The following is a 144,179-nucleotide window of genomic DNA, read 5'->3' as shown; positions in this document are numbered from 1 at the left end:
CGCGCCTTAGTCATCCTAGACGTATTGTTGGACGTCGAGTAGGTAGAACAATGCCTTCATGCGTCACGACGCCTGGACGTCCGCCGCGAGCGCGCGCGCCGCCGCTGAGAATAATTATCGTTGTTTGCACTTCGTTTTCCCGTCCGTGCCGCGGGACGTTAACATTTTTCGGCCTTAATTGATGCGCCGATAATGGCGCGTGGGGGCGCGCGGAACAGACGATCGTTTCGACGGGGAAACGCGATGGCGCGCGACCGGCCAGAATCCATTCGTAACGCGACGGAAATAACGGGCCGATTTTAACAGGAATTACGCGCGGTGAAATTAAATAATAATGCACAGTCGGGGAAAAATTCTATTCGCGAATAACGAAACGAATAGTTCTCTCGTTGAATAAAAATACAAATTTAAATATTCGATCGAACGAAGAAATTTCTAGACGATCTTGCTGGTTGTTTATTATTCGAATAAAATTTTATTCGTCTCTGGAGCTTCCCAGCGAACAACGTCCGCTCGATACACGACGCCAATGAGCGACACAATCGACGATAATGTATTCCCTCTGGCGTTGTTACTTTCTTTTGTCGCGAATGTAAGATGAATGAATTTCAAACGAGGAGTCGTATGCCCGTTGTTCCACCGCACAACCGACTTCCCCGCCATTCTTCTTTTCTCTTATCGATGTATTAGCCCTGTGAGCGGAAATCAAGTTCTCGCTGGTCAATCGATAAGCGGGAAATGATACGGGGACTGACAATGAGCGACATTGTCTGTCGTAACGTCTTTATTCCGTTTCGTTATCTCACTACGGAGTAGAATTACCATTCAACAGGCTGACTGTAATGTCTAAACTATCTATCCAATATCTAAGTAAAATTATGTTAACAAAGATACTTTTAGAATGTGTAATGAATTGCATAGTACCATTAACACATAAGGAGTTAAAACCAAGGAGTTAAAAAAAATTAATTCCCAAGTTTGGATGTAAAAGAAAATAAAGCTAGGTAGGGCCCTTGAATTTTAACGTGAAAGTTTCCAATTGTCTAAAAACAAAATTTAATTTTCCTTTTAATTTTAGGGGTTTGGTCTGGCATACAACGAAACAATAAAAACTTCGTTCGACTATCTGTCTAAAGGCTGTTGCTAATACGTTACAAGAACTAACAATAACGCAGACATAAGTCGACTCAACTGGTCAAAACATTTCGAGACGAATTCGTCGAAACGAATTCTGTGTCAAGCCGTGCGCGTCAAAACATTCTCTGTCGAACCGAACTCGTGTAATCCGATCCCCCGCAGAAGGCTACGCGACTCCTGCTTCTACGAATCCCAAAGTAAACAACAACGTCAAACGTTCGCGATAAAATCACGGTGCTCGACCAAATTCGACTTATTGTTTTTTAGTTCGTCACCGAGGTTATCGATGTCCGGAACGCATCGAAATAAAGAAAAAAAAAGGAATATCTTTCGCGAATAAAACCCGATGCGCGTCCATTTCCGATGATTAACCAAACGTCGAGACTCGATAACGGATAAAAATTTTACTCTATCCCGTATTCTCTTTTCCAGGATTTGTCCAAGTCGGTCTTTGCCGCGCAGTCGTTGCCGCTCGATCGACCGGGTCTGGGTTTGGAAAGTTTGATTTTTCCGGACCCGTGAGCTTCTCAGTCGTCAAAGTATCCCTTCGTTTTTACGACGTATTAAACGTTTCCGCAGTTCGATCACGCGCGCCACCACGGGACCACCGCGGCGGCAAGCTCGTTTTTATGAAAATTTATTAAAATATCGAATTCGATTGCAGCGACTGCACGCTCGCGATAAATAATTCATGAACAGCCCAGAGCCGGGACACACAATCGATAAACGTCACAGAACGCTCGACGACGAAAATGCACGCGTCCGTCTGTGATCCTCTATTAACAGCATTAACGATCCCGTCGAGCGAAAAATACGATTATTATAATTTTATTCCCTCCGCTTGACGCGCCCTCTCTCGGCCAGTCTAATTCGCATCGTTGTAACTCGACGCCCGCGATGACCAGTATTTTATTTCTTTAAGCACTTCGTTCGAAAGATTTATATCAATCTAATATTATTTTTAGAAAAGAATTAGTTGGCTATGTTCGTTATATGGAAACTTTTGAATAGTTTTAAATTAAATTTTATTTAGTATAGAGCCCCGCGCGCCCTCTCTCGGTCAGTCTAATTCGTATCGTTATAACTCTATGCCCGCGATGGCCAGTATTTTATTTCTTCGAACGCTTAGTCCAATGTTATTTTTGGAAAAGAATTAGTTGGCTATGTTCGCTATATGGAAACTTCTGAACAGATTTAAATTAAATTTTATTTAGTAATAGAGCCCCGCGCGCCCTCTCTCGGTCAGTCTAATTCGTATCGTTGTAACTCTATGCCCGCGATGGCCAGTATTTTATTTCTTCGAACGCTTAGTCCAATGTTATTTTTGGAAAAGAATTAGTTGGCTATGTTCGCTATATGGAAACTTCTGAATAGATTTAAATTAAATTTTATTCAGTACAGAGTCCCGCGTGCCTACGATGGCACGCGTGGTGCAGGTCCGCCAACCCCTGCGTTGCACCCCTCGTAAATCGAGCGTGATAACACCAGAAGCGCGGAGACAAATCTTCATTGTGATTTTAACACCGTGCTCGTAACCAGTGGCAATAAATTAGTGTATCCAACGTTCAAAGGTGGCAATTACCGAACGTCAAATGCCGATTGATTCAACGGCAACGGGCTGCAGTTTGTTTTTGAAGAACAACTAATTTCGGCTCGTCCCCGCTTTTAGTTGGGGACAATAAACGCGAGACGGGGAGATCGAAATCGTGGAAAAACAAACTGCTCTTTTCGATACTTATTGCATAAATCAGACACTCGTTCTGACACGCGAAACGGGAGTAAAAAAAAAATGTAACGAGCTTTGACATGTTTGATCAACTCGATCCCGGAACAAAGGAAATTTAAACTCGTTCTAAAATTCTGGAACCGAGTTGTCCAATTATAGCAAAGAACATTTCGCTCCTTTGACTCTTGATCAAAAGGAACGGTTTTGAGGGGCAGCAATGGCGGTGATACGATTTTACCGCCAGAATTCTATTAACGAAATCTAGGGGTGCAATTATCCGCCAAAGGGGTTGCACAATGTGAAACGCACTCCGGTTAATCAGTTCGTTACGTTAATCGTGGATGAGAAATAATTGTGTTTTCGAAAAGAACCCACAAATCGCTTCAAATAAAATCCTAACGTAAAATACCGTCTCTTACGCATTTTCAGTAACGAGGGATTTTTTTATTTAACGTCAACCGTCGCATAAAAACATGTCCGCGATGAAAAAACGTTTGTTCTGTCATTGCAAGATCGTGGCCATGTTGGCGTAAAAAGCTGCCCCGCGCGCGCGATGTTTCTGCAACAGGAATTACGCGAACGCAAGGGAATAATATACTTAACAAACAATCAAGCCACCGTGAAATTCAGTGACAATTAATTTGCGCGAGTGGCCGTCGTTTCGTCGCATCCTTAAGAATTCCATTCTGCAAATTAAATTTACATTTCAATGTACCGGTTGATGGAACAAAAAATATACTTTCGATTATTACATTTTTTTAGATGGTGTTTGCCTTAGGGGACCGGTCTACGAGAGGAGGGGGCTTAGGACCCAAAGGAAATGTATTCTTATCGCGTAGAAATTCCGTAAGCCGGCGGAGTATTCGTCTTTTGTGCCGGACGTGTCCGCAGCGTGCACCGAGCGAACGGAAGAAAAGGCAAACGTCCCTGTACGACATCAAATCAACAGTTCATTTAAATATAAACGAGCTACGCGAACGAACACACTCGACCGCTCGATGAACACGTTATATCCCCTGACGCGTATAATTCAACGTAGAACCGTGGCGACACCGCTACCTGCTAGCGCGTATAACGCGAGGACATCATCAACGATACAACGCGTATTTACATATCCAGATGCGTCTACGATGATTAAAAAACGTTTGCATCCAACGCGGGACGTCGTATGTAAACGAGAACAACGTCTTGAATAGGCGCATTGAAATTTCGTCCCTGGACTCCTCGAGCGCGAATGAAAACCCTTCGTTTCGTTTCACGAAATCGTTACGTGTCATTCGTTACGCGGTAAAAGTTTAATTTCGAGAGGCCACGGACGAAATAGGCTCGTTTGTTGTACGAGAATAATGCGTGGGTTTGGCGTTGGTCCGCTCGAGCGTGCATCTGGAGCTCCAACGGTTTCGACCTTTCGTCCTCTACGAAGTACACAAGGCGAGCCGTGTGCATCGCTCGCCACGATATTCGAAACGGGAGTTCGTTGGTATCGGTGTAAAAGAAACCAATAGTGTCCTGTTCTCACGAAAAACTGACGTCATTTTGTACTTTTCAAATAACACTGCATATTGTTCTTTTCACGATTATATATTACATTTAATTATAAATTAATTTAAAGTAATTTTATTTAAGTGCAATGTAATGTTTAATACACGAATAAAAATATGTACATTCATCAAAATTTCGTACTGCAGGAACAGTATTATTATCGTAAAAACGTACTTTATAGTCGGAAACTAGATTCCTCTCGGCTCGTGAACGTCAATCGATGGTCAAATCTTTATTCTGCCGCGCGATAGTTCGGAACTGCCACTTGTGTAACTTCGTTTCCCACTCGAAATACAGAGTCAAAGAATTTCATGCAAGCCTGGTCGTAATAACGTTTCCTCATTCCGATGCACCAAACGACGGACGAAACGACAAAAATCGCTGGGTGCTAACCCCCACATGTTGCACGCAACCAAGAATGCAACCGACCAATGAAAGGGCCGCGGTGGAAAGCAGACCCGGAAAGGTCAGTGGTGCATACGAGTAACTGGGATGGTCAGTGTGTGTCTCTACGCAGACACCGACGGACAAACGGTCACGTTGGAAATATGTGTAGGATCGCGACTATTCGAACAGTATTAAAATTTGACTTTTTAATCGATCTTGGCACAAGCGAATTTCGAACGATTTAATTTGATATTCAAATCTCAGAGTTTTCAGCCTAACGAAATAAACTAAAAATATTACTATAAAAATGTTAACCCCTTAACGTTCATGCCCGACTCTGACTGCTTTGAAAAACAATATTTGTTTAATCCAACGGTTTAAGGGACGATAATATTTGTTTTTCTTCAAATTATACGTTAGATACAACATTATAAATAACAAAAACCGTATTTTTAGAAACAAATCCAATAAAGAGAACTGATCATTGTTGGTTAACCCGAAAAATATGAGCGTTAAGGGGTTAATGTAAATGGCGGAATAGACAGTATGTAATTGACCAACCGGGATCCAGCGTTGGTTAAAATGTATTCTGATTACATTTGCCACGATTACTGTTACGAAGTAATTGCTATCCAATTACACTGCAATTATCGTGTAATTGCTGTATAATCATAATCGTGGATCGTAAGATCCGCCAGTAACCGTGTAATTACCGTCCAGTTACAATGCAATTACTTTGTGGAAGTAATCATGTCAAATGCAATCATAGTTTATTTGGCTCAACAACGTCTCGAAACGATTGGCCGACTTTACGACAAAAACGTTTAATGTGTTAATAGGTTATGTCTCGCGCAACGAAAAAAGACAGTCGTCGACCATCAAAGGATTAATTTTGGCCATATCGTCTTACCAGACTACCGTGCGGGTTTCTCGACGGTGTTTCGAGTTAAATAATTCCCAGAAAAAGGAGCCCCACTCGACAGCCCCCCCGCCCCCCCCGCCCCCCCCTCCGCCGTTTTCCACAAGTTTTTTTATCGGGCTCCTATCGTCGCGCAAACGAGTAAACTCCACCAGCGTTTCGCCCGGCCGGAATAAAGAATCGTTTGTCTTCGGCCAGCGACGACGAATCTTATCGCGACCGACTGACTTTTTATGCTCAGCGTTACGACCGTTACGTGGACGCAATTTTTTTCAATATGAAAGGCTCGCCTGTGCGGCCACCACCGACCACCGCAACGACCATACCCCGACCATGAATAATCGTGTCCCTTCGAGGAAACGCGCTTGGGGAGAGAAAAAAAGAAGCAAAGCGTGGCATGACACGCTTCTCGTTTCATATTTTCCCTCGACGTCTTTACGTAAATACGATGATCGACGCGATATCGAATGCTCGACCCATTACGAGTCCCTTTTGGTGTTTCAACTCGTAGATAAAATATCACAGGTTGTAGTGTTTATTGTTGTGGGTGGATGTTTAGAACGTATTTATTTTAATTGCATAACGTTGGTTATGTTGCAATTTTAATCCGCTAACTGTGCCGTGATCTTGCCAGATACGCAATAATTCCGTAGGAAGAAATAACCAACACCTTTTTATTTATTGAATATATCGAGAAGAAGTTTAACAGAATTAAAAGCGAATATATAGTACAATAATGAGTTGAAGCATCTCTTTATACATATTGTTTTCGTTCTACTTTATCTACTAGGTAACAGGTGTCGCCTTCATAGGTGATAAGATGTCGCGTATTTCAAACATGGTAAAAAACTATTTAACAATCTTCTCACTTTCAAACGTCTTCTCACTCTCAATGCTCAAAGTATACAAACTATTTAGACCATTTACTCGTGTACACTCATCTCTCCATACAAAATATCACTCACTCCATATCTGTGACACCCAGTACCACAATTGTTTCCTTTGTAAAAAAAAAAAATAACACTTCAATTGGTTATTTAAGAGTGGAATAAAATCTTATATATTTTTCTGAATATGTATACTCCAAGTAAGACATTGGCTACTAAATGGGTTTTATGCAGAGGTAGACCATCGGCGAGCTCATTACCGATGAACTATGGCGCCGTGTGGAATTATGCTTTCTTGGAATTCGAAACGAAACACAGGTAACGTGGTATTACCATCTATGCAGGATGGTAGTTAACCGAAGATCACGCAGTACTTCTTTGAAGATGAGAATGTGGATGATTTATGGCTACGCTCTATCCTTGTAACGACAGGAACAGTTAGATCTTCTAGGGGCCACGACCCCCGCCGTTTAAAAGAAGAGGTTGGAGGAAAATGTTTAACTTTGAACGATTAAAAATCTACAACGCACCTATATGCTATGCAATATTTAAATAAACAAATATGTAGTTTGATAGATACAATTAGCTTGCCCGGAGGGTTTCTTTAAGTGGATTATCGAGAAGCTTCTGGACCACTGGGTTAGACAATACCGCGAATGTTCCCGACAAGCGACAAATTACAAGTCACGTACTCTTATATTATTTTCAATGTGGACGACAGGCATTTCGGATGACGTTTGGAAAGAATGTGAACTCGTCGACAGTCTGGATTGGCTCCGCCGTGCAGCCAGCAAAGAAAGCTAGCGATAACGTCAACTGAAATACGATAACGTACAATAAAAGAAAATGAAACAAAAGGAAAGAGAAAAAAAGAAATAATAGAAAGGAAACAGCAGAACTCGCGACGAAGGTAAAAGGCAGTCACGTTTCTCGCGGAACCGCGTCGCGAATAAGGGAGTACCGACGCGCCTGTACCTCTGATATTGTTACGCGAATGACAGTTCCAGGCCAATCGAGGAAAAATGATACAACAGGTGTTCTCGGGGTCGGTGGTGGCTGACAGGTAGGTCAGAGGGAAACTCAGGTAAAAGCATCGTGACGAAACCCAGGCTGCTCGTTCCTCCCCGAGCGCCATTCCCTTCGATATCGTAAATTCTCGATGCCCGGTGACTTGTCCAACCTAACCTAAACACGCTTCGTGTCGACCAATTTCAGCCGGCCCGCCGTGCACGTCGCGTGGGTCGTATGTGCCCCACGACTACGGTAACAATTTCACTCGCGCCTTACGATGATTTCTGAGACTGCAAAAATTATTATTACGACGATAGAAATATGAAAGGCTCTATTTAGAATAATTTGATTAAATTTTTGAAAGAAAAATCGATTACAAAATTCTATATGCACATTGGTTTCTAAGATTGTAAAAATTATTAAAACGACGATAGAAATATGAAAGGCATCGTTTAGAATAATTTGATTAAATTTTTGAAAGAAGAATATCGGTTGCAAAATTCTGTCACATTGGTCTCAGTTTTGGTTTTGTCCGTGAAAAGTAGTTTATCAGAAATTCATGAAATTTGGTAGAGTCTGTGCCACGGGCCACCGAGTCCGTTGTATCGTTGAACAAATTTGATGAAAGATATTAACGCGGGGCATGTCACACTCTGTTTTGCAACATAAAGTTACGCCGGGAGGTGGGAATAAGTCAACAGGAATAGATACGACCACTAGGTTGAGAATTGTCTCGAATACGTTGCATTTAGTTAGAAGTTTTGATTATTAGAGCCGAGAAAATTTAATACGTTTGTGAACTATCGCGGGAGAAAGTTACAACGTTGTCAGATTTGTTAACGAAACTACTTAACGATGTTGAGATTCGGGTATTTACTGAACTAATAATTTCTCGATCCAAATAGTATAATACTTATAATGTTATAATTTTATAATTTTATAATTTTATAATATTATAATTTTCCAATTATGGGGAATACCGCAAGGGGCCAGTCAAGAACAACGCGAAGAGTCTCACTTTTACACTTTTCGCAGCAATCCCACGTGTTTTCAAAAACCTGACTTCCTCTTCTGCCATGCGCGCGCAGGTCCCTTTAGAAACTAGTCTCGAGGAAGTCAACTTCCTTGCATACTAAATAAAAATTATATCTAAAACCTAAGTACACCAGATTATGCTCCCCTTAAAACTGTTATTCGATTAAAATTATTGCAAAAAACCATCGAAAAAAAAACATTAATATAAATTAATAATAAAAATTTCAATTTTGTAATAAGTATACAAGATGAACGAATTAACGCGAGAAAATAAAAAAAAATAAATGTACGCGTCGGTGGTTTTACCAGATCAACGTCAACTCGAGCGTTGTAATCGATTGGGGGAGGGGGGGGAGGTTCTCCGATAGATTCTTTCCGGTTATCGCACGCTGGAGTTGGTTCTTACGAGAAAAACTGTCGAAAGCGGGTAAGGAGAGGGCCGACGGGCTGCTAGATGAGAGCCTCGCGACAACGCGATTTCATTATGGAAATACAAAACGACGGCGGGAAACTTTTTCAAAGTTCTGGCGTAAAAAAAAAAGAAAAGAAAAAAAAGACCGGAAAATCACGGAGAGAGGCACGCGACGGTATTTCGCGTTTATAAATCATTCATGGAGATAGCGAAAAAGAAAAGAAAAAAGGAAAAAAAAAAGTTCATCTTGCGCGCGCTTCTTCCGCAAGATTGACTGAATAAATAATAGCCCGAGTTATGAACGCGACTGCCTCGAGAACCCATCTCCTCCTTGTCGGGGTTCTTTGCACGTAACGTGGCGTTAGAAATACCTATCAAACGAAGTTTGTTTGTCGCGCGACGTGTAAACGCTCGAGACGCCGGGCTTTTACGTGTTTTTTCATCGAACGGTGATAAAGGAACGCAAAGAATATTGACGATGATGGCCGAGGCCCGTGAAAAAAAGCTGTGAAACTTTCTCGGTATTTTTTTAGAAAAGTACAGACACCTGTCCTTCAAAAATTATACTCGAGATGCAAAACCTTTGTATCTAAAATTTTATTTAACATCGAAAATTCTGCTTACTGTGATTTTTTTCAACAGACTGTGTTCTTGGAAAATAGGAAAAGGAAATGTACGGTACTCTAAAGCTAGAACATTTTCTCGCGACGCGAACAAACGTCGCTGCAAGTGACTTCTTTTTCACGGCGCAGATTACACTTTCTTGTGACGTATGAATACGTCGCGGGGCGTGTGAGTCACGGGAAAGCAAAATTCAATTTTTTTCAAAGTATCACGATATTATTAAATAACGAGTGAACGTATTAAAACAGTAAAAATAAAAAAAAAAATCCTGACAACGAAACTTACAAAAAGTATTAAGGCACTTGTGCCCTAAACTTGATAGTTAAAGAATTATGAGTTTAACAGTAAGATAATCGATATAAAAAAAAAAGAATAAACGACTCTTCATTTGTCAGAATATTTGGTTGCAATAAACAATATTTGTTTAAGAATATTGTCGACAAATACGACACGGTCATGTTGCAAAAAAAACAGAAAAAATATTTCCCCGTTCCGGGGCAGGAAGTCGTAACACAAGATCCAAAGGGAGTTCGTCGAAATCCAATCGTCCGTGGGGACCCGCCTTGGCTGACTGGCACGCGGACGTTATGAAAGGAGAAGATTACACAACTCGCTCGCCGCGAATAGAGTGGGGTCGGATTCGACAGAAAAAGTAACGTGCCCATTTGAATGACGCTCGATCGAGAGATCTGTCGATGAAGAGAGGGCCTCGGTACCATTTAGTATCGTGGGAGAACGCAAAAATCGTGATCAGAGATTTAATTAAACATCGTGCACGCGCCGTGCCGGGGCGGAAAGGCACGAAAAAAAAAAAGAAATGAATCGAACCGACCGCGATACAACGAACCCGTTAACGTTTCGACCGCACGGGACAATTCATTTTCCTTCCCGGCCGACGATATACGTCCAATGATCGGGGCGTGTGCCAATGTTGCCCGGAGATTTTCCATTTGACGCACCAATTTCGGAACTGCCCCGGATCGCCGGGAATATTCGTGGAAACAAACGCGACCAGAAATCGCTTGGAAAAAAAAACAGGGGAAAAAAGGACTGCACGGAACGCGACCGCGCGCGCGCGGCGTGCCTCGGCAGTTTATCGCCGAAAACTAGTTTTCACCTAGGGCAGATTTTATAACTGCTTCCTGCGATGCAATCCCACGCGCCAGAAACTGAAACGTATCCGGAGGGAAAACTTTGTTACAAGAGTCGTCAATTTCGGGGCACGGGGTAAAGTGCCGGTTATGGATACACACCTCTGCCCAGTTTACGGATCACTTTTCGATTGGAAAACCCCGGCTGCTGTGGCCCCGGTGACGTATTCCCGCGTACAAGGCAAGAACGACACACGGCGTTGTAAAACCAGTGTTACGTGTCCTATATTCGAAACTACGAATATCGAAAAGTTCTGTTTAAAACACAAAATTAATCTCGCGTGTGGAATGTATAGTATGTGTACGTGTGAACAGTTTAGGTGACGTTCTGGGAAAGAGTGAATGTCTACATAAGGGGATCGCCATTTTGACACTCCAGTCAGTCGCTGGAGGAACGACTTGAAACATGATACACTTTCTATAGAAAATAAAAAGACTGAACAGAGAATTATATCGAAGTTATTTTATCCACAATTCTAATAGAAAATGATACAAATTTTAAAATTATATGCACCGTGACAAACCTAACCTAATTCTACACGAAAGTTGTGGGTCTAATTAATTAACTCGTTTCGAAAGATCGAAATCCTCGATGGTGGTAATTTAAACTTTAATCTCGCGCGTTACGCGTGTATTAAAAATGAAAACCTGTATCCGAGTTGCACGACACGGGGACGAACGTTGGCGCGCACTGCGCGGAGGTTATGTTCATCATCGGCGTTCGCTTTAATTATCGCGTGCCTGCTCGTTACTAGTCCGCGGGACATATATTTCCAATTTTTATATAAAATGCTCGGGCGTTGAAAGTGTCAGGATCGTTATACGAATTCACCGTTCCATTCAAGTCCGTGTATGCACCTCGACGCGCGCTGACGCCTCTTTCATTCGACGCTGAATAAAATCTGTTTCCAACGAATTCACATTTTTTTCGTCTAACTATGCGTCCCGCGTGTGATCAATATGAAACTGAACAGCCATCGAACGAGAAGAGTCGTCGACCCGGTTGAAAAGGGAGAGAAAAAAAAAGAAAAGAAAAAGGAAAGAAAACGTGCTGAATCGGTCGAGCGGATCGCTGGTGAATCGGTGAAACGAAGCAGACGGTTAAGTGCGGCATCTAGGCTTCGAGCGTTGCCACTCGTGGACGAACGATCGGTCGGGAGAACTTCCGGAAACCGAGAAAAGTCGAACATAGCAATTCTGTCGGGCGCTATGGTCGTGGGCGCCAATTACTGGCAACCCAACGGTCGAGGGGCATAAAGAAAAAAAAAAAAAGAAAAAAAAAAATACAAGCTTCCGCGACAGGCGTTCTCCTGACCGTATGGCGCCCCCGTCTTTTCGAGGGACCGTGACGTTGAACTCTTAACGTCTGTTGGTCCTTTACAGCTGACAAGTCTCGGATGATTCTTACCGGTTTCAACGAAAGTCGACAAGATCCGTATCCACCAGGGTTGATCAAACATTTAATGTTCCCCGTTGAGTCGTTCCCTTTCTTATTGCAATATTTTATTTATTTATCAGTATTATGAAAACGATGCGATAAGAGAACTGGTGCCTCAAGGCTGCGGGAAAGGTTAACCTCAACGCAGGTCTAAAAATAATTTTTTTTTTTCCCTAAAAGATCACGAACCGGATAAGATCCGAAAGAGTTATGCGTCGAGGGCGTGTTATTGTGGGGGCAGCTAACCCCAAATATCCAAGTTTTTTTGTCACGCGCATAAAAGATAACTTTTTATCACGAAACATTCCTTCCGTCGGGGCGTTCATGCGTCGTTCACACGCGCGGCAGCGCGTGCCATTGCCGTATTCCAATCTACCCGAAATGCTCGTCGACGGAATTAGTTTCGAAAGCGGCGTTTCCCGTCGCAAGGAATCCGTTTGGCGAGCCCGGGCGTTGGATATTTATATTCGTCGGTTCGTTCGCGTCACGCGAATTTCCAAGAGGCGCCCGGAGACAAAGGAAGCATTGCGAACGATCGTTAATTCCACGAGGCTCGTGCAGGTTCATCCGATTTGCTTTATTTTAACTACAGCTACGGGCATTGTTCTTCCGGGGAATCTTCGACGAGACGAGCGGTCTATCGCGTCGCGTACCGCCCGCTACACGGAGGAAACGGATCTCGTAGTAAATTCGATCAATTATCGCCCCCTCGTGTGCACGCTGCCAGCCCAACGTTTTGCATCGTCTCAACGCGTTAGTTCCACTCTTTGTCGAACGTATCAAGGTCGTACAAAGGGCAAACGTTGCCACGGCAATCAAAGACGAGCAAACTTCTTATTAGCTAAAGAGTAATAATTTTTTCGAAACGTAGAAAACTTCTTTGACCTTTTGCCTAGCTAAAATAGCTGTTCAAGGGCGACCATTTCGTCGTACGTAATCGCCGCGATTAAATCGTCTGTAATGTTTGACACATTTACTTGCTTGCCGTGCCAGTTATAACGGCAGTCGCTCGATAATCGAGTGGAATTACGCCAAGCGACTGAAACGAAATGAGAAAAATCTCAGGTTGCAAACTAAATTGTAACGACAAATTAGCGATGAAACAAAAAGTAAAGGCAAATAAACTTCAAGACGATCTGATTATCTTCAAGTGTGCAAAAAATGAAGCAACGAAGTGTTTTGTAGATTGAGTGCTGAAAAGAAAAGAAACTGACGAGCGTTCGAAACCCAAACAGCTCTGCTCGAGCTCGAGCTCGACCTACGAATGACTCACAATGTTTTGACGCGCGGCCGACCAACTCTTCGTTGATTTCTCAGAATTGTGCCAGTGGCGCTCATGCAAAAAACTCTCGCAGCTTTCGCGATCGATTCAAAAGTAATCTGCCGTGCTCACTCGTTTCAGAACACCTTTGTTCGTTTCCTTACACAGATGTATTTTATCCGTTATAACAATTTGTGGCGTTCGCATTAACACGTGCACCGGGATACGAGAAATTCTCCGTTGTATCATATTTCGTTCCGCACGAGTCGTATTTCATTGAACCTTCGTTTCACGTTGAGAATGTTTCCGTTACTTTTATACTATTTCTATTGTAATTTACGGAGTGTTACTGAAATGTCTAAATTACTATTTTCCACGTACCAACTATTACAAAGTGGAATTTCGATAAATATAATTCTAATAGCTACCAGATTATTCCTTTTTCTTCGCCTTTTTTATTGATGCTAATGGTTCGTTGATGCACAGAGCGTGTTTCGGTAATTAATGCTCTCATCTAGCGATCGATACAAATTAAAACAGACAGGCGTTGTAAATACGAGGCGTACCAACGACACGCCGTCAAAGCCACTTTTGAATCGCGTCGTTAATCAGCCCCCTTTCGGAAAATCCAATTTAGCAAATGTCGCGTATTTTTCAAATTTCCCAACGGGTAGTAATCGAATACGATATTCGAGCGGCCTCGTTTATCAAGGGGGGGCCCCGAGAATCGTGTACGTTTTCCGGAATGAATAACGCGAACAGATCGTCGGAATAGCGCGTTTATACGTCTCGACCGCGGTTTCTCCGTGTTCTGCTTTGTACACGTAATGATAAATGAATGCACTCGTAGCCGCGGTTCTTCGTCACGCGGGAGAGCGTGCTTCTTTTGTTGAATAAAATCCCTGGATATACGATTGGTCCCGAAAGTATCCTTAACGTACTATGCATGGTTTGCAAGCAAAAAATTTGCATCAAAATTTATCAATATCTTTTGCTACGATTTACAACGATCGTCAACAAAATATATATTTCGAAGTTGAATGTAACGGACGCCAGAAAATAAGTTTGTACGTTTGGGGACTTTTTATCGTCGAGTCGAGGGTGGTGCCAGCTCGCGACGGTTCCCCGAAGCTCTGGTCTGTGTAACGTCGAATTTTTAACCGCGGGAACACGGCGATACAATATCCAACAAATACGTGCTCGGATTTTATTGAGAAAAGGAGAGCAGGGGAACGAGACACGGCCACCCGTCTTCCCAAGGCCTTAATCTCCTCGATTATTTCGTTTGGGGATGCCGCCAACAGATGGTGGGTTCGAACCGGAGAATCAATTTCGAGGAATCAGCCCCCGGGGTCCGCGTTTCGCTTCTTGCGGGAAACATTGGAAATTGCCTCGACGCCAGTAATTATACGGCCGTGGTTCTCCAACAGACGAATCGCAAGAAAGATTGCGAACCTGTATCGGAAACGTCCATTATCCTAATTTCGTTTAAACCGCAAAGCAACAGTATAGTAATTCTTGAATCCATCCTGAACGATTTTATTCCGTGCCCAGACACTCGAACCCGATCCTTTCTGCCACGGGTGCGATTATATCTTTGAAAATGAGTTCTCTGCCTTCTTCTACGAAAGTGCAATGGCGCTCTAACATTTGAAATACCCATTCCTATTGTAACATTGTTTTTGGAAGGTCACAAGGTAGATTCTCACGACCCCTTTCCCCAGAGTTTACTATAGCCTTGGTAAGGACACATAACCTATAATATTTTCGTTTTCGACTTGTATGTACGTCTCTGCGAACGATTGCAAGTAGTAAATCGCGGGTAAGGTAGCAAAATGGTGAAGTAGTCGCAAACGTCCATTATCTTAATTTCGTTTAAACCGCAAGGGAACAGTACAGCAGTTGAAATCCATCCATGATCGATTTTACTCAGCTTCTAGATAGTTGGACGTAATCGTAGCAGCCACGAGTACGGTTATATCTTCGAAAATTACTATTGCCATTTTCTTCGAAAGTACAACGCACCCTATCGTAATACTTTTATCATCGCGGATCGGATCCGTACGTGCACCGGGAACTGGAAGGTCACACGGCGCGGTTCGCAATAGTTACAAACTGTCGGCTAGGGGGCTAATGGCACCGCGGCGAGCACTACAGATTATGGACGCCTGAACTGGTATAGGCAAACATTAGGTAGTACAAAGTCGGTCTACATGCTAGGGCGCCATAGGTCATTGATATCTAAAATCGTAATCTCAGGAGTAGTGAACTCTGGGAACTGTTGGTAGTCGCAGGCCATCCACTTTGCAACCTGTGGACTTCGTAAGATCACCGAACTATAGAAATTGTATAAACTACGGCCGTTATAAACTGTGTAGCTAAATAAATCAACTGCGATTTCGTACAATTTCGTGATCGCCACGGCGTTACGGGAAAACGATTACAGCGATTGCTATACGAAATTAAACTACTTAAAACAATATGGAAATATTAATATGTAACTTGGAGGGGGAGCTGAAATTAAAAAAAAATTACTGTGTGGTTCATCGCTTCCCGTGCTCGCCGCCAGAGGGTTTCTCGCAAGCACTCTCGACCGAGTTCCAATATTTCGAAATCTAAAGCAGGATCTGCTAGGATGAGGGACGAAATGTTCTCCCTCTGTCGTTTTCTTTATCATCTCCTTCCACAGGACCCCAAAATTACCTCGACAAAAAGATCAGAAAATATCGTTTCGTCGGAAGACGCGCAATGATACATGATTTCCTCGTGGGAAGTTACTCCTTCCTCTTGTCACGGAACCAGATTCTCCGCCGTCGCGGTCGTCGGCGTCTCGAAATACCGCGGACGACGACGTGTGTTCGCGTGAATCATTGCGCTTGGCTAAAGCCACCGGGCGTTCAATGAACAGCGGCAGACAGGCGTGCACGCGCGCGACAGCCAGCCGGGCACACGCATCCACGCCTCCTCTCTTCGTCCTCGCGCCATTCAGTCCGACGGAGTTAAAACTGTTTCGCCCAGAAGTGGCGCGCGGCACGTGATTACGCCGGTTATTCTTGGCTCCGGAGGCTGACGCACGGGGAGGCTCTCTAGCGGCGGGGACGGAAACGCGTAACTGGAACACGCTTCGACGACGCCCGTTACCGCCACCGGAAGAACAACACACACGGCGAACGGAAGAAGAAGAAGGCCGGAAAGAACAAAAGGACGAAACGAACCGGGTAAACGGCTTCTGGGTCATTCCGTGCTGAATCGATCATTTCTTACGCCACGTGTCACGGATTCCGTTCAAATTTAAATACGACGCGGTCCACGCAAAATTAGGCGGGCTTTGCGTTACCGTTACGCTCGTTTCCAATTTCTTTAACCTTGAAATACTACAGTGTACCCATTTATCTTTGTCAACGAGTCATTCGCGATTCCCGTAAAGCGAGGTTATCTCCTTATTGGGAATAAATTGTACGATAGAAAATTGTTAAGTAATGATTTACCAAGTTTTTTTTATCATAATTTCCTTTGTTATAATCACGCACAACTGACTCACACCGTATGCATTCTCAGACTGCACTTAACTAGACTATCTCGACTCAAACGCCATTTACTGTGAGAACTCGTAACTTAACCTTAGCATTAATAAAATGTCAAGATACACTGACAGTTTCTATTCGATTTATAATTCCGTGAGTTTATTGGACGGTTGATGGGATCGTTCTTTAAAAGCACCGGTGGGCAGGCAGTTTAAAAAGAAATTGTGTCACGGACCGCCGCGCAGCGATGTTTCTAACCTCGGCTTCCGTGTTCAAATATTAAAATTCTTCTCACGTCCGCGTCGTTATCTGGCGAGCAGTTTCCTCCTTTTTTCTTCTGCTCTTGCTCGCGAAAGACCACCCTGGGTGAAAAAGTTTCTTCATTTTTCTTTCTTCTATTAAGAGAACCCGTCGGAAATTATCGATTGCTCCTGTTACTCCCCGGAGTATCGCGAACGAGCGAGAAGAAAAATTGAGGATATACGAAAGTTTCTCAAGCCCCTGGAAGCTTGCTCGATATACGTAATTACAGAAACTAGTTTTCTTTATTTCATTGTGCGTTTCTGGCCAATAAGATCGATCGCTGGAATATAGGGGATATAAATTGTTTTACTTAAAATACTGTTCAAACTTTATAAAGCGACGATGATTATTCTCTGAGGCTCGATTCGTGAATGCTAGTTATTGCTCAGTTTAGCAACGCCAGAATTTATTGAATTTTAATTTATAATAATACAGAAAAAATAATAACTTTTTATAGGCGAGCTGCAATAAATAAAGTGATTTGGGTCCATAGTTCCACGCACGATGTAAAATAATAGAGACAATTTACTATTTCGAATGAAACTTTACTCGGTTCTGGTTGTTTGTTCGATAAAAAATTACGCGATGAAACGACGGTTCGCATCGAACGGGTAACAGCTGATCCGGATAACTGTTCGGCCGAGCAAACGTTGCAAATAAACCGTTATACAGAATTTCTATTTGTCATCTATTATTCGAATAAAATTCCGCCCATCTGTCTGAATACGATCGTTAAAGGAGATGACTGTTTTACGATGGCGTGGGTTAGAATGCATATAAGAGGTCCTGGTACGACTTGTCATGTAGAAGCAATTATGGACCAGCATGACTACGTCGATATTTTCAATAGACAAAAAAAGCTGACAATAATTTATCAGAAGATTGGACAAAATAATTGTTGAAAAAAAAATATTTTTAGAAAATCACTCAAACTCGACAATTTCTGCGATCGTCAATAATAACGAATTAATTTAATATTTAACAATTACGGTTATTTATGTTCCAACAGGATGGAAATAAAAATGAGATCCGCAAAATTCCGGTTGAATATGACAATTAATATTTTCGACGGTGTGAAAATATTTTTAACTCGGAAGCGATGAAACCAATTGTATCGACTGCGACGCGAATGTTTCACCGCGTATATTTTCGCCGTTCGTTGGTGGTGGGCGATTCGATGAACGTTTTCGCTTACAAAAACGGGGCAAAAACCGTAACGGGTCAGGAACGAGCGTAACGGGAGAGCGTGGAGGCTGCTCTCCTCGTCCGTATCGTCGCTGATTCGCTTCGAGTTCTCGCGATGCGAAAATTCCATCGTCCAATGAGCCGATAAAGAATTTCTTCGCAACCGTATCGCCAGACATCGTCGAGATCGCGATTCCCGATTGTCGGGGGGGGGGGGGCTGCCCCGTAATTACAAACTCGCGGCGAACGATGATCGCAGCGGGCGAACGCACGGTCTCGTATTACGTCTCGTCTTCCCGGGTTTCTCCTTTTTGCAATTTTTCATCGGCTCGAGTCGAGGGGACCGCGGACGGGAAACGTGACGGAACCGGAGGATAAAACTTTCGACCGTTTAACCGATAATGTTGCCGCGGTACGGGGGAAGAAGCATGGCGGAAAGAAAGGAAACGAGAATCGCTGAATTCAATTACTAACGTTTACGAAACAAAGGCGAGGGCTGGCTAGATAAGCGAAAACGCCAACCGCGGAAGGAAAGGTCCGTTATACGGAACCGGGGAAATTATGCTACCAAATTATTCGCAAAATTTACGAAACGATCGTCGACATGTTGGCTGCCATATTTTTTTTCTCGATAATCGTACCACGAGCAGAATAAATTGTTTGAAAAACAATTCGATCGTTTTCGTCGCTGCAGAATTATTCCAGAATTTATTTGAGGTTATTTTGAAGGGTACGAACCGAAAGAACGTAATTTTGAAACTTTTTCCAGGCTGTAAACGGTAATTTTGTTGTCAAGAGTTATCTTAAAAGAAGTACAGAATTTATTTGTAAAAACAACGGGATTTTTATAGTTTCGTTGATAAAAATTAAAAATCAGTGAAGTTACTATTCGAATCCCCCTCCACGATATCGCATGGGTCACAACATATTTCAATTTCATAAAAATCCCTAACCTCGGGCGCTGAAAGTGATCGATTTACCGTGGAACGACCCGGTACATCAAATCTTGTAAGCTGATCCGGTTGGACGCTCGATATTATGGCGGATCGTATCGTCCGACATAACCTAAAATTGAACGTAAAGGATTTCTCGTTCAGATTCGGTCGTAAGTGAATTTTAAAGAAACCTCGAACGACCAGTTCGACTCGACACGAATATAACAACGCGTTACACGTAATGTTAGTCTTTGAAACATTTACAAATCGTTCGACAAGTTTATCGAACGGGAAAATATATAATGGGGACGGTTCGTCGCTCAGAATGATCGATGCAACCTGGCTTCGCGAGCATCAAAACGATACTTCTTGTCAAAGGGGTACGATAAGTGACATAATGCTGAAACAAGTGTCTCTAGGTCGAGGAAAATTGAGTCGAATCCAAGTCTCGAAGAAAAGTTCGCCCAGCTTTGCCAACGTGTACCACATATGAAGCACCGAAAAAAATTATTAACGCACAAATCAAAAAATGCATTTCATTTTTATTTGAAATTTTACAAATAAAATCCGTTAAAAAATGTCACGTTTATTTGCCCGAATTAGAAACCCATCGACGAGCAAATAAAAGAAATTAATTACGCGGGACTTAAATATAGCAAAGCCTGATGCTTCTGCTGATGCTCGTTACTTCTAAAGTGTAACAAATTAAGAGCCTGTTACTCTTGAATAATTACTCGTCAGAGTAATTCTAATTGACCGAAGTGTGTCACTTAAGAAGTAAAATTTTATTCGAACATTAGATAATTAATAATATACCTCTAAAATGCTAAAAAAAAAATTAACCCTTAAAGCTAATTATGTTGCCAATTAAACTACATTTATTTCTGTATGAATGCGACTCGTTAATGAAAATGTAAAGTTTTAAGAAACGTTGTAAATCTAACAAATTGCCAAGATTTTTTTCGCGGTTCCAGTGTAACAAGTAAGTCTAAAGAAAAACTTCTCGGAGACTGCCAACCTGCAACCTAATTGCTCGGAGTGCGAAGGGTTAAACAGCGTTTCTTTCTGTTTTCGTTGGTGGACTCGTCCGGCAAGACGGATTCAACAAACTTCGGAAAGTTGGGGAACATTCTAGGACCGCGGTGGTGTCTCCAACTTTCTTTTCTAATTTCTTGAAAAATTATTCCCTTTCCCGCGAAGCGTACCACATTTTGGATACCGGCCACCGTTTTCTTGTAAACGGTTGTGCATCGCCATAAATTAAGGAACCTGACCCAGGGCGCCGCCAAAGCGTTTACGTCCCTTTTCAAATACGCGATAACCCGAGTTTACGACACGTCAATTGCTACTGAAAGTCAGGAAGGGACTTCGAGGTGCCCCTGTCCTAATTGAAATTTCGAGTTTTCTTGGTCATAAATGACCGGGGGCACGAGGAATGCGCTAAATCTGCAGAAATGTAGGGAAGAAATCACGTCCCTGTCGTAAACCCCGTCGTAACAGGAAATTAAATAAAAAAAAAAAAACTTGCTTTATGCCCGCAAAAAAACACAAAAAAAAAAATTCAAACACCAATGATAAGTATTACACGTGGTGTTGGTCCACGGCTCGAGCGGAACGAACTGACCAAAAAAAGAAAAGAAAACAAAAGAGTCGATAATGGCGTCACGCACACATTCGCTCGTTCTCAAGGGTATCGTCGTCCTCCGGCGCTACAATATTTTTGTTCGAAATACGACAAGCAAAACATATTCGTAATTTAAAGTGGCCAGGACCTTTTCCTTGGCTGCGCAAACACCGCCTCAAAAGAGACGGTATTTCACCGCGGCTGAGAGAGCGTGTCGAACGAAACCGACGATCGATTCACGCCCGGCGTGCAATCCGAAATATCTCGAGGAATTCTCGAGTTTGCTTCGAGACCAGCAATTGATAAGTTCGCCCTGTGCCCGTGGCCGACGCCGAGCTCGTTATATTTTATTCAGAATTAGAGTGGAAGTTAACGAACCTCCTGGCGGACCGTTTAAACTGACGCCCCGACCGACAGTGCAGTAAGTTCTCGAGTTACGCAGTTCTCCTTCCACTTGTATCGCTGTGCACACATCGCTGCCGCGTCAGTCGAACGATCTTTCTCCCCGTCGAAAAGACGCGTAGCCCTCCTCACCGTTACCTTCTTTTCACCAACGCCAAGGAGCTTTGTTCGAACTATTTTCGATCGAGGTTATGTTTTTACGAAGCAGATTCGTAACTATTTACGAATTCTTTTCAAAATCTGAATTTTTAACCTCGAAATTCATTGTACTTCACCCATCGAACGATAGTCCAGGGAGATTGTCGCGCCGCTTTCCGTTAACAATTCGCAAAGTCCACCCTGGCGCATCCCACGAAAGGAAACTTATGTAACTCGATATCGACGGGGATATTGCTTTCAGCTAGAAGTCGTTCCGACGATTAAACGGAAGAGGCTGAACGGTGGACGGCAAGGCGAAAACGGGAAAGCAGATGGAGTTCTTGGGAAAGGTTTCCGCGAGGACAGAGCGTCGACGTTGCCGCGAAGCAATTGGAAATAATGGGATTCACGGAATGAGAATGAAATATCAGCGAGGTAGCGGCGAAAAGGCTGCGATTTAAAGCAAGAGATTGCTGCGTAATAAGCAGCGAAGGTTTCCCTCCACCTCCTCAACGTCCCCGCCCCCCTCCCCTCTTTCCACGCCAGTTTGTCATCACCATCTCGAATTTTTCTTCCTGTTCTACGTCTATGCTCTTTCTGCCCGCCCAACGTCTCTTTGTCGCTTTCGTTTATTTCGTTGTTATATCCCGCTACCTTCTTCGCGAACGCTCCTTCACTTTTTCTCGCCTTTTGTGTTTCTTATTGCGTTTCACCGACTTCCTCCGAACGGACCAAAAAGAAAATCCTTTCCTCGACATCTTCTCAAATCCTTCGTTACTTTCCTCGAAAAGCGGACAAGCACACGTGTAAATCGAACGACTTTTAATAAAGCACTGGCTACGATTGTTTTTCAAAATAAAATTATAACTATTTGTATTTCTAAAAACGGTCTCAAAAAAAATAAAAATATAAGTTAATGTAAGTTGGGAAAAATTTTAATAGGAGATTCTAGAGACCAAACTAAGACAAAAATCAAGAATACCAATTTGTTGATCGAGGCTTCGTTAAAAAGATATTAACGTTTAAAGTTGCGCTTGTGAATGCAACTGACAGTGGTTCTACACGCGGAACTTTAAACGTTAATAACTTTTTAACGAAGCTTCAAACAAAAAATTGATATTCTTGATTTTCGTCTTATTTTGGCCTCCAGAATCCCCCATTAAAATTTTTCCCAGGTAAATAAATAAATAAGGTTTGGGCAAAACGATCCGGTGCTCGTTACGCGACGACTAATTAAACAAATTCATCTCGCGCGAACCTAATGGAGGGAGAAATCCTTTACGTTCGAGTTTTGCTGCTTCGTCGACCCTCCATTCTGCATATTTTCCTTTCGCCCTCTCGGCTAATACCTCCCCCGCTGCCGTCGGGGTGGCCGTTCGTTTTGTCTTTATTTCCTTCGCCTCGCCTATTCCCAGCGTCTGGTTCTCTCGGTTCGACGACGGGGCCGCGCGAGCGCGACCCAATAAATAATTCATTCTTGATTATTTCCTGATATTCGATTCCGGAATCTGGGCACGTACGTTCGACTTCTGCATAATTTATTCCCGGTAAAGTGGCGCGTATAAATCCCGAGGAAAAATATAGGAGGGATCGGGTGGAAGTAGGCGCGTTTCGAAGATCTCTTTTAACCCCTTCCCCCTACCCCCTCGCGAAACCGTGCATGGTCGATCGTACGCGTAATCGGCACAGCTTCGGGTCAAACACGCATCCGGCCCATATCGCCGAGCATCCGGTCGAATTGTGTTGTTTGCGATGAGCATTGATTTAAATCCAATTAACGGTCGAACGAGTGTGTGCATCGATACTAAGTGGCTTTAGCCGGTCCACGAAGCGCGTAACGACGAATCAAAATAATTATAATTGCCGTGTCGGCGCCCCCGTCGGTCCGAAAGCTGCGCGCCGTTTTCACCGAAGAGACGGATACGGTGTGGCGTGGTAATTGTCTGTTTACCGCCGGCGCGCGTTACTGGCTTCTGGGTAATTCGCGACACGCGAGTTTCGATGTCACTGTATACACGGGCCCAAACACCAAAAAACCAAACGAAATTCCAAGGATTATTATGTGCAACGAGATTTTTCCCCGATACAGACTCTCGACGATACGAGCGTTAAAATTAAAACAAATTGTAAACGAAAGATAATACACTTCCGTGCCAACGATTATTGTAAATACCTGTGAATTTGTCCGCGTTAGGTTTTTATCGCTTACCTGAAACAAAAAGGAAAAATCGAGTTAGAAACAACGACTATATTTTTTTTCATAATTCTAGCCTACAGAGTGCATTTCGAAATTGCATTTTCCACCGACGGAATAAAAAGATCTGCGAGACACGGATGGTTGAATTTCAAGATTAATATTTTCGCCGCTGTTGTTTCGCGTTTGCAGTTCGCTGAACGTTTTTAATTAGAAGAAATAAAAAATAAAAAGAGAATTACTTAGCGTACAGTATGCTGTAAGAGCGTTAATTCCTATCGTCGATATCAATTTTATTTTCTCCGGATCGATCAAATATTTCGGTTGTTGTTAACAGCGTTCGAGGAAAGAATTTACGAAAAAATGCAGTCCGTTTTATGATCCTGAAGCGGAGCGCCCTCTTGTAAGAATTAAGGTTACCAGACAGTTGGAATGCCACGAGCTTCGCGCATAAATATTACCCGGTTAGTGGAACACACCCTAACCACAGCTCCGCGGATCGCATTACTAGCCTCTGCGTGTATTAATTGCTGGTGTGATCGCAAACAAATATATTTGTCCGAGCTAAACTTAATTAAATGCAACGAGCCACTGGTTCATTGATACCGATATACTGTTCGTGCGTTACTTAGCCAATCATATACGTTATCGATTACGAAATCACGCCTATGCCCGTAAAATCAGTTTAAACATATGAAATTGGTGAAACGTTATTAGATACATGAATATAAAACATACTAGTTCTTTAAAAGAATTTATAATAATATTCGTACGTTGCGTATTTCTAGAATTAATTATCTAATAGGAATTGCTGCAAGCAAAAGAATTTGTAATTATTTTGTATAAACGCGTGTAAACGCTGAATACAGCGAAAAATACATTTTTAATTCCGTGATAAATGGGTTAAAAAAATTACGCGGCGAACTTTTTAAAATAAAATTTTAAAATACAGTTGGTAGTACGAGAAACAGAATTCGCGACCAGTGGCCGTTGGAAAATAAAAATGAACAAAATTAAAGGCGAGACTTAACCGATCTACAAACACAGACACGGTAGAAACGAGGTGCTGGCCACTTTTGCTCTTTCTTCACGCTGAATAAGCAAACAGTATCTCCGAATGCCTTTCCAACGAGAAACGTAAATATATCGAGTTTCAAGCGATACGCGCAACACGCGTATACGCAATACGAAGATCGTTTAGCTCGCTATAAACCCCGTCTGTGTCTTTGGTAACTGAGAGCGGTGGTAACACGAACTCGTTGATTACAAAAACAAATATTAGATTATAAAACGCAAATTATAACAACGACTTTTCCATTGAACGATGATTTTAATTAATTAACTCTTTATGGACGGTATCTGGATTGACTCGACAGCATGATTGATCGTTTCAGACAAACATCAGAAAATTCACTAAAGACTCGTTATTATAAATTTACGAAAACTGATTTCTTTAGTGCGTATGTAACAATTCATTAAATTGTTTCGAGTTTCTCCAACGTTTGTCCGCAGAGAGGTTAGGTTAGGTTAACCTATAAACTTCAAAGACACATTCGCTAATAGTACGGTCCGATTTCAAACAACTTTTACGCTATTTCTGTTAAACGAATTTGACTATGGAAGCTTGCACGCGAAGGGTTCAGGAAAAAAAGGGCAAATGTCAAGTTTCAGCAATTCCCAGAAAACGAAAATTTATTTTTCAATATAATGTCAATCAGAGATTATTTTTGGACGCTTTCCTTTGACATTTCCCAGTTTATTCGTTGTACACTTAAATTCCTTTAACTGTAAAATTCAGGGAAATGTCTAATTCCAAATGCAACATGCAACACGATGAAAGATACACCGCCTGAGGCTCTGTCCGCGACAATTTAGAGGTTAACTTTAACCGATACGGTTCGACTTCCAAGCTCTTCGTAACAGTTACGGAATAAAATGTCCGCATAAAAGTTTCGACCAGAACTCTTGTACAACATTTTTAAACAGGTATTTTCCAACGTTATAAAACTAAATTCCAAGGCGAACCGCGCACGCGTCGTTTAATATTTGTAATCGACGTACGTACGTTCGAACCTCTTAGATTTCAAGGTACGACGGCTCCCATCCCCCGTGGAGGAAGAAATTAAAAATAATCGACGACGATTTCCTCTTGGCGGGACGATGCTCGCCCGGTCATGGATCACGGATCGTCCAACTGCGTGGAATTCCACGGGATACGCCGCGAGATAAAGCATTTTCCACGTGTGCTTAGTCCGCCGGCACCGCGAACGGATCCTGTGGTGGGGGTGGTTTAGAGACAGCGATAGGTGCTCGCTGGCTGTTGGTACGAGCGTGGGGGGGGGAGACGGCGGACGGAGAAAGGCAAAAGATTCACATCGACGGCCAGGCATTTGTTCCAAGATGATTCCCAGATGCTTGATCGCTCAAGCAGATATAATCCCACGAGCGGGCAAACAGGATGATTTTAAACAAAGGAAGCCACCCGTTGAAGCATGATCGAAGTTCGCCACGGTACGCGGCCCGTTCTTTGCCCAGCCTTTTAGACGCCTTCGAACCAACGGCAACAACGACCACGGACGGACTAACGCTGTATACTGATAGACGACGCGACTTATAGCGCGCTCTACAGTGTGTCTTCTGCCCTTTCTCTCTATATCTCTTCCTATTCGCCGCGCTTCGAACTCTCATAATACACTCTACCGGAGATGAGAGTTAAATTCTCATCTTCGTACAAAATTACAAACGACTTTCGATGATAGAATCCAGCCCCCAATAATTTTTTATTTTATCAATTATTATAACGGTAAATAATAGAAACGTTCGTTTTACAATCACACAAGGCGGATTGCGCGCGATACTGGAAAGCGAGAACCGTTTGGAGGTCGGTTAATGAGAACAGAAATAATCTTTTACCTTTGGTCGGGCGGGGGCGCGCGCTCAATTAGACGCGGTGAACGCGACTGGCTGCGTGTTTCTAGAACGTTTGCTGTACTCCAAGGGGGCGCGGAGCAGCCTTTATCTCGGGCAAATCAATCGCCACAGCCGAGTAAAGAAAGCACGATACATTAAATCCCGGGGCTGGATCTTTTCGAATTGCGGTTTTCATCGCTTTCCGGCGTGCTGGTTTTATTCCCCGCCTCTCTGCCGGTAGGCCTTCTATAGAAGTAGCAACGGGTAAAAGGGTACTGGCGCGCGTCGATCCCTGTACCGTACAGTCGTTCAAAAGTTTCGAGCACCCTTCGATCTTCGATGCAAATAAACGTTTTTTTTTTTTTTTCGTACGCGTACAAACCGATTTACCGAACCTTTTCTTTTGTTTCTTTTATGGTTACTATTACTGCAATTTAGATCGTTGCAAAATGACATTTTTTTTGTCAAATTTCTGACCAAGGCGCTCATGGAAAACAGGGTTTATTTACTCGACGGATGAAAGAGTGGTGGCAAGCTTTTGGACAGTACTGTATTTCTCGAGTGGAAAAAAATTGAACCCAGCCACACGCACCGTCCTGTGAACAGGACTGCGTTAACGTTATATCGACATCTTTTGATGCTCGCTGTGCACACAGAATGAATTCGAACTTTTGCGAAGTGGACCGAAAGAGTGGCATCGATTCCATTTCCGATGCTTTTTACACGAGCAACGCGCGTACACGATCCTCTGAAATTTATACATTGATTCCTATTTTAACGAATAGAGGCTGCGATTCTGACGAACGTTTTTCGAACGGGTTAGGGGTGAAATCGAAGCAGCGGATAATTATAAACTCCGCCGTCAAATACCAGGGCCCATCTGGCCAGCTTATAATAATTCTACCGTAATTTGACTCCCCTACATTCATTTTCGGTGACACAATGTGTAACAATGAATAGAACAATATTACCTCCCATTAACAGTATTTAACTTTAATTATGCACTCGTGACGTACGAAACCACAATTAATGTTAAAACATTATATTCTTCGTACAATATTATACGGGTTAAATAATCAATTTAATCGTGTTTCTGCTTGCAACAAATAATGTAAGATAAAGAATATCGGTAAATAATATAACATTATATTGTTTTACAATTTTCGTACATTATATATAAAGTCTATATATAATCAATTTTTATTATTATTTTGATTTATAATTGTCCTTAGTCTCAGCATTCTTCTGCAATATTTACGATTATAATTATAATTTCAAAATTATAGGTGTACAGCTTGCAAGTATTCTGAATATCTCTTCGGTAATTACAGTACGTTTTACGAAAACATAAATTCTGATTTCGAGCGTAACTACTGTCACTTTTTCGCGAGCGAAATATCTGAGCGTGGTAGTAATTAACCAAGCATCATATTTCATGTTATTTTCACCCTCTATTTTCCTTTTTCTTTTCATGATTTGAAATTGCATATAGTTTATACAGACCCATGAAATTGCCTGCTATTCAATATATAGGGTGCATCAGGTAACAGGAACTGGCTGTCTCGACTAAAGATGAAAGGAAATAATCGAGTATAATTTTGTACCGTTTTATCGCGTTCCATCACGACAATATAATTTCTATTCGCGCGACATTGCTAATTTAATCATATTTCTATCTAAAAACGATCTTCGTTTGTCAGCACCGTGAATTAAAGCAGAATTTCAGGCTGCTGGCGTCAGCACGCGAACGGTGCAAAGACGTTTAATTGAAAGCGCTTTGTACGAACGCCATCTAGCAAGAAAACCGTGGATTCGAAAAAAAAAAAGAATGGCGGCCGCTCTCGTCCCAAAGTTACCAAAGAATAAATCGATCGTGTCGACAACGACTGAAAGATTTATGGCGGGACGAAAAGGAATAATGGCGGATAAAGTTTGTTAACAAACAAAATGACCAAATTCGATACCACGAATTATTCCACGAGTGATCCTATCAAATTCCCCACAAAATTTACCGAAAACGATTCCAAGCATACAGCAATAACAATTAAAAAGTGAATCGACGATAACAACATTCCATATTTGACTTGGCCAGCGCAATCGCCCGATTTAAACCCCATTAAACACTTTTGGGCGACGCGATTGTTCGACCAAAAATTCAATAACAGCCACGCATTGTTCGTGGTCGTAAATAATATCTGGCAATTGTTGCCAATTATTTCGACCCATCGTTTGAATCACTTTCTGGTCGGTACAATAGAACGCGACAAAATACATATTGGAAAAAGTTTTTCAGCGTTTGTTAATTCCCTTTTTTTTGGTGTTAATGTTAAGCTCAACGAATTCTAGAAATTATTTTCTACCGCCGCCGGGCGAGATATGAAAAACCGAATTCCCTCGGGGACAATAGTTCTGAAAGAATGCCTACTGTTCGATCCCATTACTACTCGCGAAGGCTTCGAGAAACATTAGCTTTCGAGGTCTATGGATTTCACGTAAAGCTCCCCGGCGTGGAGTTCGTGTTACCTTGACGAGGCTCTCCCCGACAATGCATCACCACCGTCGCCGCTAGAATCGTATTTCGTTTTTCGTTCGAAGAGGCACCAGCAGCACACCACCGCCGCTCTCTCACGCAACCAGGCAACTGCGTTCCCCGACGAACATCGAGCGAAAGAGAGAGATACCATCGACGATCGAATGTTCCTCGCGAGTGGCTGGCTATCGGGTCCGGGCTTTTTGTTTTTTTTTTTATCTCCGTTGCCTTTTGTCTTGGTCTTCTTTCTGCGTTGTTTGCGCATCAGTTGAAGCGTGGTACGCTATTCCAAGAACGAAGCGCGACCGAAACGATTCTCCCCCCGGGCCCCGCCACACTCCTCCGCGTAACCAGCAATGAATTTTTCGACGCGAAAACTCCACGAGCCAGTGAATCCAGATTTCCTTTCGGCTCCGGAAATATTTGTGCCTTTCCAATCGGAATTCTGCATCGCGACGTTCCTACGCGTCAATGGTGCGCGAAGTCCAGCCTCCCGTGGAGCCGTGGTCGAACGAAGGATGAGTTTACAAATTGCAATAATAATTTTTAAGCAAAGTTCGTTAACGACCCGATCGAAATTCGCTCCACGGAAATTGTAACGTTTCGAAAAGTTTTTCAGGCATACTTTGGACGGTTCCGGTGCCTCGCTTAATGCGTTTAATCAATATCCGTAGACAATGAAATTCCAGGCATGCAGATTCCTAGAAGCTACTTAACAAGTTTACCCAATACCTACGGGGCAAATAAAATTCCTAACGTCCAAACTTCCGGGGAGCCAATCTACCTTGCAGGTTCGTCCCGATGTTTAACGCATTAACGAAACTTCCGATCAAACGGTACAGGTACACCCACAAATCGACCGAAATAAACGTTAAAAGACGCGCGCGGATAAAATCTGCACCGTCTTGCGGAGAAAATAAAACGGTCGAAGTTTCTCGTTACACCATTCGTCGGTCTTCTCGGGGTCCACGGGTGACCTTTAACTCGCGCGAGCAACGGATACACGCAGTAATATCGCCCGGCATAGAATCGCGGCAATTTCTCGTGACGCGTGACCCTTGCGGGAGGTTCTTTTTTTTTCTATTTTGTTCAGAGCGCGGCCGGCGAAGTAGATATAATACGGTCGTAAATTGAGCGAGGCGTGAAGAAGGGTGCGCATAGACGGACAGAACGAGAACCAGTAAACAAAATAAACTAACAAGGTCGCTTCGTTCTTCTTTACCCGGGTGGTTCGGTGAAACGTTTCTATCCGTATTTGAGTTCTGCTGGAAAAACAACCAACATCCACACGCTTCTCATTAACGAGGAACGAACACTTTTTTGAAACGTTACTTTTTAACTTTGCCTCGGGAAGGGCAAAAGTGGGACAAATTTTTTTACGACACTTCGTTCGTCTAACTCTTATCGAGGTTCGAATTTGGGTCGTGTATAGTGCAGACAAAATAATTTAAAGCAAATGCAACGACTATACTCTGCTAGTATACTTCTGGCCACAGAGTATATTTCTCTGTAAAGAATTTTTTTCTCGAAATTACGCAGGATTTCGGGGGTATGTGTATTGACCAAAAATGATTGTAATTGACCCCTGTAATGAAAAATAATTTTTTTAAAACGATTTGAAATTTTGTAATTTTGTCGAAAAATTTCACACCTTCTCCAATTTTTTTCTCGAAAGCAGGTAGGATTTCGGGGGCATGTGTAATGACAAAAAATAATTTCAATTGACCCCTGCGACCGAAAATAATTTTTCCAGAATGATTTGAAATTTTTCAATTTTGTCGAAAAATTTCACATATTCTCGAATTTTTTTGTCGAGAGTGTGTAGGATTTCGGGGGTATGTGTAATGACAAAAAATGATTATAATTGACCCCTGCAACCGAAAATAATTTTTCCAGAACGATTTAAAATATTTTGATTTTGGCGAAAAATTTTCGAAATTTCAAACGTTAATAACTCTTTAACGAAGGCTCCATCAACAAATTGGTATTCTTGATTTTCGTCTTGTTATAGCCACTAGAATCTTAGATTAAAGTTTTTCGTAAAGTACGTGATTCGGTAGTAGACTGTTATCTAACCCAATATCAAGTTTTTGTAACCGTACGGTCTGTATGTAAATTTCTACGATAATAGGGTTTTATGTATCGTTAACCCTTTACGCTCCTAAGGCTGGCTGTACTGCCCAGGCACTTAGTGGCGTTCCACTTTTATGGTCGGCATTACTGCTCGTATCTTATCATTTTTAGATAGAAGTGTTTATAAGCGAAAAAGTCGTATAACCTAACAAATTGCCAACATTCTTTTATGGACGTTGTGTGACTCGAGAATCTAAAAACTCCTTCGAGTTTATCAGCAGTGCATAACCTCTGTTTCTATACTCACGTTCAAGTATTTCTTCTCTCGTTATTTGAATAATTTAATCGGCGGATTGGCTAGCTAATTCCTCCCGTACGGCGAGTTTCTCTCCACGTCGCTTCCAACGACTGCACGGGCGGACCTTTCGCAACGCGTTCGAGGCGCAAACGCGCGATACTCGATGGTTTCTCGCGAGGGGGAAATAACGCTTTCATTCTTTCACGGAGGTCGGCGCGACTGTGTTGTTGATGACGCGAGAGGAGCGCATCATCCATCGGGCTGTTACCGGCGCAGAGGGCGCGCGCGGAGAACCGCGATGCCTCGTCTTCGCCTACCTCCCTGCCCCTTTTCAAGCCTTTTTTTTTTTTTTTTTTTCTTCTCTCCCTCGTTACCTTCGACTCCCCGACATTTGCACTCGCCTCGGCGAAGAAGGCGCGCAGCACTTGTGCCCGCCGCGCCTTTTGTACGAACGGGAATGGCAGGCAAAAGCCAGGCGAGTCATCGGGGCCGTGACTCAGCCACGGCGATTCGATGAAATCGAATTTACCACGACCGTTCTGTTACTCGCGCGCCATCGTACACAAGAACGCCTCGCATTATAATTCACGCGTGTTCGAACTTTCGATATCCGATCGCGAGGAGCCTCGACACTCTTCGTCTCTTTCTGCTCTCGCGCGCGCTTCGCTCGTTAGCGAACCTTAACCCATTAAGGGGGTGGCAGGGGGGAGGGGGACGGTAGGTGGAGAATCCCATTAGGAAAGCCATTATTTAGGCAACTATTGGAATTTCTTTTTTTCGACCAAAAGTTCAAGGAATACAAATGAGAACTTTCGGTAGACATATTTACCGATTCTCGAACTTACCGTTTGCGTTTCTTCGACGCCATGTTTTAAGAGGTTGTTCCGCGATATAGAAGATGTTGATGAGGTCAGGATATAAAATAATAAAGTTAGACACAAAAACGAACAAAATAGGAATTTATACAAAATCAATTATCGAAATTCCAATTACTATTAATCGAAATAAAATGAAACTAGAAAAGTGTTCGATAACCTCGTATTTCGCACGCAACGAAATTAGACCGAAAATGTAGATGTACGAACGTGTGACCTCGACGTGACACGGGGTTATTATCTTGATGTAGTTAGGTATAACTTCGGGCGAAACATTTGTAACGTATCGCCACTTAATGTGGCGAACTACGACAGTGATTGATAACAGAAAAGGGGCGCGGCGAAACATCGAATATATTCATAAGCACCGGTGGACATGGTTTTATCTAAATTAGTGTTCTAATCGACTTCTACAATAATCTACATATGTCCTGAATGAGGGGAATCAGCCTTATGTAGTTGGAACGACTAACGACGGTGATTTGAAATTTATGAATTATTTAATTCCTAGAAAGAAAATAAATTTATATTAATTTTTTTAAACTTATAATATTTATCTCATTCAATGAACAGCATTGCCTTTGTAATAAACATAATATTACGTAGGTCAGTAACGAGATTTGTTTTCTGTTCCTTGGTTTCTTCTTATTATCGTGGAAGACGTTGTTGCTGATTCATTAACTTTTTAGCTACGGAGGAAACGAGTGTTAGGATTATAAGATGAATTATAACGAGCTTCCAAAGGAAACTGGGTCGTCCATTATGCTGCATGCAAAATTAAAATCAAAGACGTTGAGAAACTTATTATTTCTCATTCTTTATTATATATAAATTCGTAAACAAATCGCCGGTATTCCCGTCGTCTATTACGCGAATAAAATGTACCGAAATCGAATAACTTTCGAAGCGGACAATTTTTCAAAATAACGTGTCTGAAAGTTATGATGGATCGAAGTGAACAGTTCACCACATTCTAACAAGAAGCGAGGGCTTCTTGCATCGTCGGTCCATCGATCATAAATTTCAACAGTCATGTTATTTTGAAGTAGTATACTATTTTAGTCGGTCGATATAATCTATCACACTTGGCGATAAAACGGTCGATACTAATTTATATCGGTGATTGCTCTTATGTCCAACAGGTGTATATTTATATCGAAGACACTACCAGATGAATTACTTTGACGTTAGCTGTACCGTAATTAAACATTCTCGTTCGAATCTGTTACGGTTTTGAGTAAAGCAACACCGTCGAGTATATTCGACGTTATGTGTTGCGTACGCGGGCGTTCGTAATCGCGACTTACAGCGAATTCACTTTGGCAAATGCTTCATTAAATTCGCATTCTGTAGGTGTTTCAAAATGCACGCTGTTCCCAACAATCCCCGGTTGTTGCTCGCCGGGGCAGCTCGTTTAAGTCAAACACGGAAAACAATGCGCGGGAAATGCTCGACTGTAGGGCTGCGCGGCTGAACAGTACAAAAGTAGGTAATTTTAAAGCGCACTTTAAAGTAAAAAATAATTTACGCTGCTCGAGACTTTTGTTAATCCTTTTCAAACCGCATCTGAATACACTGAGCATACTTCCACCGTTTTCAACGTGCGCGACTCTTTAGAAATTCGTCGTCGTAAATCAACGTCGTCATTAATTTCCGTAAAAAAATTTTTTCCCCGTCGATTACGACATTTAAAAACATTCACGTTTACCTTCCCTCCGTGTAAAACGAACCGTGTAGATCTTCGTTTAAACATCAATTTATTCGTCTATAAATTTTCTATATTTGGTAAGCTTTATATGTACACTAGATTATACATTTTCCAATTCGTTACGAACCTGTCGCCATAAATCGATGGAAATAAATTTATTCGACTACTTTGCACTGGGCAAATATTTAAAAATTTTGTTCCACCGATTACACGGTATTTAAAATACAGGATTTGAAGGGAAATATTTACTTTTATCTTTTTAATGTGTAATGCAAGCAGAGTGGTTTATGCATTTGAATATTTTTTTTACATCAGTCAATTTTTTAATATTTATTGAACGTTTCTATCCATTATATTGTTAGATAATAAGTAATTGAAAGTAAGAAAAATAATACTGGACTGGAATAACGAATATATTATAAATAAACAATGTTCATTGCTCTATATTGATTAAAATTATGCCCGTGTTTAATTTAGGACACTGCATTTCCAACGTTCGATCACAGCGGACAATGCACCGTTATTTATCACTCGGAACTCATATTATTGGCCAAACAAAAGATTCTTATTTCCCAGAGAGAGAAAGAGAGAGAGAAAAAAAAGAAAATGAAGTATCGAGGCTCTTGATGAAATCAGGGATTCGTGGAACCAATCAATATTTCGCGTTGATCGAATCTAATTTCTCTCGTAAAAGAGCCCTCGATAAATTACTCTTCCGGTCCCGTCTATCCCGGAGAAACTGAATACCTCGATCATTTCTCAAGATTTTATCGCGCCACCCTCGACACATTTAAACTGTCCCGTAATTACGCCGATCTTTCAAGACTACTTTCGCGAAATTGTCGTATCATTTTCACGACAACGTCACACTCTTGTTTTCTGTTATTTTATAATCAAAGGAGTCGAGAAACGAGACGATTCACAGAATTCGGTGTACCCGGTATAGTGTCTATCTGGAAAATTCTAAAAATACTCGCAAGGCCAGGCAGGACTCGAAACGGTTGGACGAAATTTCGCGTTACGAAGGATCGCGTTACCAGACGACGCTCGTCGCGAACGTGCAAGTGGAACAGTTTTAAATTCAGCGGCCGTGGATGGCCGTGGATGGCCGTGGAGCCGCGACAATAGATTTTCGAGCATCGTCGACGATTCTTTCCCCGACTCCTGGTGGCGGCCTCGGTTGGCAAACGCGCGCGTTCCCTCGTTCGGAGGGGAACGCACGGTTCATCTTTTCTCACTCATTACCCTCGACTCTTCGACATTTGCGCTAACCTCGCCGGAGCGGCCACTCGACGGCCGACTCTCGGTGCCTTTTATGCGGTGAACGTTCGACGAGGATCCCAAGGAGACGTGACTCAACGCCATAATATTCCTTGGCAACTCGAACTCGAGGATTTCTTTCGGGCTGCGCTTATCATTTATCATGAAATTCCCGTGTAGTTAACGCGCAGGAAAAAAGCTCGTGAATGCAATCGAAATACATTCCACGAAACCCCCCCTCTCCCCCTTCCCCCTTTACGTTTGCTCCTTTTCATCGTAGACCTCTTCTCGTCCACGACCCCCGCCATCTTTCGAACCGTACACTTCTCCACGCTCGCGGAAGGCGAGAAATATTGCAGCGCGTTGACAGATAACCGAATTTTCCATCTTTGAATGGTTCTCTCGCTGCTGCGGAGCATTTCAATATTCCGCGAAATACTTCTTTGTAGCGAGACTCTTTGATATCCGATACATTATTCCCCGGGTCTCGCTGCACGTCGATCCGTACGTGGAAAAGAATTTATTATCCTGTATTTGTCACGCACGAACGGATCCCGTCGGACGCGTCAAGGGCGTTACAACACGCCCGAAAGGTTTAAAAAAAAAATTATTTCTATTCGACAATTCGCGCCTATGTTTTAAAAATTTCTGATTTCTATTGGACTTTCTTCCATGGATGATATTTTAAATGAAATAGCTTGGAGCGACAGAACGAGGGTCTTTTACCCTAGATTCGCAACAAACTGTTGCATCCTCTCGCGCCGTCGTGATGATAAATAGTGGTAATGTTTATATTTCGCCTTCGGTACTGTCTGTCTCGTCTAGCGTTAGTCTGCTCGTATCAGTCAAGCTATCCTGAAGGTTTCCGTACACCAACCGCGAATACGTAGACACGTTGTTAGCGTTTAGGGGCTTGCGGTGGAAATGCTGCGGCAGCAGTCGAGTATTATAAGCAACGATTTACAAATCGTCGTCATCCAGACAGACGTGCGATATAGAGAACGGAATCGAGATCAATCAATTGCACGGTTACGTCAACGTTTGCTGTAAAACCAAGAGTATTCAAGGACGACTGGATTTCATCTATTGAACCTCTATTTCTAGTATAATCAATTTTTTTTTTTAATACCTTTTCGAAACAGAATATCATTTAGGTTCTATTTGTAAGAGAATGTTTGCCTTGTATGCAAAATAACATCATTAGAAAAATGTACTTCGAGGCGGACATTGTGACAAGGAAATAAATTAATTTTGTTTCAAATAAATTAATTTGGTTTTTACATATTATATATTTACAATAAATTCAGAACATTTGAAATTCGAATTTCTATCAGTTTAAGTCTATCGTCCTATATTTTTACGTTGAGTAATATCGTTTGGTGTACGTTTAGGAATGTACAGTTTAAATGTTACTTAAAAATTCATGAAACGGACGGAATTACGAGAGGACGGTGCGACGGTGAAGACATTTGTCTCCCGTTGACCCTCGAGGCATACCTTTCCTTTCAGCTCACTGGGTCAAAGTCCATTAGGGATGGGACGGCTTTAAATCTTTCCAATATGTCTTATTGTTGGCGGTGCATTAGGCAGGAGAAAGTTTAGTCGCGAAGGAATTTCTGTCGGCCTTATGGCGCACGAGGTAAACTCATTAATTGCGAATGCAGCGTCGAGCTGCGCAATCATACATTGAAAATTCATACCGGATGGAAGTTCTTTTTTCCTGCTCATTATAACTTCTGCAAAATGCATGAATCGAACTTCGATGTTCCGGCGTGGAATTATTATCGGTGCTGAAATTTCGTTTGGGTCGTAAAATATACTTGCACGCTGCTTATTTTTATCCAAGGAAAAGGAAATTGAAAAGGAAATATTTATCGAGGAAACGGAATTACGTGAAAGTTAGTCTCTTCTGTTGCCAATAAATTAGAATAATCCTTTACTTACACAGAATGTATCGTAACACGTGGGACTCCGCTTTAGCGATGGATTGGGGGCACAAAAACAATGGAAAAAGTTTATTATCAACATGTACCCCGTTCGACCTTGTTCCCAAGTTATAGTTATCTCTGCACTCCGCTAATGTGGCGCTGCTTACTTTTCTAGGAAGTGCTCAAAATGGCTACTTTTAAACGAAACGTTAATCTATTTTACAACGGACGTAAAATAATGCATTTTTAAATGCTCAACGTTGGATCGAAGTACATTCGCGTCGTATCTTTCGATCAAGTTACTGACAACGATTCCGTGTAAATATATGGACAGAGATAATTGACGATAATGCAATCGAACCTGTTTTCCTCGATGGGAGAGCGGATAGAAATCATTGATCGACGAGAGCAAAGTACGAAAGTTAATTTTACGAGGCGGACTATCTTCGTTAAGTTAAGTGAATCGAGCAATCATAACGTTTACGATTTCCAGTTTTATCAAAATGTATCGAAATAACACATTCACAAAAATTGAAAAAGAATTCTTTTTAGCAATTTAGTCGTGTTACATTTTATAATCGAAACTTTTATTTTTATTCAACGTGTAACGAACGTTTATATCGATATTAAAAATTGGTCGTTAAAAGCGTGGAAAGCGTTATGTGGGACACTTTGTATAGAATCACCCTTTCAAGTATGGTCAAGTATCTCTGAATCAAGTTGTGTATGCCCTCGTGGAATATGGAACGCAAGCATACAACATGATCCGGGTCATGTTCCAGGATTTCCACGCGTACACGGAAGATCTCGAACGATTCGTACTCTGGCCGGTGATGCAGCTAAATTATAGTGGTTGAGCCCGACTCTATTAGTCCAAACGCGTAGGTGTCGAGTAATCTTTCCACGGTAAAATCCGAGACATCTAGGTTCATAAAAATTCTGGGAGTAAAACGTGCCTTTGGCCAGTTCTCGGTTTGCATTTTCATCGGAATAAAATTAAATTTAACGAGATTTTAAGAGCACAAAAAAAAAAAAATTATACGATTATAGCGTTCACTGTCCGGTTTCTCGGCGGCGTATCCAATAGCACGGGGATGTGACCCATATACGGGTCACGGGCAGCGAACCTGTTAAGCAGACTTTCAACCGAACGTATCGCGAAACGCTCAGAGCGTCGAACTTATCCCGGGCCCCCGTGTGTGCACGAATCGTTTCAAATTCCGTTATTAGGTAGTACGCTCTGACGCGCAAACAGTGCATATACGGATAAGTAATAAGCTAACGCATATCCGGCCTCCTACACACCTCTCCAAATCCTACGTTCGATGCTCTTCCATCCGCGTGAATCGAACAGTGAACTACGGTATCCGTAATACGGAGATGAAACACTATTACCCCGGGTACAATATTGCGCTTTGAAATTCACAGACGCCAAGGCAGAATGCGTCCGCACAGAAAGATTCCGATGTATGCGAGATACCGAGGATCAAAGCGCAACGGAGACCCTCCCGCTCGAGGAACAGAGCGAATAGACCCGACACCGACAGAGAAAAAGAGATGCAGCGTCTGAAGTGATATAGAGAGAGAGAGAGAGGGAAAGGCTTTAGCAACGACAGTATATGCCCTAAATGGACTCGATTGTAGGAAGAACGCGTGTATTCTCCACGAACGTCTACCGGATCCTAGGTCCAGACCTAACCTAGCAAAGTTCCATTTTCGATCGATTCTTTCTAAACATTTTGTCCCGACACGTTCATTCTTTTCGAATTTTCAAACAAGACACCGGGGATGCTGCGAGAAAAACGAGAGCGTGGCCCTCTGGTGGCTATTACGGGAGGTGTCGCCAGACTACTATTCCATCCATGGTGTTACCGAGTTTATCGTCGAAAAAATCAGAATAATTTAAGTTGAAAAGGAAACAAGATAAACTAATAATTTCCACGACATTGTTGCTTCGATCGTAAGGGCCAAAAATTGTTTATCGTCCGGCCCGTCTCGGGAACAGTCGACCCCTGCCCCCGGGCAGTCGATGTTAACGCATATACGTGCAATGATCACGATTCTATGCGCATTATACGCTCATTAGCGTTCCCGTATCTCGCGGGGGTCTGGGGGTCGAATAGAATTCGACCTCCCTCCATTCCGTGTGCATAGTAACCAGCTGCTGGCGGGCTCCCTCTTCGATTACGTTACATTATTTCCATCTAATCCGGCGAATCGATAGGATAGACCATCCATCACTGTTGCGCGCAATCCAGCTAGCCTCGGGATTCATTAGGGATGCCGGCCGAAATCACGTCTTGATAAATGTCAGGCCGACCGACGGCGGCCTCTGTCGGGGCCTCCATCGATCGCTGTTTCGTTTCGTGAACGAGAGATATTCGTGGAGTCACGACGGTGATGCATGACGACGTTCGTCATTCGATTGTCTCCGCGAGACGACTGCTATCCGGTTCCTAGAACTACCGTGCGACTCGTCTGGTCTTTCGGTGGTCGTCCAAACCCCAACGATAGTCGGGGATTATTTACTCTGCTTCGGTCTCGTTCGAAAATTACACGTTTTTTCACTATCCCGACTGGGTCTTGGGAACTGGCTTCTGTTACAATCTTGTCTCGTGATTTGATTCATCGAACCGAGTGTGCAGCGGTCTGGTACTTAAGTACGGGCTTAAGATAGGGTGTCTGAGCGTTTCAGCTGTTTTTAGACGACCAAGAGGTGTCCCCTATTCTATAATAATTACTATGTTTTTCGATAATGATACGACAAAGTTGCCTGGAAAATGACAGTCATTATATCTGAATTTTTTTACCAGCAAGCATATACGTAACGAGTGGAGCGTAGAACGTTCTTCCTCTGTTTATCGATGGAGTTATTTTTACGAGTTGAATCCTCCCCCCAACCCTGTAGTTTCCTCCATCTTGAATCGTATTCCGATTTCAATGCACTCCCGTTGCCCGTACTTAATATCTCGTTCTTCGCTCGGCCCGGTACGTTCTTGGTGAGTTGCCAGTTCTTCTATTTCGCCGGGAATACGGGGGGGAAAAAACAGAATGCACCCGGTCACGTTGCAAATCTGTCGTTCGCGTCAGCGGTGCCCGCGATTGTCTCGACGACGAGAGTACATAGGTAACGGGTCTCTTGGTCGTCGACCGTGCATTTACCGGCCGCGTGCAACTTCCCTGGGACTTTTCAATTGCCGTATAAATGTGTAATGGTTATCGACGGACGCGCGCGACAGATACCTACCCCGGCCGAGAAACTGTAACAACTTCGCTGCACCGAGCCAATTATGGTATTAATATTGAAGCTCTATCCCGCGGTCTATGGACGCGAAAACTCTTCCTTGAATTTACGTGCTAACTAAAACCAGAAACGATACACTCCCCCCCTCGACGTGTCTTCGAGATCCAGAGACAATACTCGCGACCTTTACCGCCTCTGGATTAATAATACCCTCGGGCACGTAGCGGAGTGTGAATTTGTGGAACTGTCGAGGTTGGAAGAATATATACGATCGCAACGGTCAACCACTGTCGCTGGTTTTTTACGTGCATCGTTCGGAGCCGAAACTCGACACCAGGAGAGACATACATATATATCAGTCGCCGAAGGTCGGAGTCGAGAACCGAAGAAAAGGACAGCGAGCGAGAACGAATAAAGAAAACAGTATTGTCTTATATACAAATCGTCGCTGGGTGTCCCAACGCTTTTTTAACGGTCTTTCGCGCTTCACTGACTCCCAAGGGGGACGCCCCCCCCAGTCGGATTAAGTCTTCGAGAAGATTCGTTCTAAGAATCGTCGCTGAACATCGTAACAAATTTCACGTCGTTCGGTGTAAACACCTCGAACGGTCGTGACAAAACGTAATTGTGTATAATCGTGGACGATCCGTCTCAGGAAAATGTCGATTCAGACGGTTAATAATAACACCGCGGGAGCCACGGCACGACGGTGGTCGATTTAGACGGTAGGAAACTGGGACGGCTTTCCCGTAGGTTCCCATCGAACCCTCGGCACCCGAGAGAGGCACGCCAACCACTTCTGGTCATTCGAACTACCAGATGCCGCAGATGGACGGACCTGGCTAATCACAATGGAACGTGCTTCCTTTCGTCGAAGCGTTCCCGATGCGTTTAGCCGCCCCGGACCCCGTGTCTTCTTTTCACAATTTCTGCCAGGTAAGCGAGGAAACGCGCCACGGCGTTGCCCGAAAAATCTCCCATTTTAGGTCGGTTTCCTTTTGTCAGACACGGACTCCGGGACTCCGGACGACGACAGGAAGAACCTCTCGTGACGACATAATCTGCCTGGGTCTGGCTTTTACCTCTCCTACCCTCCCCTTCCGCCATCCGTGCTCGCGTATCTCCCGTTCGCCTCCGATTTTCCCTAAAACGCTTTCTGGCTCCCGTGGCCGTGTTACCCGCGCCTCGCTTTCAAGGCGTAGCCGAGGGATTAGCCCTTAACTCGTGACACAGATTTCCAGAGAGTTTCCACGAATTTATGACTTACTGTCTGGCGTGTCCGGCGCTTCCTGGGCTGCTTACTGCTCCCCGCTCTAGAAGCACCAGATAACATTTACATAGTCGAATATCCTTGGGTGCCGTTCCCTTTGCTCTTGGTCACGGGAAAGCCGATGTTTTATGTATCTCCAGTTCTTTTTAATCCGTCCCGTGGAACTCCCCGTCCCGTTCTGCTTGAAACACCTACCCCGGACGATAAATCTCGAGAAAGGGTTTTGTGTAACGAGCGGTCGACGAAAATGGAACAACGTTTCTTGTTGCCCTGGCGTAAATTCGTTGCGAATTTTAATACACTTATTCGCGCGCATACAATAGAATCGTGAGAACGTTACTATTTATCCAGCGCGCGAACACAATGGAAAGCAGAAACTCCGTGTAACAGGCGCTGCGATCAACAAACGAATGGCGACGCGGTCGAGTCTGCGGCTGAAGCCTGGGGTAATATCGTCGCTGTACCGTTTCCTCTTTAACCCTTGTGTCAATAAAACCGGGTATAGTGGTCGTTTTCATGTTTCCTCGTTCTTTAGGTAATTCCACCTTGATTTGCGCTTGGAAAATGACAATTTGTAGGCAAACTACTTACGAGCTGAAATAAAAGCATTCAGCTCCGCTATCTTTCGCGTTTATTTTAGTACATACTGACTAAATCTAGGGGGCGCCACTGCTAGGAGCTATAAATTCCGGTTGAATGATAGCAACGTTGGTAGACATTAGTTTATACGATGGGAAACATAACTTCTCCCGACTTTAAAATAATACAGGAAAGAAGCAAACACTATAACGTAGGTATGCACCGAAATAGGACCGGTAAAGTTCCGTCCGTTAAATCCGAAATCCGTTAAATCGGGGTCTGGGTTAAATCGAGGCTTTATCGTAATACCTTGTGTCCGATTCTTTTCCCGTCAACACGTTGCTTCTGTGGATTTCTTTCTCTGTTGATGGTACGATATCTACTAAATGTATTCTTCCGTTCGATGAAACAGTACGTATTTATTTAGGGGACCGAAAGTTTAAGATTGCGGTTAAACGTCGGTACGTTTCGCCTCGTTCTAACCTCTCGCGGACTAAACAGCGAAAGGGTTAATCGTTGCATTTTTCAACGGGCTGGGCGAACCAGGCTCGTCGGAAAACGCCCTCGCGGCTTTTGCCACCGCTGTCCGCAAATTAGTCCCCGCGGGGCGCGCGTCGAAACGTCGAGGAAGGTCGTTTTTAAAAATTTCAAACGCGCCAGCGCGATCCTCGTCGCTTTTGAACACAGCCCCCGGACCAAGTTTCGCCCGGTGCACGCTCGGCACGACGCGTTGGAACTTTTAGGGTCGCGTGTATTATGAATGAATGCGCGCACAGAGGCCCGCGCGGAACCATATGGTCGACGGAACAGAGGAACGAAAGGGACAGAGAGAACCAGTAGTCCATGCGTTCGAGCGAGACGGACGAGCAAGATTACAGCGCCGGAGAGAGAGTAGAGAGACGTAAAGCGAAAAGCGGAACGCCGACACGTTGAACGACGACAGCCGCAGTCAATGGCCAACTTAGGGCCGTTTTATACGGAAAATTCGACGTGCAACGTAACGCAGTTTTGGGATGTGACAAATGGACGGCAGGTGGAGGCCTCGGACGACCGTCTGCGTACACGTGCAGCCCCGTCGCGCATTGTGGACTGTTCTCGTTCGCACAAATGCCACTTTCCTGGAACGTTCGAGCGTCGAGGACGCGTCGAAACCGAAATGATATATCAAGCGTGGACCAGGGGTTCTCAAACTTCAGCCAAACAAACAATTATCGTTTCCATCGTTGCCGAATCGAAACTGAATTTATACCTCTCTGTCGCAGATGAAAGAGTAGAAAAATTCCAAAAATAACAAATCTAAAATTTGAATAAGATTTTTGGAATCTTTTTTCAGTCGTTCCCCATAACTATTATCGACAATGTATTGACAACATTTTAATTTTGCACTGTCGCTTAATTTAGGGATGTTTTTATTCTAAAAATTAGTAGGAAAAATGTGACAGGACACGTTTATTCAAATAATATTCCTTTCTGGACCATAGTCTGCAGTATGTCTTCCAAGTAGGTCGTAAAGATTGCCCGATTTTTGTCATCTTTTTCGCCCGGTATATTACCACGCCATTTTCGAATAACATATTTAGGTCAAGAAGCTTAGCAAGAGTTCCTCGAGCAGTGGCTTGAACGTGGATAAGTGAGTGGCAGGAATAAGACCGAGCGATTAGACTATCGTCTAAGCCAGTTAACGAGTGCTGTTTTAAAATTTATTATGAAAATATGTTTGCACGCGAGTATCGTAGATCAAAGTATTTCGAACGAGATAAAAGTAAATTTTCATCGCCGAAAGAAAACTTTTAAAGGAGTTTTGAAGGTTTATGTATTCCGTGCTACTATTCGACGATATTGGGCGAAGATTCCCACGCCTATGCGAGCTCGTGCTATTTACATCGCGAATGAGTTCAGATTATGCATATTAAGAAATTATATCGAGCGTTTCGTCTGCATTCGGGGAGGACTGATTTAGCTGACCTGGGACAAATGGTCCGACTATGATTGGATCTGTAAACGTCGAAGTTAATCCAGAGATCCTGCTTAATTCATTGACCTACACTTGACGGATCTGGCAACTCGTGCAAGTTTCATAGCGAGCATTGCTAGTCATACGGTGGGTTCTTTGTAGCGCGGCCCTAAGCCTGTCGAGGCACCAGGCGGATTCTTGCCTCTTGGGGCTCCAACCATTCCTCGACTCGCTCTCATAATTTCCTACACGGTCTCCTACAAAGGCTCGAAACCACCTCGAATGCAAGATCTTAGATCCGTCTGCAACAGAACCTACGCGCTGGGAAACCGATGTAGAAAATTCAAGAGATAATCCCTGATTAAAGTGGCTAAGGCTTAACCGTTTGACTACGGAGCTACGCTACGTACGATCCTTCGACTCGTTCTTCCGTGACGAGGGTCGGCAACCGGCAACCTTGTGGACGAAAAGAACCAAAATTTAAAAACCACGCACGTTACGTATCCAACGTTGTACTAATTCTTGGACGAGCGTTCACTGTCCGATTCCTTAGCTGCGTATTCAAAAGCGTGGCGCTGTGACCCATATACGGGTCACGGACGGCGAGCGTGTTGATACTAAAATTTTATTTAATTTTCAAGGAATTTTTGCAAGATTAACCAACGGACGAGTAATCCTTTTTGCGCGAGTTTCCTAACCGTGCATGGTTTCTATTTATTACGGGACGAGATTGTAGAGTACGCGCTACTTCTCACGCGGTATTTACAACGATTAACCTCGGCCGACCGCGGTCTTCGAATAATTAAAGCGACTGGCACGCCCGGCACGCTGAAGATTCCCAAAATATGAAATCATCGCCGTGCCGCGGCGCAATTGCCCCGACGTTCTACTCTTTTGTAAACGCCGCCGCCGCGCGCAAAAATGCCTGGCTCGCCTCTCGCCGGTATTACATTCCGCGATTGTGTTAATCGATAATGTAACCGTATCCGCTCGAAACGGTGCTCGTCATTAATATCCGCCCGTAAAGACCCGTTCGGTTTCGAAGAACGAAAAAGAAAACGAGAGAACGGAGAGAACCGCTTAACCGCTTTGGAAAGCGTAACATTCGTTTCTCGTCGTTTCTTTTATTTCACGTCGGCGCTCTTTAATTCGAATTAGTATCTCGCGGGAGAGCCGCGAGGACTCCTTGGCCCGTCGAGTAATTAATTAATGAATTTCTTAACCGGTGCCAGAATTAATGTTATCCCATTTCTGTAATGATGGGGCCTCCGTCGTTTTCTTTTTACGTTACGCTCTACGAGACTTGCCACAGGACGGTCGTAATTCGAAATTCAACCGCGCCTTTGAGCGCCTCGCGTGTCGATAGCCCGAGTACCATTTTTCATATTTCCTTTGAGAACGTTAGGGACGTCGATTAAATAATTAAGGGTGCCTATTTGAATTATTAGAAGACCGTCGAATTTAGTAATACTTTTGTACATCTTCTTGCAAGAGCGAAGAAACAAGTTACTTTCTTGCGAAAGTAACCTGAACCAGTCGACCGTTGCACTATGCAAATCGTCCGTTACGTAGTACAATATTGATAAAAAAGCATTTGTGTCGAGAGACAATGTACCGTTATTCGAATAATTCAAAATTCGAGGCAAACTCGATGCACGAGAAAAACGACAATAATGCAACACCAACCTGCGTAATCGTTCCTGATACGCAAGGACAACGTAAATAAACAATTAGTGCGTGAGTCGCGCGAACGTGTTGTGTGAATAAAATATATATTTCTCGATCGTTCGCGCGTTGGCGTGGGTCGTTTCGTCGCAATTTTAATCGAAAATTAATTTTCAATTTCATTCCTCCGTACGCTCGCGAACGCCCCAGCATTGTCGAATTTCATTAAACCGAATTATTGATCGCGCGGAATTCTCCCGTAATTTCGCCACCTTCGCCACCTTCATGGTTTCAATATCGAACTGTAAATCGCCGCGTAATCCTCGGGGAAAACTTTTATTTCCGGTAAATACGACGGGAGACGGATGAAGGGGGAGGGGACGACCCGAACGACACACAAAAGCCGTTTAAAATGCGTCCAACGTCCAACGGAGAGCTTCCAGCGGTATCGGGAATTAAGCAACCCGATGATTCACGGTACCACTATGAAATACAAACAATGGTATCGGAATAACGAGTCCTTCCTCCTTCCGACGGGTATCTTGACCAACCTATTTGCATACTCGACCCGACCAGCCCGCCGTAGAAACAGGAGGCAGTGAATTTACACTTGAAAAGCCGCTTCGAATTATCGTACGACAAATTTCTTCGAAAATTGTCTCGCGCGTCGGGGTTAACCGAACCGCTCGACGATGTTAATTTATGCGCGACGGAAGCATCGTTATGCGTCCCGCGCACGACCGCCAGGGCGCGTGCGCGTGGGCGTATGGCCCACGGCAGATGGCCGAAATTATTACCGATATAAAAAACTTCAAATCGTTCGAACAAATACGTAACGTGCACGTTTACAATTCCTTTCGAACCTAATGCGTATTATTAAATTCTATACCATTGTTATTATTATTGTTAATCTTTTAATATACAGGGTGTTCGGCCACCCCTGGGAAAAATTTTAATGGGAGATTCTGGAGGCCAAAACAAGACGAAAATTAAGAATACCAATTTGTTGATGGAGGCTTCCTTAAATAGTTATTAAAAATTAAATTCAAAAATTTCAAATCGTTCTGGAAAAATTATTTTCAGTTGAGGGGGTCAATTACAATCATTTTTGGTGAATAGACACACCCCCGAAATCCTACCCAGTTTTGAGAAAAAAATTCGAGTAGGTGGACAGATTTTTCGACAAAATTACAAAGTTTCAAATCGTTCTGGAAAAATTATTTTCGAGTGCGGGAATCAATTACAATCATTTCTTGTCATTACACATACTCCCAAAATCCTACCCATTTTTGAGAAAAAAATTCCAGTATGTGGGCAAATTTTTCGACAAAATTAAAAAATTTCAAATTCTTTTGGAAAAATTATTTTCGGTCGCAGGGGTTAATTACAATCATTTTTGGTGAATAGACATACCATCGAAATCCTACCTGCTTTCGAGAAAAAAATTGGAGAATGTGTGAAATTTTTCGACAAAATTACAAAATTTCAAATCGTTTTAAAAAAATTATTTTTCATTACAGGGATCAATTACAATCATTTTTGGTCAATACACATATCCCCGAAATCCTGCGCATTTTCGAGAAAAAAATTCAGTATGGGCGGAACTTCAAACGTTAATAACTTTTTAACGAAGCCTCCATCAATAAATTGGTATTCCTGATTTTCGTCTTATTTTGGCCTCTAGAATCCCCCATTAAAATATAGGACGATGATATTTAAATCTTGCGAGTAATTATTGAAAAGCCAGTAAAAATTATTTAATGCAATTAAATAACAAATTAATAATTTTCTTGTTATTCTCGAGGGGCACTTAAAACCCGAGTAAGTTCAAATCGGTTAGTAGGAAACATAAAGAAGTGTCTAACGAGCTCTAAAAGTCCAATGATCGCTTAACTTCGATACGGGATCGTTGAAAATTTTAATATTCGAAGCCACGTTTTATACAAATGGCTGGACATATATGGCTAATGTTCCACGACTTCTATATATTCATGAGCCCCTACAATTTGAACCCCGTTCTGTTCAAAAAGCGCCTCGTCCCAATCGTATGTTCCCCTTGTTAGACGCATAATTCACCGAGCGTTAATACTATTCACGAAAATGCAGGTTTTTAACGATTCAAACCATGAAATTGGAAATTCAATGTGCGTAAAATTCGTTGCCCCGGTGTTTGCGAGCCAACGGTATTATCCGTCGCTAATAATACCCGGAGGATCTTAATTAACAGCGCATTCAAATTCCTTATTTGAAAACTTATTCATCCGCTATACCCGGTGTGCCATATTCAATTATTCATCGTGTTCGGAAACGAGGTCCACTTATCTCACGGTTTCCGAATTGGGTTGAAACTATTTACCTCGGACGAGAAAATAACACCGGGGCCATATAATATGCACATACGTAGTGATGGAAACAGCAGCACGACAGAAGAAAGTAAACACCGCTCGACGTGTTATTTATCGACTGGGAAGATCTCCGGGTTCCTTCACACCCACGCCGCGCGCTGACGAATCCATTATACGTGCAAAGTTAACGTCCATGAGAATAGACCACAAAAATATCATTCTACGAGGTCTGTTCGGTGCAAACAGCCGTTTTGTAAAAGAATATTTTAACATTTCATAAACCGTGAAAACTGTATCGAGCCTGAGACCACGGAATGCTCGTTTTCACAAAGAATTTTAATTCATTATTCACTCGTTCCCCTCTACAGAAATTCTCAGTAAAGATTCACCCTTTATTAAAGTTCAAACCTGATTGTACAGTGACCAAGATAAATAACAAAATAAAACTTGAAAACCTGTAGTCGAATAGTTAAAAGTAGGAAAAATTACCATCTTCGTCGTTCCGTTCCCTCCTAGAAAAAGTACGCCCGACCGTCAACCTAAACGAAGAAATAACAAAGTACCAATGTCATAAGCAAGAGGCACCGTTTCGATCGAAACCGAGATAACTTCGGTCGTAAACGTTTCATTGAACGACCAACAACAATTCCAAAGTAAACTAAGCGCGGAGGAACGAAAGTGGGACGCTTTTTGTGCGCAGGCTGGTTCTCGCCTGTAAAAACGATGCGCCGGGGAACGGGTCGCGACTTTTACGTTGCGCAATACGACAAATCGACATACTTTTCTCACAATTATCACGCACCGCGTAATCGGGCAATGGGAGAAAAGAAAAAGAAAAAGAAAAAAGAAAACACGAAAAAGAAGCACACGGGACCGAAGAAAGAAAGGGAAACCGTTCCGTGCCGCGCGGTGTTTCGCCGGGGCGATTACGGTCGACCATCGAGGAATTCCACGATGAATTATCTCGATCTACTACACGCGCGCACGTTGCGTGGGGAAACGATACAAAGGGAACCCGATGCGTTGCACGGAGGCGCGCGCGACGCACACTGGCACGGGGAGCGCGCAGCGCCGCGCGGCGATATGCATCGGCGGCCGAAAAAGCTCGGAAACCGGCCAGGAGCAGGCTCAGCGGCTTAAGTGATTTGCATGCGCGACAGGTGCACTGCGAGTCGGTGTATTACGTGTTTAATTCACGTGTCTTGCATACTCTGCACTCCGATTCCACTGATTTCCATAATATAACCACGCGCGCTAGAGAGAGTCGAGCGCCGACTAGATCCGATGGATTTTTCATGCACGCGAAAACGCACACCCCACCCGCTACCCCCACCGCCCCTCTCCTCCTGTCCGCCCATCGTCGATCGTTTGCGCATATCGACCGCGCGTCCCCGCGACACGTCAGCGACGAACCGACGAGTCGCTGCCAACCGCGTCGCTTCTTTCGGATTCCTTGCGAGTCTTTACGATTCCAGTTGTCGCGTCGCACGGTCGACCGTCTATTAACCCTTTGGCGCGTCTATGGTGGACGGCGACGTTCGTTCGTTCGAATACAAATTTCGAACAACGAACAGGAGATCTCGTTTGTCCGTTACTCGAACGATCAACGCGCGCTCGCTGGTCGTAATTATTTAAACGAGCGAACTTCTCGCCAGGACAAGGGCATTGATTTATTTTTTCCGAAAAAAAAAAAATCGTAATTTCGGTTTTGTATGAAAATTAGTACGCATGGATTTTCGGGAACGCTGATCGCGAATCTGAAAAGAATTACAAGATTCGAAGTGGCATTAAATCAAAGTTAGAATGTTGTTTAATTTTGTTATGTAATTTCCGTAGTCTTACGCTTGCAATATATATTCTTCGATTTTCCTTTACTACGGATTTGTTAGTTGCAACAGAAGACTAATTATTTCTGTTACAATGCAGAAATGCACGTATTATTATGTCGAAGGATCGCGAGTCGGCGTTCGATACCAGAGTTGGCTGGGAAGAAAAGTAATTAGACGTATAACCGACTCTCTCTAGCGATTTCACTTGTTATACAAAACGCGCGATTGATACACGGGGTCTACAATCGTTTCGTTGTTCCATACGTTCCAGGAACTGAATAGCAACAATCGCTGATCGACAACAAAACGGAGAGATGTGTGCAAATACGTTATTGTTCCGAGAACGAAACTGGAATCTGAGAACGTTGGTTCGGAATTTTCATGCGTAACTGCTTAAGACGAGAATGCATCTTAACGCAATCATGTGAAACTATGCTTCCTATTAAATTGAATTCTTGGTGAAAACTATATATAGAATCTTGCACGGATGAATTCTCAAAACCTCTTACGTAATTCGTTGGACGAATTTTCACCGTAATTAAAGCGAATGCAAAAACGTATTCCAAAAAAGTAATTAAACATTTATGAGGTTATTTTGCGATCAAATTAAACACTTTTATAGAAGAATCGTACGAATATATTTGTACGATATAACATAAAAAATAATAATGGCAGACGATTCTTTCCACACTCTAATTTCCTCATTTTCCATCAGCTTCCGCGCTGGCAAACTGTCCACATCAGTCGGCCGTTTAATTAAAACACTTTTCAAACGTTCGTATTGTTCGGAACGCCGGCGGGTTCATTATCACGTCCTCCGGCCTCCTCCACGGTATCATTGTATGAATTAAACGGTTTTAGAATACACCGTGAAGTTAATATGGGAACTAATATCCTAACCAAGCTGATACTTTAATATTTCAAAGGCGCAAATATGCATACTCTCCTGGTTGCACGTACGCGAGAGAACTAATCGCGAAGAGCTCGATATTTATTAACAGGTATGCGCACATAATTGTTTTTGCCCCTTGGAAGTCGAAACGCCGAGGTTTCGAACGCAAAGCCCGACACACGTATTAATAAAAAAAAAAAAAAAAAAAAACAAGGGGAGAAACAAGTTAAAAAAAAAAGCATAGAAACCGTGAAAACAACGCGTGTTTTCCCTACAATGTTTCAAACTTTTAACGACCGGTCTCCTGTTCGATAAACCGTGTACGTGGTCGTGCACACAGCCAGGCAGACGAGAGTCCTCTGCGTGTATGTGTGCGCGCGCGCGCGCGTCTGAAAGTCCACGGGGTCATCCACCAGTAGGGAGGCCGAGGCCAGGATGCACACCGCGCTGGAATTACGTTCTTCGGGATTAACGTACCGAAAACTCGTTTACGTGTTTTCTAATTGCCGGCAGAAGAAACTGTGAATGGCACCGATACACGGCCCCCGTGAGAATCGAGAAACGATAACGCGGACCTTTTGCACTCTTGGCTATGCTTCTTTGCGTCGCGCGCATCCCTCTCTAACTCATCTTTTTCATCCGCGCCAAACCCTCCAAACGCATCTCGCGTTGCCGTTTGACAACATTCCAATATTTTCGAAGCCATAAAAATGATACAGGCATAAAAAAGGCTACAAAGGGTAATTAAATAAACGTGCCAAAAAAAAATGTTGAAAGCGTTTGGATGGAAAGTTTGAATGTATAAAGTTAACGGGATTAAACAATCGCACTTAGATATTCGGGGGGGATTAACGATTATCGGGCTATAACAATCAAGAATGTTTCGAAACGGTTCATTTCGTAGTATTAATTAACATTTAATTGATCGTGCGAATTTCGAACGAAAACATGGCAGCGGGCCAGCTTCGCGAGTCGCGTCACGTTGTATTGGTAAATCGACTCTTCTCCTCTTTGTCCCTCTGTCTACGCGCGGACGTGATTGATTTCTGATTAACCGACAAAAATATTTGCGACTTCCGTTATCGTTCGTAATTGTCGCGAAACGCACCTCCCCAATTATCGCGTCGTTGTTACAAATTGCGATTTATATATAATGCAAAGAATATCCCCGCTCGTTTAATGAAAATTATCCCCGGGAGTATTACGTTACGGCTGTTCCGATATTAAACGCGAACGAAAAATGAGGGTGGCGATATAAAACATTCATCGCGAGTACCGTTAAACGTAATGGTCGAACTTTTAAAGGAGTTCCGAGCAATTCGAAGATTTCATCCAGGGATCTTAAATCTTGCACCGCGACGTGTGTAATGAAACCGAGCTTTTATGTCATAAGGTTAAACGTTTTAATTAAATGGCGTTCATATTTCAGGGCTTCCACATTCAAAAATATTACGAGCAACGGGGCAAAGTTATTTCTGGCTTTGAAATGCGTATTAACAAAATTCCCCGAATGAAAAATTCAATTTATTGCTCCTTTGGACGTCCTTGATAATGTATTGATAAACGAGTATTTATCGTGCCATGCGGAGCTATTTTATTTAAAATTGGCTTTTTAAATATTTCTCTGCATTTCGACCTCTGGTTTACCCAGGCCCCTTGGGGAAATATTCAATTCTAGATTATACTGAAATCTCGTTTAATAAACATAATAATTGATATAAAATAAAAGTCGACTGGAACGACATTCTCGTTTGTGCGTATGGTTTCCTATAATTTTATGTCAAACAATAATAATTCTAGCATAACACTTTCCAAGAAGGTACAAACGTATTTACGATGTATTTTAAGAAACGGAATGCGTAAAAACGCATAGACTGAGCATTTAAACGGTAAAACAAATAGAAGGGTGTGCGTTATCGTAGACCTGATAAAGCACGGATCCCGTGACTCACCGCGTACGTGGGAACGGCCGCTTAAATGATCGAAGAGGAAAAAAAAAAAAATAAGACGAAAAAATATCGGTATTATAGCATCGGGCGGGGAATATACAGCGTGGATATAACCAGGCGCATATTTCGATAAAAATGTAAAACCGCGCAAAGGGTTAGTCGAAGCGAGTCAGTATTATTCCGCATGATCCGAGTACGCGAAGGACGCGAGGAATGCAAAGTTCACGATACCCGGGGCACGATTGAAAAATTTCTAAACGGATCCAGCATCCTACATTATGAAAAGTTTCCACCGTCCTGTATATATGATTCCCCTACCACCCCCCTGGCCGTGCTTCTGCACCTCTTCCTGGATTCCTGGCGAGCCTCGTGAAGTTTTAATATGCGCGGCTGGCTCCGAGCATCGATAACGCGTCCAAGATAAATAGAAAATGGCGGGGAAATGCTTGTCGGGGCCGCCGAAGTCGGGACAAACTAATTGTACGCGTTAGAGAGAGCCTCGACTCCCTACCCCCCCCCCCCCTGCCGTGCCGCTCGTTTGAAACGAGAAAGAGAAAGAGAGACTCTCGTGTATCCTCGCGCAACGAGATTCCAGTTTCTCCGTTAGCCGTGAGACGATGCTTCGAAGGTAAAGAGAAACGAAGAGGGAGCGGGCGGTGGGACAGGGGGGAGCCACGGGGAGGGACGAGGGCCGAGGTACCGCGCGGCGAGCCAACGCAGCCTAACTCGTCGAGGTCGGGTCGAATAATAAAATAAAAGAGTACGGTGGATGGGGTGCAAGGTGGTGGCGTGGCAAAGGTAGAAGAAACTTTCTGCTACGGGAACACGATGGGCCCCGATGGCCGCCGCTGCCGGTTGGAAAAAGATGCGCCCGACGAATCGAGCGAGCCCCCGAGGGAGAAAGAAACAGAAGGATCCGGCGTTGCCACATGCTCACTGAATTTCCGACCGGTCAAATATAAAGGCCGTCTTTATACAGACCGCCCGTGCTATGCAACTTGCTTCGAAAACTCGCATCAAATTCTTGACGTCTCATTAAACATCGTCGGATTTCAAGGAGTTAAACGGAGGAGGGGGTACGCTTGCTCACCGCCTTGCCCCGCCGAGTCCCATTCCAACCGAACCTAGACGTGTCGAAGCAACGAATCTCTTTTGACGCACCGACTTTGCTCTCCGTTCCCCTTCTTTTTTCTAACGTTTATTCTTTCTTAGCGTACGCGAAGTGTTTATTTACTATGGGGCCTATAAGCGAACGATCGAAACGCTGCCAATGACTCCTTTCGGAGCAATGGGTAGAGAGCAGCGAAGGCACGATGTGTGTCTCGTTAGAAATTTTTATCGTCGGCCGTGACATTTACGACGCTATAACGAACGGTCGGCCACCGGATCCATTACTGTTATTGTTGGATACGCCACGATGAAGAAAAAGAACGTTAATATTCGTGTCGGCATCGTTGCAAGCCAGGTCTCTGCTCGACCCACTCGATCGCAATTATTTTCCTTCTACCTTCGAATTATTTAATATCGCGAATCTTATTACGGCCGGATTCTACCGAAAAAATATCAGTCGTGCTTAAATTGCAAAATGAACGGATATCTTTATCGACCGATACCGAGTTTTTTCCCTTCCCGGCAACGAGCATTTGTACGCTTGCTTAATTTATTTGACGGCTGAGTGGTCCTGTCAGCCAACAAAAAATCAATCTGTAATGATAATTGAGGGCTGTCTTTAAACATAATTAAGTTCCTATTCATCACGATACCGGTGCATTTAATGTTTTTTTTTTTTTTTTTTTCAACGCTTATGTTTATGCTCGGAATTTAAATCATATTTACGAATAAACATTTTTTTTATCGTAACTCGAATATCTCATTAAATCGAAAGCCTCTATAAATTGCATCGTTATTCAATTTCTTTCGATGGTCCTCGATAATTAAAAATGACTAGTTGATTCAAAGCTTGCGAAGAATTTATAAACATGGAAGATTCCCCACCGTGTGGTCAAATAATCTCTATCGCTGAACGTATTAGCCGCGTCGATAAGGGTTTTCACTTAAATCGTGCTTCTGCATAAATCATGACAGATTAACAAAGGCTACCGAAAGCACGCGATAGAACTTTTGAAAGAGCTCGGAGCCCACCCCGAACGATTCCCGCCGACAAGAGTACATGCAATCAACGTCAGAAGAATTTTATGAGAGGATCGTCAAATACAGTCGAACCGTCGTCATCTGCAGCTCATTTCGTCACTCCGAACAAAGTGCTTTCGTATAAACCGATCGATGGCCGCTGGTCTTTTTCATTAACCACCTTCTGGCTAATATTTAATTTAGTCCTGGGCTCGCTCAAAGTGGGAGAATAATACATTTCGACGGTGGACAATTTCCTGAAAATAAAGGTCAAATTTAACGAAAAAGAATACGAAGATACGATATTAAAATCTCAATTATGACTACCAACCTTTGTAATTCAATACAAATTAGAATTCCAGTCACGTGCAAAAAATAACATATTACAACATATTAAACCAAAGAACACGAATTGTCAAGAAATATTTGATAAAGCCGTATTCATCCAATTTTTTAGTTTTTAACGAAACGAATTTACGTCTATGATATTCGAGCGAAATTTTAGTTAGATATTGTTACACGAGCTAATTTAATTAGTACGAAACCTAACAGCGAAATTTACTTTTGCGTTGCGTATCCATTTTCACTGCCGGGGTTTCCGAAGAGCTCGTCAGAAGTAAAAGAAAATACCGAATTCACGGAATTATGGAACGCCTCGTTTCGTCGTTAACATTCGAAAAAATTTTAACATTTTATTTATCCCTGTTGATAATTTTACATTAATCCTATCTTTTAAAATTCAAGTCTCGCGGAAAACGTTTAGCGTACGATCTCCGCAAATTAGTTAATGAAATTACATGTTCCCCGACGAAACACGTAAACCACGCTTATAACTGGCGATTAAGGAGTTAATCCAATTGCGTTTCATAAAAGAGGACATTATTTTTAATACGTGGCATACGAAACGATACGTGAACGTGTATCTCGTTTTATTCGTCCAGTCTGTATTGCAAAATGCATTTGAAAAGATTAAAAATGTTAATCTTATTCGTGAGCGAGTAACTTCCACCGCAAAATTCGATTAAACAGCGAACGCGATAAGAATTTATTAACGTTCATCGCAAAACGGGATAAAATCTTTGCACGATGTATAATGTAAAAGTTGGTATTAGTATAGTTACACCTATAATTATAGAACTAATACTCAAAATCATGAAAGTTTCGTACACAAGACATTATACAATGAAATACAAACTTTATGTAGAAAGTTACTTTCAATTTGAAGAATAACCATTATTATCTAGAATCACTAAAGTGCATAATCGTATCAAGGGTATTATACTTACGTTAAAAGTTCGTCTTGGTCAGGAAAGAAATTATTATTTTTATAGGGTGTTATCAGCGCTTTACACTGATCTTAATAATTGTCATTAACATTATGAGTAAAAATCCTTATTCTGTAAGTAGGCTAAGTAAACGTTTCCTAGAATATGGTTTGTAGATATGTTTTGACTATGACTGACGGTTACGTGTCTTGTCAGCGACACGTGCAAACGCTCTACTTTCGGCCCGTTACGAGTGTTGCACATTACGGCAAAATATCCACACGGAATCAGATCGCGGCGAGCGCAATGATTTTCCCGTTATTCCGCGCTTCAGCGAAACGTTTTACCAACAAACATTTCGCGTTGGTACAAGAACATTGTCGCGCTGGTAAATGAGCGACACTTGACGGGATTTCCGGTTAAACGACGTAACACGTGTTTGTCTTTGCGAAAAAAAGGTCGGGAAATGTCGATGAGAGGCACCTGTTACCGGCTCGCGATATATTATTTTCGAGATATCTTAACGGCGCTATTAAACGCGGGTTAAAGAGGTCGTTCACGCGAACGAGCATTTATTTTCGGGTAAATGGGATTCCGTCGAGTACACTTGTTCGGAAAGAATACGCCCATCCGCGGGTAATCGCGAAAGACTGGGGTGATGCTGCTTACCGAGAACCGTAGACGGAAACGCGACGATTCGTTTCAACGCCCCGTAAGCTGACAAGCATTTCGAAGGCTTGTCGTGCGTTACGAAGAATCGAAGGTAATAGCGAAATTAGCATATTCCTGTAACGAGATGAGGAGGTATTCGACGAACGCGCTTCGGTTTCCATGGAAATTGTAATTTATCATTTGCTCGCTTACGTGGCGTGACGCTTGAAATCAACCGGCGGTCGACACGTTAGAAAAGAAAAAAAAAAAAAAAAAGAGGTGAAGGTCCTTGGGCACCCGTGAACATTTAGCAACAATAAACTAGCACGGAAAGGGTGGCGCGACATCTTTTGCAGCGTGGTGGTAGATCTTCCGAAATTGATCGTGCTTCGCAACGCGCATACTCTCATTACTACCTGCATATAACAATAAATGGACTTTTCCCCCATGGGAAAGGACGGTGATACATGTGCGAAAGATCGTGTACGACTGACACGATCCCACCGTCGTTGAACCGTTGGAATTTTTGTAAAAGAAACCGCGCGCCGGCGACCGATGACAACGCGACGATTGTTTTTGTACAAGAAAAAAAAATAAGAAGAGAACGTCGAGGGTGCGTCTAGTCATAGATGAAAGCATCGACAGACGATCGTTTGCTTTAAGGGAGAGAATGACTAGAATGTACACACACGCACCGACTAACGTTAAGCCACTGTTCGATGTACGATCATCGACACCGTGCGCGATACGGGGTCTCGTTTAACCGTGCCTGTACTCACCGATGGCCACGTTCGTTTATCAGGAGGGTAGAATCCAAGAGGTGAAACGAACAACCGATATATCCAGTGTATTCAACGATTCGCTGACCGGCACACTACGATGCACGCTCGACAATGGCTGGCACACATTTAAGTACACTGATGCACACTGGTTGATGTACACGCACTCTTCCTCACCGTGGTGATAGAAGCCCACGATTCTGAACGACAAGAGCGGCAGTTCGACACGCTTAAATCAAATTTCACTGATCGTAACTGGCGAATAAGTCGTCCCGTGATTTGCCAGCGTTCCGATCAAAGAACCCGAACCGCCTCCACCGTTATCCTAGGCCCACGGTGGCCATTACACTCGTCGCCGCGACGAGAGAGCGTGTTTTGCTTTTTTCCAAAGGGACCAGCAACTCGCCCGCTACGAGGCCGTGGAAGCGACTGCTCTCGGGAGATTCGCGGTGCGGTCTCATCGACCAATCGTGGACCAGCTTTCACCGAGCGCCATCTTGCCTACCCGACGCACAAAGGGGCCAAAACCCGAATGTTTGCGTAAACGTCCGAACCTTAGCCACCCCTACCCGATCGACGTATCCTCCTCTGGCTTTTCTCATCCCTAACTTTCAATACGGATTTTATTGTAGGATTACCCATACTCCCGTTTCCCAATTTTCTCTCCTAGTGTGAATCAATTCGTAACTAAGAGTCGTATTCTCACTAACGAGTAGTACAATAATGCCCCATTATTTAATAATGGTTTCTCAAACGTAATTAAATTTTTACAAAATATTAACGACTGCTTTAAAAAATATATTAAAATTATTTTCTTTTTCTGATTAATGAACCTTCAAAATGTTTTCAGTCTTTGCATCCGAGTAATTAGCAACTGCCTTTCGCGTTTATATTAACTTTTAGATAATATTTTATGTATTTTCGTAATTTTTTTTATAAATGTGTCATGAACTCTTTATACCGTGTAATCGATGTAATGCTTCTGTTATTATTTTTTTATCAAAGATTTTGTAATACTGATATCGAAGGACAGTTGTAACATAAAAAATTATCAACAATGTATTTAAAAAACGCGATAACATTTTTGAACTTCTTGTGATTATACAAATGGTGCCACCTTTAGAATGGAACAGCGAATGTACCCGGTCGGTAAAAGAGGTTAGAATAACACATGCTGCAACGCATCAAGTTTTTGAGGTTATGTACTTTGGAGGTTATGCAGAATTCGTAAATCAATTTGTAAAATCTTTTGGCTATGGAAGAGGCGAGTGAGAAAAAACATAAAACTTGGAGCGACGAGGAACGTTTAGTACTTGCTTCGAAATTAGATGCAGAGTTGGATGAATATATAAGTAATTTAGAGAAAAAAAGCTATACGGAAGGATGGCCAGAGGATCGGTGGCAAGAAGAAATGGAAAAGCATCCTTTCTTCATGAAAAAAGTACCAGAACCAGGGGAAGAACTTTCTCCTTTGATGGAAGGATTGCAACAACTTAAATATGGGGAGGATGAGAACACGCCCGAGGGTTTGAATTAGTTTGTTAATATTTTTGCTTCGATAGTACTACTAATTTTTATTGGTGTAGCAACGATTGATTTCCATCTCCTTTGTAGAATTAGCAAATAATTATAAAGAGGATGGAAACTTTAATTATAAGTATAAGAAATATAGGTTGGCTATTTTAAGTTACACGGAAGGTATAAGGACCAAATGTAAAGAAACAGAATTATTGGCTCAGCTCTATAACAATAGAGCCGCTGCTCATTTCATGTTGGAAAATTATCGGTATATACATTGAACTGTACGTTATGTTATTCATTGTAACTGTGCCAGATATTTACAATACCTCCACGTAAATTACAGATCGAGTTTAAACGATTCCAAGCATGCTCTAAAATTAAAACCAAATTATTCAAAAGCTACGAGTAGAGCTGCTACTTGTTGTTTTCATGTTAAAGACTATGATCAGTGTATTGATCTCTGCGATCAATTTTTAATTCATTCTCCAACCGATAAAACAATATTAGGTTTAAAATCACAGGCTGTAGCTGCGAAAGTAAGATATATCTTATGCAGAACTTCGAAAGATGTTTGGAGGATACAAAAACTGTAATTGTAATATTTATAGGAACGTTTAAAGAGAGATAAAAGGAAATTAGATAGATTAGAAAAGCAACTAAATAAAGAAGAAGAAGAATTACTAGACATTATCAAAAGCAAGGGTATTAATTTAGAATCGATCAACGGAAGAAAAAATCCAGATTTGAAAGATTTAGAACCTAGGATACCGCAAATAGCACAAAGCAGAGTTCATCTGGACGCTGAAAATAAACTTATTTGGCCAGTAATGATTTTATATCCGGAAACGAAACAAACGGATTTCATACAAAATTTTCACGAGAACACATTGTACGTTTTTACATTGCATAAGCGTTTTAATTTTTCCCCAATTCCAAAATGCGTGAAGGCGTTCTAAATAACTTTGATTATTTAGGTTAATAGAACAATTAGAACAGCTTTTTAACGAGCCACCAGAATGGGACTCTGAGCGACGTTATACCGTCCAAAATATAAACGTTTATTTCGAGGGTAAAGATAAATATTCCGTCCATAAAGTAAATATAAACCATTCTTTAGAGAAAGTACTACGGGACGAACGGTAAGATCGAGAACTAAAACGCAGAAAACTGTCTAAACATTATGATAATCAAATTTCGTAAAATCATGTTGAAATCAATTTTAGATTCATTGTACGAGGAGGAACTCCAGCATTTTTAATTCTCGTGAAATCGAGCGAAGCAGAAACGAAATTTTTAACAAATTATACGTAATCTTGTTACACGTGATCCGTAAATAAATTTATTATTAAAGTCGATAATAGCTTAATCATTATTCTAACCTTTCACTCCCTTGATAGAATACCGTTTGTAAAAGTCCTTTAGAATTTTTTGATGAATGTAAATTCGCGGCAAGTGGGTCCCGGGTTCGTATTGTATGAAAGGGACCGGCACAGAAAAGAGAGGCTAATGTATGGTCGGAAGGTGGTGCCACCTGCAGCACCTGCTGGAGCCAGATGGGCATAAAGAGTAAGGGCCTCAGTCAGAAATTCAGTTCAAGAGACGCCTCAGAACGTGCAGATACGTCCCGACGCGGTGGCTCTCGAAACTGTTTGGTACATTAAAGTTGTGCTAATACGGTGACGGAAAAGTGCTGTGCCAAAAACACGATCGGGAGTACGAAAGATCGGTTCGTCGCTCGTGGATACCGAAGGTCATTCGTTTCAAGTTCGAATTAAGGATCAGGGGGACCTTTGCGGCGTGGGAGAGAAGCGGAACGGGACGCAAACGATGCCGAAGCAATGCAGGCAAACATTTTTTCCTTTTTCGTAATTCCTTGCCATCGCAATATGTGTATTTTTCTCATTCAACGACAGTTTGAAACGATCGATAAATCGATTCTATTAGTCACGCGTTGCACTGAATGTCCTTTCCTCGAAAAAAAGTATTACGTTTAATCGTCGATTATTCGTGCTTAATTCGGCATTAGTTTCTCGGAACGACAAGTAAGGTAATTGAATAACCTATTGAAAGCCGTATTGGTTAATTAACGAGAATTAGTCTCTTTTATGATACCGAAAAGAATATCTCTTCTTTCACGTAATTTTACGAAACAATGGTGAATGTCGTGTCCTGTCGATATTGCAAAGTCGATAAACATCGCATGCATCCGGGTTCAGTCGGTTTAAAAGAAACAACAGTTACGGATGACCGAATGGAAAATAAAAAAGAAGCGCATGCATGAAGTGAATCAGTGTCGGATACGCTACAACTGACGTGATGTTATTAGTACATACCGATGAGACAATGGCGCGCGTTAAATTATTCATGAGGTCATTGTTGCATCGTAACGCAGATTCAAACGTCGAGCAGTTTGAGGCGTGATGAAACCGCCGGAGTTTGACCCGTTGATACTCGATCGAAATTACCAACAGTTTCCATGTTACTGGCTTTAATCGAATTTCTTCGTCTCGCGAAAAGCTGACTCGCCATTAATACCAGATGCATTTCGCACGACGTAAAACGTACACGTGAGAAAGAACTTAATGTAAACCAATTGTTTCTGGATGAACCGTAAGGAAATAATACGTACTTTTTTATCTAGTTTCATACGACTTTTCTTTCGTCTCTCTCTTATTTTTATCCTTGTAAGATGGTTGTCCTTCGACAAATCGATCTCATCCGGCCGCGGTAAGAGAGAAACGGGCACGACATCGATCGTTCACAGCGAATCGATTTAATCGAATCAGGGGAGAAGTCGATGCCACCGGTGCAAGCAAAAGCAGCGTATTTCTGTCGCGATGTCGGCAATGAGTCTGTTTCTCGCCATCTGGGGAACAAAAAAAGTATCTATTTATTGCTCGACGATAAGCAGGTGTGCGGTGTCCTAACTACGTTACTCTTGCGAGTGCATACGTGTCCACGCGGAACTCGATAGATCCTGTTCGAACGCGAATCGACACGGTTTGACACGATCGTTCCGAGTCCGGGTAGAAATTGGGAGTCTGTGCGTAGTGTGAATTTTGAGACGCGAATCAGCCAGTGTCCGGCAACTTGGTTATCTCGTGAATCTAGCGGACAGGGCCAAGCAAGGAGGCTTGGTTCTCCAAGAGGTAGGGGCACGGTTACGTGACCTAGTTTCGCAGGTTATGGTGGACCACGATGCATCTTTGTTACGATGCCCCGAAGCAAATGGTTGGCGTACAAACGTACGGTCAGTAAAAAATTTCTCTCTGCGATATACCTCGAATATTTTAATCTCGTATAATATAAACGACTAGCAACGAAGTATCAGAGTATGATGCAAATTTTGAATTCGCTCGTAAAGTGGATTCTGTCCGCGGATTCGTTTGCCAAGATGGCGGTTCAAAAAATCCGTTAATCGATTCTGATTCACGGACAAAGTGTAAACGAAAGTTAGTTTACGAACGAATATAACGTTTTTTTATCCATCATTCGCGAATAAAACTTTCAAGACTGATCACCCTCTGTCCTTGTCACCCAACAACTTTTACTTTTATTTCTGAAAAATTTTATTCAAATTAAAACTTTTGTTTTTTGTTTATCTGTTCCCGTTGGGAACTTATAATGCGAGAACTTTTATTACGAAAGTTTATATTAGAAATACGTGGTCAAGGGTAATAAGAGTTTATCGAGATTGAGGTTATGGATATCCGTGAAACAGAAACTGTCGAACAAGTGTGATTTTTCTTGCGCGGACGCATTTATTTGGCATACGTCTGTATGCTCGACACAGTTACGTCGAAAGAGTTGCGTCAGCCGGGAAGAAAAATCCACGGACCGAACCGGTTGTAACGACGAAGTCAATCTGTCGAACGGGGGGGAAAAAATTTCGAGATATCATGCGCGCGAGATGGCATCACGTTACTGCACAGAGACATACCGAAGATCGTTGTCTCGTCTCTGTGTCGACGAATGGCAGGAAAAAGAAATTCTCTGTTAGAAAGAAGAACGGGTTCGCTGGGAAAATTCTACATATACGTTTCGTGTAAATCACAAAAGTTCGTGAAATATTATTACACCGATTCCAGTTTATTAATTTTGATGGAATTTTTTTTAGAACAAAATGACTTCGAGACAATGATATTCAATATGTTAATTAGTTTGGATGTAAACACTAACCCAACATTTAATCTACTCGCTTGTGAAACATAGGGTTCGTTTCTACAGTTAGATGCTTCTACTTAACCTTTTATCCTTGGAAAGAGTTTGTTCTACAAGACGTGCAATACCATCTACTTTCATAGTACTTTCCCCAACCATCTTTACACTGCTACCTAAACCAGAAAGTGTTAATTATTGTTGCTTTCGTTTCTTTAACATATCCGAAAGAAATTTTAAGTTCGGATAAAAGTTAGACAACATTTTCTGATCTCGTTTTTCCACGATTATCACCGCCCAGATGTATAAAGTAGAGTCCGTTGTTTAGTCCAGTGATTAAGTAGGGCGATTCAATAAGAAGCGACGGAAATGCATAATAGTGATTTTTCTGGGTAAAGAAGTTCTTAAAGGTGTCCGCGTCCGTTGCTTTTACCTTAACGAGAGTGTTGGAAAAAAGTTGCGACGAAATAAGAGAAAGTCGGCTGAATATCAAGATGCTTTTTGCAGAATGCTGATTTACTTTTTGTTTCCGGTGGAACGGTCAGAATGAACGAACCATTATCTCGATAGAGGGCACGCGTGGGCAATGCCACAATAGAATTACACTCGGATGCGTTTCATCTCATGCAAGACCGCGATGTGCAGACGGATTCAGATCGGCGGCGGCTCTCTCCTTTGTCAATTCGTCCCTGCTTCCCTATTTTTGTGCCTTTCGCTTCGACGCTCTCCTCCTTCCAGGTGACGATGTTTTACACGAAGCTTCGCTTGGCGTGTACGGTCGCGTCGTGACACGGTCTAACGGCATTCAGTCGACCTCGTCATCCAGGTCCTCCACAGTTACGCACATTCCACTGTTTTCCTTGCTCTTAAATGCGTTTCTACAATTCCCTCCCTGTACATTTCATCTCGCAATAAATATTCTCGTTGAAACAAGAATAATAATTCTTTATCTTTTGCACAAAATTTCGAACGATACAACGTGAAATTAATTATATTGTTGTATCAGACTTGAATTATTTAAGTGTCAAAAACGATTGCAAAACTATTACGCTAGAAATACAGAGCAATTCGATCAGGTTACTTCTATTTCACGTTAAAAAATGTTGGAAGCGCTGTTACAGAGTTAGGTTATGTCACGGTACTTGGATGGATGATTATGATTATGCAGTGGCAATTGTATTTTGTCGACGTCGGTGTTCGGTTGAAAACGATTAATAAAAAGAGACAAACTATGTTACGTAATGTTTATTTACCGTGAATTAACGGTCGAATAAATTTGGATTAAAAATGGCAGTACCAAAGGAATGCGATTAAATGCAGTCGAGGGTATATTATTTATAATTCTAATTTACTATTCTTACTCTCTTATTAATTTCCGTTTCTCGAGCAGGCGTGGTCAGATTTGAATAATTTTTTTATCGAAACGCATCTAAAATACATACAGAGTTTATGCAACATTAATATTAGTTTTGTACCGAGAATAAAAATATAGCTTATAAATAATGAATCTATAAATTTGTAAAGAATATGTAACGATCTGTTTTAAGAGTTTGTTTTTGCGAAGTTATTTATATATAGACAGTTTCGAGAATAAATATCATGCTGATGTCAAATATACACGACTATGACACACATTTAGATGTAACGGTAGAACATTATTCCTGTTCCATGTGTTCGTTACATAATTTAAAATGTACTGAATAAAACTGTGTAAAACGACGCGCACTTACACAGCTATCGAATATGAAATGCTAATGTATTCGACAATCACTGACCAGGTAATTACGAGATAGCCAAGTACCTAGGACGTACCCAACGATGAAGACGCATAAAAGTATATACCGTAATTGCAAAGCTAAGAAATGCAATCTGTAAATAGTTTTAAATATTCAACAACAAATAGAAAAGAAATTAATAAACCATTCATTGTTTAAATATTTTTTGAAAAAATTTACCCTTAAATTTCGTTCTCGAATCTGCTTACATTTTTTTTTATTTACAATTATAATGATTCATAATATTCAAACTCGTTTCGAGCCGACAAGTCGCGCCGCTCATTTTATCAGAATTTTATTTATTATACGAAAAATAAATCGTCCGTAATTATTCGTCCAATGAAAATTCAGTTGAAAATGTTACACGAGATGCATTAAATATTTTATTCGGCACGCGATGGCCGGGCAACGATTTATTTTCAAAGGAACGCTTTTTGCAAAACATTTTGCCAATCCCAATCCTCCTCCGCGGTCGTTTCTTTTTCCCCCCTCAATGAAAAGGGAAACGTTCGCGCGGGAATTAATTTATTCCCGATCGTATCTCTCATTACCCCGTTTCAAGATAAATCCGATCGACGACCGTCATCGTTCCCCATTAACATAACTGGTATTAATGTCACCGACGCTGCGTCAAGGTTTCGATTACGAAAATCGATGCGGTGATCATTGAGACCAGTTGCTTTCCACCATCGCGTAACTTGCTCCCGTTTTCAAGCGTGAAAGCAACGTTTCGGGTTATCTACGATTCCTCCACGGAAGATCCAACTTTTTTAGAAAAATCCAGATTAGCAAAATAATATTTGAACAAAACAATTTATATCAAATAGGAAAATTCTGTTATAAGTCCTCCACGGAAGATCCAACTTTTTTAGAAAAATCCAAAGATTAGCAAAATAATATTTGAACAAAACAATTTATATCAAATAGAAAAATTCCATTTGTATTTGTTAATTACGAATTTTTTTTTTACATAATTGTAAATTAGTCTATAAAAGTTTAACGTTTCTCGACCCTAAGATTGTCTCGTTATAATGTCTATTATAGTAACTGTTTCCTATTTAAAATTAATATGTACAAAACTTCTTTTAAACGATCCACACGCTTCACCGCGCAGTTTCTTGACTGTGTAATGTCCAAGTATTATAACTAACGATATATCGATCCATTTATCGCACATCGTTTTCAAACGAAACGAGTTGGTATATTATTAATTATAAAGACTGAGTAAAATTTTGTAACTGCAAAATTTTTAGCAACGATACGACGAATTATTGGAATTATCGTTTTTAAATTATCCTTGTAAAAATGTTTCGAACGACATTTGACATGTTCGAACGTTGGGTGCATCTCCCTGCACAGCGTTTGTACGACCCTGGCCCACCTTTGATATTCACGAACCAGTACGCGTCGAGTATGCATTTTATTAACCGACATATTTGGACGATTTGTGTATAGAACGAAAAGAATAGCCGGAGGAACAACTAACAAATGAATTACGTTGTAGTACAGAGATGGAAAAGCCGCGGTCCCTTCGCATATTTTTCCCCAATTACGCTCGAAACGCGTGGATCGCGAACGAATAACGAACGTAAACACATAGATATCATGTCAAAACTGTGTTCTTGTTTGCTCGGCAAAGTAAGTACGTAAACGTTTGTATATGTTTTTTTGATAATCAGAGCGTGTATGCCGTGAACATTATTCATTTATTATAATGAACTAGCGGTTATCCGTGGCTTTGCCCACGTTGAAGTCGTTCTAGCCGATCCAAGTTTTTCTTAATTCTCTTTTAATCGTGTTCTGCAATGAAAATTTGTATAAAACAGATGAATATAACATTCGTTAATTTAAATTGTAATGCCCAACAGGTGACGTTTAATTAATCTTGTAAACATAAGTTTTTACTGGTCATTATCGAAATTCAAATTATAAGACTCGATTATTTTTAAAAGCAACAACGAAACGTTGAAATTCACGAAAATGATGAAAGCGTTTTTGTTCCTATTTAGGGGAACGTAAATTCGTACGGGAATAAAGGAAGCAGGATGTTATGGTCGAGTAGCCAGGAAACCGCCACATATTAGCAATGTTAATACACAAAAAGGATGGAAATTTGCGAAAGAGTAACTAAATCACAGAGTCTTTAAAAAAATGTAGTGTTCAGCGACCAGTTAAAATTCAATATTCGTTTTCGTATTAGTTAAGCAATTCCATAAATATTCCACGACAAAACTTACGAGAATCTGTTTAAAAAAAAAAAGGACGATCGTTACTGTGGCTATGCTATTTCAGAGTTTCGTTCCGTGATCCAATTAAAAATTTATGGGGTCATTTAGAATTTAGGTAAACACGTAACTGAATATCCGTGGAATGATAAATGCATGTTTCAGACAGCATTATTGAAAGCTTTGGTCTGGAACGGGTGGATACGCCATCACCAAATCTATTGAAAGAATGCCAAAAGGCTTGAGGAGGTAATACAAAATCGGGGACATCAAACGTCACCAGTAGACACGCGTATATATTTATATTTATTACTTTTAAATTCGATCGAACAGACGATACAGTTCGCCAGCTTATTTTCAACACACGGGCTTGCTAAATTTATTATTTTCCACACCCATAAATCATTCTCTGTTAATTTTCGTGAAACATACCATTCATTGTACGCTACTAATCGATACGTATCGGTCGTTAATCTTGTATTTGTTGTGTCTCGATATTTAACGAAGAAAAAATACGTTCCTCGGTGTTATTAAAATTAAAAAAAAACCGTTATTTGTTAGATACGTTTCCAAGCGCTCGAACTATTTGTGGTGAAATAACAGAAATTCGTAAACAGGAATTCAGTTTTATTGAGGTTAAGGAGCCTGGAAGTCCTGGAATACGCGAGAACTTTCCAGCTCGAGCCAATAATTCTAGTTACTTCCAGGCGACGTAATCCCGTCTGGGACCGGTATGAACGGTAACGGAGGAATATTTAAACGATTTGTAAAAAGCGAAGCGCCCCGCGTAACACGTGGACGCGTGAATGCAATATATTACGTTGGTGCAATTGCTGTTCCAGTTACGTCAAGAATGCTACTCGACGGCGTTATTCATGAATACCAACGTAAACTCATTTCGGAAACATTGACAAATAACTTGGAAAAGGGCCGTGGAAAACAATCGAATGATATTCGACGAACGATCGAAACCCTACGAAAAGTTTATTACGGGGCCCGTCGACTCTTCGCGATCCCACGACTCGATAGACCGATCGATGCGCCATCTGTTCTCCACGTTCGCGTAACATTAAGAATTTGATAGTTCGACGGGAGTTTCGTAGGGTCGATTTGTCGCGTTAAAAAGCGAATAAGAATGATAGTATTTAGGTGGCAAGTTATTTTAAGTTAATTATTATTATTCAGAGTGAAAAATCCGGTGTTAAACGCCAGATGTTCGAGGCCCTTTTCGCCTCAGGTTTCCCGTTTCTTAGAAATCTCCGTCGCTCGGGCTCCCCCATTGTTATGTGTATCTCATTTTCGGGCGCTCTCGACTTACGTGCGCCGCATTGTTTACAGTTGACACAACGCGAAACGGTCGGGAGGAAGAAAAGAAGTACGCCAGCGACGCCGTTTCCGCGAAATCTGGACTCCCGACCGGCACTCGAGGAGAATCCCGAAGCATCGTGGATACAAAATCGCGGGACGTCCGACACAATAACTTCCAGCGACGCGATGGGAAAGAGGGTGGCGGGGCGGGGGGCGAGAGAGGGGGGCCAACAGCCCAGAGACACGACGGTACATGTCGTGACACAATTTCCGGCGTGTACGTGTGCCGTTCGTTGGCCGCAGATTCTGCAGTTTATTACGGATCGAAGAGCCGAGAGAGCTTCACCCAGTTCTCTTTAAATCGTCACGTTATCGCTAAGCCCGCACTTATCGCCATTTACGGCGTGCTCGATCCGCGGAAAAAAAAAGGAAAAAGGGCGCAAAATTAACACGTTGCACGCCGCGATCAATTCTCGCGTCGGGTCACGGGTTTTCCAGACCCCCTCGACCGTACAATTTTATTCCACGCAAAGAAAGAAACAGGACACACCCATGAAAGAAAAAAATTAACGAAGCTGTTCCTCTTTCTGGTATTCGTTTGATAGTCAATTCTTTTATGTTTGATGTGTTCGAATTTTAATTTGGGGCGTTAACGCGTCATGTGTGTCGTTCCCCCTGTAACGTACCGCACTGAGAACTTTTAAGTGTTAGGGGGTGAATTTATGGTAAGCGGTTAAATACGTAAGCGCCGCGCGGGATCCGAAACCGAGCACGGGTCTGAAGTATTTAATTTCGGTAAATCCGAGATAACTTAAAAACATGTAACCGCGGGCGTGGGATTAAACAGATTAAAAGAGACGATTACCTAAAATGGCAGGCACTAATTCAATTAAGTCAATGAGCTATTAACGAACTAACGAGGTTGGGGCCCTTGATGGATCTCCACCTTTTCGACACGCAACGGATTAAAGGTTCTGGAATAAAAGTGGAAGCAATAACGGCGGGGCAAAGTTTACTCGCTCAGATATGAATGACGACGTGGCGGTCGGCGCGTTAAAGGGGATTTCTCCTGCCGCGTTCTTGGACAAAAATTGATTCCCTCCTCTCTGCATTTTCTTACCAATTCAGTTTCAAGTGTACATTGATAAAAGTGTTAAAATTTAAAGACTCGATGAAGCTAAAGTAAACGTCCAGCGTTTTATTTAAATTCTGTCTTGTAAGGTATTCAAATTGTATGATAAGTTACACAGTGTGTTTAGCCACCTCTGGGAAAAATTTTAATGCGAGATTCTAGATACCAAAATAAGATGACTTGAAATGCGGTGCCTAAATTTTTCGGGGAAAAAACAAATTTCAAATTCCTTTGGAAAAATTATTTTCGGTTATAGGGGTTCATTACAATCATTTTTGGTGAATAGACATACCCCCGAAATCCTACGCATTTTCGAGAAAAAAATTCGAGAAAATGTGAAATTTTTCGACGAAATTGAAAAGTTTCAAATCATTGTGAAAAAATTATTTTTAGATAAGGGGGTTAATTACAATCATTTTTGGTGAATAGACATACCCCCAAAATCCTGCGCATTTTCGAGAAAAAAATTCGAGAAGGTATCAAATTTTTTGACAAAATTGAAAAGTTTCAAATCATTTTGAAAAAATTATTTTTAGTTGAGGGCGTCAATTATAATCATTTTTGGTGAATAGACATACCCCCGAAATCCTGCGTATTTTCGAGAAAAAAATTGTAGAAGGTGTAAAATTTTTCGACGAAATTGAAAAGTTTCAAATCTTTCTGGAAAAATTATTTTCGGTCGCAGGGGTCAATTACAAACATTTTTGGTGAATAGACATACTATCGAAATCCTACGCATTTTCGAGAAAAAAATTCGAGAAGATATGAAATTTTTCGACAAAATTAAAAAGTTTTAAATCGTCCTAAAAAAATTATTTTCTGTCGCAGGAGTCAATTTCTATCAATTTTGTCGAATACACATACCCTCGAAATCCTACCCACTTTCGAGAAAAAAATTCGAGTAGCTTTGAAATTTTTCGACAAAATTAAAAAATTTTAAATCGTCCTAAAAAAATTATTTTCTGTCGCAGGGGTCAATTTCTATCAATTTTGTTGAATATATATACCCCCGAAATCCTACTCACTTTCGAGAAAAAAATTCGAGACGGTGGACAAATTTTTTGCAATCATATATTTTTGCCTCTGCTAATTTTGAAAGAAATGCAAAAATGGAAAATTGATTTTTTCGACGTAACAAACCAGAGTGCCCCCTTAATATAGCGGGTTCGTTAGCTTGTAATTTTACTCCAACGACGCGTTAAACGCGGTCTAATTGATACGATTGTTATGCGCAGGAAGCTCCACGCCGTGGTCCCGGAGGCAGTGAACTTTTAATCCGAAACGGACGGTTAACAGTTCTTTCGGGACGGAGTACGCGATTAGACGGGAAAAACGAAGATCAAGGAGGAAGGTCCTTTCAGCATGGCGTAGAACCGTCGCGAGGATATTCGTGAGAAAACACTGGAAACCAAACGTCCAGGTGGCTACCCCTTTATCGTTCAAAACAGCGTCGAATGAAACGCGAAGAAAGTGTACCAAAAACACTCAATCACTAGGCATCGAAGAAAAGATGATATCCGATCGTAGTTTGTAAAATTTAATCGCGAAACCGTGCCTTCGACAAGAGTGTATTTCGTAAAATTTTCCAAACGGAAAAAGAACGAGATCGGTTAGGGGCGTGATTCTATTTGGCCAGAGCAACCTTTCGAATTAATAATAAATGGTGGTTCGGCCGGAACGAAAGCAATCTCGATTCCCGGTACGTACGATCGGAGAATAAGGAGTATAGCGAATCGTCGAGATACTTCATACACGTTTTGATAAAAAAAAGTTCGCTCGAGGGAGAAGGTTCGTTCGTAACAGTGAAAGGGAACACGCCGGTAACGATAAATCGTTGCGTACGCTCGACGAGCGCATAGTTAATAGTAAATAGAGCTTAAATTTGAGAGAGAATTCTAGAAAAAGGCTTGCAACATTCGGTTACGGGAACTATCGACCGGAGAAAAGAAAATTTGTTTTCTATCTACGAACGTTTGTAATCATCGTCGAGCAAAAAAATTGCTGTAGAAAGAAGCTTAAGTACACGCCAAGATCGCAGTTGAAATTAGAATGTTATCGAACAAGCTCGACGAGTGGAAGAAAATTTCCTTAAAAACGACGCGAAACTAGAGCGAGGGATCATTCTATGCGGCCATAAAACTTATTGTCTGTCAAGAGAAAATCAAATACCGGGAGTCTGGAAATCTCTGGAATCCGGAGTTAAGTAGAACATTGTACGATTCGGTGAACGATTCCAAAAGAAAGAGAGCCCAGCCTGCGAGGAAGGACTCTGTTTTTTTTTTACTCGACGAAAAGGAATCCGACGAACGCAAGGTTTCCAAGGAATTAAGCTTAAATTCTGAAAAGAAACGAGGACGTTTGCGTTCGTTTAACGCCGAGAAAAATAATAACTGATAAGAGATATCTTGAAACGAAAATCCAAGTTGAGCAGAATCGTGTAAATGTGGTATCGAGCTTAACTTTCCAATAGAAATACTTATCCATTGAACGGACTCCGTGTCGAAGGGGCAAGATTCTGAAAGAAAGGAACTGTTCGGGAGGAAGGACTCCTCTCTCGTTTTTCAAAACGGTGGACAGCAAGACACGAAAAACGGCGAACCACTACGGCGTCCACTATACGGGCTCGTACGCGTACAGCAACGGGGCACCGAGCGTGTACAGCAGCTATCCGGCGAACGGCGGCTTCGCTCAACATCAGCTCCATGAAGACTACCGGCCGATTTACTTTTACGTAGCGCAACCGTACACTATACCGTACACGTTCGCGAGGAGACCCAGGCCGTCCTCTCTGCTCAGGCCGGGCAAACCTCGGAGCAACTGCCGCGTCAAGTTCTCCAAGAGGCTCGGTAACGCCGACTTCTCGCAGAAGGTGAAGCAGGGCGAGTTCTCCAGGAGTCTCAGCCAGGTCCACTTCGTCGAGAGCCAGGGACAAGGTACGTGCCGGCGTCCTACGACGTTTCCTTTTTTTAAGTCCAACTGGTACGGCTTTACGGTGGACAGTTTTTTCAAAAAATCTATCGTTAAAATTGTTCAGTTTTGCGGAGACCCTAGGTCTCGTAGAGATAGTCAAATAGATAGTTGATGGATAGAGATAGTCTAGCGGAGACCCTTCGAAAGAAATATTGTTATTATCATTATTATATTTTTCTATATGTCTTGATTCTTTGAACGTAGATTACTGTCTTGTAAACTTTCATTCTCAGAAGTTAAGAGTATGTTCTACAAAACATGTAACGTTGCCTACTTTCTTGGTGCTTTCTCCAAATGCCTGCTACTGAAACAGAAAGTGTCAGCGATTGCAATTTCAGCTTTTCACGAGTGTCGATTAATAGAAGCAATTCTTGGGCTTAAAAACAAATTTAATGATATATTTTGTTGGATTTTCAAGCTTTAACCATGTAAGGCGATAGAGAGGAAGTTATTGCCTAGTTTGGTAAATTGGTACTGCCATCTAGGAAACAAAGGAACAGTATTATAGTTTCTCCAAGAAAAGATGCTTTAAAGGTGTTCACTACTGGTGCTTTTACCTTAATGGTAGCCTGTTAACAAATGACACAGAACAATCGAGATTTAATTTAATCGTTGAACAGCAAATTTTAAAGTAGATAATATTATAATTATTATAATAATCGTAATCCAAACATTTGTATAAATTGCTGAGAGGATGTGAAATATCATTTCCGTTCGAAATTCGCTTGTAGTTAAATGTCAGATTGTTGCAGGGCTCATTCCCGAGTAAGCAAGCTCCAAATAATTAACACTTACCGACACCAATAAATCTTGCATCTCGCAGCACGGTTTACAGAAATCCTGCAAGTTAAATGAGAAAGAGATTGCTTCGCAGCCAACTTCCACGAATTAGTTTCCAAACACTTATTCGCGCCAGTAAATCTCCCATCTTATAGCAAATACTATGTAAGAACTTCCTAACGAGAAATCAATTACCAAATAACAACGAATTAATGAAATTATCCACGATAAATACGGTGGATGCTGCGATCAACGTTCAAGATTAGGACTGTCTCATTCGTTCTACTTTGCCGTGTACATCGGACATTAATTAGAAAATTTCTGTACAAAAATTATCATAATCCTTTCATCTATGAAATTTTCTATTCTCCCAGATCGTGATTTTTCAATTGTCCCAGAACGCGCGACTTTCGCCCACGTTTCATCGAGTTTCGTAAACGTTCGTGAATCCAGAAAAATAGCTGTTACGTCTATTTAAAAATCTTATGTCTTCGAGCAATTAAAATTGCTTTCCCATTTACGTAAGCAATGTTTATTCACCCGCCTTACGGTTACTCTCGTTCGTTATCTGTAAAATTTTATTATCCGTTCCAGTAGAAGAATTCATGCTGAATTAAAAATTCATGGGAATTTTATTTCCGAATAACGAATAGAAATATTAGATTCGAATCGCGAGCTTTTACAAATTCACGAACCGTAAACGAGAGGCGCTTGTTTACGTACGAACGTGAAATTTACATTCGTCGTTGGTAAATACGATTTTCCCAAGTGGCCGGTAGGGGGCGAAGGGCCGAAGGGATAAAAGAAAAAGTTGTCGAAATGTCGAGCGGTTCGTTCTCGAGGCGCTTTCACGCCCGTGGATTCTTCTACCAGACCGGATAATTGTTGCGAAAGCGGCATAGTTTCTGCGGCATAATTTAAATAGTTGCTGTCGTCAAGTAGACTACCGATGGTTGCGCGGAGAGCGTCTTGTTCCCGTGCGCAAAGGCTACGTGCGTGCGCATCGTCTCCGTTGGTTCGTTGAAAAGAGAAACCCGGCATCGGGAGAAAGGAACATTCTCCAAATATGAGGTGTCATTTGAGACCGCCCGACGTGGAACGACGTGTTTCGTATTTGGATGGCAAATATACGCAGAAACGTTTCGCGGTTTTTGCGCGGGAAAAGGAAACGAGACGCTTAAAGCGTTAATGAGTGACGCGTATCAAGTTAAAGACCAGAAAAACAGACGCGACGACATTTTCGCGCGTACGTTTTTCAACATCGTAAATCCCGATGCTCGATAACGATTCTATACATCGTTCGGCGATTTTTACGATGCATTAATTTGTCGGTGGAAAAAACAGACGTGCAACGGTAAATTGTTGGGAAGTAATAGCAGTATAACTGCTATTTTAAGCTTGTTGCGCGATTAAAGATCGTCTGATTCTCGAGTGTAATATTACTTAACGTCTTCGTCGCGATAGAAAAATACTGAGTGAGTCATTTTCGTTCGAAGGAGACTCCTCTTGACGAACCGTGTTGTGTAACCTGATCCTCCGTTCTCTGTCCTTTTCTACGTTCGACGAAATACAAAGACGACGTTGTTGCTCGGCTTCTGCCTTTCTGGGAACTGAAAAGTAAACAGTCCCCGTCTGTCTCGCAGTTATCTAAGATTTGCTGTAACCGTCGCGTCGAATACGAAGAATTTATTTTGCCTCTATTCTTGATCATCCTATCGCTACGTATTTCTCACGCAATTAATATCTCCTCTTTCAACCGATATCGTTGTTATTTAGTCTCCGACTAGTTCCTTTCCCTGGCCTTGTTAAATTATTCCGTTTTCACCACGCTTAGAATGTAAACACATTTGTTATCACATCTGAGCTTTCTTACACCGCACCTGAGATTGCACTTTCCTGTTCGTCCTTCCACCATGCTGACGACTGTTCAGAACCATTCTCCTCGCCTTTATCCTCGCTTCTGCATATCGCTCATTCTCACGGAAGTATTCTTCCCATTCCATTATCGTTTTTGCTTTTTCTTACATCTCGATTCTTTGGTAGTGTTTCCACTTTATTTCTTGCATCCTATCTTCATATTTCAGTGCTCTCGTTTCCCTTCTAATTCTACAGTTTTCATTTTCCACCAAAGCTATTGTATTAGAATGACATTCAAACACCACTTTATACATTTAAATCGTATTCACTTTCATTCTCTCTTTCTTTTCGGCCGAATAACTCCTCCTCGTGTAATAGGATACTCGTAGCCAGGTGAACGTCATCCTCTTAGCATCCGTAAAATTCCCCTTAAATTCCCTTCTTCCCTTGCAATTTTTACGCCCACGTCGAACATATAGTGATCTCGCGAAAATTTCGACGTTCGCCTTAACACTTTGACTGCCAAATCAATACCGTGCAATATTCTGTGAAAGTAAAATTTTGATTTTAGACCATTGTGAGCTACATAACCTAGAATTTTGTTCAGTACCTAGTTTTGCAATCTTGTAATTTACAAATTCTATACAAATTTATTTCCCCCCAACGTCTTCACTTGAGAATTAATTTTGTGATAAATCCTGTCACCCATATATGGGTGACGTGGCAGTCAAAGTGTTAAACGGTTTCCAAACGTTCGAGGTTAGGTTTCCCGCGCGAAATTCAATTAATTCCGGATGTTTGTTCAAATCGTCTCGAAAAATCCTCCTCTGTATCGCGACAGCTGAATTACGAAGCTGCGGAGGGGCATTCGTTGAAATTTAATTCCGAGAGAAACGCAGCGAGCAATTTACTGTTCCTGTCGCGGGGCATAAACTGCATCGAATGGGTTATGTACACTCGGAACGAGAGGAATGCGAGCCGAGCGTCCGGTATGACTCGCCACTTGTTTCTCCTCTGTTGCAGTGATCTCGAACTATCCGAAGGCTGGTCCGACGTCGCGTGACCCAAGGATGACGTCCATGTTCCGTAGAGGCACGATCTTCGCCACGTTTTTCCTGTCGTTGCTCGGCGGCGGCCTCGTGTGCGCCGCTCTTGTAACGCAACACTGGGTCGAGGCGCGACCCCTGAGGACACCAAACCCCCAGGAAAGCGCCGGCAGGGTTCACTTTGGCCTCCTTCAAGGAAAGAAAGAGTTGAACGTCGCGTACGGCTGGAGGACGTACCACATCTCCGGTAAGTCTTTTGCTTCAGAATTTATTTTACCGTTAACTGCACATTTCTAGATCTGTTTCTTTTTTAAGCAAAGACCAGACTGCGGATCTTTATGCAAATTCACATTTTTATTAATAGAATCAATGAAACGGAAGCTTCGCAGAGGCCCTAAATGTAATAATTCGTATCTTACTTTAAGTATTTCTGTAGTTTTTTGAGGATTAAAATTTCCCATAAATGCATAAACATCCCGCAGTCTACTGATAACTGTATACCATGTAGAACCCTATTAGACTGTTTATGGTTCTGAACGCCTTGTTAACTTTGTTTGCCAGCAAAGAAAAGTACCGTCTTCGAAGACACTTACACCGCCATGGTCGAAGACATTCCGTAGACACGAAAAACAGGCGTGGTAGTTATCGCGTTAACTGTAGTTCTGTAGCAGTTGGGTGTACCCTCAGCTTCCATACCTCTGTGATCCGAAGATCATGAACTTGAGCTCCCCTAGTTCACCGCTACCAGAGGGTGGGAGGGGGTCATTGGACTTGAAATAATTAGCCCTCTCATCGTTACCCGAGCCACAAAGGGACGGGTCCCCTAGACTCACCAGACTCCAGTTGGCGTAAGGAAATTTTCTCTTGGGGTCACTTTTGTTCCTCGAGTCGGATAGAACTCCGCCGTAATTACTTTCGTCTCCCATTTCGAGACTAAAATAGTACGTTAAAATAATTTCAACCGAGGGTCGAAAAAAATAACCTCAATTTTGAGTAGAAATATCTGGCTGTAACCCCAATTCGGATTCGGCTATAGCCATAATAAGTAAGGTGTAATCTCCACCGGTATAATTCCAATCAGTGAGATCCTAATAGGTAATAATCTAGGCTTATTAAATTTCTGGCAAGTTCCTTTGGTAGCTCAAAGGTTGTTCCCGTTCCGGCTACTGGTAACATCAATTAGACGCTTAACCTCGTTCGCCTGTACTTGACGATTAGTTTAACTTTGCAGAAAAGATCACGGTTGAGCCGAGAAAATGATCTCGGGTTAAAATTTTAATTTTTCAAATTAGTTTTAGCAGCTCGAATATATTTGAATATATCTTCTTCTCGAATGGGTCATTACGCAAAAATATGTTGATGAGAAGTTTCTCATCGGGAATGCAGATTCAGTAGTCGGTAACAGATGGAATAATTTAATAGAAAGGTATCAGGATCCGAAGCGACGTGTTACGCAACTGTATTGATGTACTACGTGGACAGTGTTTTAAACTCATAATCTTCGATCACGGATCGAAGTGGGTAAGCAATACCAGCACGTTTCGAGAATCTTCGCGGTTAGTAATACCGTACGTGAGATACGAACCCGCATTCGTACAGGGTAGCTTGAAACGCGCAAACCCACCTCGAACGTTATCGTTTTATATTTCGAGTCAACATCCTGTGCGTAAATTGTCATCGAAAACAACGACAGTCGAATATATTAACGGTCAAATAATTTTCGATCAATTTTAAGAGGATCAGAGTTATCTTTTTGACTAGGAATCAAAGTTTAGGAGAGGAAAGTTTGAACAAAAAAAAAAAAAGAAACAGGTCATCGATCGTTTGCGTAGATCCGGTCAGCTCGAATGGGTCTAAGGTCGAAAGTACAGCGGTACGGTTCGCCTGGAGCGGGAACTTGTGGTAATATCAGTCGACGACGAGTTATCATCTAGGATGAACAGCGCGAGGAAGATTCCCGCGTGTTCCAGGGTACCCGGTGTGATACTGGGGGCCATAAATTCTGCCGGATGGTTGGCCAAGACCGGGGAATCTCATTCGGCATAACTGTACCTGCACGCGATCTCTGTAGTCGACGGCGAGCGGGAGAGTCGCGCGCATATCTGCGATAAATCCTCCGTTTGATAATCGCTGTCGGATCAGTTTCGTTTAACTTTGCTGCCCGATCCGCGGGATCGTTTTCTGTTAGTCACGAAATCCGGCTAATCGGGTGTAGATTACACGTACGTACTTGGCAACGTCCGATCCGATGTTTTACGACCATTCGTTCGCTACGACCCGTTATTGGAACGATGACAATCGTCGATAAAAAATCGAATTGTTTGGGGAACGCTAGCGACGATACGTCCGCCCGCAACTGGTTCGTTGTACTCTGCAATCTATTGCTTTTTTTTTTATGTTCGCGCAAAACTCAAGACCTATTGAACCGATCTTCCTCAAATTTTGACACGTTATTCCTGCACACTCTAGGACGGACATAGGCTATGTAGCATGTCTCTGAAGCGCGTTATTAACATGTAATTTATGTGCAAAGATTTCATGTTCACGACTGTTTGGCAGACCACGCGACCCCTGTATACGACAGTCTACTTGGGCGCGCATGCGCGTATTCGGCCCGCGCGATACCTCGCCCGTAGCAGTACTGCGATGTTACCGCCAGGTGGCGAAGCTTCTCGAGCGCTTTCTCGCGATAGAATTGCATTATCGCGGATATATATGTCAGGACGATCGTCTGGTAATAAATTCATAAATCATTACGATAAATGTCTCTCGAGCTTCACTGTCTCCAAGAGGGATCCTCCCAGTTGGTAGAGTTGTTTCGTAACTGTTTTGAAAAAATTACATAAAATTAGGAAGCTTTTTGCCACGTGGGTTTTATAAAAAAAAGTTAATTTTTAGATGGATAATAAAAATTGACTATAGCAATATCTTGAAATGATATACAATGAAATTCTTATGAAATATATAATTTAATTTTTTATTTGTAAATATTTCAATAGTTATAAGAATTATAATTTTGATAAAAAATAATTAAATTGCAAAACGTTTCATAGACACCGCGCCTATATCGCGGCGAACGAGTAGAGCGATACCGGTAATCCCATAACGAATTTTTTCTCAGCTTCTCGCAGCGTCCGGAGTTCCTGCGGGCTCAAAGACCGTGTTTATAATGCTCGCGTGTCCCGTCGTCCTGATACTGGAATCGTTATTGCCCGGAGGAAACTGTTATCGCGCTATAACCGGCGTTACAATGGCGGTCAAAGCACTCGAGCGAAAACATCCGCTCTCCGTGTAGCATCTTACCCCTCCGGAGGTGGACTACCGGAGGAGTACATACGTTAATCCGTGCAGCATACGCCGCACGACCGGCGAACAATTTGAATAGCATTTTACGGGACGCGCCGTTGTAACGGTCTTCCTCTTACGCACTTTGGTTACGGCATGATTTTTCGCGAAACCAGACGCGAAAAAAAGCAACCGGACCCCGCGCGAATAAGGAAATCGTTATGGAACACTGCACCACTTTGCGCGAGCCGAACGCGAACAGAGCGGACGATAACGATCATGGCGGAACCGCTCACGTTTGTCGTCCTTGCTTATTCCGGTCTCTGATTCCAAAGCGACGAGAAACAATCATGTCGAAAATTAGTCATCTGTAATTACTATTTTCTTCAACCTCATCGCCAAATGATTTCATCCGAAACGTGAGACATCTTTATTATTATTAACCCTTTGCACTCAAACCAATAGAATTCAATTTCATTTTCGTACATTCCGAAAGAAAGCATAAGGTTTGTGCAGTTTGGTCAAACAGAGAAATACCTGAAGAAAGAAGGGAAATAAATCTTTTTTTTGCTAAACAAATTTCAAGAGATATCATACACTTGAAAATTGCAAAATACAACAATAATATAAATAAAACAGATATTTAATTGAATTTATTTGTTCCTCTATTTGTTTAAACTCTCCTATTTTTTAGTTACCGTAAATTTAAAATAAAACACTTAAAAGCGTTGGGAGCTGCATCTAACAAAATTGAAATATAATTTGGAGTGCAAAGGATTAACCCCTTCAGTAGAACAGCGACAGTAGACAGACCAGATGTTAAACTGGTTTGTAACGGAGATTCTAAGAATTGTGACCGACTCAACGTAAACGAGAAATTTAATTTTTGGGACCGTCGATCGTGATACGCCTCGACTGCATTTAATCGATTAATTCACGGTTTGGACCACGTCAAATAGAAGGTCAGGAAAATAAAAATTGGCGTTTCATCGAGATAGTGCTGGTGGACTTGCCGAGCGAAGCTGACTCAGCGCGCCTTGCATTAGACGCTGCTAGATTTTTATCGAGCGTTCGCTTTAAAGTCCGTCGCAAGAACTGCAGGGGGCGGACTAACAGTTTTAACAATGGCCGTTAAAAGGTGGCGATTAAAAGCCCAATTTCGCCCAGCGTTCGACACGATGTACTATAATCAACGATTAACAACTATAATTACCGTGTAATCGAGTCACCGACCAACGTTTATCAATAATTATGATTATCGTACGAAAGCGAATACGTAATTAACGATTATCTGTTCCATTATTACTGAATTAATAACCTGGCAACGAAAACATTTAATACAGCGAAGGCTGGAGGAATTAAATATTACAGACTTATAATCAGTGTTATTTTTATCAATTTAACCAAAAATTATTCTTCCTCCATCGAGAGCCCATTTAGAAATGCTTTTCACCAGCTTCTCTTTCTAATTTCTTACGTTTCTCTGTCAAGAAATAGCCCCCTGTTCCGAAAAGGTAAACATTTCTTGAAATTATTGTCGACTTCCTGTAACGGAAGTCCCCCGGTCCGGAAGGGTCATAGGAAATGTTTCTTGGACCGTTTTCCACGTCCACTCGAAATTTCGACTCCCTTTTGCAAAAGTTGCACGCTCGATATTCAATCTGCGGAACCAATTTTCCTAGCTGCGTTTTCTTCCTCCGTGATATTCGTTTCTTCTACGGCTGCTCTGTATTAGACTTTCGGTCCAGGCGGGGCAATTTTTCATCCCCCCTTCCTTCCCCGGACAGGGAATGTTTTTTATTCGCTTGGAATCCAAAAATCTTCTGGCACGCTGGGTGTTTCCAAAACAAGCAAAACCGAACGTTAACACAAATAATGTTTTATTCAATGAACGTGAGAAAGCAGCGTACGGTAGAATAGGGTTTTCCAATAAGAGCGATAGAACTTCCCCATTGTCATGGCAGCCATATTTGAATTCAATAGTGCTCTACAAGTCGTGGCGGTGAATGGTTCTACGAAAATTCTTTTGTTCCGCGTAGAACCATCCAGGGGTTGTAATTTGCCTACTAGTTACCGATCACCGTGTATAAGAGGGGTGGGGATGGTCGTGGCACGCGTCGCGAAAAACGTTTCTCTTTCATCGGGGCAATGGCGCCGAAGGGACACGCTATCACGTACAGACGGTCACGTATTAAACGATGCTCGCGTGCATACACGTCGAACAGTGCGTCTTCGAACGTGAGGTCAATAATAGCTTTTGTCACATTGTACCTGCGTTTCAGCCCGGTCGATTGGTATGCGTGTCGCGATCGAATCGGTGTAATCGTTTATTAACCTTACCTCGACACTGTTGACCGACTGTCGCGAGGAAAAAGTTGATTCCAACGATGCACGCGAAAGCCCCGTTTCGTTCTATCGTTCGGTACTATTAAACTAACATTAACATTTTTTCAAGTCCAAACCAAAGAGATATCGTACACTTGAAAGTTACAAAATGCAATAACAGTGTAGATAAAACAGATATTTTAACAGGTAAATTTCAAATAAAACACTTAAAGGCGCTGGTAACAAAATTGGAATATAATTCGGAGTGCAAAGGGTTAAACAGCGTAATCCTTTTCAAGAATTTTTGACGGTCGTATCTTCGTGGAAAAACCGATAAAAAACGTTGCAGCAGGGAGAGCCTGGGGAGCGAAACTCTCCGGTGAACGGGCATTAGGAAAAGCTGACCGAGAGAGATATTCCGTTTGCGAGATCGGGCAGCGGTTGTAACAATAGGAGCAGAAACTGGTTTCACGGCGCGAAAAAATTCTCGACCGTGCCTCGTGGTCGACTTTCACGTGCGCTGGGGGCTACTCGTATCATCGGCGTTGTTGATGCTGACCGCAGCGAACGTTAAAATCCCCTTTTTCCGTGGAAAGTCTAGACTGCCGCGATGGAAAGTCGCGTATCGCGTTTCCCGCCACTTTGCGTTCGCAACACTGCACCACAACTCCCCTGACACTATAATTTAACGTGTTGCACTGATAAATTGGAAAACATAACCTCTTCACTCTTAGAAATCCGTTTGACACGATCGTTCAAGAAATGAATATAATTATTTGCTTTAAAATTCTACGTTAGAAACGCCAAGAGCATTAACTGTCGATTCTTGGAAGTTTCTATAGAAACGGAATTCAAGGTTTCGTAACTCATCGCCAAGAATGCATCCATTGAAACTCTCCGAACAGTTTGGAGGATAAAGTTTCTTTACCAAGAACCCGTGTTCGTGGCCAACATGTATGTAACGGGTGAGTAGTTCACGTGTCGCTGGCCCATACTTTAAGTAGATCTCAAGGATAAGTTTCTTACGAGAAATTCCTGGGATGTCCTCCAGCGGACGCGAGCTACCAACTTGGCGATTCGCTGAGAACCCAGCCCCGGGCTAATTATCTAGTCTGCTATTTGCGACGCAATATAACTTTAACCGGCCAAAGCGAAGGTGTATTTGCCGCGCGCTTAATTATTCATTACGCCTCGCTGTAATTTCAATTCGCGCGCCAATCCGTCGTGATTCGGTTCGTTTTCGGCCGAGAGGGAGGGGGGAGGGAAAAAAGACGAACTTCAAAGGAGCAAAATTTGGCAATGGCGACACGACCGAGTTTCCGACAGAGTTTCCGACAGAGTCGCGCACTGGGCCAAACCACGAATCCAGTTGGGAGGGAAAAAACAACTTCGTATACTTATTTCATTTTTTCGAAACCATGACGGTGCGAATAGTCCAAAAAAATTGGCATCTTTCAAAACTATTTTCCCTGTACCGTGAGTCTCGTATGGAATTTTTTAATGTTTTATGTATGTAGCATTGATTTACAGAAAGCACTTCCGTTTCAAATACTAACTGTCTGACGCATATTATTGTATAATGTTTATCGCCACAACGATTCACGCGAAAGTCTATGATTCTTTTATCTTTGGAATGTTTAATTAAACATATCAAAACCGATGGAAGCAAAGATAAAATAAGTTTTTCTACGTAGAACTTGGCTCGAGCCGACGAGAATATAAAAAAATTTTGATATCGGGCCATTAACTTCGTCGAATGACTCAGGCTTTGTGTCAGTAGATTCTGTAGCGTTCAACTAATTACATTCCTGAAGATTGGTACCGCTGTATGAAAACTGCTCGACATTCCAACAAGTTTATCGTTTGTAAAATGAGAAGGAACAGATTCCTTTCGGCCGAACAGTAAAGCAGTCAATAACAAAGCGTAACAAACATAGAACTATGCAATTCAATGTACTCGTTACGATTGAAAAATATATCTCTAACAAATTCATGCCCGTTTCTAAAATAAGCTAAAAAACAATGGCGAATATACAGTCGGGAAGATCGTTAATGAACAATACGAATAAACTATAAACACGAGAACAGCGTTATATCGGTAGACGGTTTGAACACGACTACGAAAATGGCCACGAGCTTGGCCACCACGAGGCACCGATTGGCAGGCCCACGATCGATGCGCGCGCATCGTCGCTTGTGAGCAGATCGCCGAACTCGGTATGGGGCGCATCTTGAATTGAGCGCCGCGGTGGACAAGGTGCTAATTAATTCTCCGCTCGAGTTTCTTCGAAGAAAGCTTTCTCCTGTACAGTGCCCCGATTAATATTAACGTATATTTTGTTCCAGTGCCTGAGATGATCAGACAGGACCCAACGGTGATGTCCTGGGGACTTTGGATCAGCACTCTGACAACGACATCGGCGGCCCTGGTCACCGCAGGCCTCGCAGCGCTTCTCGCCGTTTTGAACACGGCCACTTCGCCGAGGTCCAAAGTCCTCTCCGATCCAGGGGTATACTTCATAAATATTTTAACGCGTAAGTCTCGAGGGCAAACTTCTTTCGACGGTCCTCTTGCGGGACTATAAGCTTTCGCTTGGACAACTTTACAACTATTCTTTCTCTCCCCGTGCCCTTTATCGCGTGCATGCCAGACTCGTTTTCGGCCCGTCGGCCATTGTACGGTTCGCTGTCGCGTCGCGGGCAACGAAGTACATATCTATAATTGACGAGCGGAAATAAATAAAGCCACCTCGAAACGTATACGTTTGCCTTTTCACCGCGTATAAAGCATATCCGGAATTTTCCAGAATATTTATGCCGATTCACGACGGAAAAATATGACGTTCTGCGTTTCGATATTTCTTAGAGCTAGGTAAATAGATGGGTGCTTCTAGGATTCGATGGATACGATTAATTTTAAAATATCGGGTCGATTAAAACGTCCGGGCAAATACGGTTAGTTATTTCTCGTAGGATTGATCTTTCCTTCTCCACGCTGTACACGCACGATGAACACCGTCGAATAAGTAACCTGTAATATTGACTTACACGTTTGTTTAGTTTTAATGTGCCTGGCGAGCACGAGCACTTGGCTGGCACAGTATTACACGAAGCTGTACTTCAACGTGCTTCCGAAGGAGGACATCGACAATATGTGGACCAGCGAGGGTTCTGCTGAGCTCGGTTATTCGTTTTGGTAAGAGACCTTTTATTCTCCGCTCAATGGCGATGGAGCATCGAGTGCACAGAGGCTCTCGCGAGCCTGGGCCAAGCTGCACCGATGATTCCATGCTTCACGGATGACGTGTTCCAAAGCCCCCTGTCCGATACGATAGATGTTTCTCTGCTTTCTGTAAAGCATGATGCTTTTCCCGAAGCGATCAGCAACAGCTAGCATGAGAAAACGCATCGTACAACAGTCTCCATGATACCATAAAATACAAGTTTTATTTAGCAACATATAGGCTACCCCGACAAGAGCGATAGAACTTTCAATTGTCATAGCCGCCATATTTGTTGCTCGCTTGTTCGAATCGCGTTACATTTGTATTCCGGTTAGGTTAGGTTAGGTTGGTCATCGTGGAAAGATACCACCATCATAATGGTCAGTTAAATTATCATTTGTAGCTTCCATTTTGTTTCTATTTACAGTTCCAGCGTTCTTATTGGAAAATCGATTATTGCTGGGAGAATATTTTCAGTTTAATTCGTAATTTGGTCCGAGTTAGGTTAGGTTCAGTTTCATTCGTAATTTAGTCATTGAAGGTAACCTATAAAAGATGGGAATGTAGGTTCTCTTTAACAACGTATTTGAAATGTCTATTTGTGTATTTCATTTTAAGTGACAGTGATTGGAAAAGAAGATAGAAGAATTTAGAGACATAGGTTTGCAAATTAACTTGAAAGAAAATATATGGAGAAGTAAAGCTAAATGACTATTTAAAAGCTATTTACTATTTAAAGCTAGAAAACTATTTAATTAGTGTCTTATTTTGCACGAATGCGACTATCGTCTGGACTAAAAGTTCATGAAAACAAAATTCTGAAAGGCCAAATAAAACAATAAAACTAGTCACTTGAGACTGGAAACAAAATTTTATTCTGTCACTCACAGATGTATTCGTATCCGAATAGAGTAGCTGAAAGTATTATAGATATTTACTCGGTAAATAATTAATAACAAACTGTCAATAAAATTTAAACTGTATGATAAATTCACGGAGCAATGTACAGAATCGGATCACAGTCTGTGCCAGCAGTACTGTAAATTCACGTCGAATTTCTCACAAATAACAATAAAGCCAGCGCTGGACAAAACGAATAAATTAATAATAAAGCATGGCACGTTATTGACAAATGCCTTTATCTACCCGAACAATAGAGGATGAAACATATTTACGATTCAACGGACATAGAAACAAAGGAGAATAATAAATAAAGGGAACGTGATTGATCGGTGTGTACATCTACCACAAAAATGGCGTACTAACTTTTAGACAGATTTTTTGAAAAATTAAGTTCGAATCGAACCCTTGCTTCGGATATAGCAATTACTTTGAAGAATTTAAAGCCACGAAGATTTAAATTTGAGTATAAGTGATGTAAGTTTGTTGGGTTGCGTCGGTCACCGGTGACCGACACGGCAACGGTGTGAAGTTGGTAATTTTTCTGTCGCTACTTCAGGCTCGTCGTTTGCGCCGGCGCGGTGCATTTGATCAGCATAGCGTTGGTCGGTTGGGGCTCGGGACGAGACAAAATCGAACGCCTGGAAACGATTCCGCCGCTGGAGGAGAAGACCGCCGCTGCAATAATGTTGTATTAAATCGCGGGATGCTCGGGACGATGGCTCGAAGCGAGATCCATTACAAAAAAAACAACGTTCGCGTCGCTGGCGCGAGCCAGGCCCAATGTGAGTTGAGTTCCTAAGTGTTTACTGGCATATTTAGCGCCGTGTAGCGTCTCAAGAGCAAACACGTTAACGGAATTAGCTTCGAATCGTGGACGAATGTTTTTAACGTAAGATCAAAGTTCCAATAAAATTTTACGTAACATTTGCACGTGGACTCGTTGCAACGTACGAAAGCATGGAAATTATGAAATTCACGAGCTCGACTACGAACGATAAGAAAAAGTTCACGAAGCAACTATTTTTGTAACGATGTTGATCCTTGGTCCCGACGTTTCGTTTAAAGACTGTGACCGCTGAGTGTTTTTGATAGCCGTTAAAATAATCGTGAGTGGATATAAGAGAGTGTCGGTTGACGAGTGTTTCTGTTACAAATGGACGACTTGTAGCGTGTGTGTTACGGTATCGTTAAACTATGTTACAATTTCAAGTAATAAAGTCGACAAGTGTCTCGACGACATGGTTGCGACTCGTTCTAGCATAATAATTTAAATACTCTTGTTAGTTGTGTATCTTTCGCGCGTTTTAAATGCCCATTTTCACGTTTAGAGATTTTTTGTCTGAGAAACATTTAGCAGCTTTACGCGATACAATTAAAAATCAAATACGTAAGAAAGATATCGTATATCTTGCCTTTTACGAGAGAGCTGGTAAAACGATCGTCGTGTACTATGGTTGGATCAAAATCTACTGGCCGCTCAAGGCTATTGAAGGTGTGTGTCCCCTCCACCATGTTAGTTATGTCAGAAAACCTTGCGCAGCCAAGCCAGTTACCGACTGCAGTGCACAATGTGTCGATGAACAAGTCGATTCACGACTTGGTGTTGTAGGGTGTAAATAGAAACGGAGTTTGATACTCTGTAGTGATTTATTTATTACGTAGTATCGTAATTATTAAATATACCATAAATGTAATAAAACAATTAAAAAAACAAATACGGACAAGATGCGTAGATCTTCACTTATACCATGATAACGAGGTCGGCTCTCATGATCGTCTCAAAACTGTGATGCATATTATACAAATTAAACTTGCTGCCATGAGCGTGTGCGGGGGGGAATACGATGATTTCGATGTCAATCTATTCGCGTTTTCTTCTTTCTTCTTTCTTCGTCGAGCGATATCGGTAACGACGTATTTCCGGTTTATTAAAATAATTAACATAAAGAATCAGGATACAAGAAAACTTTATTGATGTTTTGAGACTTTTCACCTCTGCCGTCAGGTTACCTAGTCAATTAAATACTTCGGCATTCATACAGTCCACCATCCCTTCTACTCTGTACATTGATTCATATTTCACATACAGTTGTGATACACTAATTAATATGTATATTGTTCGAATTTTTTTCGGGTTTCTTTACAAGTCTAATGCATGTAACGCAGCGTGGTCGATTTAGAAAATTCTTGTTCCGAGTTTAAAAATATCATAAAAACTCAATTTTATCGTCGCCTGTTAATACATAACGTTTTCCTTTTGTTTTGTCGTAATGCGGGTGAATTGGCTAACGATCATCTTTGTGCTTTCTTTTTATCGTTACGAGTATATCGGAGGAGAAACGAAGCGGTGCATGAAACAGTAGAGTTTTGGGCCCGTCATTGAACTTCAGGCAAAAGTCTAACTGCGTATTATGCACTGATCTTGAAGAATAATAAAACGTTGCTCCTATAGGTAGTTTTCATGCCCTATATTAACGCCGGCTAACCTGCGACCATCCGTCATCCTCCACAGATGGTCTTTTTTCTTCGTGTTTAGGTGGAAGTCTGTCATCTTTAGGGTCCTCCCGCCTATCAATGGAATATTTGTTTCGGTTATTTCGGTCGATTAATTTTACATTACAATATTTCATCGAAATCTAAGATCGTCGATTGGGTAAACTTTTATTTAGCGTATACTTACTTTTCATCGCGTCTGGGCAAATCTCGAGGAGGATTTTGTATCACTTCGCTTTTGTCGCGCCAGTTTTGAGTACTGTTACGCATTGTGTCGTCGCGGCGCTGACCACCGCCGCCTGGTCCACTGCCTGGTCCGCTGCCCGGTCCACCGCGTCGATCGAACATTCTACCACGGGTACGAGGTCCATCCGATATGGGGTCACGTGGAATATCGCGTATCTGTTCCAAGTAAATATATTTTTACACACATGTAAAGCCAGTCGTGGGCTCAATATTCTTGATATACTTACGGGACGAGCATCCATTCCACGATCTTTGTCTATCCTATCCCTATCCCTATCTCTGTCTCTGTTGTCCCTCGTGTCATCCTTTTCGTAGTCGTCTTTCCTCCATTTGTCCGCGTCGCGTCTCTTCCAACGCAAGGTATCGTCTTTGCCACCTCCGCCACCAACACCAACACCGCCACCGCCACCGACTCCGACTCCGACACCAACACCACCACCTCCTCCGCCTCCGCCTCCTCCTCCGCCTCCGCCTCCGCCTCCACCACCGTCCTCCTTTGTGTCCACAGGACGACGCCAAGACATCTCCACTGTGGTTATATAAAATAGAAAAAAAAAACCCCAAATTGTACATAATGTGCCAACGTTACGTTCACGTAACCTCCGCTACTCTGAGACTAGATCTACGCAACAAAAATCTTCTAATACAGTTTCTCTGAGTGGTGGAGATTACGGAGGTGTAACATAAAAATTTGCGCCATTGATCCATCCTCCAAGTAACAAATATATATAACCTAATCCAACAGACGCGCTTGATTTCTCAGGAATGCGATGGCGCTGTTGTTGTTCCCCGCGTCTCCACGAGTCCTTGTCCCTCTGTTTCTCCTCCTCGAGTTTCCGTTCTATCTCCGCTTCCCTAGCCCTGGTGATCTCCGCCTGTTTCTCGATCTTAGCCAAACGTTCAGCCTCCCTCGCCTCTTCCTCGGCGCGCTTCGCTTTCTCCTCCTCCTCTTTCTTCGCTTTCTCCTCCTCCAAGCGTCGTTTCTCCTCTTCCTGCTTGATACGCAAATCCTCCAAACGTTTCCTCTCGAGAGCCTCGGCCCGTTCCTTCTCCCATTTTGCTTTACGCTCGGCCTTCCGCTCCATCTTGCGCTTCAACAGCCTACTCGCCTTCTCCTCGTTCAAGATTTTCTCGAACTCCGTAAATTTCTCTATATAAATATTCTTTCGCTCGGCTAAAATCTTTGTCAAGAAAATATCGTTGTCCTCCTTCATCCTGGCCATGCGTTCCCGAGTCGCGACAGCCTGCTGTCTCTCCTCGATGGCCGCGGCGATCCGTTCCGCCTCTTGCTGCTCCCAGCGTTGCTTCGCCTGCTCCATCTTCTCCTCCGCCGCTTTCTCCACCAACGGAATTTCCTCCAAACGTTTGGCACGTTCCAAGTAGTCGATCTTCTTCTCCTGAGACTTCAATTTCTGTTGCATTTCCCGGCGTTCCTTCTGCAACTCTTCCGCCTCGCGGGCTGCGATTTGTTCCGCGTCCAATTTCTTTATTTCGTCCTCGTCCAATTTCTTCAGAACTTTCTGACCGTGACTAGTCTGGGAGATCTGTTGCATTTTCTCTTTAAGATGGCGGTCCTTGATCTGTTGAATCTCGCTCTGTTGCCGTTTCCTTTCGCGTTCTTCCCTTTCCTGCTCGAGCCTCTTTTGTTCGGCTAACATTTGCTGTCTCTGCAATTCCTCCTGCCTTCGCATCTCCTCTTCTTCGCGGACCGTGTTAATATGTTCGATGTATTCCTTTCTCTCCTCTATGATCTTGTGCCTTCCTAGGATTCTTTGATGTTCTTTCAACTTGGTTTCGTGGTAGTGACTAACCATAGCATTACGTAACTTTTCTCTCTCCATTTTCTTTTTGTTTGGATTAATAATATTAATTGCTCTATGTAACACAGTAGCCATATTTACAAGCTGACAGCGAATTTGTTCAGACGGCATTGCTTGTAGAACAGGACCATCGGGATGGTCCTCTCTTTGAGCCTCGGACAGATCAACCCCAAAGTGAACACATTTCTTTCCATGGTTAATTCTTATTTGCATGTCGTTGTATCTTACACAGTCGACCAGGAGTCGTTCCAGATGAAAGTCTGTCGTGAATTTGGCAAGCTCCAAGAGCCTGTCAAATTTTATGGTTTGATAAACCTGCGATATTTGATGAACCAGGCGTACAAGCGTCACGTCCTGTAAGGCGGGTACATACTGAATCAGAGGACCGGTCTCGTCGGTTTGTAACGTTTGAATAACAGAATCTACTCTGTTGCACAGCTCCAAAGGGTGGAACTCAACTTCCAGCCACGAGTACAATTCTTGCAACTGCGGGGACGCTAAATTTACAATGTTTAAACGAACGATATCTTTAAGCAGAGAAACTCTCGTTGGTGGTTGCGTAAGTCCTAAAAGCGTTGCAAGCTTTTGAGCTTTCTCTAACGGACTTTTGTCTGTTTCGATAAAACGATCAAATTCCGGATGAGCCGATGGCAACGGTATAGAGAGCGTAGCCAACAACACGCGATTGGCCATTCTCTGCTGTTCCTCGAGCGACATATTCTTCTTCATTTCACGCGAGAGTTGCAACAATTTGAACAACGCCGCGGCATGGAAAAGATAGTTTCCTGCTTTCCAGAAAACCATCGCCAACTTTTGATAATAATTGGCCATAGTTTTTGGCACTGGGAGCTTTTTCGACAAATTCATCATACCGTGCACATCTTCTGAGGATTTGAAGGCCTCTTGCCATAATTCCATTTGAATTGCTGAGTCAAGTTGATTCAATCGCGTTTCCAGGTTCAATTGTTGCGTCTCTGCTCTGTTCATGGAAACATTAGAGACCAATGCAGGTAATTTACAAATTTCTTCCAGATGTTTCCTCAGTTTCTCACACAGTTTGCGAAATTCCGTTTTACGATTGTATTCGAGGCAAAACTGAAAGGCCATACGCGCAATATCATGGTACAACGTTTCGACGTGTGCATTGGTTCTCAGTAATTCCAAGCACTGGCAGTACGATTCCCATAAAAATTTCACCCATGGTGTTAGAATGGTACGGTCGCTTCTGTCTTGAGCATCTTCCCCGCTAACAGCCGACAGCAATATGCTCTCTGGGGTGGCCAAATTGTCAAGATCGTCTATATCTATAACGGCTTGTTGACTCTGCTTTCGTGCTTGGTTTGTTTTTTCTTCTGCCATGCGCAGATATCCGCGTATAACGTTCTCCAAACTCCCAACGTTTACAGATTGGAACATGTTTCGATATTGAAATAGGCCCTCTTTTGCTATGTGTGATTTTTTTAGTTCTACGCATAAGTCTAGGTATTTGAACATTATCGGTTCTAATACCGACTCTGACCAGCTGTACGTCCATTTTTTATTGCGGAAGACTTCTTGCAAAGTGTCTAGTGCTCGAGCTGGCTTACCTACTTCAATGAATTCTGTTGGGCAGAAAACATACGTACGTTTGTATTGTTGAAATTTCATGAAAAATGATAAATTATCTATTTTAATCTGCTATAATTTAATTCAATATTATTTAATTAATCGTCGATTTATTTAAAAAAATAATATTAAAACATTAGGATAAAAATGCTTAGAACAGCAAGGGTACATAAATGAATAACAGAAAAAGGTATGTATGTATTAAATGGGGTAAAATATCGTATGAGATCTTCAACAGACCTCACAAATAACTTAGAAATATATCAGTGTTGGATCAAAGAGGTTAACAGAGAGGATTATCTAAAATGCGAGGTATTAATTTAATTAAGTCAATGAGTTATTAATGAAATAACGAAGTCGGGGTCTCTGATGAGTCGCGCGCAATCGTTCAAGGGTTAATGATAACCAATTTCAAGTAATATTACAAAATAGTGCAGCGGTATACGTAACAAAGAAAATAGATGCCTCTATTGTCAAAGTCGGTTCAATGATATCGGCGTGGAACAATATTGAACAAAAACTTACGCACAACGTTCAATAGAAAACAAAAGCAAAATGATCGAAATTCGTTTTTATCAGTATCGGAAAAGCACGCATCGTATCAATTTATTTAACGAACGGATACTTTGGTCATTCGAGAAACGTTCGTGTGAAAACGACGAGTGTTAGATTTTATTCGTAACAGTCAATTCTAGTAGATTCTTTTTCGAACAAGCAGCTTGCATAATTGTTCAGTAGATGCGTATGGTTGTGTAAAATATGTATTAAAAAGCAGTCGATCAAACGTGACTGCAAGCAATACGAATGCTATAGAAATGGGAGTTTGGTTTTTGGTGATAAATCAATGATACAAAACCATATGATCGAACGATATGGATGAACGGAAACAAGTATTGGGAGGAGAAAATATTTTTTGAACCCTGTATTAAAAATGTATCGGCCATGTCATATCGTCTGTTAACGAACAGTATACATACCGTTTGCTCTTTTCAGAGCATTCTCTGGTCTCTGTCCGTATCGCGCCATTTTTTTTGCACGAATATAGTTAATTTCACACCATACACGCTATCGCGAAATTCAATAAATCTATGTGTAAAATTGGAAATTTACGCTCTTAACGACACGACGTTTGTTACGACGGACTACGACCGCGTGTACCGGATGAAAGGCGGTCACTAGAGAAAAATGGCTTCCCGTAATATGCAAGTCAAATCAGCCAACCTGGTTCTAAAACGTCTCTGAAATAATTGACGCAAGTAGTCGGATTCGTTGGGAAAAATGCAATTTAGTTTATTGCTCTTATTGTCTTCGTGATAAATCTATATCAAGATTATTATGTGTACGTCGACTGAACATGAATAAGGATAGCAAGTGGGCTTGGCACTAGATATCGTAAAGGTTTGTTTTCAATATCACTGCTCTTCAAACATAAATTTATTGCTTTAAATTTTCATATTTCTCGAATAGTGTGTATCTCTTGTTAAGATAAAGCGATCAGTTGTTGTATCTTTAAGCATCAATACTATATCAAACATTTAAATTGTTGGTTATGGTTCTCTTTAACATTTCGTTATTTCGTTTTAGTTTCCTTTCTTTAAAGTCGAACAATTACTTTTTCTTTGAATCGTATTTATTTAGGAAATAATACATAATATAATTATCGAAGGAATTTATTTACAAAAATATACAATAAGTTATAATAAAAACAAATTTTCCGCGACAGCCAAGTTGATTAAGAAATTTTCTACAGCCGGTGGTAAATTCTTTTCCTTCAATGTTTGCGCTGAAACCATTTTTCTTCCATCGGGTCCTTGAACAACTGCCAGGGACGTTAGTTGATTCAATAGATCCTGAGTTTTGTCATTTATTTCAGATATTATTTGGGCTTCTGTATAGGTTTGATTTTCGCACAACTGGACCATGAATAAAGCTATTTCTTTATGCGTTTTTGTCATTGTGAGACTTTCTAAAAATAAACATAGTTTTCAGAGGCAGGAAATCTTTAATAGAATAAAAATTGCGTCAAATCCTTTGTTACCTTTTGCATGCGAGGCAACAGTAATCTCTCTAGCTGGAATGTTCACGAGCAGGTCAAACAGGTCTGTTTTTGATGAGATAGAGCTATTTCTACAGCCAGCAACGTAATGCGAATGTCTCTGCAGAAAATTTATTAGCTTGAAGTTTATAATAATGTTAGATTCTAAGGTGACTATTAGTCGATATACCTTCAATTCTGATAGTTCATCGTCGACCAGATCCACCCAAGGAAATAAATTATCAGTGACTTTACGATGTTTCATTAATGCAGGAAATAACCCAATCCATTTTAATAGTTGTTCCAAGCTATGATGATAGACTATTATTCTCTTCTTTAAAAGAAGGGCTGTGTATATTAGAATTGTTTCCAATTCGAATGTTTTAATTAATTCTTTGATATTAGTATTAACCGTAAAACAATGACTATTAAAGTCATCCGAAACAAATGTTCCGTTCTCTTGGGTAGAACACGATCCTTTTGTAAACACAGAAAGGTACAGCTGTAAGATTTCTGTTGGTTTCCCGGTCTTACAGTACATTTTGCTAAGGACTCTTGAAAGTACTTCGTATTTTCGTGGATTAAAGTCTTTCGCGAACAAAACCAATGCAAATTGTTTTACCTGTGTTGAAGACAATTCTCGTTTGTTTCCGGTAACTTCATTGCGTGCATGTATCTTCAATAAGTACAGTTACTTAGCTATTTTGTGTTTCAAAGGAATTATAACTTACTTGTGGCAATTTGTCCGAATCGAATACTTCGCTACAATGTATGTAGAACCAATCGTGCTTTTGCCTTGAAAATATGAATACTTGCGGAGAATTGTGTTCTAACTCCAAGTTACATTTTCTTGTGACAACTGCTTTTTGCGATTCCGATATTATTGGATAAGACCACGTCCATAACACATCACCGTTAGAATCTTTCTCTGAAATTTAAATCTAATGTAACGAATGCTGGAAAGAAAATAATAATTTTAAATATATGCGTAAGTCAAAGATTACCGATTATGCTACAAGAAAGTAAATCTGTAAGTGGAGCCATTTCAAGCAAGTATTATTAACGGATTCACCCATCAAATTATGTGAAAATAATTGAGAACCCAGTTAACAATTTAATCTCGTTTCGAGATAGTATCCCATTTCTACGTTTTGACGCAAGTAGTCATTAGAAACAGATAAACATAAGTTTTGGCAAGTTTGACATTTATTGAGGTTATGTTTGTTGGAAAGGGTGTATCATACATGGTCTATCGTGATAAAAAACATCTAGTGAAATTGTGTGAGATCGGTATGTGCTGCAGTCTGTGCGAAATATGGGAAACCACAGATGTCTTAGTTAGTTTTAAGTCCAAACGTTGAACGTACTGACATCGTATTCCTGATAATTTAAAACTATTCTAGTATTCGAATCGTCGAGAGTAAAAGAACGAACACGTTGTTTGTTATAATATAGTTTATTTACAATGTATAGTAACTTGACGGTTAAGAACAGAGCACCGGAAGGTATTCGAATTAGTTTTATTAAATTAATCAACAATTTTCGTATTTGGATCGCGTTATAACTTACTTAACCTATTAATTTCTTCTTATACGCTTAAATTTCCGTTGCATTTCCATGCGAATATTGATTTTAAAATTTTGTACAGGAAATTCGACGAAGAGCTTGAGCAGTCTTAACTGGAGCTTCCGGAAGAAAGGATTCGTCTATCACATATGTTGTCTATGTATGTACAAAAATATTTACAATTTTTCTTAATTAAGTGGCAGATTTCGAAAAGCTCAAAGGTTGGAAGGCTAACAAACGTTCGAGTTTTAATGATTTTTCAATATTTATCAACGGTTAAAGAAATCATCTGAAGCAATTAAGATTCGAGTAATAGATTTTTTTTTGTTGCCAAGCCTTTGTTGCTTTTATATCCGCCATTGAGCACGGTAGTGCAAACAAAAACTAACAATGACAATTAATTATACCGAAATACGAAATAATTGCACGCACTTATACAATATCATGACAATGCTTTGTTAAAATAAATTAATACTCGATGTCGTTTCTATCGTTCTATCGTAAAGTCGTGCAATACGTTTATTCGTGAATACCGATTAAAAATTCTTTGACTCGTAAATCAATCTTTTAGGCAAAAGTTTATTTACGAATAAGTTTCAAATTTATATCGGTCATTCGCGAATAAAATTTGTCGAACTCAGGCGCTTAGTGCATGCAATTTTGCTGTCACGAAAGACCGTGATAAATTGCGCCCTCGCGCGGCGTAAATGGCTAATGCATCCGTTCCAGAGGGCATTAGTCGATCATTTTTAACGAGCAAATTGCCAGTTGACTGTTCGGCGCTTTCCCAAAGGGCTTCGTTCCATCAGGAGCGCTGTATTTGTTCACTTGGTACGTCAGCATCGTTTCGTACCCGAACACGTCCATTCCGAGTTGCTGCGAACAAAATAAACAGACAGATTCGGCGTTAAGTCGTACGAATACGTAGTAAAGAATAGACTCCGCGGAAAGTAAAACTTCCGTGGCATTTCTCGAGACCGCGTGAAACGGTCACGGGGGGTGGGTGGGATTAGTGCTTTTAGCCAGTTGCCCCGGCGGGAATTTCAAAGACGATTCCGAAGTTAGATTGCTTCGACAGCAACGTTCGGCGCTTTACTTAAGAACTTTATGCTAGACAATACCCGGAACGGGCTGGAAAAGACGAAGGGCGTCCGCCATAACACTAACAATAAGCAAAGCCTTAACGGTCGAACGTTGTTACTCGAGTTATCTACTTTATACGTTTCATCCACGAAGAGGTCGACCTCTTCGAAAGAACGACATCGTTAAAAGAGATTCCACGGTGGCGGTTTCTTAAAATTGCAAGATTAACCGAACCTCGTGCCCGGCCGTGGCGAAACTTAAAACGATCGACGATGATTGCGTTTCGTGTTTCGCATTAATGAAACTTTCAAGAACGGTGCGCCGGTTTTTCGGTGTTAGGCTCGGCCAGCAACACGTGTCAAACGAAAGACGGAAATTCAACGCTTCGACGGCCATTGTCACGCGTACGTGACTTCACTGTTTCTATGAAAATGTACACGTAGCGATACTTATTTCAATATCGACGAGTCATATAAATTAATACAATCCATATTGTTTACTTGATGGTAAAATTGCGTGATATATAAATGTTTATGGAAAAGCAACGCGGCCATCGAAGTTTGGCCTCGCGCGATTAATTTTGCATTTGAAATTGGACTTTATCGTTGCAGTTGACGTCGAATTGCAAATAATCGATTAAATATGTAATTGATTAATGGCCAACGCGAACTGCTACTGTGTATAACGGCTCCCACGCTATTAAAACGATTTTGAATCGCTACCTGCGTGAGCGGACTGGTGTTCGTGGTAAATATTCCAGCGTACTCTTTCCTCTTGGCCAGTTCTAAACAATATTCCTCCATCTCTTTCATCAGTATCACGTTCTCGGCCGGGTTCATGTCGCTGCTGGTGGTCATCATGAAATTGTGGATTATTTGTCCCTTCCCTTTCGGTAGCTTTCGTTCGCGGATCGGCTCCTCCAGGTACTCCAGGAACTCGAAGACGATCGTTAACTTGGAGTCGAGTATCAGCTCGGGTTCGTCCCACAGGTCAAAGTTCAGGCCCACGCCGATCGTCCTGCCGTCCCGCGACGATTTCACCGCGAAGCTCAGGTTTTTCTCGACCAAAGGCCCCCAGAGTATCTCCATCATTAGGCGGTAGTCGTCCTTCGACACGTCCGGCATCAGCCATTGCTCCAAGTCCGCTTTGCTGTAGAAACTCTCCGTGATGATTCTACGGAATAATTTTTTACTTCGATCAGTAAATCCTTCGGCTGCGACATAGTAGAACAAGGTTGCTAGCAACGTCGTATGTTGCACATGTGGCAGGGGGAGAAGGGGGTAATGTGGCGTCGTTTTCCGTACTCGCCTTCAGAGGGCTATGCCCTCGTTTCTCTCGCAAGCGTTCGATTTTCTGCACCTGCTAGAATTTTTTTCTTGAAAGTGCGTAGGATTTCGGGGGTATGTGTATCGGCCAAAAATGATCGTAATTGACCCGTGCAACCAAAAATAATTTTTTTAGAACGATTTGAAATTTTTTAATTTTGTCGAAAAATTTCACAGCTTCTCGAATTTTTTTCTTGAAAGTTGCTGGGATTTCGAGGGTATGTCTAATGAACAAAAATTATTGTAATTGACCCCCACAAGCGAAAATAATTTTTTCAGAACGATTTGTACAAATTTTTTCTTGCCGAAAAATTTAGGCACCTACCCCCTGTCGATTTTTCTTAAAAATCGTTTTTCATTTTTAATCATTTTGTTTGTCGAGCTACGGAAAAGTTGTCTAATACTTTTTTGTAGGCACCGATGAGCTCTACTTCAGAAAAAAGTTTCATTGAAATTTATTCATTATTGTAAGAGTTATGGCTGTTTGAAAATTGGACCATTTTTATGGGGATTTTCTTATTTTGCGGGTTCAAGGATCAACTTTTCGAATATTTTTAGAGTTTCCACATATTCTCCGCCAAAATACGCGTTGTTTGCCGTTTGGAACATTAAAATCGACCAATCCGTTCAGGAGTTATGACGTTTTAAAGATTCGCATGAAATTTCAGGGAAGCATTTCCGGTCTCCCATTAGATTTTCGGTAAAGAATTTTTTTCTCGACAATGCGCAGGATTTCGGGGGTATGTTTATTCACCAAAAATGATTGCAATTGACCCCTGCGACCGAAAATAATTTTTCCTGAATGATTTGAAACTTTTTAATTTTGTCGAAAATTTTCACACCTTCTCGAATTTTTTTCATGAAAGTGGCTAGGATTTCGAGGGTATGTGTATCGACAAAAAATGATCGTAATTGACCCGTACAACAAAAAATAATTTTTTTATAACGATTTAAAAATTTTTAATTTTGTCAAAAAATTTCACACTTTCTCGAATTTTTTTCTCGAAAGCGCGTAGAATCTTTGGGTTATGTCCCAGTATTAAGGGTCGAAATGTAAGTCGGTTGGTGGTACCTACTCGATCGTATCCTCTTTGTGGCTATCGTTCAACATTTCGAATCGATGCTCCTCCTCGTTGAGATTGTTCTCCGGCGGCGTGTCGTCTGTGCTGATCTTCATACGGTTGAGCACCTCGGACAGATTCTTCGCCGTGATAAATTCCGTGATACCTATCTCGTAACCTTGATCCCTCAGCTTCGTTACGGTGTAGATCGAGTTCAAGGAGTTTCCACCCAGCTCGTAGAAATTTGCATCGAGCGTGACGTTCGCACGTGCGCCACGTCCTATCACCGACGCCACCGTGGGGAACAGGACCGACGCTTTTTCAAGATCCTTCTCAGGGACGCCTTCGTAATCGCAATTCACGTAGTCGTCGCTCTCTACGACACGGGAGCAGAGAAAAATGTGAAAACGAATATGGTAATTTCCAAGATTTCTTTTCCAAGACGACATTCTCGGCAAGGTCGACAACGAACGCCATTTATAATTTGATCTCTCGTTACCATTGTTGATGTTGGAGGATTCGTACTGCTTCAAAAGTGTCTGACGATCCGTCTTCCCGTTCGTTAACAACGGTATGTTGTCCACGACGACGATCTGTGGCTGCATGTACAGTGGCAAAGTAGCTTGCAGATACGTTTCTACTTTCTCCGCGCAACACTGACCGTTCGTAGTAGTCACGAAAGCGAGTAGCGTCTGAGAAGAACATTTACAAAATCAAACTTTGTTGGAGTCCAAGGAAGACCACCAGTCAGTGGCGTAGACTCGTTTAATATCAATGGGCTTACAGCTTCTACTGGGGGTACAAGAAGGCCCTTTTATGGGGTTTTCTCCCTATTTATCGGTTTGTACAAGAGGGGAAAGGGAGCCTGATGACTACTCCAGTAGCACACGGTCCTAGTGTTGATGACTAAGACTGTGCCCTAGTGTCTACAATCTAGGGTACACTGACTTTGCACGGCCTTACTCAGCGATGTGACCCAAGGGGAACAATACTATGATTCGTGCGTGTCATCCAACAACTTGTAGCTTCCGTGACTCGTTTTAGACAGCGTACCTGGGACAATTCTCCCGGTTTGTAGCAGAGAACGACCACTTCGTCGACGCCTGGCGCCCTGGACACAGCTTTCTCCACCTCCGTGAGGTCCACGCGATGTCCACGTACTTTTATCTGCGAGTCTACGCGCCCTTCGTAGATGAGAACCCCCTTCGATATCCTGGCGTAGTCGCCCGTTCGATAGATCCTCGAATACTCTGTTCATAAGCAGACACTGTTGTATCAATGCACACGGTTAGGGCTACTGCTTAATTCCAATCTTGTCAACGTGTTAGCGACGACTTATTTGTAAGGGACCTCGAGGGCAATTAGCTCCCTAGTTATGATAGGGACTTAGCCTAAGTGGGGCCCCAAGAGGGATAGTTGCAAGGACACAATTCAGATGCCTGTCGATGGCTGGTGACTCGAAGTCACGCAGCTATCAGGCGTCATAGGACCCAACGTTGTCTTGCTTTAACACTATATTGCCCAAGGAAGTCATTTCGACTGCTTTTTAATTTCAATTAGAAAAACAATTATGTATACAATGACACAATTTCTTAGAATTTCGTGACTTTTTGTACAACATATAAATGCGTTTATTAATAATTGTAGTTACCAAAAGTAGCCATTTTGACTGCTTGGAAAATTTTAAATAATCAAATGACTCTTATTTTTTTCATTTTTCGTTTTCATTTTTGTTTCGATTACCGACGCACGATAACATACAAGTACACGATAAATTGTCGATTTTTTTTCAATAAGCTAAAGTAGTACTTGTTAGTCGAATCTTTATGCAGTGATACTTGTTCCAACAAGTTGTTTATTTTATTTCTTTTGCCCCCTAAATTCATAATATTAAAAATTAATTTTAAAGAAATTTCTTTACACATTGGTGATTCATTCACAATGCAGTCATTTTGACTACTTTTGGGCAATATAAGTATATACTGAGTTTCAGTCTTTCTAGTGTTAAAAAATAGGAACTCTGTTCCTTGAGGACTAAGCTTGACCTCTTGGCACTGAGTAGAGTTGTTCTTTCAAAATTTTTAACAAACGAATAGTATAAAACTTTGATATTATTACTTCTATTTACATAGAAGTTTTGATGATTGTTGACGAATATAGAAATTAAAATTTGAATAACAGTTTTCTAACAGAATTTATAGGGATTTGAGCCCTTCCAAGTTTGCCCACTGACCACTATTGTATATAAATCAAGAACCTCGTTATCTTTGGAAGTGGAAATGCTATAGGGGATGATCTAAACACGCGACGACGAGGGGAGATGGCTAAATATCTAAGCCAGGGAGGAAAAGAGAGTGGTAAGGATCGCTGGATCTAGATTGGGGGATCAAAGACGAGATAGGACGATATCGAGTAGAAGAACTGAAAAGGATATGTAGGATTCCGGAAATAGAAGCGTTTTTGGAGCATTTAATTTTAGTATAAATAATTACTCTTTTATATTAATTATTTCAAGATTATGAATTTCTAGAATTATTATTAAAAATGGAAAAATTATTGGAAATGGAAAGGATATGTAGGATTTCGGAAATAGAAGCGTTTTGGGAGCATTTAATTTTAGTATAAATAATTACTCTTTTATATTAATTATTTCAAGATTATGAATTTCTAGAATTATTATTAAAAATGGAAAAATTATTGGAAATGGAAAGGATATGTAGGATTTCGGAAATAGAAGCGTTTTGAGAGCATTTAATTGTAGTGTAAATAATTATTCTTTTGTATTAATTATTTCAAGATTATGAATTTCTAGAATTATTATTAAAAATGGAAAAATTATTGGAAATGGAAAGGATATGTAGGATTTCGGAAATAGAAGCGTTTCGAGAGCATTTAATTGTAGTGTAAATAATTATTCTTTTGTATTAATTATTTCAAGATTATGAATTTCTAGAATTATTATTAAAAATGGAAAAATTATTGGAAATGGAAAGGATATGTAGGATTTCGGAAATAGAAGCGTTTTGGGAGCATTTAATTTTAGTATAAATAATTATTCTTTTATATTAATTATTTCAAGATTATGAATTTCTAGAATTATTATTAAAAATGGAAAAATTATTGGAAATGGAAAGGATATGTAGGATTTCGGAAATAGAAGCGTTTTGGGAGCATTTAATTTTAGTATAAATAATTATTCTTTTGTATTAATTATTTCAAGAGTATGAATTTCTAGAATTATTATTATTTCATTAAATATAATTAATTCCCAAAATTTCCAATAACGAATCAAAGCTAATTAAATGTTCGTTACTCCTCGAACAGAACAAAGAATTTCAATTATAGAGATATTTGAAGTGCATAAAATTTCTTGAAACATCGAATTACAATTGGCTCCTGAAGAACAGAAAAATATATTCTATTCTATTCGTTTTAAATGCGAGGAATGCTCGCGGAAAACTTCTTATTCATTATCCTCGATCACACGTGGTTAATACAAGTGTTTACAGTCGTCGGTGCGTTTAGATAACCAGTAGCCAGGTAGTAAATAACGATGTGAGCGACAAAAAGCAGACAATAGACGGGAAGAACGCGACGATGAACACCGTACACGAGGAAGGGGGGGCAACGGGGGGACGCAGAAAAATTTCGTTTTTCTGTTCGAACCCGGCGATCCTTCTCCTCCTCGCTTTCATTAATAATGCATCGCCCCGGCGAGACGCGTCGAGGATAAATAAATTTTCGCCCGTGATTTATGGACGATCCCGCCGCGCACGCGCGTCACCGCGAACGGTAAAAACGCGGGATTCCCACTCGCGAATGCTACATTGCTTAACGAGATTATACGCGGGGAGAAAAAAAAAAAAAGGAAACGCGTTAAATCATGCTCGCCAAGAAATACGATATACGTCGGCGATCCGTTTTCGAAACCGGGTAACGCGAGTCCTCGAACAAGATCTGCGCAGCTGTTCGATAAACCTGGCGTCGCTTCGAAAGAAGTTATCCTTTGCTTCAAGACAGTTTCCTTAATCAATTCTACGAAGTTAATTAATTCGTTCCTCGAGAGTCAACGGATCCGTAGATACGCGGACGTGACCGTCCCGCGTATGGTATTGCGCTACGTTTTTTTTTTCTTGCGTCTTCCCGACGTCGAGAAAAATAATCGGTTCGCTGTCGCAGTGCCCCGCATGTGGGTCACCGTCGACTCAACGTATGGGTCAACGTCACGCGCGCGCGACAATACGCCACGGTTACGCGGAGCACGATATCGATGGATCGTAAGAGTCGATCGAGTCTCTCGGTGAAGTTTTTATTTTTTTTTTTTTTTTTTTCAAACTTTAGCGTCCGTCGAGGATTTTTCGAGGTATTAAAACTCCTGTAATTATCGGGTGGGAGGAAGTTCGTCGCGTGTTCGTTAGGGGCAGCTAGCAATCAACGAGTTCTTATCGTATTAAGTATTAAGTTTTGCCTCTCTCGATGTACTATTGAAGCACTTGTATTCGTTATAATGTTTCAGGATAGCGAGTACGTTTCGAATTTAATTCGGAGTGGATGTTAGTTTGCAATTTGTGGACTTTCCAAAGGCTGAAATTATCAGTAATTGAAAAGTAGTTTATAAGTTCTCGATCCAATTGAAATCTCCGAATGAGAACTATCGGAGAACAGCTTTGAAATCTGGCCTCGAGGCTCCGCGTATCTCCTCGGGGATCGTCTAGTTCGGTCGATGATAATATTTGGAAGCGACATTTGTACCTGGATCGATGGCGTGAGGGTTGTCGAGGAACTTGCGAGAGTCGTTGTCGCGTATATATCCGGCTGCTAGGTTCCTTCCAGCCACTATCAGTTCACCGACGTCTCCTTGGGGCACCAGACGCATTTCTTTGTTTACTAGATAGACGATGCAATTGTCCAACGGCTTTCCTATAGGTAAAAGATTATTTCTTTTCCTCAAATCCCTCTGTTTGACCCCTTTTGGTACTTTAACGAGTCTGACTCGTGACGAAGATTTTGGACTAAACATAAATATCACGAGCCAGACTCGTGGATAGCTAAACACGTTCGTGATTGAGTTTTAGTTCCTAAAACGCCACAAGAGTTGCTCACGATTCTTATCCCAGACCTAACTCAAACCTAACCCAGATCTAACCCAGACCTAACCCAGACGTAATCCAGACCTAACCCAGACCTAACCCAGACCTAACTCAGATCTAACCCAGACCTAACCCAGACCTAACTCAGATCTAACCCAGACCTAACCCAAACCTAACCCAGACCTAATCCAGACCTAACCCAGACCTAACCCAAACCTAAAGATTTAATTGAACAGACCAGACTGATACTAAACTGCTTCGTGACAGAGACTGGGTTAGGTCTGGGTTAGATCTGGGTTAGGTCTGGATTAGATCTAAGTTAGGTTTGGGTTAGGTCTGGGTTAGGTCTGGGTTAGGTTTGGGTTAGGTCTGGGATAAGCTAACCCAGACCTAACCCAAACCTAACTTAGATCTAATCCAGACCTAACCCAGATCTAACTCAGATCTAATCCAGACCTAACCCAGACCTAACCCAGAGCTAAATCAGATCTAATCCAGACCTAACCCAGACCTAACCCAAACCTAACTTAGATCTAATCCAGACCTAACCCAGATCTAACTCAGATCTAATCCAGACCTAACCCAGACCTAACCCAGAGCTAAATCAGATCTAATCCAGACCTAACCCAGACCTAACCCAGAGCTAAATCAGATCTAATCCAGACCTAACCCAGATCTAACTCAGATCTAACCCAGATCTAACCCAGACCTAACCCAGTCTCTGTCACGAAGCAGTTTAGTATCAGTCTGGTCTGTTCAATTAAATCTTTAGGTTTGGGTTAGGTCTTGGTTAGGGTCCTATATTTTTGCATATTAAATGCATTCTGTAGTTTCTTAAGAATTCAAATTTCCCCCAAATGCATAAACATCCGCAGTCTAATTATTATATTACTCTGATTCATAATTACCAGCACGTTATTGCTACTTTGATTTCTCGAGTTCTGAAAATTCAATCTACGTTACCTATGGGAACTTTTTCCGCGGACTGTAGCTGATTACGATTGTCGATCAGGTGGTAGGTGACGTCGCCCATGATCTCGGTGCTTCCGTAAAAGTTGGCCAAAACTTTGTCGTTGTCGCGGAACGTGGCGAAAAACTGGTCCGCCAGCGCGACTGGTAGCGTTTCACCGGAGCATATCCATAACTTCAACGAGCGGAGTACGTTGTCCTTGTCCTGGAACGAGGATTAAATTCAATTACGATATGACTGACGGTTAAATTGGATAATTACTGTACACACGGCCGTTTCAAATTATATACTTAGAGGATACTTAAGAGTAATGACTGGCTCGAGCGTTTAATTGAAACATCCAACGCGAGGAGCGCCGTGATTTATCGCGTCTAAATAGGTTCGCGTTTCCCTGCCCAAAAGTTACACTTTGGACTATATTACACAGGGTGTAAACGATAACTTTGGCAAAAATCATAGGGTAAGTAGAGGTCCCATAGGCAAGTATTTCGAGCATGGGAACCCGTGCCCGGAAATGCACCAGTAAAGAATAACGGCCATCTTTAATTTTGGTCTCTCGCGCCTGATGGGTAGGCAAGCTTTTTTTAGTTTAATGTTTCTTTAAATGTTTACGTTGTTCATCGTAAAACTTTCAATGGTTGTCATCTTTGTCACCTACACGACTGACCCACCTCAAAAGAAATAGCTTCCAGTACGATGGGTTTTCAGATGAGAAGTTAAAGATCGCCGTAATTTTTTACTGGTGCATTTCCCATGCTTGAAATACTTGCCTATGGGGCCTCTACTTACCCTATGATTTTTGCCAAAGTTATCGTTTACATCCTGTATATAATAAGTATATTAAAATTAGTGGTGGATCCAGAAGGAGGAAATAAAATGGCAAAATTTGAAAATCGTATTGTAAAAATTCTGATAACAAATCTTTGTGATTGGACGAATGTAACAAGTATCACAGACACGTTACTCACCCGTAGACTCAGGTACATGAGCATGGAGTGCAGTAAGGAAGGCACCAGTACCAATCGTTGAATCTGAAACAGTGGACAAATTGAACTCCCACAGGTATAGCTTTGAAAATAAACAGTCAACAAACAATGAAACAATTCCTCATTGATCTTGAGAGTCTAGATGCTCTTGGTCCATCGATAGTTCGCGTAAGACATTCTAAATACGGTAGTACCCTCGTTTTATGCGACGAAACTAGGACCTCCAAGTGGCTTGAAAGCGGGGTAAGACTTTCGTCGCTTCGAATCAACATTATTTGATAGTATCGTCGACGAATTTCACTTAAATTATTCAGGGACAGTTGTACGCGTCGTAGCGTATCGTTCGTACTGAATAAATATGTAGAAAGCAAACGAGATTGTCACTTGAATCCGGGCAACGTAACTTGTAAGCGGGTACCAGCGTGTATCGTCGCTGTCTAACCTTGTGCTTGTCCAGCACTTGCACGAATATCTCTGGATCCTTCGTAACGTGTTTGGGGACGACCACCAGGGTACGGCCCTGCAGAAGGGGCCCCCAAATCTCAGAGACACTGTCGACGAAGGTCAGGGACGTCTTGAAGACGCAGTGTTTCTCGTTCGACGCGTAGGGTAGCTCGCGCCATTGCCATTTCAATCGATTCAACACGGTCGCGTGTGGAAGAAGCACCCCTTTAAATAAACAAAAAACCATCAAAAAAGGAGCCCTCTAAAATCGAGTCTCTTCGTACAAATACTCAAATTAAAAATCACGAACTGCAATTTTGTTTGTTTACCTTTCGGTGTGCCCGTGCTACCGGAAGTGTAGAGAACGATGGCGAATTGTTCGGGGTCCTCATGATGGTCCAAGTTCCCATTCTCCTCGCAACGACTTCGATTCACCAGCTGATCGTACGTGATCGCGATCCTGCCCTCGTAGATCGACGAATCGGCTGGAAGATTTACGACAGTCGGAGTTTAATGCGAATTTTTTAAGCATCCCTCGACCAAGCGAGAATATGGCTGTCGATTATAGTCTGTCCGCCTCGGGACAAGCATTCAGGAAGTCGTTGGAAGGAGCGGGGTTGCTATCTCGGTTCGACCTTAAATCGCGCGGGTGATTTGCATAGGCGTCAAGGCTCTTTCGTTTACCGCGTTCGCGAGGAATCGCTTTGGAGCGCGGACGTAAAGGTGAACTACATACTTTCGTGCTGTTCTTAACCTTCTCCGCGTGAATAATGACTCTCGGTGCTTCAAAACCAGCGAAACTGACGAATGTTCCACGGCATCCGGGATCGACACTTTACTTTATGCAACTGTTACGAAAAATTAGAATTCTAGCACATTCAGGGGGAGGAGGGGAAAGGGGGCTTTGTTGTTCTTAAAGTAGCCCTTTTGCAGATCATATTTACTTGCAAATTATATTTGTCAGAGGAGAGGGTAGCTAATTTTCTTCTGGGCCTGCTAGTTGAGGGCTCATTCGGCCCTGGAAGGTCGATTTATGTTATAATATTTCTTCTTTTTTCTTGGAAACAAAACACACACTATAAATCGACCATCAGACACAAAACATTCAAACCAAAAGCGTGTATATAGGAATAGGTGGACCACTTGTGAGAAAGGTATAGATCGAGTGGCCCTCTATCGGTGAGTGCTGGAGGCGCGCCACGATATTACCATCAAACTTTCATTTTGGAACTAAAGCAATCGATTCTCAAGCAAAAACGTTAAAAGAAATAAATTCAAATGGGATTCATAATGCAAATTTTAAACTGTGTAGTTTAGAATTGTCTGAAATCAAAGTTTTGGTCTCGTGACTAATTTTACAAGACAAGATGACAAATTCTTGATATCCCCAGGTAATAAATTAATTTTTTATTTTGTCTGAAATCAAAGCTTTGGTCTCCTGACTAATTTTACAGGCTGAGATGATAAATTCTTGATATCCCCAGGTAATAAATTAATTTTTTTTTTGTAACAGAATGATGTTCCGGTGTGGCAGCGTCGACTCGTGGAAGAAGATGAATAGAAAGAAGGAGCTTGCTTACCACCTTCCTCCATGAGCACCATGAAAGGCCTCGCCTCCTGCAGAACGTGTTTCACCCTGGACATCGGGAACTCCGCGTCCAGAGGCAGGTAGGCCATTCCAGCTTTGATTATGGCGAGCAGCACCACCGGAAGTCGGTGGGACGGCTTCATGCAAACGGCCACCAGCGATTGCAAAGTGTTCTCGGGCTTCTCGCATTTTTTCAATACCCGCGCGATCCCGTTCGTCAGCTGATTCAGTTCCTCGTAGGTGAGCGTGTGCTCGTCGCCATTATCGTCTGCAAAATTGCAAATTAAATTGTCAGAAATATAATTAATCACAAATTATTTTTTGCCCCAAATAAAAAACGCGAGAATTTTTGTACTTTTCTCGGGATTTTCGATTTTAATCTGTTTCTAATTGTCGTGAAAATATATTTATAATTTTGCAACGTTGGATCATGCACGCTGGTGGCGCAAAAAAAGGTAATTCCGACGTCGGTGCGTTAATAGAGCGCGAAACGCACAGGTCGACGTTAATTGATTTCTAGTAACAGTCTTTTATTGTTTTTCCCCTGGCTCTTGTTCGCGTTCTTTTTTTGTACACCTCCCCTCCCTCTAATAACGCCAATGACACGTACCTTCGTAGTAGATCGCCAGCTGACTGGAATAATTTGCCGCGGTTTCATTGAATAATTTATGAAGCAAATCCTTCTCCTTGGTGCCGTCGGTCTGCCGGCCTTTCAAGACCGACTGCTGTAAAATGGTCCCCATCTGCGGGCAGACATTTTTGAGTTCCACACGGGGATGTCGTCTTTGGTCGATTGGCTCGATTAATCGTAAATCGAGCGTTTCGCGGAAAAACGACGCCGAGCGTCGCGGGGAAAAAAAACGCGCGAGCGGCCTCGTGATTTACGAGCAGCCTCGAAATCCCAAATGACAAATCAAACGCGCGACGCGTCGCCAGAGGCTAATAACTTTTACACGTTTTCTCTACGGTTACGCTGCTCGTGGAAAAAACGATTTCAATTACAGATCCTCGGGTAAAATTCTCTTACCTTTGCCGTTTCGATGTTCTACCATTTTGCTTAATTTGGGCAAACTAATTTCATCGACGTGTACGAAATGTACATTAAAAAAGTCGAAACAATTTTGTATATAGCAACAAGAATGATTTAGCAATTTTGTGTGTATTTTTTTATATTTTTTTTACGAGAAATCACGTGTTGACCGCTTATATGTGACTTTTAAGGACCTCCCTCTAAATATACGAAATGGATTTGAAAATTACAGTCGTAAACAATTTTGTATATAGCAACGATGACGATTAAGTAATTTTGTGTGTATTTTTTTATATTTTTTCTACAAGAAATCACGTGGTGCCCGCTTATATGTGACTTTTAAGGACCTCCTCTTAAATATACAAAATGCATTTGAAAATTACAGTCGAAACGATTTTGTATATAGCAACGAGGACGATTGAGCAATTTTGTGTGTATTTTTTTATATTTTTTTTACGAGAAATCACGTGTTGACCGCTTATATGTGACTTTTAAGGACCTCCCTCTAAATATACGAAATGGATTTGAAAATTACAGTCGTAAACAATTTTGTATATAGCAACGATCACGATTGAGCAATTTTGTGTGTATTTTTTATATTTTGTTTATAAGAAATCACGTGGTGCCCGTTTATATGTGACTTTTAAGAACCTCCCCCTAAATATACAAAATGCATTTGAAAATTACAGTCGAAACGATTTTGTATATAGCAACGAGGACGATTGAGCAATTTTGTGTGTATTTTTTTATATTTTTTTTACGAGAAATCACGTGTTGCCCGCTTATATGTGACTTTTAAGGACCTCCCTCTAAATATACGAAATGGATTTGAAAATTACAGTCGTAAACAATTTTGTATATAGCAACGATCACGATTGAGTAATTTTGTGTATTTTTTTTTATATTTTTTCTACAAGAAATCACGTGGTGCCCGCTTAAATGTAACTTTTAAGAACCTCCCCCTAAATATACAAAATACATTTGAAAATTAAAGACGAAACGATTTTGTGTACACCAACAAGGACGATTGAGCAATTTTGTGTGTATTTTTTTATATTTTTTTTATAAGAAATCACGTGGTGCCCGCTTATATGTAACTTTTAAGAACCTCCCCCTAAATATACAAAATACATTTGAAAATTAAAGACGAAACGATTTTGTGTACACCAACAAGGACGATTGAGCAATTTTGTGTGTATTTTGTTTACAAGGAACCCCATAGTGCCCGCATATATGTGAGTTTTGGAGCCCACCTTTGCTTACCATTTTATATAATTAAAAATTGATGGAAAATATCGATATAAAACGAATGGTTTATCGCCATTTTGTTTGGAAATTGAACAATAGTGCCCGCTTATATGTGAGTTTTGGAGCCCCCCTTTGTGTACCATTTTATGTAATATTTAATTGATGGAAAATAACGATATAAAACGAATGGTTTATCGCCATTTTGTTTGGAAATTGAACAATAGTGCCCGCTTATATGTGAGTTTTGGAGCCCCCCTTTGCTTACCAATTTATACCATTAAAAATTGATATAAAATAACGATATAAAACGAATGGTTTATCGCCATTTTGTTTGGAAATTGAACAATAGTGCCAGCTTATATGTGAGTTTTGGAGCCCCCCTTTGCTTACCATTTTGTATAATTAAAAACTGATGGAAAATAACGATATAAAACGAATGGTTTATCGCCATTTTGTTTGGAAATTGAACAATAGTGCCCGCTTATATGTGAGTTTTGGAGCCCCCCTTTGTGTACCATTTTATGTAATTAAAAATTGATGGAAAATAACGATATAAAACGAACGGTTTATCGCCATTTTGTTTGGAAATTGAACAATAGTGCCCGCTTATATGTGAGTTTTGGAGCCCCCCTTTGTGTACCATTTTATGTAATATTAAATTGATGGAAAATAACGATATAAAACGAATGGATTATTGCCATTTTGTTTGGAAATTTAAGAATAGTTTGCATCGGGAACGGGAGAGTTTAACGATAGCACAGGCAGGTGTGTTTGCGAAAGCGAGTCGAACCAGTCACCGGTTTCATAACGCGCTAGCATGGTTAACAATGAAATCGTTTGGCAGGTTGTAACAGTCCGGGGTGTATCCTTCGAGCATTTGAAAAAGAAAGCGCCTTAAGGTGATCCAGTTTCGTGCGAGACAACTGAAATGATCAACCTTGACGATTAGATCGGGATCGGGATCGTTTCTATCAATCGAAAACGAGAAATGTACGATAGCCGGTGACCTTCTCGGACGAGTTAACACCTACGTTCGAGGAAACGTGCTTGTGTTGCTTGAGTTCATGAATATTTAAATAACAGATCGTGATATTAAGATACTCCTAAATGATGGAAAGTACTCGTGGACGCGATCTCTCGCGATAAAATCTTGCGTTTTCGTTCTCGATTCCTAGATCAAAGATACCCTCGGATTTTTCTATGAATAAGAGACGAAGATCCCAGAAGATTTGTATCTAAAATGCACGTTGGAAGACTTACGACGCTCCCGGATAGTGTCTCAGCGTTCTCATTTTTTTCGCTGACTAGGCAGCTAATATTTTTAAAATTTTTCTCTCATTTATCGAGAACAGAGTAGCTTTTTTCAAACACTAAAAAGAATTTTTATCTCAAATCAAGGTAAAACTAACGAAAATAGCAAAGATAGCGTAACAAAAATATCGACTGATATTTAAATTCGAAGATGTTCGAGATTTAATCTCGAATTTGGAAACGATTTCACCGAAAGGTAATATCGAAGAAGCCACGCTACGAAGAATACACGTTCTCGTTGAAAACTTTCTCCACGAGCAACGTGACTAGTAACTATCGTGAACTTCAATAACCCCGTTAAATATAATTCTGTCTAACGCAATATAGGATCCGTTTATTTGACTTTTAGAAATGACTTTTAGAAAATATAGAAAGAAAAGAGCTCGACTCTCCAACTTTGATAACAGGCAAGAAAGAAAATAATAATTTTTTCCTTTTCAGTATCAATTTTGTAAAGTCATCGTGCGTGAATGTGTTTGGAAATAAAAATATTCGAAACATAGCGTTTGAGTTTTGTAGACAATTGATTTGACGGGGTTCCGAGGTTTCTGCTACTTGAACACGGCGATCACTTTATAAATTGTTGCGCCTAAACGATCGCCATTTATCTTCGTAACATACTTCGACTTAATCACTGGAATTCATCACTATATAAAGATAGCAATCGCAACTGTCTCGTTACCAACAGGCTAATGGGCAATCTAATTTGTATTGCCCAAGAGACCGTGTCAATTAAAACATTTTTCGCTACCTGGGCTGACCGCTTGCCTTTCCTGTCGCGAATCCGTTGCCTTTTTCACACCACGCGCAGAGATTCTCGGAAGTCCTGTCGATCGACTCCATTTTTCCTAAATTTCTTAATTCCAGCTAAGAAAATATCTATCTTAAAATAACCAGAATTTGCCAAAATAAAAGAACAGATCTATCAGCGTCAAAATCATTTGTATTCCTAAGAGTCGTCCAAAGAACGGATTTTTAGTCTGTTTCTGAAATCTGAATTTGTCAAAGAAAATATATTTATAGCTGCATCGATGCAATTTTTCCTGGGCGCCATTTTGGAGAATTGAAATTGTCCTTTTGATCAGAAAAATTTCTAAATTATATTGTAATGTGAAATATTAGTCGTGACAAAGTAAAGAAAAGAAATAGTTTCTGAATTTGTGTTCAAAGAAATTTATATAATATTTATAGAAGCCGCCCAGCTGCATCGATGCAATTTTTTCTGGGCCCCATTTTGGAGAATTAAAATTGTCTCTTTGATCAGAAAAATTTCTAAATTATATTGTAATGTGAAATATTAGTCGTGACAAAGTAAAGAAAAGAAATAGTTTCTGAATTTGTGCTCAAAGAAATTTATATAATATGTATCGATGCAATTTTTTCTGGGCGCCATTTTGGAGAATTAAAATTGTTCCTTCGATCAGAAAAATGTCTGAAATATTGTAATGTGAAATACTAGTCGAAAATGGTTATTTTCAAATTCCTAGAGAAGCATTGTATATATATTTAATCCAAATCAGCTGCTGATTTTCTGTAATTTATAATTCTCTATCGATAAGTGTATTCAGACAGTCTTAATGTAGGTATATATCCTAATTGTATTACGCATTTATATGCGTTGCTAATAATCCTGTAGAGGCTTACACAGCATTCAATAAAAAAAAAAAAAAAAAAAAATAAACAAATAAATAAATACTAGTCGCGACAAAGTAGTGGAAAAAAAATAATATTTCGATAGTTTGTTCTGTCGAATGGATGCTTCTGAGGACGAGTCGCGGAACAATGGCAGCAAAAATTCGCGGATAAAGATCCGGTGCAGCGCGCCTTTCGAAACGGGACCACGGGGCCGCGCGTTCCAACGGAAATTGGCAGAGCGAAATACAAATGCGCACGATGCATTACATAACTATCTGCTATGCAATAGTTGCAAAGAAACGAAAAGTACGCGTTCCGCTCGATGAAAGTGTTTGGCGGTTGGATTGCGTCCGCGCGTTCTTTATGGCAATTATTGAAAATCATAGTCGTAAATCAGCCCCGCGTGCAGCTATATAATTTACTTCGAAATTGTCGAATCGACGTACTCGTCGTAAAGTGTACACATTCCGAATTTCTCCATTAATATTCTACTTCGAATTTAACGCGTCAAAATGATATTTTCCGTCATTCTCTGGGTTTTAGTTTTATTTTATTTTACACAGGCTGAGTCTCGTAACCTGTTACCTGACGATTGTAAACGATTTACCGATTAGTTGCACGAAAAAAGTGTTTTTTTTTTAATAATTGTTGAGTTATTTGAAGTCGTCGGGTTACAAGACTCGTAAAATGTTTTGGAGCGACTTTTCTCGGTGAACGAAACATTCTCACGCAATTATTGAACCTGTCTACTCGTTTTATTGCCGCCACGATACAATCTGGAAGCACATTTTCTTCGACAGGCTCTATTACCTTATTACTTTCATTTAACGGATCGTAGATCGTGTCGATCGACTGGAAACCTTTCGACCCCTCGCGATTCGATCGTTTCAAGCAGATTTTATCAACGTCCCAACTCGAACTTCCATGTTTCACGAGAAATTTGAAAAAAGTGTAGTTTTTTAAAATTAAAAACTCAAGTTACAAGTTACGTAAGTTCTAGTGGTTCCTTTGGTCGATTATTCGGAGGATTTCAACATCAATCGCGAGGTCATTAATCCAGCAGTATCAGGGTTAGATAGAGATGATCGAGCATCCGTATTTTAGGATCATTCACGCGCTAACGAAAGAATGCTGTTTGAAAACTCTCGCAAAGATGACTACTTCAGAACGATCCTTTTCTCAACCATAGACAGTTACGACGACCCATCAGGCACCTCGGTTGTCAGGTATTATTATGGTAAACTATGGGCTTCGACTAGAATTTTAATCGACATGTAGAAATGTGGGATCAATATGAACGTAACAACACCTCGAGTTCGACGAGTGAATTGCTTTACGACTCTGATTACGCTGATGAACCAATCGTTCCGTTACCAACGATATTTCAGATCGTTGGTCCAGAAGAATTCGTGCTCGTGGAGACCAAACTCATTCGTGACGTTGATTTCAGCTGATAAGATGACAGAGTTTGTTAAGGTAGCCTCAGAGAAAGCATGATGGACTGACTTTGTTGATTCGTCAACAGTTTTCGATGAGATTTGTAAGCGAGGGTGGTTCCTCATCGTGATTCGCTATAAGATCGTTCAGTTTTACTCGTTATAAGATCAAATTCGTTTTTACACCGTAAATCGTATATTTTATACCCGTTAATTTGAGAACGTCGAACGACACGAGCTCGTAAGATCGTAATAACATCAAATTTGTTTATTAAACTCGACTCCATCACTGATCCCCGCACATCACTCGACAGTTCCAACGTTTCGTTCACTCACCTCAGAAGTACTTTCTCACGGATCCCGGGTTCGCCTATCCTCGCCTTTTGTCTTCCCTATACACGGTGTTCAAGTGTAAAAGAATCCACGATACGGACTACACTTCGTATCTTCGAGTTCAAGAGTCGATTTTCACTTTTTCCCCCACACTGTTGTCCCGATCTCCAACCACGAACTCCCTTTTCTATTCCGTCGATCTTCCGTTTCCTCCGTTCGCTCGAGTTCCCCCAACGTGAGATTTTCATTTATCGATTCCTGGACCCTCGAAGCGATTTCGATCGATTTTTGGTGCTCGTCGGTTCGATGCTCGTCGAGATCAAAGCGACGCGCGCACAGTCAGTCGCGGATCTCGCGCGGATACGACGGAACGCGGTTCCTCGGGACGCAATTCGATGATCTTACGCCGGTTCTCGGTCATCACCGGCCCGATTACTCGGTGAGAATGTCTCCTCCCGTTGACGTGGCATGTGCTTTTATATGGAACCGGTTACGAGGACCCTGAATTGTTCGTTGTCCCCCATCCTGCCACCACCATCTCTGCATCTTTTGTGCCGCTGTTGCTGCTGCACCGGCTGGCCCCCTTCGACGTCGTCCACTTGCATCGAACCGCTCGCTACTTCCTCCGTGTGTGTTTCCTCTCTTCGACGGCTATACGCTTTCGGAGCCTCTCAAACTGCTTCGGTCTCACAAAAGCATTTACACGGCCTACGAAACGAAAACAAATCCTTATTTTGCTCGAATCACCAATTTGAAGCGACCTTAATAATAAAAAAAAAAAAATAGTAAAATCGTGAGATGTAAAATTGAAACAGAAGCGAAGGGAAGCTTTCGTGTAGCCTATAAAATTGAAACAAATTTTTATTTTTGAGTTTAATACCTTGTTTGAACCACCGATTTGAAGCAACCTTAATATAGTAAAATCGTGAGATGTAAAATTGAAACAGAAACAAAGAGAAGCTTTCGTGTAGCCTGTAAAATGAAAAGAAATTTTTATTTTTGAGTTTAACACCTTGTTTGAAGCAGCAATTTGAAGCGACCTTAATAATAAAAAAAAAAAAAAATAGTAAGATCGTGAGATATAAAATTGAAACAGAACCAAAGAGAAGCTTTTATGTAGCCTATAGAATAGAAACAAATTTTTATTTTTGACTTTAACACCTTGAGTGAAGCATCAATTTGAAACAACCTTAATAAAAAAAAACAATAATAAGATTGTGAAACGTAACATTGAAATAGAAACAAAAAGTAAAAAGTATACAAATTTTTACTTTTTAGAAATTATTTTTGCTTTTTAGAAATTATTTTTACTATCTCGATATTTGTGTTTTGTAGAATATTTCCCCATTTTGCCACGAACGCGGTTTATCGATCGCGCTGTTTTTTTTGTCCCACTCGGAAACATAAATGGGGAAAATCACGTCGTTTGCGCGTATTACATTACTATAAAGGTCGAGTGTATTAAAAAGATAACAGTAATTATTGGGAGGCATAAACAAGAAATGTAACAGATAACAGAATCATACGGACTCGTAACGTAAGCGGAAACATAAATATGTACGACTTTACGATCTCGTCTAATGCATAGTTTGCTCGAACGTGTACGAGAAGTCATCGAATTATTGAAACACGAATTTTAAAGAATTATGCAAGATTAGAGAACAAACGAAAAATTTATTTATTTTATTTTGCTTTTCTTTAGGCAACAAAATTAGAAATTTGGTAACCTTCGATTTCTCTCGAAAATAATAATTTGTAGGTCGTTAAAAATTGTTGATAAATTCAGAAAATTTTAATCAAAGTTCAATTCCATAAATAACCTTCGATTTTTCTCGAAAATAATAATTGTAGGTCGTTAAAAATTGTTGATAAATTCAGAAAATGCATAGAAAAATCGAAGTTCAATTGTGTTTACTCTTTTTTGATAGTCTCGAATCTGCTAACGTTAGCACTAAAAACTCGATTGTGCATATTGCAGAATATTAAAACTTAATTTCTCCAGGCAATGAAAACTTCCATTCGATTTTGTAATCGAAATGAAAGGAGCCATTACCAGCGGTGCAATTACGATCTAATCTCTCGTGCTGGCGAATATTAAAATTTTAAAACATCGAACGGAGAAAACAGACAGAAACCTGACAAAATCTAATTTCTACACGATTCCATTGTGTTCGTGTTTCCACCGCGCGAAAACCTGTCTTTGATTTTGCAACTGCAACGAAACGAGCCATTAAGCTCCGCTGAAGTCGATCGACTGGCAACTGTAATCGAGTTTCTCGCAATCATGAATATTAAAGAAATTTCATTGTTATATCTGGGAATTTATCTTCATTTTTCTACTTCTAACTCGCTAATAGTAATTATTTTATTAAATTTACTTCATTTACTGTTTGATGTGATTCTTCCACTTCGAGAAAAAGTTGCTTCCAACGTTCCGATTAAAATAAAAATAGCTCGATACGATCTGCTTTCTGTCCAACGCCACGTGCACCGAGAACGGTGCATCAGACAGAGAACGCCTTAATAAGTCTCAATGAAGACATTTTTTTTCAAATTCTTTTCAAATTGAATAACACAAAAATATATAATTTGAATCTATTTTTATCGCTCGAAAGTGCTCATTTTCATCGATGGAATTTTCTCGAAAGCGTTCGTTCGTCGCGGGGGATCAGTGGGCGTGGTTTGAGAGGCGCTGTTGTCATCGTTTCGCGCGGAATAAATTTTGAAAAATGCGCGGCAATTACGATCGGTCTCGATACGTCACCGTGGATGACAAAGTGATCGTAATGGCCGGGTCAACGGCGTTACCCAGCGTTTGATTGAAAAGGGCGAACCAATTATTATCCCGGCGTCGAAAAGGTCCACCGAATCTGCGAGTCGCGATAATCCTTGAATTATGCTTAATTACGGTGCCCCGCCTCCTCCCCCCTACACCCTGTTCCCCGTCTCCTCGCGAGTACGCGTAATTTTACGGCGGGTAAATGAATGTCAGAACGACCTTCAGGAAACCAGTGGATCGTAAAATTATTTCACTTTACCGTTCCATTAAACATCCACCGTGTCTACTTAACGCTATATTAGAAAATGAACGCTTGTCCGGCGTTGGATATCACTTTGTTACGGTAAATCGCTGCTTGAACGGGACCCAAGGGGATCCAAGGAGATTTATTATAATAAATATCGTCACTTGCGTAACTTCAAGGCGATGCGTCGCCGCTGTGCAACATCGGTAATATTCTGTAACCATTGCACCAGTGATTCATTATTTCATTATTCGATACCACTCGCTTTTGTTGGCAATTTCTCAGCCCAGAGAGCCGCCATTTTCTTTTAGAGCTCGTCGAGGATCCACGTTCGTGAAAATTTCTCGATCCTCTCGAATTTATTCAGGAAACAGAAGCAAAGAAAATTTTAAATAATAACATTTTTTATGCAATGTTTATTGTAATATGCGTCACGAACAAATAAGAATATAATTATTGACGGATCCATGGGGGTCGAGGGCCCACGAAACGTTCGTGAAAATTTCCTCGATCCTCTTGAATTTATCTGGGAAACAAGAGCAAAGAAAATTGTAAATAATAACATTTTTTATGCAATGTTTATTGTAATATGCGTCACGAACAAATGAGAATATAATTATTGAGGGATTTATGGAGTCCAAATTTTTTTCACTGAAATCGAAACTGTTTGGGTGATCGCGTTCGAAATCGTTGCTGATATTATTCGACGAAGATTCGTCTAACTGGAAACGCCCGCGTTGATCGAATTATTCAGTTGGAAGTTCCAGATTCGACGGGGGATCACCCTTTTACTGGTTCGCGCGCGGCCGGGTTGCGTGTTTCATGAGAGTTTCATCGCACGTTGCTGTTCTCTAATTGCAATGTCACGCTTCGCGCCTCGTTTTTTTTCCCCCCCCCCGCGACGCCGCGACGCGCGTCAATACCGGAGGCCGGATAAACGGAACAGGAAAATGTTTTGTCCGGGGCACGAAGAACTCTGGTTAGGGGAAGCAATAAATAAAATAAATATCTATCAACAAGCTTGGGCAAATGAGTCCTGGTTTAGAGTCGAACTGAAACAATCGGGACAGTAGAACGATAGATAGAACAGTATTAGTAATAACTAGAGGCTTGGATCTTGAATATTTTGCAATATGAGAGGTATGGTTGTGAATATGTCACAACTAAGCGGGCTAGAATCAGACTGAAACGAAAAAGTAGAACGATAGACGAGGCAATATTGGTAATAACAAAGTGCAAGAGGCTTGGATCTTTACTCTGTAACTAAATATAATTTCTTTAGTGTGATTTTAAATAATTTAATTTAATCTAAAAATTTCAGTATCTGCTCGAATTTTTTTCTCGAAAATGCGTAGGATTTCGGGGGTATGTGTAATGACAAAAAATGATTGCAATTGACCCCTGTAACTACATATAATTTTTTTAATGTGATTTTATATATTATAATTTCATCTAAAAATTTCGGTACCTGCTCGAATTTTTTTCTGGAAAATGCGTAGGATTTCGGGGGTATGTGTAATGACAAAAAATGATTGCAATTGACCCCTGTAACTAAATATAATTTTTTTAGTGTGATTTTAAATATTTTAATTTCATCCAAAAAGTTCAGTACCTACTCGAATTTTTTTCTCGAAAGTGGGTAGGGTTTCGAGGGTATGTGTAATGACAAAAAAGTGATTGCAATTGACCCCTGTAACTACATATAATTTTTTTAGTGTGATTTTATATATTATAATTTCATCTAAAAATTTCGGTACCTGCTCGAATTTTTTTCTGGAAAGCGGGTAGGATTTCGGGGGTATGTGTAATGACCAAAAATGATTGTAATTACCCCCTGTAACTAAGTATAATTTTTTTAGTGTGATTTTATATATTATAATTTCATCTAAAAATTTCGGTACCTGCTCGAATTTTTTTCTGGAAAGTGGGTAGGATTTCGGGGGTATGTGTAATGACCAAAAATGATTGTAATTGACCCTTGCAATCGAAGGTAATTTTTCCAGAACGGTTTGAAATTTTTTAATTTAATTGTTAATAACTTTTTAACGAGGCCTCAGTCGAGAAACGGACATTCTTAATTTTCGTCTTATTTTGGCCTCTAGAATCTCCTATTAAAATTTTTCGCGTGAAAAAGGCTTCTGGGGCAGAGAGTTAAACCCAAAAATAATTTCTTAAATGCTTTTGCAATAAAATTAGACCCTTTATAATGTTTTATAAATTTCTATTGAGACAGAGCTTTCTCCTAATGCGAAGAATAAGGCACCATCGCATACTCAACGATGTATCGTCGTTCGACACTAAAAGGGTCAGTAATAACAAAGTGCAAGAGGTTTGGATCTTGACTCTTTTGCAATATGAGAGGTATAGTTGTGAATATGTCACAACTAAGCGGGCCAGTTTAGAATCAGACTGAAACGAGAAAGTAGAACGATACACAAGGCAATTAGTAATAATAAAATGCAAGAGTCTCTTGCAATATACGTGGTTTGGTCACAACTAAGCGGGAAAAATTATCATTTTCTTTCGAATCACCGATAAACTAACAATTTTCCAACATAAATAAATCCTTTGCTCCTGCAAAAATCATCGAGTGGCAATAAACAAATACATACCACTTTACGAATCGAATTAGATCGAAGCCACACGTGGTTTGGTCACGAATACATCACAACTATTCATTTTCTCTCAAAATCACCGATAAACCAACGATTTTCCAACATAAATAAATCCTTTGCTCCTGCAAAAATCATCGAGTCGTAATAAAAAATACACATCACTTTACGAATCGAATTAAATCGAAGCTCGAAGTTCCAACCGAGGTTAAAAACGAACAAACGTTCCAGAAATAGTTGCTCCTGCCCCGGGGAGGGAGGAAGGGGGGGAAATACCATTCCTTTCGTCGGGCGTTTGTTTTATGGACTGGATCTTGAACCGCGGTGTTTGAGAACGTGTCGGGACACCAGAAACGATAAATCGCGCTGTCGCCGTAATTTCCTTCCGGCAGATCGTCGCGTTACGAATTCCCGAGTCGGCGGAAAACTCGCTTGGAAAACGTGCATCATCGACGGTTCAGAAATTCGATTCATCCGGACGAGCGTCGTTTAACCCTCTGCACTCCGAAATTATATTTCAATTTTGTTACATGCAGCTCCCTACAAAAAAAAAAAAAATTATTAATAATTACGTATAATTTTTAGTTTTATAATAAAAATTGACTATTAATAGCGATATCTTAAAACGAAACACAATGAAATTCTTATGAAATGACCTTATGGTATAAAAAAAAAGTTATTTAATAATAAGAAAAGTCAATTTTTAGTTGGCTAATAAAAATTGACTATAGTGATATTTTCAAATGAAATGACTCGATCGAGGACGTTAACCCTTTGCACTCCGAATTATATTTCAATTTTGTTACCAGTAGCTCCCAACAAAAAAAAAAAAATTATTAATAATTACGTATAATTTTTAGTTTTATAATAAAAATTGACTATATAGTGATATCTTGAAATGAAACACAATGAAATTCTTATGAAATAGCCTTATGGTATAAAAAAAAGTTATTTAATAATAAGAAAAGTTAATTTTTAGTTGGCTAATAAAAATTGACTATAGCGATATTTTCAAATGAAACGACTCGATCGAGTTGAGTGTTTTATTTGAAATTTACCTGTTGAAATATCTGTTTTATTTACACTGTTGTTGCATTTTATAATTTTCAAGACTCAAAGACAAACTCTTTGGTTTGGATTTGAATAAGTGTCGACTGGAACTCGACGAAGGAGTTCCTGAGATAAAAATTGATGTCGAATCACGCTCGACATAGTGCAAAGGGTTAAGAATTCCCTTCCTGATGGATTCGAGATTCGAGCAACGACCGTGGAGACGAAGATCGTATGATTATGCCACGAAATGGTGTAACCAGAGAGAGGAGAGACGGTTCGGGGAGAAAATATGTAGATTTCGGGCACGATGATCCGAGGATTCGCGTAACGGGAAATCTGGATTCAAGGTCGACGCGATCTTCGATCGAGGCAGCGATTTATCGCGATTCGATTCGATAATTAACCTCTTGATTGCCGGTGCACGTGGCGGCATCCACGTCGCGAGATTCTCCGGATTTTTCCGGTTTATTATCTCTTAAAATTATTTATAGAATGCGTAAAAAATAGAAAAATTGTTGTCTGATTACTTGTACGATGTTACGGTACCGCAATAATATAGTGATTACATCGCGATGTGCAATCGTAATCGTGAATTATTTAACCGTTGGATTACCTACCGTTGGCAATTGCAACGAAATTCCTGGGTAATTACGAACGCTACTTTGTAGAGTCGTGGCGAAAGCAAAAACAAAGTTCTGTATGCAAGAATGTTAATGAAACATTACGATATCCAACTTAATTTGTACCAAGAATTGCAACTTAACGTGAAAAATTTTATTTTTAGACGATTTGGAAACTCCAGCTGCATTTTCCTCGACGTCTGATCCCGAGAATTGTTTTTGGAATATCGTAAAAAAATATTTACACCGAAAAAAGTGCCCCTTTTAATCGCGCTGTCGCGATTTATGAATTCCAGGATTCCACGGGCGCAGCGCCATGTTTATTCCATTTGCATATCGCGTTGCGTAGGCCAATAATTGCACACGTTAACCGATAATTTCCTTATCCGCGGAGAAATCAGCTTCTTTGTAATATTTTGAACCGTCTGGTTGGAATCGATGAATATTCAGACAAACGTCGTCCTCGGTCGTTGGGCGTACGATCGTTTCAGGATTATAGCACTCGAACGCGTTCAGGGACAGCATTAGACAGAGAAGAATTAGTCCAGTTTCCGGATTCGTCTAGACAAGCCAGAAGGTTGATCCGTGCAGCTCGTACGGCCAATTTAGGAACATTAACGAACAACAGACTCTGTACCTGGATAAAGTAGGAAAACGAATCAAGTATAGTTTAAACGATAGAGAGGCTCGAGCTAAAATGTCGTGGTCCAAGTTTGGAACGTCTATAGCAGAGAGAACCGAGTCTGTAATTTATTTGAACGTTCCAAGAGGATGTCTCGAATCTCTAACCTACTTGGACGTGTTTCAAAATGGTAAACGATATTTTGTAATCAAATCGAGAACGCGGGGAGGACAAAACAAATCAATTTACGCGAACGATGGGACCATAACTAAATTTTCTAATTAAAACGTTTAAGTTTGATAGTTTAGTGATTCGAGGGGATGATGTTTCAATGCAACTTTCGTTTTGAGACCGTGTTTCCTTCGTTGGTCTTCACCAGCGGCAATAAACAGGATATTAATCGTTACGAATAGATTTCCCGAGGCGGCACCTTCGGGAAATGCACGTGCGCAATAACCCAGTGATTAGCGCGCCAAAATTCAACATTTCAAAATGGTAAACGATATTTTGTAATCAAATCGAGAACGCGGGGAGGACAAAACAAATCAATTTACGCGAACGATGGGACCATAACTAAATTTTGTAATTGAAACATTCAAGTTTGATAGTTTAGTGATTCGAGGGGATGATTTTTCAATGCAACTCCCGTTTTGAGACCGTGTTTCCTTCGTTGGTCTTCACCAGCGGCAATAAACAGGATATTAATCGTTACGAATAGATTACTTCTGGTGCAGCGTGCAACAGGTGTGCGCTTATTCGTTGGAAATAACGTGAATAGCTACAGAAATTCTCCAATAAAAATTGGAGAACAGCAAAGTGGATGCATTACTGTTTTTATACTGTTTTTCTTCGAAATTGGGACCACGCGAGGGGAATTTATTTATTTCACTTCGAAAAATTTTTAAATCAAGGTCCATTCGATAAATTTAATTTATATTCAATAAATTCAATTTTAATTTATATGTATTCGAACCATGTAAGGGGGATTTATTTATTTCATCTTGAAAAATTTTCAGAATTTCACTTCGAAAATTTCTCAGATCGAAGTCCATTCGATAAATTGAATTTATATCTAATAAATTCAATTTTAATTTATATTTATTCGGACCATGTAAGGGGGATTTATTTATTTAATCTTGAAAAATTTTCAGATCGAAGTCAATTCGATAAATTTAATTTATATTCAATAAATTCAATTTTAATTCATATTCAATAAATTCAATTTTAATTTATGTTCAATAAATTCAATTTTAATTTATATATATTGGGACCATGTAAGGGGAATTTATTTATTTCACTTCGAAAAATTTTCAGATCGAAGTCCATTCGATAAATTTAATTTATATTCAATAAATTCAATTTTAATTCATATATATTGGGACCATGTAAGGGGGATTTATTTATTTCATCTTGAAAAATTCTCAAATCGAAGTTCATTCGATAAATTTAGCTGCTTGAAATGGGGAAAATTGTCGAAATTAATATTAAGACGCTCATCAGGGTTTTCATAACGAAATACGCCTTGAAAAATATATTCAAACGAGTTGTAAACAAGCCTTCATTTTTGGGTCTGAAAGTTAAAGAGTGTAGTCAAAATTGAGACGTTATTTTTCTCGTAAAATAAGTCGATCGTTTCGAAAGAAAATATCAGGTCGAAAGTTGTAAATTCTGTGTCTTTTTGGGTCTGAAAGTCAGCAAAAGTTAGTCAAAATTGAGACGTTATTTTTCTCGTAAAATAAATCGATCATTTCGAAAGAAAATATCAGGTCAAAAGTTGTAAATTCTGTTTCGTTTTGGGGCTGAAAGTTAAAGAAATTAGTCAAAATTGAGACGTTATTTTTCTCGTAAAATAAATCGATCGTTTCGAAAGAAAAAATATCAGATCGAAAGTTATAAATTCTGTTTCGATTTCCGCGTGTGAGTTTGAGTTTGTAAATACTGGACCCCAAAATGGAGTTTTTTCTTTTAGGAAGTGTACTCGAAATCAAGATGGCGTCATGTAGAGTTTTTCCCAAAGCATTTGAAAACGCCAAGAATGTCGTTTTTATTATGTTTGTCGGAATAATTTCTGTGCAATTTTGTTCTTTTTTTTATCGTAATTTCCCCTTCCTCGTTATCTGCGTGGTGTTGACGCGGCAGCGATCGTCGCCGATGGAGTATTTTGCGTGTTACATAACCTTGATTGAACGTCTGATTGGGTCAAGTGGTGAGAACAATAGTTGGTATCTGTCCGTCTCTCCTCGCTGGGCATAACCCTATTTTACAATCTTAATTCATCACATCCGCGGCAACTTTACCCTGCTTCCTCGTTGCCGGAAGTGTCGCGTTCGCGTCTCGTTTCGCGGCTGATAATCTCGAAAATTAAAAAGAAAGCCCAAGGTCGTCCCTAGAAATCCCATCCTCATCGTCCCTCCGTATCCTTGGTCGTAAACAGTTCGTTGCCTTTTGCCTGTTTTTCTACGTTTCTTCCGCGAAACGAGAGGCCACGAGTTTACGAAATAATTCACCGCTGGTAACCTTCGTTTCCCAATTTTTAGAGATCCCATAAAAGAGACGACCATTCCAGGAATTCCATAATAAGGAAATCTAAATAAAATTACTCACCAGTGTTTTTTGGGGGGACATAAAATTTTGATTCCCCAAAAAATCCCATAGAATACTTTGGCTCCAGAATAACAATTTTTCTCGTGAAACGCGATGAGTCAATTTCATGAAATAACTCTCCCAAATTTTCTACAAAATCTTAAGCACCAAACTTGGTATCTCAGACAATTTTATTCGCGCAAATTTCGATGTAAATGATATTCTTAATTATCGTTTTTTTTTTAAATTTTACAAAGAAAGTCGATATTTTGAGATCTATTTTGGCCCTGAAAAAAGATTCTATATTATCCTTGATATGTAGAGCAGAGGCTGTGTTTCGAATCGTAGGAAGAAATGGCGAAAACGGGAACGGGACATGCTGTGCGACGAGTTGCGCGTGCTTTGATAATCCGCACCCATTATGCGCATACATTATGCATAATGGACGGTGTAAACTCGTTTACAAATTGTACGTTTGTCGATACGCTACCGTACAAGCTTACTTCGAGCAAACGTTTCGCGCGGAATTTATCAGATATCGAGCCACCATTCGTCAAACCTCGCTACAAAAGACACGAGTTCATCTGGGTAGCGTTTATTGAGTTTATTACAGAATGTCGTACACTTAAAGTTCGTAAACACAGTGTTTCCGGTCGCCAACGGAATTAAAAGTACATTTAACATTTGTTTTTTTTTTTTGGTTGGTTTTTTTTTTTAGAAATTTTTCAGAAAGATTCTTTGCGGAGGAACGTTTAAAGTGCGAATTATTTTTCAAAGATTTATACCTACCTATGCACAGAACTGTGTATATCACACCAGTACGTGTACCATTTTTGATTTTCATGGACGAAATCGCGAGAATCGAAACAGAGAGAGAGAGAAACCAGAGAATTAATATTTACATTTCATTTCGAGGGTGTTCTCGCGATTTCTTGACTAGAATTTTCGCAGAAAAGACGGTCGACACGATCGAAAGCTTCGACAGATTCGAGACACCAACGAGAAATACTCGAATGTTTGTTCGAAACCGATCGAATCGACCAGAAACGGGTTCCGAAAGCGTAAATAAAATATTAATGCGATCGGATCGAATTTAATTGGATTCGGGACAGTTGAAACCAAATTGGATCGATTTGAACCGAAAGGAGACAATTTGAACCGATTCGAATCGGTTCGAACTGCGTCAGATTCGTTTAAAATTAAACAAAATCGAACAAAGTAGAACTGAGTCGATCGTAAACGCATCAGAACTAAGGAAAAGTAAACAAAACCGATTCAAATCGAAAAGAACCAATTTGAACCGGTCCGAATCGGTTCGAACTACGTCAGATTTGTTTAAAATTAAACAGAATCTCACAAACTAGAACCGAGTCGATCGTAAACGCATAAAAACTAAGGGAAAGTAAACAAAACCGATTCGAATCGAAAGGAACCAATTTGAACCGATTCGAATCGAAAGGAACCAATTTGAACCGATTCGAATCGGTTCGAACTGCGTCAGATTCGTTTAAAATTAAACAGAATCAAAGAAACTAGAACCAAGTCGATCGTAAACGCATCGAAACTAAGCAAAATTAACCAAAATCGATTCGAATCGTACCAGTTTCAATCAAAACAATCGAATACGAATCAATTCGAACCAATCGAAGTGCCAGTGACCGCCAAAAATTGATCCAACGCGATCAAACCGAAGCAAACAAGTCCAAACTAGTTCACGCTCGTCCAAATCGATCCGAATCGGTTCGAACTACGTCAGATTCGTTTAAAATTGAACAGATTCGAATCAAACCAATTCATATGGAACCAAACAATCTGGAACTCGAACCGAGTCGATGGTAAACACATCAAAACTAAGCAAAATTAACCAAAACCGATTCGAATCGTGCCAGTTTCAACCAAACCAATCGAATACGAACCAATTCGAACCAATCGAAGTGCCAGTGACCTCCAAAAATAGATCCAACGCGATCAAACCGAAGCAAACAAGTCCAAACTGGTCCGCGCTCGTCCAAATCGATCCGAATCGAAGCGCTTCTAACGAATTCGAAACGAATCGATTCGAATCCACTCGAATCGAACCGAATCGAACCGACTCGAACCGTTCCAAACTTGCTCGAACATTCCCATAATCGATCTTCAGACGCTCTTCTCCGATATGGTGCTCCTGATGCTTCTGTTGCTATCCCTCCTCTGCAAAGTACGAGCGTGCCTTGGAATGCGTACAGGCGTTTCTCTGTCGCTGCCCACTCGTCTCAGGCTCGTGTCACGTTCGATTCGAGCGTTTTTCGGCGCCACTGGGCCCCGGATGTTCGTGTAGACCACGTAAACCGCCAAAATACCGACGACGAACATCGCGATACCCACGCCGCTCACCGTGCCAACCTGTCGTAATTTATAACAAAAATTATCAGTTCACAAATTAATTTTAATGAACGAGAAGGTTCTAAAAAATCTCATAGTTTCGTTGACATTACCAAGCTCCTCAAAGGTAAATATCTCTCGAATTTAAAAAAATCTCATCAGTCTACTAGTGGAAGACGAGATGTTGGCACATTAGATTACATAATGATGATCAAGAACCCATAAAGTGCCACCGTCTCGTTTCTCAATAGTATAATACTCAGTGTTTAGCGTTTCCCCTTTTTGATTCCAAAGATTTCAAGTTAAAATAAGCGAATACTCCGTTCAGGGTACTGTGTGCTCGCGAGAAGTTGGCTAGTGAAAGGAATGCGGGCCCAATTGGCGCGTGGATCCCCCCTACTATCGATCCCATCGTCTCTATTGGCCGCCAAGGCGGTGAAAGTGGGGATGGGCGGAGCGATCGAAGCGCCACCCCAATTCCCCCGAGTGAAACGCGTCAGTCGCGGTCGGTAACACTACTCTCGCGATTAAAAATTGATTTTACCGACCATAGTCCACCATTCGTTGTCGTCCATCTCGGAGACGAGGACCTGCGCTGCCTCGTCGTCCTCCTCGTGGAGCAACTTTATCTCCTTGGCGGTGGTAGCACAACCAGTTCGCGTACCCTTTTCCTTGCCAATCAGCTTCTTAAAGGCTGCTGGCATTTCGTTCTTGGCGGGTTTCTCGTCGTCGTCGTCGTCATCGTCGTCGTCATCGTCGTCATCGTCGTCGTCGTCGTCGTCGTCCTTCTCCTCGGACTTCTCGTTGCCCCAATGCAACGACACTTTGTTTTTATGGACGACCAAAAAGCCGAGTGTCTGCAACTCCGCGGCCTTTACTTTCATCGATAGCTCGAGGGACATGGGTGTCGATTGCGATTCCTTTGCGTAATCCGCCAGGACGTTCGACAGGACGTTGTTCCAATCCACGGCGTTCACCTGGTTCTTGCACTTTTTTTTCTTGCTAATCAGGGTAGATGGAATAACGAATTTACTCGATCGGGATACGATGCACGTAACGGTTCCGACTTTTGTAATATTTAAAAACACGTTCGGCGAACGTGCGCGGAATTCTGAACTAGTCAACTAACGCCATTTATCCATACTTCGAATGCGTTTCGTAAAGAATTGCACACGTTTCGTTCAACTTCTCATTCTTGCACAAAAATTAAAATCTCCACTATTTTTTTTTACAAATTACTTGGTTCCAGAAAAAATGTTCAAAAAATCCAGTTGGAACTTACAATTTCGAGCACGTTAACCCACGGGGTTAATTGATTGATTTTAAGTTTGCAAATTGTTACAATGACGGTCAATTAATCTGATTGTAACGAGCCCGTCGCGAATTAATATAATCGTTTCGTAATGTGTATCGTAAAAAGTACCCGACAAGCACCGCGATTTGTATTCGAAACCGCGGTAATCGAGGCAATTAGTATACCGTCGAGCGTCTCCGCGAATCAATTTATCGCCGCAATTAATTTCAGCGAGTGTAATTTTTAAACGATGGTAATTCCACGATCGTATAGTTCACGCGTTACACCCTTCATGTAACTTTCTACGCGAATGATCAACGACTATCGAAACTATCGTGTTTACCACAGTGTCTCCAATGCTTTCGCGTAGATTTTTATCGCGTCTTCGAGCCACCTGACCTCCCTCAGCTCCTCCGCGTCGTACTCTCCGCTGTCCTTGCCCGACCACCATTTAGATTTCTCCACTCTCGCCTCCAGTCCCGCGAATTCGTTTCTAAACGAAAATTTAGAACTCGTTAACCCTTTGGAGGACAAATTTTTAAAGAAATTCAAACGATAGATACTCAATAAAGCGTATAATGGTGAAAAAACAACGGTAAATGTGCAAAAATTGGGGTCCATCGCTTCTCGTACTCGCCACCAGAGGGCCACGCTCTTTACTCTCTCGCAAGCGCTCGATCTACCTTCCATTAGTATAGATACGTTCTTTTTAAAGGATATTTCACATTATTAAAATGTTCTTAAGTCGTATTGTGAATATAATAAAATATAAATTTCTAAAAAGAGGCTATAAAAAAATTTTTTATGTTTCTAGTAAAAATTAATAGAAGTGTGATGATAAATTAAAATTCTCTTACGTCATATTGTGAATACAATAAAATATAAATTTCTAAAAAGTGGCTATTAAAAAATTTCTTATATTTCTAGTAAAAATTAATAGAAGTGTGATGATAAATTTCTAGAATCATAAATATTACGAGAGATCGAAAAGATCGAGCTCCATTTTTCGAGGAACAAGTGGCTTCCAAGAGGCGGTAAGAATAATAAAAGATTGCGATCCAACGTAGCGCGAATTAAAAAAACATCATAAGAGAAGAAAGATCGTACAATAGAGATATCATGGAGCTCAATTTGTAACTGGTAATATTATTTAACCTCGAACGATAAAATCTAAATATCTTCTTCGAAGGTAAAAACAAATTATACTTAACCAGTTAAGTGTGTTTGACGGCTATATCCGTCATGCAGATGTGGCAGAATTTTGTGTCGTGACGACTATATCCGTCATGCGTAAAATCTTGATACAAATTGATATTTAAATTGTAATATTGGCGAAAACTAAATTATATTCGTAAATTTTAATATGTTTAAAATGTTTCGAGGTCAAGGCAAAATGAATAATCGAGAATATATTTTTATTTATTAAAATGTTTCTATATCCGTGATTCGAGCTAGAAAACGATATTGGAACGCGCGGTTTTTCAATTGTAGCGGTTTGTTAATGGAATAATGGAACGGCGGGGATGTGTTAATGAACTCGGTAATTGCGTGTATCGTTTGCGTGCATAAACAGTGGTATTTCTATCACGATACAGCATTATATGCAAGAGATGATAATTACACGTTTAAATCTGTTTTCATGAATAGTAATCGGCGTGTTTAATGATTACATAGATTGAATTTAAACACGGGCGATTAGATGCAACACGCGAACGTAACCAGTATTGGCAGACCAGCGTGAATATGAAAGATGCCATTTTTTCAATTGTTTTTTCCTTCTTTTTTCTATTTAAAACGTGTTTCACGGTGAAATACGATTATACGTCTTTTGTCAACGATCCGCGGTTCAACGGGTGGATGTTGAAGCAAAAATTATTATCCTTGGAGACGTTTATTCTCAGTAGATTAATTAAAATATTCTGCAATGAATCGTGTTGGTCTTTAAAAAAAGTTATTTTTGGTCTTCTTTTCGCTATTTTAATCCTACGTTTATGGGGTATTTTGGAGGTCTTGCAAATTTTAAAATTTTTTTCTAAAAATCTGATTTTGTAATTTGCTCTAAACGTTGATCAATTAAATAACATTTTAAGTGTATTTAGCAAGTATTATGAGAGTAGATAAATTTGATAAATTTTGTCAAAAATGAGATAAATAGAATCTAATAAAAAATCTGATTTTGTAATTTGTTCAAAACGTTGATTAATTAAATAACAATTTAAGTGTGTCTAGAAAGTACAATGAGAGTAGATAAATTTGATAAATTTGGTCAAAAATGAGATAAATAGAATCTAATAAAAAATCTGATTTTGTAATTTGCTCTAAACGTTGATCAATTAAATAACATTTTAAGTGTGTTTAGCAAGTACTATGAGAGTAGATAAATTTGATAAATTTGGTCAAAAATGAGATAAATAGAATCTAATAAAAAATCTGATTTTGTAATTTGCTCTAAACGTTGATCAATTAAATAACATTTTAAGTGTATTTAACAAGTACTATGAGAATAGATAAATTTGATTTTGGTCAAAAATGAGATAAATAGAATCTAATAAAAAATCTGATTTTGTAATTTGCTCTAAACGTTGATCAATTAAATAACATTTTAAGTGTGTTTAGCAAGTACTATGAGAGTAGATGATAAATTTGGTCAAAAATGAGATAAATAGAATCTAATAAAAAATCTGATTTTGTAATTTGCTCTAAACGTTGATTAATTAAATAACATTTTAAGTGTGTTTAGCAAGTACTATGAGAGTAGATAAATTTGATAAATTTGGTCAAAAATGAGATAAATAGAATGTAATAAAAAATCTGATTTTGTAATTTGTTCTAAACATTGATTAATTAAATAACATTTTAAGTGTGTTTAGCAAGTACTATGAGAGTAGATAAATTTTACAAATTTTGTCAAAAATGAGATAAATAGAATCTAATAAAAAATCTGATTTTGTAATTTGTTCTAAACATTGATTAATTAAATAACATTTTAAGTGTGTTTAGCAAGTACTATGAGAGTAGATAAATTTGATAAATTTTGTCAAAAATGAGATAAATAGAATCTAATAAAAAATCTGATTTTGTAATTTGTTCTAAACATTGATTAATTAAATAACATTTTAAGTGTGTTTAGCAAGTACTATGAGAGTAGATAAATTTGATAAATTTGGTCAAAAATGAGATAAATAGAATCTAATAAAAAATCTGATTTTGTAATTTGCTCTAAACGTTGATCAATTAAATAACATTTTAAGTGTGTTTAGCAAGTACTATGAGAGTAGATAAATTTGATAAATTTTGTCAAAAATGAGATAAATAGAATCTAATAAAAAATCTGATTTTGTAATTTGCTCTAAACGTTGATCAATTAAATAACATTTTAAGTGTGTTTAGCAAGTACTATGAGAGTAGATAAATTTTACAAATTTTGTCAAAAATGAGATAAATAGAATCTAATAAAAAATCTGATTTTGTAATTTGTTCTAAACATTGATTAATTAAATAACATTTTAAGTGTGTTTAGCAAGTACTATGAGAGTAGATAAATTTGATAAATTTTGTCAAAAATGTGATAAATAGAGTCTAATAAAAAATCTGAAGAAACAGGGACGTCGATCCATATTTCATCGCGTTCATATCGACGTCATCAGGAGCTCCATAAGAAGTTTAGATAAAATGATATAACATCCTGGGTCACATAACAATATATTACAGGGGAACCAAATAATCAATATAGTTCCAGAAAATTGTGAATGAAAGCATAGAAATATTAAACTCTGAATGGCTCGTTAATACGAATACAAAACGAACGATGTATCACATACGTTTTTCTCATTTCTCGAAACGTATCGATTAACACATTTGTAGTCGTTCTTTGTAGGTCGCACACTATCGAGTTTTCGATCGATTAACTCTCGACAATGAATCATTTAGAATTAGTATTTAGCGTGGTGTGAAATTAGTATGTATCCTGGAAAATCTATGTGTTCTGATTGATAGGAATATATGTGATCGGTTTATAGCCGGAGTAAAACAAACGCTTAATAAATCGTCACGTTTTGTCGGTCGCGAGACAACGCTGGAAACCCGCGCTTATGTTTTATTTGATCCCGATACATAATCGTGGCTTCGTTGCATATTCAAGGAACGAGCCAGGTAGTCGCTAATCATTTTTCCACGTACAGGTATCGGTTGTTTCACGCACGACTGCATCATTAGTCAGCCGCGGAATAATAGCTCCGTCAAATCAACCGGAACGTATAACACGGCGCGGACCTAATGAAATTAAGTTTTCTAAAGGGTACATATAGCCGAATAAGGGGGTCAAATGTGCCCTTGAACCAAATTTGACATACGATGGATCCATCGATAGAGCATCAGAAAAAAACTTTCTGTACCAAATTTGAACCCTCTATCATGTTCGGAAGGGTAGTTATTGGGAAAATTCGGATTAGCGAATTTGTGCCTATTTCCCCTATTTAATCGAGTATGAAAATTATGAAAAAAATCTGGTGCATTGCGACTATTGAGATACGTGTTTGAGAATTTTTTCCGATTTTTCGTTTTCAAATCCTAGGTGTGAGAAATTAAAAACGCAAAAAAACGCAGAAAAATACCGATTTCGTATTGAAGCTTCCGAGACACTAGATTTATATAATTACTGTAAATGCATATTGTCATTGGTTATGTCCCTGAATTTTTTCAGATTTTTTGGCAGGGTGCGCCGTAGTAGCAGAAATGAAAAACCGATTTTTTCGGCGTTTTTCGCGTGAAAAGGCAACTTATACTTTGAATTTTTGTATTCCCTTTAATAGATAACTATATTCTGTGGTTTTAAACATTTCCATGTTGTGTAAAACAGTGTATACAAGAAGAAAAGCAAAATGGAAATTAAAATGGAAATTTCAAACATTCCAACAACGGTTGCACCCAGATTTTAAAAGTTAATTCAAGCGTTAATAAAAAACGGACTCTGATATATGGGATTCCCTATAAATGAAAGAAAAAGTGCAATAAATAACGTTCGATGGAAAATGAATGAGAAAAAATTCGCGAGAAGCATCTTTTTCGAGTTTGTAGTATATTATAGTGTGGGAATACGAGCGTGAGCGCAACTGGTATGCGAAATTTGATCAAAATCGGAACTGGCGAAGCGTGGCGGTTCGATTTTTATCAGATTTAGGTATCAAAGTAGGTAAATCGCATAATGTGCAAACCGTGATGTTGCTCGACTGTCGTAACGCATTAGTCTAGTTCTGCTACGAGAGAGAATAGAAAAGCTCGATCTCTGTGTCTTTTTTAACCCCTCAACGCTCATATTTTTCGGGTTAACCAAGAACGATCAGTTTTCATTATTGGATTTCTTTCTAAAAATGCGGTTTTTGTTAATTACAATGTTGCATTCAACGTATAATTTGAAGGAAAACAAATATTATCATCCCTTAAACCATTGGATGAAACAAATATCGTTTTTCAAAGCAGTCAGACTCGAGCATGGACGTTGAGGGGTTAAGCCTCTACAATTCATAGTATATCTCTATAGGTTCTTTAACCACCTCTTCCAAATTTAAATGGAAGATTCCAGGGGCCAAAATCAGACGAAAATCAAGAATACCAATTTGTCGATCGAGGCTTCGTTAAAAAACTATTAACGTTTAAAGTTGCGCCTGGTAAGATGGCAACCTGCGAATAGCTGCTAGTGGTTCTCACCTAAAATGTCGTTTACATCAAAATCCACTGATTAAAAGTTATTTGAAACAATTATTACGGAAAGTAGTGATCGCAAATGGCGAAACAAGTAATTTTTAAACACCTCCAATCGACAAATCTAGCGTTAAGATCGAAAATTGGGAAGAATTTGTTAACGTTTAAGGGGTCTGGTATCTCTAGAATATTGAAAAATTCGAATTTTTTTTTATTGGCTTAAATAATAGTTTGAAGCCTTAAAAACATTATGCGAAAGGTCTCAGTGTCGGAACGATGTTTTTGCTGAAAATTTAGAGCCCCAAACGATGACGTGTATCTGCACCCTGTAGCGCGTTAAAGGCATTTTCCTCGGAACTATGTTTTGCAAAACGGTGTGCAGCATTACTCCAGTTCTAATTAATCAATTGCTTTGAGAATTTACAGTTATCTTTACTATTATATTCATTAGGCATTGGCGATCCGTTTTTTTCAAAATCGTCAAACAATTCTGCAAAATATTCGTAATAAGAACTGGTTTTTGTGTTAAAATTCGATTTCAAGTTTCAAATATCTGCCACATTGTTCATTTTTATAGAAATTGAAATGTCTCGTCGTCAATGCCTAGGACATTTATCATAGTTAATGGAATATTTCGGTTTTTGTTGTACGTAACAACCATTTTACCACAATCCTGCACACCAGCCGGGCATCGAAACAAGAAGTGGCTCGGGAACATGGCGCTGCGTAGGCTTAATTATAAATATTTTTTAAACATTACCAACGGTTTTTTTCAACATTTGTTATACCTAAATACGGTGCAAAGTTTCAGGATAATTGAATGCTTACTTTATCTTCAGTGATGCTTAACAAAATGCCTCGTTTTCCATACCGCTAGAGGTACCAGACCCCTTAAGGGGTTAAGCCTCTACAATTCATAGTATATCTCCATAGGTTCTTTAACCACCTCTTCCAAATTTAAATGGAAGATTCCAGGGGCCAAAATCAGACGGAAATCAAGAATACCAATTTGTCGATCGAGGCTTCGTTAAAAAACTATTAACGTTTAAAGTTGCCCCTGTAAGATGGCAACCTGCGAATAGATGCTAGTGGTTCTCACCTAAAATGTTATTTACGTTAAAATCCACCGATTAAAAGTAGTGATCGCAAATGGCGAAACAAGTAATTTTTAACCCCCCTTCCCAAAATTGGGAAGAATTTGTTAGCAAATCGCGATTTCCATCGTTCGCCATTTACCCTTTAGTTATCGCGTAATTACGGAATCAGCACTCCCATTCTCCCGCGATCATAATTCTCCGCTTTACGAGGCGTGCATTATGGAATCGACTGTTTTATGCTTTTGTTAAACGTTACGCTCTCATTGATTGGATTTTTTTTTCGAAAATATCCGTTCTGCCGATCCGTGCAAAGAACTCGAAAGTTTTTGCATAAAACGATCTAGAATGGCCTTGGTCGCGATATTTACAATGCTCGAGAGAACAACGAGAGCCGTCGTTACTTTGCATCACATTGTTGCGCGCGTAAACTTTCCGATTTGCATGGAAAAAAACGAAAAAAAATGGAAAAGATCATGTCGAATCGCGAACAGGAAATCCCCGATTCCATCGGTTTCGATTCGTCGTTGATCGTGTTTTTTTCATTTTTTCGTCCAAGACAGCTTCCTGAAACTTACATCCGAACGTTTGTTACGTCTGCGCGATTCCTTCGTGAAAAGTTCTGATTTTAAAGCGACGTGATTCACGCGTTAATCGACCGGATATAATAGGACTTCCACCGTATTAATAGACGATTCTTACGTAACGATCCACTGTCCAAAGTGATTTGCGAACATCGCTACCGATCGCGTATCGTCATCGCGATTAAACGATTAATCCTTCGGGACCAATTTAATCAGCGACACTCGGCTTACGTCAGCCCGTACTTTTCTTTTCTTAATCGATGATCGTGTAGCCTGTATCCCACGACATGACTAAATCATTACTCAAATTACTTTGGAAGAAAATATACAATATTATCAAACGCGTTAAGTAGGTTAAACACTCGATAGAAGTATCAAGACCGCCGCCATCTTGGTTCATCTGAGACCTTCGCCTCAAAAAACAGTGCATCAGATATCGTTTGGTTGCAAATATTCCATCACTATACCACAAAATGTCCTCCAAATATTAATCTTTTCCTAAGATAATAATAATTATATTTTTACGAGCCAACCTAACCTCTTAGAAATTATTTTAGTTCCCTCGAACGATTCTCTGACCAATTTAGGAGCGATCCAAGATCTTGCCTGTAAATATTGTATCTCTGTACCACGTTTATCCTTTAAAGCCAAAATGTCTGCCAAATATTAATCTTTTCCTAGGATAATAATAATTATATTTTTACGAGCCAACCTAACCTCTTAGAAATTATTTTAGTTCCCTCGAACGATTCTCTAACCAATTTAGGAGCGAAGATCTTGCAGTTATGTTTTTAATAAATGTACGTTTATCGCGCGAACGTGGCGATTTCGAACTCCCATTGCAATTGAATTACATCCTTGCTCCCAATTCCGCTATATTTTCCTTCTCCTCCGGATGGTAGAATACCATCCCACGCGTATCGCCGTTTAAACATTAAGAAAATATATAAGGCGAAGGAGCACGGACTGGCGTTACTATTATATAAACGATAACGCGATCGGGAATTTTCAATGTAACAAAGTCCACGAAAGGAATAAAAAAAAAAATATTTAACAAGCGACGGACCTTGTACCGGTCGACACCAACGCCACGGAGCAAAACGGAGGACGACGGAAACTAAAAAACATAAGTAGGACAACGGCTCTTGTTTGTTTCTAATTACTAGACCGCGTATCTTTATGCTAATTCATAGTTTTATTAACAGAATCGATGAAACGGGAGCTAATTATAATAAATCTTACTTCAAGTGGTGCACAGTTTTGTAAAATTGTGCCAGTTCGATTCAGCGAGTAAGAATCGTAAAAATGGCGGCAAGTTGGGATGGATAATATTTTATATTTGGTCCTCGTCCTCGAAGTGGAAATTGAACCAATTTGAACGGAGATGATATCGAATAGAAAATTAATTTATACTGGTATTGATATTGGGGTTACCTGGAATCCTCTAGGAGCAGTATAGTGTTCGACGAGTTCACGTGTTTCAAGTGTTCCTCGAGGCGTCCCTCGCTGAGGACCAGAACGGTGGAGTTCGAGGGTTTGCCGAAGAATCCGTCTTCAGGTTTGCCGACATGCACTATGTGTGTCGTCAAATCTGAAAACGATCGAGGATAATTTCATTTTTACGTTCTACGAATACATTTTCTCGAGAGAACAGCTGCTAGTGGCTCTCACCGAGCAGAGCTTCTCGCGCTGAGTGAGAACCACTATGCGCGCGCAGCTGCGCGCAGGCTGCCTATCTACAGGCGCAACTTTAAACGTTAACAAACTAACAAACTAACTGAAAAACTAACTAACTAATTGACAAACTAACTAACTAACTAATTGACAAATTAACTAACTAATTGACAAACTAACTAATTTAATTCAAACTAACTAACTAACTGACAAACAAACTAACTAACTAGCTGAAAAAACTAACTTACTAACTGCAAACTAACTAACAAACCGACAAACTAACTAACTGCAAACAAACTAACTAACTGCAAACAAACTAACTAACTGGCAAACAAACTAACTAACTGACAAACTAACTATCTAACTCACAAACTATCTAACTAACTAATATACTATCAAAATAACTACCTAACTAACAAACTAACTAACAAACTGTTAATAACTTTTTAACGAAGCCTCCATCAACAAATTGGTATTCTTGATTTTTGACTTATTTTGGCCTCTAGAATCTCCCATTAAAATTTTGAGAAAGGTATACAGTGTTCGTGATTAAATTATATCCATTTTGATAATTCATAATTTGAAATCGACTCGAATCTTTTAGAGACCAATTTTAGAATTAATTTCGCGTTGCAAGAATAGTTTTTAACGACTGTCGATAAAGAAGGTTGACGCACCGTCGTCCTCGCTGTCGTGCACCAGTACGCAGAGACCCTTTTGAATGGCGGCCATCGTTAGCTTTTTGGCGATGTTCTGCGCGTCGTCCTCGCCATCGTCGTCTGCGTTCGCCACCAGTGTAAATGATTTCCACTTGAGTTGCTCCGCGACCTTCAGTGCACCCTGGAACCCCATCGAATTTCTGACGGAAACTATGAACCCTTCCAGGCGATCTCGTTATCTTTTTACGGCCAATAAAACTCTCACGACCACAAAATGCACGTCCACGAAAATCGCGCTTCAAATTCCTCGCGTTATAGAATAATACTGGCAAAAATTGGTTAAACGTTTGACGAAGCAACAACAAACTTTTTATTATTTAATTCTGTCCACGAGTTGTGGGAGACTCTGTACAAATCGAGACGTAAAATGGCGCGAAAAAGCAAGTTTGCAGTTCATGTTGTCGCCATCTTTGCAACCTGCTGAGAGTAGGTTCACCGTTAAAAATTACTCTGATTACGTCTGGTGTACCATATAGACGATATTTTTGTTATAAAAGAAAAGAAACGATCTTCGCCGTTAAAAATTAATCTGATTACGTCTGGTGTACGATATAGACGATATTTTTGTTATAAAAGAAAACAAACGATCTTTAGGGTAAAATTGCTGTGTATAACGGACGATATGTATGGTGATTATTACCTGAACCAGATAAGTATCGGATTCCTTCGCGAGATAATGAAGGAACGGAGCGTTCGACTTGTGCTTGACGATATGCGGCACCTTTAGAATCGACGTTATTTTATGCACGGCTTCCGCGTTCGTCGCAGTGCTCGGCCCAATAATTCCTGCAAGAATTTCAACAATTTTTCCCTGTATATTTACCGACTCCATAAAGCACGATAACGTTACAATTTTTTTAGAATCTTAAAATTCTTAAGCACGACGTCGACTCATTTATAACGGGGTAAATTGCATCGTTTATCATTTCAAATCGATCTTCGAATAGCTTTTGCGCGATAGAAATTCCGATACGAGCTTTCGAGTTTTCGAGTTTTCGATCGATTTCCAAACTCGAATCTCTCCTTCGAAGCGCATCGGGGACGAGAAATGGTGCCATTTGTCTGCTAGCAGCGCTCGCGAGATTGCTGTCTTAATTTTCACGGAAAATTCTCTGATCGATGTTGAAAGTTGCTCGGTGCAAAACGTTTACCTAAGTAGTAAGGCGGTTGCAAACAGTTGGTGTCAGCCGCCACGAGAGCCTTCATTCCCGCTTTCATCGAGCCCGTTATGCTACCGCACGTGTCCACAACAGTCATGTCTGTAAAATAGAAAAAGAACCATTCACCATCGATTTTAATCGCGTCTACGAATCTCTATTTAGGAATTAACACGTTGACTGCCGGTCTAAAATCCTAAAATTGTTTACGGGACCAAAACTTTCATTTTAGGCAATTGTAAACTACACAACTTAAAAGTTGTCCTAGTAGTTGCTCTCGTGAGCTCATTAAAATTTACGAAGCCTATTAAAATTTATTTTCTTCAACATTTCAACTTCAGAATTCATTGTTACAGTTCTACTGTTAAAAGTTCTGTCACCCATATATGGGTCACGTGGCAGTCAAAGTGTTAGGAATCTCTGGTCCTCCGAGAAATCTCGTATCTATCGAAATTCTCGGTTCTTTCGAGATCCTTCGGACAAATACAAAAGCAATGCAATAACGATGCAATTTTTGTTTTAGTACCCATCGCGTCTACGAATCTCTATTTACGAATTAAGAATCTCTGTTCCTCCAGAAATCTCGTGTCTTTCGAAATTCTCGGTTCTTTCGAGATCCTTCGGACAAATACAAAAACAATATAACAACGATTAAATTTGATTTAGTATCCATCCTTTCTACCAATTAAAAATCTCTGTTCCTCCAGAAATCTCGTATCTATCGAAATTCTCGGTTCTTTCGAGACCCCCCTACAAATACAAAAGCACTATAACAACGATGCAATTAAATTTAGTACCCAGATCGTACGCCACAAAGTTCCCCTTTCCAAAGTGGTTTCTTTCAAAAGTTGGCACGTGCAATTGAAAAATTGGAGAAGTACAAAACTTTGTATCGCAACGTCTTTACTTTTTGGCATGTTCCCTCGCGGTGGTAAATTCTGGTTTTACCAGAGCCACACGCCATATTCGTTAATAATCTCGAAATGTTGGTGCACACGTTGACCTTAAAAGGCAACGCATTGGCGCGTGGATTTGGTCAACGTCTTTGCCAATTCGGATGAATCGATCGTTTGCAAGGGACGTTTCAAAGACGATTTATGCTTTGCGTACACCCGATATTGCGAATCCTGCTACGGATATTAATATAACCACTGCAGAAGCTTTCAACGTTATTACTTCTCTCAACGTTAACAAAAATCCCAATGTGGCGCGCCCTATTCGTTCTTTATTAAATTTTGCCAATTAATTTCACCTCGACCCTTTTGGACCATCTTTGATAAAGCTGCTAGGTTAGGGATTTCTCGGGGATAGATTAATTTTTCTATTTAATATCCAAGATGAACGATGTAACGTTAGAGGTCGTTGACCTGTTAAGAAAATAAATAAACATAATTTCGTCACGCTCGTTAGATTGCATTGTTGCACTTAAGAAAGGTCAGCAGAGATTCTAGCGGTTTATTGCGCGTAGGAGTAAATTACCGTACGAACAGGATCGATCATGACAACATTTCTATTCTGAATCGTTATAATCCGCCGTCTATTCACGATCGTCGTGTCCTTGTCAATTAAATTTTTCTACTCGATGTTGCTAATGGTCTTAACAACATTGCTCGTATCTTCGGTTTAATTGGTCTTAATTATTACCCCGAGGTCTGCACGTTGCATACCGTTTTCCAGTTACCGATTGTTTAAAATTAATCTAATCATCTACCGTTGAAGAATTTGCAATTAAGCAAATTGTACCAATTAATTTTTTTTTTTCAACGCGTCTATTTATTCTTTCGAGTGTTCCGTAACGTTGCCCCTTTGTTTTCAAACCTGCGATTAATCGAGGTGAATCGAGGACATTGGGAGCTCGATAAATAAATAAAAATCTCTCTTTTCTCAGAATAATCGACAAGAAAATATTAAAAACATATAAAGAATTCGCAATATCGTCGAGGATAAAGTGCAAACGACGCCTTTAGCCATTCGATACGAGCAATTTATTAACCATTCAAGACCCGTTAATTCGTGACGCGCGAAGATAACTCCAAACAACCGGTTAACTCATCTTCCCCCGTTAATGGACAAGGAAGATTCCTAATGATTCATTTGAATTCCCGATACGCGACGAACGGGAATCCTAGCGATTTTCCTTGGCACCGTTTTTGCCCGCGGTAACGAGAATAAAAAGAAAAAAAAAGAGGGAGAAAAGCAAAAAAAAACAGCATGGAAATCTCGTTACCGATGTCGTGTCCGCCGGACTTGTTATTGTGAGTCTCGGCGAGCAGCTTCGCGGCTTCGTACATGAGAACGCCCCTTGGCGACAATTTCCTGCAGGACGGATCGTCGTGGACGCTCGTCAGCAGCGAGATCTGCGCGTGACTTCCGCATTCTGTGCGCCCGCCGCAGGTGCACGCGCAGAGGATCCCGATAATTGCCAATAGCGTTCGCGAATTGGCCATCGGGGACCGTTACTCTACCCAACTTATCCTCTTTCTTTCTCTTATTTTCGTTCTCCTCGATTCTCTACGATTTCCTCATTCCCGCGACGTGGCAACGCGACGTACGCGCACCGTCCACGCGCAACGGTTCGCGCGCAACGTTCACGCGCAGCGGGCAAAGGGACGCTAATAACAGAGCGCTGCGCTGATCGTGCGCGAGTTTTTCCCAGTCGTTAAGCCGCGCAACCTCGACGCTTATTATCTTCGTGTCCTTTTTTTCTCCTTTCTGCCCCCCTTTTGTTGTCGATTCTATTCACTGAACTCTCACTGGACGACTGCAGCGCCGCGATCGCGAACCCCGGGTGCACACGGGGCCTCGTGCGTGTAGCCGAGACACACGAAACGGGAGATTCGTTTTTCGGGTGAATCGCGGCGGCGGCGGCGGACGTTGCGGGTTGCGGTCTGTTCCTCGATGGCTCTTCTTCCACTGCAGACCTTGGTAGTGAAAACCGACGGCTTTATAAGGAAGCCAATGCGACATGTATTATGAGAATTTCTAGGGTTTTAGGCTTCATCGACCGAGCGACAGGCGTTCTCGCGTTGACCTTGTTGCGTCCCCCACCCCCTGCCTGTGTATTTGGCGCGTGACACCACGGTTTACTCCTCTCCCCCTACACGATTAATCTTCGTATCATCCGGTCGAACTTAATTAATAATTCTAAGTCTTACATTTAACAATTTTTATTATCCAAATAACATTTCGAATGAAAAATTTCCCATTTTTAAAGAACATTTAATAATTCGAATTTACACCTGTATTAAATATTTATGTGCACGAGTAATAAATATTCCTGTTCTCAGAGGGGTTCAGCGA

General features: G+C 40.8%; 6 protein-coding genes across 7 annotated transcripts; 2 read left to right on the top strand and 4 right to left on the bottom strand.

Annotated features, from left to right (window-relative positions):
* The first annotated feature begins 59,194 nt into the window (after positions 1–59,194).
* Positions 59,195–60,822, top strand: LOC122395176 (DNA polymerase interacting tetratricopeptide repeat-containing, protein of 47 kDa). Its single transcript, XM_043392560.1, has 6 exons — positions 59,195–59,495; positions 59,584–59,755; positions 59,834–60,026; positions 60,099–60,379; positions 60,465–60,629; positions 60,714–60,822. Exons 1-6 carry the CDS (start codon positions 59,225–59,227, stop codon positions 60,799–60,801), a joined length of 1,170 nt encoding a protein of 389 aa, XP_043248495.1. The 5' UTR covers positions 59,195–59,224; the 3' UTR covers positions 60,802–60,822.
* A 10,522-nt stretch (positions 60,823–71,344) lies between these two features.
* On the top strand, positions 71,345–88,195 carry LOC122395083. The gene is made up of 5 exons (XM_043392398.1): positions 71,345–73,021; positions 76,719–76,988; positions 84,698–84,886; positions 85,412–85,547; positions 87,035–88,195. The coding sequence occupies exons 2-5, from the start codon at positions 76,766–76,768 to the stop codon at positions 87,171–87,173; spliced, it is 687 nt and encodes a 228-aa protein (XP_043248333.1). The 5' UTR covers positions 71,345–73,021; positions 76,719–76,765; the 3' UTR covers positions 87,174–88,195.
* A 233-nt stretch (positions 88,196–88,428) lies between these two features.
* Positions 88,429–93,797, bottom strand: LOC122395082 (eukaryotic translation initiation factor 3 subunit A). Of its 2 annotated transcripts, none has more exons than XM_043392396.1 (5): positions 93,620–93,797; positions 89,951–92,638; positions 89,445–89,746; positions 89,159–89,373; positions 88,429–89,046 (listed from the first exon to the last, which is right to left on the bottom strand). In XM_043392396.1, the coding sequence occupies exons 1-5, from the start codon at positions 93,666–93,668 to the stop codon at positions 88,950–88,952; spliced, it is 3,351 nt and encodes a 1,116-aa protein (XP_043248331.1). In that variant the 5' UTR covers positions 93,669–93,797; the 3' UTR covers positions 88,429–88,949. The 2 variants fall into 2 exon arrangements, with proteins under 2 accessions (XP_043248331.1, XP_043248332.1); XM_043392397.1 differs by having other exon boundaries at positions 89,969–92,638.
* A 539-nt stretch (positions 93,798–94,336) lies between these two features.
* On the bottom strand, positions 94,337–95,894 carry LOC122395348 (DENN domain-containing protein 10-like). The gene is made up of 5 exons (XM_043392834.1): positions 95,682–95,894; positions 95,409–95,605; positions 94,868–95,299; positions 94,681–94,798; positions 94,337–94,608 (listed from the first exon to the last, which is right to left on the bottom strand). Exons 1-5 carry the CDS (start codon positions 95,719–95,721, stop codon positions 94,337–94,339), a joined length of 1,059 nt encoding a protein of 352 aa, XP_043248769.1. The 5' UTR covers positions 95,722–95,894.
* A 271-nt stretch (positions 95,895–96,165) lies between these two features.
* LOC122395345 (mycosubtilin synthase subunit C) lies at positions 96,166–116,221 on the bottom strand. The gene is made up of 13 exons (XM_043392830.1): positions 115,787–116,221; positions 109,401–109,533; positions 108,783–109,058; positions 107,532–107,687; positions 107,201–107,427; positions 106,741–106,803; positions 105,766–105,976; positions 104,465–104,632; positions 100,766–100,962; positions 100,212–100,404; positions 99,728–100,088; positions 98,049–98,499; positions 96,166–97,119 (listed from the first exon to the last, which is right to left on the bottom strand). Exons 2-13 carry the CDS (start codon positions 109,531–109,533, stop codon positions 96,979–96,981), a joined length of 2,577 nt encoding a protein of 858 aa, XP_043248765.1. The 5' UTR covers positions 115,787–116,221; the 3' UTR covers positions 96,166–96,978.
* Positions 116,222–126,875: 10,654 nt separating this feature from the next.
* Positions 126,876–143,790, bottom strand: LOC122395346. Its single transcript, XM_043392831.1, has 8 exons — positions 143,107–143,790; positions 140,874–140,981; positions 140,363–140,508; positions 139,681–139,843; positions 138,764–138,920; positions 130,295–130,444; positions 129,206–129,659; positions 126,876–128,678 (listed from the first exon to the last, which is right to left on the bottom strand). The coding sequence occupies exons 1-8, from the start codon at positions 143,324–143,326 to the stop codon at positions 128,433–128,435; spliced, it is 1,644 nt and encodes a 547-aa protein (XP_043248766.1). The 5' UTR covers positions 143,327–143,790; the 3' UTR covers positions 126,876–128,432.
* Positions 143,791–144,179: the final 389 nt, after the last annotated feature.

Source organism: Colletes gigas, unplaced genomic scaffold (assembly GCF_013123115.1).
Source record: "Colletes gigas isolate AHSC1104 unplaced genomic scaffold, ASM1312311v1 Colletes_gigas_Sc00005, whole genome shotgun sequence".
Taxonomy (NCBI): Eukaryota; Metazoa; Arthropoda; class Insecta; order Hymenoptera; family Colletidae; genus Colletes; species Colletes gigas.
The sequence above is the reverse complement of the archived record's forward strand: the minus strand, read 5'-3'. Positions and strand labels throughout refer to the sequence as shown.

Coding starts and splice junctions, on each gene's coding strand:
- LOC122395176 (XM_043392560.1), top strand. CDS start 59,225: ATGGAAGAGGCGAGTGAGAAAAAACATAAAACTTGGAGCGACGAGGAA. Junction 59,496..59,583: donor GGATGAGAACACGCCCGAGG/GTTTGAATTAGT, acceptor TCTCCTTTGTAG/AATTAGCAAATAATTATAAA. Junction 60,380..60,464: donor AATTTTCACGAGAACACATT/GTACGTTTTTAC, acceptor TTGATTATTTAG/GTTAATAGAACAATTAGAAC.
- LOC122395083 (XM_043392398.1), top strand. CDS start 76,766: ATGACGTCCATGTTCCGTAGAGGCACGATCTTCGCCACGTTTTTCCTG. Junction 76,989..84,697: donor GAGGACGTACCACATCTCCG/GTAAGTCTTTTG, acceptor ATTTTGTTCCAG/TGCCTGAGATGATCAGACAG. Junction 84,887..85,411: donor CTTCATAAATATTTTAACGC/GTAAGTCTCGAG, acceptor ACGTTTGTTTAG/TTTTAATGTGCCTGGCGAGC.
- LOC122395082 (XM_043392396.1), bottom strand. CDS start 93,668: ATGGCGCGATACGGACAGAGACCAGAGAATGCTCTGAAAAGAGCAAAC. Junction 89,747..89,950: donor AAGCGCGTCTGTTGGATTAG/GTTATATATATT, acceptor ATATAACCACAG/TGGAGATGTCTTGGCGTCGT. Junction 89,374..89,444: donor GTGGAATGGATGCTCGTCCC/GTAAGTATATCA, acceptor TACTTGGAACAG/ATACGCGATATTCCACGTGA.
- LOC122395348 (XM_043392834.1), bottom strand. CDS start 95,721: ATGGCTCCACTTACAGATTTACTTTCTTGTAGCATAATCG. Junction 95,606..95,681: donor ACTTTCTTGTAGCATAATCG/GTAATCTTTGAC, acceptor TTTAAATTTCAG/AGAAAGATTCTAACGGTGAT. Junction 94,609..94,680: donor TGTTGCCTCGCATGCAAAAG/GTAACAAAGGAT, acceptor GTTTATTTTTAG/AAAGTCTCACAATGACAAAA.
- LOC122395345 (XM_043392830.1), bottom strand. CDS start 109,533: ATGGGGACCATTTTACAGCAGTCGGTCTTGAAAGGCCGGCAGACCGAC. Junction 109,059..109,400: donor GCTGGCGATCTACTACGAAG/GTACGTGTCATT, acceptor GCAATTTTGCAG/ACGATAATGGCGACGAGCAC. Junction 97,120..98,048: donor ACACCAGTCCGCTCACGCAG/GTAGCGATTCAA, acceptor TTTTGTTCGCAG/CAACTCGGAATGGACGTGTT.
- LOC122395346 (XM_043392831.1), bottom strand. CDS start 143,326: ATGGCCAATTCGCGAACGCTATTGGCAATTATCGGGATCCTCTGCGCG. Junction 140,509..140,873: donor GCAACCGCCTTACTACTTAG/GTAAACGTTTTG, acceptor AAATTCTTGCAG/GAATTATTGGGCCGAGCACT. Junction 139,844..140,362: donor CCGATACTTATCTGGTTCAG/GTAATAATCACC, acceptor ATGGGGTTCCAG/GGTGCACTGAAGGTCGCGGA.